This window comes from Peromyscus leucopus, chromosome 18 (genome assembly GCF_004664715.2).
Source record: "Peromyscus leucopus breed LL Stock chromosome 18, UCI_PerLeu_2.1, whole genome shotgun sequence".
NCBI lineage: Eukaryota > Metazoa > Chordata > Mammalia > Rodentia > Cricetidae > Peromyscus > Peromyscus leucopus.
The window spans coordinates 12,398,766-12,541,353 of NC_051078.1; the positions used below are offsets into that span (position 1 = coordinate 12,398,766).

Sequence of the window (142,588 nt, forward strand, 5' to 3'; positions counted from 1 at the left end):
CCCCTATCCATGAGTAAAGTTGTATGGAAGTACAATTACATCCATTCTTTGTAGTTCCTTTTACATTAACGTGTGTGTGTGTGTGTGTGTGTGTGTGTGTGTGTGTGTGTGTTGTGCTGTGAGTGCGGAGGTCAAAGGGTCAATTGTAGGAATCAGTTCTCTCCTTCTTCTACCATTCGGGGCCTGGGTTATCAAGTTTGACCACAAACACTTGTAAGTAAGTAGTGAGTCATCTTGCTGGCCCCCTTTGCATTACTTATGGCTACTTTTGTGTTATTGTTGCAGAAATGAGTAGCTGCTCACTTCAGCAGCTACAACACAGACCCTCTGTGCCAAAGACTTAAGATGTTCACTACCTGGTCCTTGGCAGAAAAAGTGTGCAAACCCCGTTTAGAGGGAAAGTCACAGCTGACAGAAGGAAAGCAGTACTGCATTGTGGGATTCAAAAGAGAAAGAAACACACCATTAGGTTGACACAGCAGGGTGGGGGGAATTATTTCTGAGAGAAAATAGATGGGCCTTGAGAAATGAGATGGGAAGGGCAGGGGCATTCCAAACACTGGAAATCACCTCTACTCAGAGGAAGGGCAGGAAAGTAACCCATCTGAACAAGATGGAAAGTCCATGAGAAGTTTTAAGTGAAAAGGGAAAGTGTGACATAACTTTGTTGTTTGCAGAGGAGAGGGATTGAAGGCTTCTTCAGGAAGGGAGGGACTTACTGAGTCTGCTTTAAGATAATTTATCTGGCAACAATGTGTAAAATGGGTCACAGTAGGCCGCTGGAAGCTACTAGGCTGCTGGAAGCTACTAGGCTGCAAACATCCGTCCATGTCCATGGGAGCCAAGTTGTGTCAACATCAACAAGCGTGGGCTTAGTTGAGACGGACCAGGGGAGCCTGGACGATCTTGTCCAACTGCTGCTAACAGATGCGCCAGCTGATGGATTATTATTCAAGAGAAGGCAGGGAAGGGTGACAGGCTGGAAGATGGTGGCCCAATCAGCCCAGGAAAAGGGGACCAAACTGGTTTGGTGACAATGGTAATGAGCTCAGTTTGCACGCGGGGTTAGTGGAGTTGCCAGCGGAAGACATCCTGGTCTGGCAGGAAAATAGGGCAAGGGGTTCAAATTCAAAAGTGAATCCAGGGCGACAAGATACAGAGCTCTGCCGTTCTCTACACACCAATCCCAGTGTCAACCAAGATGCACTGATGATCAGCCAAGTGAGACGATAGAAGTACTTTAAAATAAGCAATTCTACAAACTGTACTCCAACTCGCTTTCTGAATAAAAAGGGGGGAAAAAAAAGGCCAAATATCAAAGAGTTAAAAACAAAGCAAAAAAAAAAAAAAGTTTATTCAGTACTCTTGCTCAAAATTTCAGGCTTTCAGACTTGTCGAATTTTCATTCAATAATTGATAAGATAGCAAAATCGAATTTGCAATTTATGCATTCATAATTGATGACAATTCCAATCGACTGCTCTGAAATTTGCCTTTGAAACTTCCATTAAAAAAATGTTCTGAGAAAATAACAATTATTGAAATAGGTGCCATGCTTACTTAAGTAATATACACGGTAGAACACCTAGGAAACACCCACCGCTACGTGGGCATGAGAACCTCAGCTCCGTCCCCTGCAGTCACAGAAGAATCCAGAGCGGTGGCCCATGCCTGTAATCCCAGCACTGGGGGGATGGAGCCAGGAGGATCCTGGGAGCTTCTTGGCCAGTCACTGGAGCCTAATTGAGGTTCAGTGAGAGATCCTGTCTCACAAAAATAAAATGGAACGTGATAAAAGTTCAACTGGTGTTGAACTGTGGCTTCTCTGTGCCCACACAGGTGTGCATAAGCACACACACACACACACACACACACACACACACACACACACGTTAATTATAATGTTTCTCCTTTTTGTTGTACTAAAGGGCTGACTTACTACACTCACACACATGCTGGGCAAGCCCTGGACCATTGAGCTATAGCCCTACCTTTTTTTTTTTATTTCCTTTACTTTTTATTTTGAGAGGCTCACAAAGCTCTCTAGGTTGGTTTTAACTTACTCTGTGGCCTCAGCCACCCTAGAAATTGCAATGAACCTCCTCCTGCTCAGTCTGCAGAAAAGTGAAGCTCTCACGGACCTGTGTCCTGAGGCCCAGTTACAACTCATTCATGCCCACTCACTTAACCCAGATTAATTTAGCTGTCACTTCTTAAAAGAGTGAAATTACGCTCTCCACTTCTCTTCCGGAGTTCATAAATTTCCAGAATGATTTGTACAGTGCCCAGCTAAATTGCCTACTATCCTCCGTGTTTTCCTCTCTAAGTCTTTTTTGCCCATCAAAACCTTTTCAGTAGCTGGCCTCGGTGGCTCGTGCCTTTCATCCCAGCGCTCCAGAGGTAGAGGCAGCTGTATCTCCATGAGTTCAAAGCCAACATGGTCTACATAGCAAGTTCAGGCCAGCCAGAACTACAAAATGAGGGGAAAACAAAGAAGAGAAACAAACTCTCCAAAACAAAGCTTCCGATAGGGCTGGTTCTAATATTAAAGGTGGTGGTGTGAAAATATTCTCATGATCTAAGTCTATGTGAATTCTTGTGCTCTTTGGAACAGGACATTTCTGGACAGTGCTTTCCGGAGGAGTCACATTATAGACTTCACACCTATGAGTAATCTATACTGTCCCAGGAGTGCACTGCCATGAACCACGCCTCTTAATTCTCATAAACAGTGTTCATTTAGGTACAGGGTCTAAGCATGCTTGGGAACCATCCATTTGTGAACCGCGTCTGGCAGGGTAATCTGGACGGCTCGCCCAGGTTAAGACACACACGGCAGGCTGAAATACTCATCAAACCCCAAAGCAAGGCCAATAGAAAAATGAGAAGCTGCCCTCGCCAGGGTCTCCCACTGCGCTCTGAGAGTGGGGACCGCTTCTCTCCGTTACTTCTCCAGCTACTTCCCCGCAGCACAAAGGACCACGCGAACACCGACGGTCTGGGGGGCGGGGGGCGTTGGCGACTGAATTCCAGTGTGCACTTGGGAGGGAGGCCCCGCGAAGGAGGCTTTCAGAGGGTTTCTAAGCCCCGAGCTCCCCGTTATCCGCTGGGGCCGAGAGGGGAAGACGCTCCGCTGGGGACCGACTCCCGATTCTGTCGGACAGCCAGCAGGCGGGCGGAGGCGAAGCGGATCGGAGCACCCCGGGGACGCAGACAGTGAACCGGGGATGGGGAAGGACCACGGTTCCAGCTCAGCCCGGCAGGCCAGAGGCCGGGCGAGGCCTCAGGCGAGGGCGAGGCCCCGCCCCCCTCCGGCCAGGCCCCGCCCTCTGCCCCGCCCCCTTCCCGGGCTGCGCCTCCTTGCGCGCCCCGCCCGCGGGCGGAAGCGAGAGCGAGGCTGAACGCCTGACGTCAAGGCGACACCGCCAAACCTCGCCCAGAGTCAGGCGTGGAAAGCAGCCTGAGCGGCGGCGGCGGCGGCAGCGGCAGCGGCAGCGGCGGAGGCGGAGGCGGCGGCGGCGGTGGCGGCGGCAGAGACCGCCGTGGCGCCGGGAGCAAGCGACCCGAAGGGAACGCGGGGCGACGGCGGCGACGGCGGGGACCCGGTGACAGCGCGAGAGGTTGGCGGAGGAGCGGGGCGGGCGGGCGGGCGGGCGCGTGCGTGGCTGGCGAGGCTGGCGGGGGCAGGGGCGGGGGAGGACGGGCGCCGGCTTGGAGGGGAGCGGTGGGGTGCGGCGCGGGGCCGGGCGGGGGAGCCGGGCGGTGTGTGTGTGTGCGTGCGTGTGTGTGTGCGAGCCGGGGGGAGCTCCCACGGCGGCGATGGTGGCCCGGGCGCGCGGCAGGTGGCTGCGGGGGTCCCCGCCACCGCCGCCGCCGCCGCCACCCCACCCCACCGCGTCCCCCTCGGTTCCGCGGGCGCGCCGCCTCGGAGCGGCCCGGGGAGGAAGCTCCAAGCCGCGGCGGGGAGCGGGCGGCGCGCTTTTGCGGAAGGGGTCAAATGTCTGAAATATGGCGGAGGAAGTGAGCGCCCGAGGAACCCCCACCCGCGCTCGCCCGCTCCTCCGTCCGCCCGCGGCCCCGCAGCCCTGCCCCGCCGCGGCCCCGCTCACCCCCGCTGGCCCCGCCGCCGCGGGGTGGGTGGGAAGTTAGAACGGAAACCAGAAAAGTTGTCCTTTGCGGGACACCCCGGGGGTTTGCTCCCAGCTCCCGGGGGCCCGGCGGCGGAGGAGCCTTGAGCGGGGTCGGGGGGGAGAGGGACCACTCCCCCGGCGCCCCGCCGGATCGAGCCTGACGGGGGGGAAAAAGTTTGCCCGGATCGGGACTGGCTGGCTTCGTTTGTTGCGGGAAGTGGCCGGAGGAAGAAGGCAAACGGAGCGAGCCCCACCTAGTCTGGCCGCCGCCAACCGTGCAGAAAGAGGAGAGAGAGAGAGAAAAAAAAAATGTTAAAGGGGCCTTTCCCTTCGTCAGCAAGAGGAAATCTCCTTTTTCTCTTGCAGAGAGAGAAAAAAATCTAGGAAGTTTGTCCTCTTCTCCTTTTTTTCCCCCCCACCCTCTCAATATGTCTGATTCTGAAACTGACTTATCAGCGCCATGAATTTTCTTTGAAACTGCTCCGAGGGAACTGAGCCCTCCGGATTTTCCTTGGGGTGGAGGGGGAAGATGCCTTTAGGGAGAAAGATCTTCCCCTCAGAGTTTGAGCGGATGGGCTTACTTTCCTTTTCGCTTGCCTCCTCTCACCCTCCAGTACTTTAGAAAGACATTTTTGGCCCTCTGACTCCTGACATGACAGGAATAGGAAATCACATTTTTACGGAGTTAAAAGTTGACATTACAGCGAAGGCTGGACTTTTAATATTTTTAAATTAATTGAGCCTCGTTTGAATGTTTGCTTTGCTGACAGTGTGTATTAACATATACCGAGTGCTTCTAACTTGTAAATTCATTTTTTTTTTTTTTGCAGTTTTCTTTTGTATAATTAGAACGTTGTTGAGACTTGCCTACCAGGAATTTATCTTAGCAAGAAGTAACTTAATTGAATGGGGAAATTCTCTTCATTTAAAGCTCATCATTCTTAAAAGCTAACTTGGAATCTATGTATTAAGTCCTAATAGAGTCATGGGACTTTTTAAGGGCCGGAAAGGGACTGTTTAAATCATCTGGTCCCACCCTGTCATTTTATGGAGGAGGAAACTGAGGCCTACAATAGATAAGATAACCAGTTACCTGAGTCTGCTGACTCGTAAGGCAGTGGTCTATCCATAAAAGAACCCACAGGAAGAAATATGACATTGCAGTGGTGAGTGACATCTTGCAAAGATTGCTAGTCCAATTACTCTCTCCTCTCCAAGGTAGAGTGCCTTGGTTAGCTAAATGGTGTGGAATAATCACGTAGGTAGTGTCATCCCCAGGTTTGGGTTTAGAAGAAGTTAATACTCTGGGGAGGAAACAATTTTACTTAAAGACACAGAATCCCTAATGACAGTCTTGTTTGAGCTCATCCATACTTTTAATCTCTATAGTACATTATATTCCCTTGTACTTTCTGGTTGACATTCACAGTAGTTGAATAACCTTATCTGTGGAAGCCACAAAGTGAATTGCTGAAGAACGTGTAGCTATTTGGGTTTTAATAACAGCTGAAGGGCCCAGTGCTAAGTCAGCTTAATTTTTAGTCTACGGTCCGGAGCACAGAAAGGATGGCTGTGTCTTTCCCCTTTTTCTGTCCAACTTATCCCTCTTCCTTTCCGTGGCTTGTATCACTTCCGAACTTCTGTGACTGTCATGTATCTTTATCTAGTCCCCTCCGTTGTAAAGGCCAAGGACGGGATCTGTTTCTTTTGTATGCCTCAGATGACCAGCATGTTGCTGTTTACATAGATTCTCGGTGGAAGTTAAGTGGAATTAAATGAAGACACCATGAGGATAGGAATTCTGTTGTAGTCTTAATCCTAGCATTTTTACCTGGGCCCTAGTGATGTTTGGGGCTTAAATTTAGAGATTAATGGAAAATCCAAAGAGAACAGTGTAACTTTTCAAAAAGAATTACTTTTGTATTTTCTTTGGTCTCACTCTGTACAAATTGATCATCATTTTATCATTGTTCATTTATAATGATTCCACTATTTTCTTTTGACCTATAGAAAGAGAGAGAGTCCTCCCACCAAAGAGCCTGTAAGGGCTGTCAGTTTGTTGGTGTGTGCGTGTGTGTTTTAAAGTGGTGCCGAGCATGGTATTTTTGCAACTATAATCCCAGCAGTTAAGATTTGAGGCAGGAAGATTGCCATAAATTAAAGACTAGCCTGCACTAATGAAACCCTGTGTATAAGTAAATACATAAATAACTTGATCTACTTTTATGAAGATCTTTGGAAGACTTACGCCTATGCAGAAGTTGATTACATGTAACTGGTTGTACATGCTGTTTTAAGTGTAAAGTCTAAGATTGGACTCATGTTCAGCTTTCTTTGCTTTTTGTTAAGGTACTTGATAAATAGTTCTTGAATGAAATTAACCTGTAAAATTAGATCTGAGAGAACTTAGCTGATTTTACCTCTCCCACCCCCAAAGTGTAGTTTATATTTGGCATTTTATTATTGAATGTCAGGGAGATCTTAGTGATTTACATGTGTCGTTCCCAGGAAATAAATTTTAAGGGGTAGATAGATGTCGATCTGTAGTATTTAGATTTGAACTGCTATTATGTTCATTTAGTGTTTATGCTTTAAGTAGTCAAAGACTATTTCTCTAGAGCAATGATGTCATATCGTCACTGTAGAGTCCATAAAAATTCATCTTTCTGACTGGGGATGCGGCTCAGTGGTAAGTGTTCACCTCTCTTTTCCAAGTTGCTGGATCCAATCCCTCACTGAAAAAAAATAATTACACTTCAACTGTCTAGGGCTTTTTAAAGTTGTAACTAAATATACTTTGTGTATTTGGGTTTGGTTTAGTTCTTATGTGAAGGGTATGTATTGTTTTGTTTCTATATTTGTTTTTTGTTTTTTCTCATTTTTGTGGACCCTTTAGTCACATAGATTAGGCCAAAGATTGTACTGTTTTGTCTTTCCAAACTGAACTCTCTTGAACAAGAACAATTTCTTAAGCGATGGCTTGATGCATTGTAACACTAGACAAAATTTTTATTGTGCTGTGTGTGTAAGCAGCATTGTGTGTCTCTTGTACTGAAAACTAATCTTTTCAGTACTTGGAGATGTTTTGCAGGAGTGTTGAAAGGTTCTGATTACCAGTTGAGGACTGAAGTCTTGAAATTGGTTCTTTAGAAATCTCAAGGATACAGTGAAAACAGTAGCTACATAGAATAGAATATGAAGGGCTGGAGATGGCTCAGGGGTTAAGAGTGCTTGCTGCTTTTGCAGAGGACCTGAATTCGATTCCCAAGCACCTGTGGGGGTGGGGGGCTCTAGCCACCTTCCTTCTGGCCTCCTCAGATGCCCACATGCAGGTGCATTCACACACATATACTCAGGTACACATAACTAAGAAAAAGAGACTAGAAGGAACTGAGCCATTTAGAGTAAAAGTTTGACTTGCTTTATAATCTGTTGTCGTTTGTTTGAACCTACTTGACTGGATTCGAAGATCAATCCCTTTAGCAATAGAGTTTCTGTTTTGTAAAAAGTTAATCAGGAATTTTTTGCCACCTGAAAATAGTACAATTTTAAAATTCATGAAGACAAAGAATGTTACTTATTTTCCCCACACTTCATAAACACTGCTGTGCTTGCTCCTAATGTTCAAATTGAGGGTACACAGCAGTTGATTACATTTCCAGAGAGCCCTAAAACTCTAAAAGAAAGAAATGAAACTTTAGGGGTATAAGGTTTTAAAATTACATTTAAATTCTCTAAAAATATTTGCAACAGGAATTACAAAATTTCCATCTTGTTTTTATTATACAGAGGGATAATATTAAAGTTGGTTACATTCAAGATACCTGAATAGTAGAAACACTCATTTCTAGATTAAGAGTATCATTCTCTAACTACAGCCCGAGTTTGAGTTTTTACATATTGAACTGGTTCCTAAGGCTTCTGGTTGTTAAATACTGTTTCATATCTTTATAGTTGTGCTGCTTTATAGCAGTGAAACTATTCTGTCTAAACTAGATCGTGACTTGAGGAGGTAACTTGCTAGGGGAACTGTTCCAAGGGTTGAGGATACAGATTGATAAAGCCTATTGGAGATGTTGGAGGAAGAGGCAGGCGCCTGTTACAAGCAGCGCAGAGTGAAAGCAGTTTGAAGTACAAGATCTAAAATTTATCTCAGCAACTAGATGTTTATAAAATGTCATCTGCCCCCTCCCCTGCCCCCACCTGTGTGTGGTGGTCTGTATCTGTAATCCCAGCATTTGAGGAGTACAGGAAGGGCAATCCTTCTGTCAGCCTTTGCTACACAGCAAGTGTCAGTCCAGCCTGGGCTACGGGAGACTGTGTCTCTGCGCATGTCTTCCTTTACTTAAACCATAACTATTTTGAAAATGAAAAGGCAATTGATTGCCTCACTGGTGGGCTATGTCTTCCTCCTGTGGTTTTCCTCTTTGCCTTGTGTGATCAGAAAAAAAAAAAAGGAAAGCAGTGTTCTGTCTGCTTAGTAGAGTGTCAGGTGGACTTGGGGAGAGGCAGGAAGTGGGAGCTACAGGTGGGCTCCAATTGCCTGTCTTCTGAAGTTTATCCTCACATTAGAGTGTTTTTCATAGCCGTCATCATAGGTGTTTGAATGTGGAGGACTCAAACCTAGGGCTTTCCGTGTGTTAGACAGAGGACGACAGTGCTCCATCCCCAGCCCCTCAGAGGCAGTCTGTAGTAAATCTAAGTTAATGAAACTAGAGGTTTCAGTTAAAAAAAAAAAAAAAAAGAATATTATAAGTACAAACCACTTTCATTCAATTAGTAATTTGAGACAGCAGATAGCCTGTGTACTCCATACAATTCATCACCCTGTGTTTTAAGGTACGGTGGTCATGCGTGCTAATAGTACATTATGTGTTACAGATATAACCGTCTGTGATTTTTAGGTAATGAATTGACTTCTCAGTAATACAACTCTGACATCTGTGGAAACCTTAAATTTTATACTGTACAGATAAAAAGGGATCAGGACAGGATATGTGTGTACTATTATTAGTTTTCACACTCAGAATTTCTCTTATTTGGAGATACTACACAACATTTATATGGCTAAGATTGGCTGAGTTTTCAAATGTTCAGCTCTACGGTTTTAAAATACACTAGAGAGGGTAAGAGCATGAGTGTCTCTAATCTCTGCACTGCTCTGGTGCCTTAGGGAAGCATGGCCTTTCCTCTCTGAGGCTTTCCCTGGGCAAGATGACGAGTAGATGATGCACTTGAGGATTAAGTCAAGTCTCATTTGTAGACATTTTGCAAATCATAGGACATACTCATGTAATACTCGTTCTTTACATAGAGTGCCTATTCTCTAGCATTATCTTAAATAAAAAGGCATGAATAAACGAACAGTGGCTTGTGAATTGTTTTGGAGCTGTTGTTTTGCTTTGGAGAAAAGGTCTTACTGTATTACCCACTCGGGCTCCTCCTCCTTCAGCTTTGAAAGGACTGAGATGCCATGTGCATCCCCAAACTTGAGGAGTTTTACATAGGAATTGTTTTGCTCAGCGATTATCAGAGTGTGATCCTAGGAACCCTGCAGATCTTGTAGATGTGTATGGGGAGTCTGCGAGAACAAAGCTATTTATTATATTACCAATGCAAGGATGTCCCTTGCCCTTTCTAGTGTATATTGACATCTGTTTCCATGGTGCAAGACCAGTGGCAAGTGCACACAGCTTGTGACACCTTGGAAGGAATCGGATTAGAGTCTGGTGTGTTCTTCACTGCCCTGACTCTGTTTAAAGGAAAGAAAAAAGTTCCAACTAAATGTCTTGAGGTTTTAGGAATGAATTGATTCTCTCCCTGTGCACAGGTCTTTTTAATAAGACAATAGGAGAATGCTTGAAACACGTTGGCTTCCCACTAAAGCATAGTGATTGTCTCCAAGAAAATCAAGGCTCAGAGGCTGAGCCATTCGCTTTTGTTTAGATTTTCTTTTGCTTTTGGGGGGTTTTGCCTGCATGTTTGTGTGTGCAATGCCCTCAGAGGTCAGAAGAGGGAGTCGAATCGTCTGTAACTGGAGTCGTATCTGGTTGGTTGTGAGCCGCCACCTGGGTGTTGGGAATTGAACATAGGTCCTCTGTAAGAGCAGCAAGTGCTTTTAACTGCTGAGCCTCCTCTTCTATTCCCTGAACCACTCACATTTTAAAGGAAAAGTTTGGCTTGAAAGAATGCCTGGTAACCTGGGCATTGGTGGCTCATGCCTTTTTTTGTTTGTTTGTTTCGAGACAGGGTTTCTCTGTGTAGCTTTTGCGCCTTTCCTGGAGCTCACTCTGTAGCCCAGGCTGGTCTCGAACTCACAGAAATCCGCCTGTCTCTGCCTCCCAAGTGCAGGCAGGAAAGAGTTAAGCTCCAGGACAGCTAGAGCTGTTAGTTACACCGAGGAAAAAAAAACCACATGTCTCAAAACACAAACACGAAAAGAAAAGAAAGGAATGCTTGATAAATATTCAAACTCAGAGTTGAATATTAAGCTTTTTAAATTTTATTTGTTTTATATGTGTGTCTAAATGTCTGTGCACCATGTGCGTGCAGTGCCCATGGAGGCCAGAAGAGGGCATTGGATCCCCTGGGACTGCAATCACAAATCAGTTGTGAGCCGCTCTCTGGGTGCTGAGAATTGAACCCCAGTTCTCTGGAAGGGCAGCAGTGCTCTTAACTGCTAATTCCAGCCCCCTGACATATTGTTAAAAACAAGGCTGCTTGTTGTCCTCAGGAAAATTGTAACAGTATCTCTGAATGATTGTAAATAGCTCTTAAGCAAACATGAGGATTTTGGAAAGCTTTTCTCAGCACTGGGCCCTTGATACTTGATAGCCTCTGAGTACTGAGGGGAGCATCTTTCTGTGAAAGTGAGGAACATTTTAAGAAGTGTATACTGGAATGAGCTGTTACTTGAAAATTTGTGTGACTATAAGCCAGGATTTTTAAAGTGACCAGCACAAGATACTGTAAGAAGTTTTGAGTGCTGTGGCCTTGTTTCGGAATCCTTACTAATACAAATTGGGTTAGATGGAGTTCTTGGTGGTCTTCTCTAGGCAGCCCGTCACCTTGGCTCACATAAATTTAGGTAGTTACTTGGCATGTCAATATTATCTTTTTTAAAATGCTGTTCCTTTTCCCCGTTTACTTAGGAACGATCGTAGCAATCTTGTTAAACAGTAAAAATTTTCTATTTTTAGAGTAACCTGGGTCTAGCTCTGTGAGTTTCAGACAGTGAAAGCAGGCAGAAAGGTAGCCCAGTAGGTCCGTGGGTGCGCTGTGCACCGGTCACCTCAGAGAGGAAGGAGAGAGGATGTCCCTGCTGCGTAGCCCGCTCACTGCTAACTAGCAAGACAGAAAGAGGCCCTGACCTGTGACCTCCTGCAGTCTATTTCAACTACAAAGGAACACACTTGCCTGTTCTACAATACTGTCATAGAAAGCCAGACCTCAAAACAATTGGTTAATAGGGCCAGCAAGATGGTTCAGCGGTTAAAGGCGCCTGCCACCAAGCCTGCTGCCTGACTGGGAGCCCATGTGGTGGGAGGCGAGAACTGACTCCCGTAAGTTGTCCTCTGACCTTCACACACACACACACAATTTAGGACTTAGTAAAAGGTGCTCAGCTGATAAGATCGGGTATTGTTCTCCGTAGAGGACCTGGGTGTGTTCAGTTCCTTGCAGCTGTCTGTCACTCCAGCTTCAGAGGCCTCTTCCTCAGGCACATGCAGTACTTACCCACCACAGATATTAAAAATGAAAAGCAAATTGGTTTAAAAACCAGCCTTGTTTTTTTCCCACTGAAACCTCTAGTAAAAGGCCAATTTACATGCTCTGAAGAGAATTCAGGTTACTGGACAGCACTCTTTAAAGGACAGAGTTAACACCAGAGGCAGGGTTGAGGTGGTTTAGAGAAGGACTAGACACACAATGCCCACTTGAGGGATTAGGTCCCGGAGGGCTGCTGCCTGCAGGAGCTAATCCCAGTGGGGGAGGAAGGTGAAGAGGAACTTCCGTGCTTCTTGTATTAAGTAATTAACTGCTCAGCTGGTCCAGCGGTTCTGAATTAGGGAACACACTGAGATCATATTTTATGTCCAGGACATCCAAAGTCATCACAGGTTGCCACTAAAAAACTAAGTGCAATTTCTTCCATTTTTAGCTAGCTTTTATACATTTGTGCCCACGCATGCCCGCGGACAACCCCCACCCTCACCCACCAGCCACGAGCTCTATCACTTGAATCATAGACTTTACTGGCCTTTTGCGGGGGTGGGGTGTGGGGGGGGGTGTGTATGTGTGATTTGCTTTGTTTGTTTTTGAGGTTTTGAGGCTTCCCTGTGTAGCAGAGGCTGGCCTTAAACTGAAAATCCTCCTGCTTTTAAAGGTGTGTACCACCATGGCAGGCCTTTTGTAAGCTGACAAGAAAGAATTGATAACATTTCTCTGGGGTGTGAAATTACTGTTTGTTGGTTGTTTTCTTCTGAGATGGGAGTTAGAGCCTTTACTGACCTTGAATTTGTGGCTGTCCTGCCTCAGCCTCCTGAGTGCTGAGGGTACAGGTGTGTGTCACCAGGACCTACATGTGTTGTTTAGAAGAACGTGATGGTTGATAATAGCCATGAAGGGGAGAAGGGCGGGACGTGGAAAGACGGGAGGATGGATGAAGAGGGTGCTGAGGAGGTTCTGGTTGGAATGAACCGGACTGCCAGTCTTCACTGCTGTGGTTCAGCAGAAATGGTAGAGCTGCCTTGTCTCCCTCTAGGAGCCTGTGCAAAGAGTAATGCAGCATTCTCTGCCTCTGAGCTGACAGTGAGTGCCTTTGCTCCCAACAGAACCTGCTGGACATTAAACACCCAGGCATCCACATTAGACATCATCTCGCTGTTCTTTATGTTTTAGCTGATTCCTGGAAGTATAAGATAAATCAGGGAAATTAGATACCTACTGTTTTTGTTTCTTAAGACCAGGTCTCACTGTGAAGCCAGAGCCCAGGCTGATCTCCAGCTTGTCGTCTCCTGCCTCTGAGCTCCCCCCGGCCCCCGAGCCCCACCCCTGGTGCTGGCATTACGGGAGTGCTGTGTGTTTTGGATAGTTGCTAACCTTTGGTTCTGTCTTTTGTTTGTTTGTTTTTATTGTTGGTTTTGGGTTTTGGTTGATTTCCTGTTTTGGTTTGAGATAGGGCCTTATTCTACCACCCAGACTGGTCTAGAGCGCACTGTGTAGCCCAGGCTACCCTTCAACTTGAGGCATTTTTCCTGCCATGCACAGTCCTGGACTTGGTTACTTGTGGTTGATTGACATTGATTTGTCTTAGGTTCAGTTCTCTCTGCCTCTGCCTGTGATCGTTGTTCACTTTTTTTAGGAGCTTATCTTCCTATGAGAAGTTGGACTGAATAGCTGAAGCCTTTTTTTGGGCTCTCAAAGGGTTTATAATCCCCTCCTAATGTTGACCAGATCTAGTCTTTTTAATATTTATTTATACACATGTGCCTGGGTGTATGTGTGTGAACCATGTGTGTGCAGGTGCCACAGGGTGTCAGAAGCGGGCAGAGCCCCTTGAGTGGGTTCTCTGCTAGAGTAATGCATGACTTTTAACTGCTGAGCCATCTCTCCAGCCCTCTACTTTAAAAACTCTTAATTGGAAAAAAAAAATGTTTATAAAGAATTTGATGGTTTGTCTTTATTGAGGACCTGCATAAGCTACTTCTTGCACTTGGTTTTGAAAGTATTGTATCTGATTGTTCAACTGTGTTTTTGTTCCCGAGACAGGATCTCATGTAACCTTGGGTGGTCTGGAGCTCACTATGTAGACCAGGCTGGCCTTGAACTCACAGAGCTCCTTAGCTTTCCCAGAGTTCTAGGATTAAAAGTACACACTACCACGCCAACTTGTTTCTGTTTAGGGTGTGTCTCTTGAGAACTGGTCCATCTGGCTACATGTTATTGAGAGCCAGTTGTTCATGGCTTTTGCATGTTAGAATTGAATTAAACAGTTTTATACAAAGAGTTTTAGCAAAGATAGGAAAATACAAAAATGTAAATAAATACCCAGTTAGTAATACAAGTGTTTTTGGAACCAGAATTGGCAGCTCTTAACTGTTATAGTTAGAGAAAACGGTAAAAATGAAGTGGAATTTATGCACAGGATAATAAGATGGGTAATAATAGAGAGTTCTTGGAACAGGCTCTATACTAGTCGGTGTTTGTGAAATGGATTCTAGGGTCCAACAAGACAACCTGACTCCTGAAAGTTGTGCTCTGACTTCCACACACAGACACAGTAGTACAAAACACAAGGTGGGTAGCTGCTGCCCTGCTTTGGTAGAGGTCTGCGAAGTGGATTGTAGGCCGATATAGCCCTTCACCTGTAGCCCTTGTTGATAGGTGTCTTCCTGTTGAGACTTGGTGGGGTGGTTCTTTCCTAGTGCAGTGAGGAAGGTAAAGTGCTGTCCATATGGAACATGAGCAGTCACACATCAGTGTTGAGGTCCAGTGTGAGCACTTAAAGGAGACCAGGTGAGAAGACCCAGTATTCGTCAGATCGTTTAGAAATAGGAAGTTTCTCTGAAGAAGACATTAGGATATGGAAATGGTACTTTCAAGCAACTTAAAACAGTCTACTGGAACTCAGAGGCTGGTAGAAGTCAGCATTGGGTGTCTTCCTCAGTCCCTGCCCACTGTAATTTTCCAGGAAGAGGCTTCAGTGAAGCTAGAGCTCACCCATTCTATACTGACTGGCTGGAAAGCCACAGGGATGCTCCTGTCTCAGGAAGGACCCGTATGGTGGGTGGAGAGAACCCACTCCCTGAAGTTGTTCTCTGCCCCCCCACGTGCAAATCTTGGTGCCTGTGCTCTTGAGGTACACATATGCACACAAAGTGAGAGGACCCAAATTCAGTTCCCTGCACCCACGCGGTAGTTCACAGCCATTCGTAACTAACTCCAGGGCATCTGACACCCTTTCCTGACACCCTCGGGCACCAGCTGGTGCAGTACATTATGAAGGCAAACACTTGTGACCATAAAGTAAGTAAACCTAAAAGAGACTTTATTTTTCCAATCCCAAGTGGAACCGCCTGGTGTAGTGACAGAAGAAGAGCTGCAGTGGGTACTTTGAAACTCAGCGTGCTTAACAGGAAGTGTCTGCCCACTCTTCCTGTTTCCTCAGTGTGGTCTGCTGATTGTAACGGACTAATAACATCCAGACTTTTCACTTGGTGGATGCACTAATGTTAAAAATATGCTATAACATGTATGCATGTGATTTGGGGGAGAATAATAGTTTATCTCAAATTTAGCGGGAGATGAACGTTTTAAAGATACCTTTTAAAAGAGTCATCTCTTTTTATGTTATGTCTGAGTGTTTGCTGGCCTGTACGTATGTGCACAGTGTAACTGCCTGGTCCCCTCAGGCCAGAAGAAGGTAACCGATCTTCTGGAAAGGTAGTTATAGACTGGTTGTGAGCCACCATGTGGGTGCTGGTAGCTAAACCCGGTCTTCTGCAAGTATGGCAAATGTTCTTCTGCGCTGAGCTGGCTCTCCATCCCCCAAGCTGCATTTTGTTAACCTAGTAGTTATGCCAGTGAGTAAGCAGGTACTGTGTATGGCAATGGAAGGGAGACATTCTTGATGGCTCCCAGGCACATATGACACCCCCTTTATTTTTCTAAGTGTCCTTTACTAGTTATCAAAGGCATCTTTGAGTAAACTGAGAAATACAAAATACCTGTTAAATTACTCAAGCCAATGTGGACAGTAAGTGGCCAGCATAAATTGCTGATTAGATTGAAATATTAAACTAGTAGGAAATCGTGGAAAGTGCTTCTTCTTCCTCTCCTTTTTGTTTCATGGTTAGTTTTCTCTTCTGTGCTTTCAGCAGATTTGCTGGGGTATTTCCATTGGCAATATCTTGGTCCTGAAGTTTCTTGTGTGGCATAAAGTTGTGCAGATTCAAGTCCACAACCTAAAATCAAGATATTCTCTTGGCTTCTTAATACACTGGGGGCAGTCAATTAAGCATGTCATTTGCTCCTAGTTATGTGGTAATGGGAAATGGAATATTTTTGTAGTTGTGTGTTCCTATTCTCATGGAAGATGCTGGTTATATTTCTGAATTCAGCCTTATGCTGAAACAGACTGTAAATGATGTTTTTACAAGTTTATCCTGTACAAGGTAAAAACTAGGTGTTTATATTAAGAAATGTGTATGATATTTTCCATTCTCAAAAATGGGTGTGACTTGTTCAAAAGTCCCTACTCCTACTCTTAACTTATAAACTAGTACTGATAGCCTGATTTCTGATTTCTTATACTTTGCCTCCCAGTATTTCCAAACTGGATTTACTGCTTGCCTAAAATATGTTAGTGCACATCTTTTCACCAATGTCCCAGGGATGTCTTTTCGGTGGATGAATAGTTACTTATAATTCTGCAGTCTCTGCAGATGTCCACCTTTGATGGTAGCATTAAATTACGTACATTGAGGACTATAGTGTACCCCCCCCCAGCAAACGTTATTCCTTTGGAGATTTACCACACCCCCATGACTTATGTAAGCTTGAATATGAGTGGTTATTTAAATTACCGAAGAATCGATGGATGGAGGTCTGCGGAATTAGGACTGTCTCTTTGCAAAGCAAAAAGATAGTTCATATTGTCCATTGGACGGGTTATCATCTTTCTTTGCAGAAGTTTCTACCCTGTTGTCCTTTGCCTGAACCTCAGTAGACATTGCTAAGGAAGAGCTATACTCCTCCCTTGGAGTCCCACGAGTCTGGATTGTTCTCACACTTGTTCTCATTACTACACTTGGTACACATATGTACACAATTTGTCACCATTAAAGTGAGGTACAGAATCTTCCCTCATCTCTTTCGGGGCTAGCCTATAAGGCAGTGATTCTCATCTTGTGGTCTCCAGCCCTTTGGGGATTGCTTCTCAGATGTTTACATTATGCGTCATAACAGTAACAAACAGTGGTTATGAAGTAGCAACAAATAATGTTAGGGTGGGGTCAGCACAGTATTAAGATCTGTATTAAAGGGTCGCGGCATCCGGAAGGTTGAGAGCCACTGCTCTGGGGCCTCTGTAATGGACAGGATAATAATCTAGACTTTGTTGACAAACTGTCCTTATCAGGGCCATTCACTTCTGCCATCTTAGCCTGGTGACAGCCATGGATGATACACTGAATGAGCATGCCTGGGTTCCAGTTAAGTTGTTTTCAGACACAGCCAGTAGATTGGAGACGAAGTTCAGTGGTGTAGTGCTTGCCTGGGATGCACCAGGTCCTGGGTTCGATCTCCAGGTGTCTTTTCTGTTCCAGGCTGTGCATTTAGTTTTTAGTTATACAGCGGTGAATATGACACCTGATACTAGGCCACAGCATATTTAAGTAAGTCTTAACTTTAAGTGCATTTGGACAAATTCAAGACAGTTTATGTACCTCACATACAGCCACAAGAACATTTTAGCCAATATTCATTCATTGGTTTGGTTTGGTTTTGTTTTGGGGACAGGGTCTTACTATGTAGCCCTAACTGCCTGGAACTGAAAAAGATCCTCCTGCCTCTGCCTCCTGAATGCTTAGATTAAAAATAGTGCACCCAGGCGGATCTCTGTGAGTTTGAGGCCAGCCTGGTCTACAGAATGAGATCCAGGACAGGCACCAAAAACTACACAGAGAAATCCTGTCTCACAAACTAAAAAATAAAAATAGTGCACCACCATGGCTAGCCTCCACAGTAGTTCTTAAGTTGAAGTGGGGAAGCTGTGTGAGACCTTAGGAAGATCCCTTAGGTGCCGTGTTCTGTAGCAGTATAACTAACCACAGCCTCGGTGTGCTTTGGCCATCAGACACTGTGGTATCCGGAAAATAGCCTGACTGTATCTGGTATTCTTCTCATTGTATATAATAGGCACGGCACAGCCATTTAAATAATACTGTCGAATAAAGTTAACACCAGTTTTCTTAACTGTCCTTAGGTCAGTTTCTTGCAGTTTCTTTTATGTGGTATATTGTTTGTGGTATATTACTTCTGGCCCTTTTATTTTGATTTTCATCAATATAAAACAGGTTTTTGTTTCAAGCCAGGGCTCATATATTTTAAAAGTAGACCACATATTAATCTTAATATGAATGTGATATGTTGTTCCATTGCCTGCTATTACTAATAGCTGCTACTACTCTTAGAATCTTTTTGATTTTCAGGTGTCTTCCACTTTCTCAGTATGGCATCTGCCCTTCAGACCGCTGTCTAGTATGTTGCTTCCAGAGTCAGAGCCCCTGAGCCTTTTCACAGCAGAGCTTTCTTGTCTTCCTGTGACTACTCTGCTGTGTCTTTCCGCTTCCTGTGCCTGCGCCCTGGGATCAGGGTCAGGCTGTGCTCTCTGGAGAGCTTGAAGTCCGTGCTAGACTTCCTTTGGTACCTTTGTTCTCTTCTTGGCCCTGATCATCTTTTTTCTAATTGACACACTGTAGTTTTTCTTGATGCTACTTTCTCTATAAAGCAGTTCCTGATTTCCACTTGAACTCTTAGCATACTTTGTGTTTCTCATAATATGTGCCCCTCCCTCTTTGGTGGCGCTACAGTCTGAGCCCAAACCCTGACGCCAGGTTATAATCAAGCAGTGAGCCATATCCCTAGGACTGTTTGCTGTGTTTGTCTTCCCCCACAATCTTCTTGAGAACAAGTATGTTGTTTCCCTTTATAATTGACATATGTAATCGGGCATGGTGGCGCACGCCTTTAATCCCAGCACTCGGGAGGCAGAGGCAGGTGGATCTCTGAGTTCATGGCCAGCCTGGTCTACAGAGTGAGTTCCAAGACAGCCAGGGCTGTTGTTACACAGAGAGACCCTGTCTCAAAAAACCAAAAAAAGAAAAAAGAAAGAAAGGGAGGGAGGGAGGGAGGGAGGAATGTAAGATGAAGCAAACACCTGTCAGGATTTCCTTCATTTTGTGCTGTAGCCATCTTCTTCCCGTGTCCTTCCACAGAAATAGACTGCCCAGTAGTAGTCGATTGTAGGGGCACTAGGGCACTCTGGGCTTTACATTTCTTTATATATTTATATATATATATATATATATATATATATATATATATATATACACACACACACACACACACACACACACACACATATATATATATATTTTTTTTTATTTTACAATACCATTCAGTTCTACATATCAGCCATGGGTTCCCCTATTCTCCCCCCTCCCACACCCTCCCCTTCCCCCCAGCCTACCCTCCATTCCCACCTCCTCCAGGACAAGTCCTCCTCCGAGGACTGCAATCAACCTGGTAGACTCAGTCCAGGCAGGTCCAGTCCCTTCCTCCCATGGGCTTTACATTTCTAATGCAGTATTTTAGATTATTAAATGTTTAGATGCGGTGCACTTAATCAATTTACTCTCCCACTTAGTGGGCTATTTACATGTGGTATATAGTGTGCGGCTTTTCTGAAAAGTGTTGCTACTCAGAATTCTTAGTTGGAAGCTGTATAGTCTGCTGGGTGATGCTTTGATAAAGTCTGAAGCAGCCTGAAAGTTCCCCTCCTTTCTTTTCATGGTGGCCTACTCACTGGCCACAGGCATGTAGAGACTGTAAATGGGTGCATAAGAGAATCTGTGCTCACTCATTCCTTTGCCTGGCTTGGCTTTTGTATGTGTTTCTGTTGTATAAATCATAGAATGCCAAAGTTAATCACTCTCCTTAATAGCAGATATAGAACTTTAAAAAAAGTTGACTACTAAAACTTTGCAGGTTGTTGTATCAGCAGATAAGACAGAGTTGGAGCTAGAGAGGTGGTTTAAAGTACTGCTTTGGGGGCGGGGGTTGAGACAGGGTTTCCCTGTGTAGTTTTGGAGCCTGTCCTAGATCTCGCTCTGTAGACCAGGCTGGCCTTGAACTCACAGAGATCCGCCTGGCTCTGCCTCCTGAGTGCTGGGATTAAAGGCGTGTGCCACCACTGCCTGGCTTGCACTTGCAATTCTTGCAGAGGACCCGGGTCTAGTTCCCAGCACCCACGTGAAAGCTCACAACTGTCTGTACCTCTTGTTCCAGGGCACCAGGAACCCATGTGGTTTATGCATACTCATACCAGCAAACATTCATACACTTAATATACAAAAAAAAAGAAGACCAAGTAGGACATAATTGTTCTTCGAAATGTTCTCACACCTGGTGGCCTTGTCAGAAGCAGGCTCGACACTTAAATATACTGATCTAAGTGTCGTGGCTTAGGCCTCTAGTCTGAGAACTCCAGAGTGGTTGAGACAGTGGTGGGAATAGGATTTTAGACTAGGCTAGACATGAGGCCCTGTAAGAAAGGAAGGTCTGGGCAGCGGCGGCGCACACCTTTAATCCCAGCACTGGAGAGGCAGATGCAGGCGGATCTCCGAGTTCTGAGGACAGCCAGGACAACACAGAGAAACCCTGCCTCGAGAAACAAGACAGAGAAGGAGGAGGGAAGGAACAAAAGCAATACGCACAATGCGTGCTTGTTGTCCTAGTACTCCAGAGGCTGAGGCAGGAGGATAGCCTGTTCCAGGCCAGTTTGTCTCACAGAAACATTTACTAGCCTGCTGTGGTCATGGAAACTCAAGTGTACAGCAGAGTTGTGTGTTCATCTTTCCCCTCTCACTGTGTGTGTGTGTGTGTGTGTGTGTGTGGAAAATGAGAAGTGTTTGCAAGACAGTGCAGTGGAGAACACGGGAGGAATGTACCAAGGGAGAAGCAACCAGACTCAGTAATGGGAAAGCAGGAAAAACCAGCGATGATGACCTCCTTATAGACTGTTTCCTTTAGAATTGTATGCTTTTTGTTTCTTGAGATACAGTCTAGTTCATACTGGCTTTACACCCAAGATCCTCCTGTCCCTGGCTCCTAAGTAGTGGAATTGCTGGCATGCCACCACATCTGTCATAGCTAAAGTGGTATCTTTTAAAAATCCATGTGCATTGCCGGTGTTAATAATGTGTGTCAGTGTAGGCATGAGTGTGGCGCACCTTGGCACGCGGAGCTCGGAGAGCAATGTCGGGTGTCAGTTCTACCCTTCCATCTTGTTTGAGACAAGGTCTGTCACCGCCTGTGCCAGACTAGCTGACCTGCAGTCCTTTGTCCTCTCCTCCGCCTCCTCATAAACACACTGAGATACAGATGATAGCTACAGCCCCCGGCCTCGGCCTGGGTGCTGGGAATCAAACTCGGGTGTCACACCTAATTGGCAAGTTCTTGACCCATAAGCCATCTCTCCACAACTGTTTTTAGAGGTCCTTAGGTGTTTCAAGTTTCAAGCACTATAAACGGCCATCTATAGTTAGGATTTTTAAAACTAGCAAATTAATATTTACCTAAACGGCCATCTATAGTTAGGATTTTTAAAACTAGCAAATTAATATTTACCAACTGCTTACTTACTGTCTTGTCCATTCTCTTAACATTTTGTGCAATACAAGTTATTTCACTTGAATCTTAAAACTCTGAAGAGGAGATTCTGTTACTCACATTTTCAGATAAGGAAATGACATACAGAAAGGTCGGATAGCATGGCAAACGTCATGCCCCGTCCTGTCAGGTCTCAACCGTTGCTGCACATTTCCAGTTTTATCAGACGATTAACTAAAGCCTTTCTTGTCATAGTCCAGTATCTATGGCAGATAGTAAATTAATGTCTGTGTTCCGGCTATCAAAATTATCCTCCACAGATAGCATGTTTTGAGTGTGTATGCTTGCCTATAGAATATACGACTGAGTCTAAAAGAGGGGGAAAGGGATTGTTGCTTTTGTTTGGCTGGTTTGGTTTGGTTTGGTTTTTGGTCACTACCTTTTTTTACCTGGTCACTCACTGAGAAATCTGTTAAGAAATTGGTGTTTGTGCTTGTCAGATTGCTGATACTTGTTATGTTCTAGATAATGTATTTTCTTAGGCTCCAGTCCTGAACTAAAAGGTGACTGCTGTGATAACTGGAAGCCATGATCTGCATTCAGATCAGTGAAAGATTTGGCAGGATTGATGGAGTGAGCTTTATTTACTAGAACTGTTAATGCCCATGAAAATGGCAGGGGAAGACTTTTCCCTATTCGAAATATTAAACACGGTCAGAATAGACAGAATGCTATAAACAGCTTCATACTGGCTTGTTATTTTGTTACGTTCTGTGTCCTGCGACAGCCTCACACTGCAGCCCCAGGTAGTCCCAAACTCAAGCAGCCCTGCCTCGGCCTCCCAAGTGCTTAGATCTCACATGGAAGCCACTATGCCTGGCTAAGAGTTTTATTTCTGACGGATATTTGGCTCTGTTTTTCTTGAAAGATAATTTTAAAATCTGCTCAGTTCTGCATTTTTCCCATGCCTAGCAGGTTAGGATTAGGACTGTGTCCTCCTGTTGAATTAGTTAGTCTTTGGAAGTGAGAAGAGAACTTGGTGATTATCTGTAACTGATGAGACGCTACTTTGGGAGTTGGAGGCGGAAAGGAGAAGTCAAGTGCTTCCCTTACAGAACGCGTTCAGTGGGAGAAGCGAGAGAAGCGATGTCACTTGACTTCAGGAACTAGTAGTTAAGGGTTTTACATAGCCCTTATAATTTAAGATCACAGTTTCAGTTGAGGGAGGAGAGTTAAAACGAAACAGCTTGGGGATAAGAAAACTGCTTGTTACCAGCGTTCTAGGGGCAAAGTGTGTCTGCAGCTAGTTGTAGACTCTTTGACATAGTATTCTACTGGAAAAATACCAGGCCTTTAAAGTGCTGCTTTTCAGGGCTGGAGAAATAGCTCAGTGGTTAGGAACACATAGTGTTCTTGCAGAGAACCTAATTTCAGTTCCCAGCAGCCATACCAGGATGCCACAGCTACCTGTAACTCCAGCTTAAGGGGATCTGGCATCCTCTGGTCTCATATGTAGACATACATATGGTTACATAAATAAACAACAGTAAATATTTTTTAATGTTGTTTTTCAGTTTTCAGACTCAGTTCTTCTCCTGACCCACTTGGTGCATTTACTAAGATTTCAAGAGTGAATTTGAGTCCAAGGGTGCACATACCTGCAGAACGTAAAAGCTGGTGGTTTTAACACTGCTCCTGTTCTAGGGTGTTTCATTTCCAAACTAGACCAGTTCCCGGGGGTCAAATGGAAAACCTTTGTATTTAACACCAAGATTTGTGTGACTGTCTTCAGTTGGGCTTCATGGTATCAGTTAATACTAGATGTGAACTAAATGGGAGTGTATCTATTATAAAGGTAAATAATTGGTTGACTTTTCAAAACCTAAGTGCAACCTCTTTGTTGGAGTTGTTTTATGTTGGGTTGGGTAGGGTTTTTTGGTTGGTTGGGTCTTTTGTTTTATGTTGTGGAGACATGCTCACTGTGTGGCCGCCCTGAAACACTGTGTAGTCCAGGCTGCCCAGCTGGGTTTGGTGTTTGGAAACAGGATCTAGCTCTGTAACCCTGACAAGCTTCAGAGTCACTACACTCCTGTCCTGGCCTGTAGCGTAGAAGGGTCAGTGGTGTGCTGCAACAGTGTTTTCGGGTTTCGAGGTGCTGGGGCTTGGACACAGGGTCTTGTGTGTGCTAGGCAAGCACTGTACTGCTGAACTATACTCCCAGCCTTTAGTCTTTCATTCACTAAACAATTGTAGACCACACACTAAACACCAAAATGATCTAGACCCACTTTTCTCCTGGTTAATGTTGGTAAGGACTGTTGGTGAAGGCCTTTATCAGGAATGGAATTCTTGTTTAAAATCTGTCTATCGCCGGGCGTTGGTGGCGCACACCTTTAATCCCAGCACTCGGGAGGCAGAGCCAGGCGGATCTCTGTGAGTTCGAGGCCAGCCTGGGCTACCAAGTGAGCTCCAGGAAAGGCGCAAAGCTACACAGAGAAACCCTGTCTCGAAAAAACCAAAAAAAAAAAAAAAATCTGTCTATCAACCCTGTAAAATTGGTTATAGTCTGTGTTTTACAAATTAAGAGTACCAGCATAGAACTAAGTGACTTCCCTCTGGTAAATTGCATAGATAGCCAGTTCTATGCCCCTGATTTCCATATTTCACCATCTTTTACCATCCCGAGCTACAAAGAAAGAATGATGTTTAATGTATATAAGGAAAAGCTAAATGTGGTCTTCCAAGCAGCCAAGTGACTTCTTCACTGGCCTCTCTCGGTTAAGGAAGTACCAAAAAATATCACTGGGGTTATTTGGTTCCGTCTTAAAATACAGGATTGCTTTGTTAGTGAAATGTGGATCAGCCTTGTTGTTGTTGTTGTGTTAAGATGGCAACAATTTATTTACTTTCCAAGGTAGTTGTAGATTCATTTTTCTGATTCCTTTTGTCTATATTCTATCCTGAACAGAATTCAAGCATTCTTTTTGTGGGCTTTTTTGTTGTTTTGTTTTGTTTTTAATGTGCATTGGTGGTTTTGCCATGGGTATCGGATCCCCTGGAACTGGAGTTACAGACAGGTGTGAGCTGCCATGTGGGTGCTGGGAATTGAACCTGGGTCCTCTGGAAGAGCAGTCAGTGCTCTTAACCCCTGAGCCATCTCTCCAGCCCCCAAGCATTCTTTTTTTTTTTTTTAAAGAGTATGTGTGTACAGGTTCCCATAGAGGCCAGAAACAATCTAATTCTTTGGAACTGGAGCTGTAGGTGGTTGTGAGCTGCCCAGTGTGGGTGCTGGGAACTGGAATGGTTCTCTACAAGAGCAGTATATATTCTTAACCATGTTTCTCCAGCCCCAAATGAAAGTGTTCTTTAAAAACAGTATTCAGGGTTTTTGTTTTGTTTTGTTTGTTTTTTTAACAATATAATCTGGTAATTTTTGATCCCCTAGTCTACTTTTCTCTCTTCCCCAACCCCCATATTTGGTATGTAGACTTTTCCTTTACTTTTTTTCTTGAGTCAAGGTCTCACATAACCATGGCTGGCCTTGAACTAACTACATAGGGTGAGCTTGAACTTGTGGTCCTCCAGCTTTCACAAAACATCAGAGTGTCATGATTACAAGCCTGGACCACTAGACCTCAGCTTAATCCTCATGACATGTGTGTATATTTAAAATCTCTTATATAGCGATATCTTCATTTGGGGTAAAAGTGGAAGAGAAATGCATTTCCCAAGAAAACCTTTGATGTCCATGCCCTATTTTGAAATTAGAAGGGTGTGCACTGAAGCATCTTGGAATTAGTGAGCTACCAAACCACGAGGAAGAAGAAAATGCTGATCTTTATATCTTCCTTTGGTTGAGTACCCGGAAGTGTTAATAGATTTCCTAGTTATGGGTAGTGTATGCATGGACAAAATGTGACATTAAAATCAGGCCTTTAAAAAAATACTAAATGAGGCCGGGCGATGGTGGCGCACGCCTTTAATCCCAGCACTCGGGAGGCAGAGCCAGGCGGATCTCAGTGAGTTCGAGGCCAGCTTGGGCTACCAAGTGAGTTCCAGGAAAGGCGCAAAGCTACACAGAGAAACCCTGTCTCGAAAAATCAAAAAAAAAAAAAAAAAAAAAAAAACCTAAATGAAAAATATACAAAAACATATTGGGGATTGGATTGCTTTCAGATAGGGTCTCATTATATAACTCATATATATAACTGAGGCTCACTTGTATTTGTACGCCTAAGTGTATGTATGTATGTGCTTGAAAGGCCAAAAGAGGGTGTCAGATCCCTTGGAACTGGAATTATAGGTAGTTGTAAGCCACCTGCTAAGGGTTAATTATGTGTGTGTCAGTTTGTGGGTGTGTACATCTGAGTGCTGATACCCACAGATGCCATCCCTTTGGCCCCATGGGTTTACTCTGTGTGTGTGTGTGTGTGTGTGTGTGTGTGTGTGTGTGTGTGTGTGTGAGTCACAGGATGGGTGTCTGGTTAGGGTTTCTACTACTGTGAAGAGACACCATGAGCACAGCAACTCTTGTAAAAGAAAACATTTGATTGGCTGGCTTACAGTTCAGAGGTTCAGTCCTTTATCATCATGGTGGGGCATGGCGGCCTGCAGGCAGACTAGGTGCTGGAGCTGAGAGTCCTACATCTTTGATCACAGGTAACAGGAAGTGAACTGAGACACTGGGCATAGCTTGAGCATAGAAGACCACAAAGCCACATCTCTCAATAGTGCAACTCACTGAGATTATCAGGGCCAATTACATTCAAACTACCACAGTGGGTCTGTGTAACCCTGATTGGCTTGGAACTCTCTGTGTAGACCAGGTTGGCCTCGAACAGAGATGGCCTGCCTCTCTTCTGAGTGCTTGGATAAAAGGTATGCACCACTACACCCAGCCCCTAGGCTTACTTTTAAATAAAAGAAGAATGAACAAATTATTGATAGACACAATAATGTGGATAAACCCAACTTACACCAGAGAGCATTGATGACTAAATGAAATGTGGTGTGGATTCATGCCTATCGTTCAGCTGAGGCAGGATCATGAGTTCAGAGCTAGCCTGGGCCACATAGCAAGGGCATTTTTGTTTACAGTTTTGAATTGTGACCAGTGTATCCCTAAGGAAGATTTCTTTTTTTGTTGTTGTTTGGTTTGGTTTGGGTTTTTTTTGAGACAGGTTTCTCTGTGTAGCTTTGCGCCTTTCCTGGAACTCGCTTCGTAGACCAGGCTGGCCTCCAACTCACAGAGATCGCCTGCCTCTGCCTCCCGAGTGCTGGGATTAAGGGTGTGCGCCACCACCGCCGCCTGGAAGATTTTCTTCATAGGTTTCAGTTTGGGGAATATGTTGGGTTATTTACATCTCTTGGTATCTATCACCTATCTTGGTGCTTTTAATGGCTTTCTTATATCAAGGGGCTAAATGTTTTCCTTGAGTGAGGCATGGTGGCTCACACCTAATCCACCGAGTATTAAGGAAGCTGAGAGTTCAAGGCCATCCTGGGCTGGAATAAGACCTTACTGCTAACAACCAAAAGGGAAAAAGTGTTCCTAACAGATTGTGAGGTTCCTTGACAAAGTGGATGTTAGAAGACAAACCGATTACAAATTGAGAAATGATTGTCATCCTCCGAGTTTTGTGGAATTTGATCATAACCCCCCACGTTCGCCTGAATTGCTCATTGGCTTTACTCATCTTCGCTGTCGGTTGGTCGGTCAGCTTGACCAGCACCAAAGGTTGTGGGGCCTCTGTAGAGGAGCAAGACAATCAGGCCAACATAAAACAGGGAATACTAACCAAACGGTGCAATTCAAAGAGAGAATCAGCCAGCCAGTTGCCTTCTTCTATGAAGGCCTGTGTGGTTACATGTCCTCAGGCAGCTGTCCCGGAGATGAGCCCAAGGAGTCAGATGGAAGCCTCCAACAGTGTTGGTACAGATTGCAAGAAGTTGGAGCTGAGGAGCTTTTTGAGATGATGCCATGAGAAGAGTGCAGGAAGTATCTGAAGCAGGAAACATAAACGTACAGTTATTGGTTACTTAAGCACAGAAACTGACCGTATTAGAAAACTGCTTCCCCTGGGCAGAGCAAACTGCTGATTTTATATTTGAGGGGAATTATGAAACTTAAAAACTGACCAACTTCCAGAGGTTAGGAGTACATTAGTGACTTGAGTGAAACAGTTGTTGATTGATGAGCATGCAGATGTTTGCTGTTAAGTGCCCCCTGGGAGGCTTATTTACAGTTACCCAGGCCCCTGTCTTGGTGATTGACAAGACAGTAAATATTTACCTGTTTATTAGCTCTGTTCCTGTGGCATGAACTAACCAGACAGTACACAAATGAAGCTGTTCTGAGTTCTGAGATTGCAGGGTGCGCTGTCATACCTGGCTGGTGTGTTTCCAGCCCCCAAACATTCTTTTAGAACATTGTCTCCAATGAGAACAGGGATTTTTCTCTAGTTTGTTCATTGAGTATATCCCTATACTACCAACTACTTGTAGGTGGCTTGGGATACTTGCCTCCTCTTGTCTTAAGATGGCTTGAGAATAGAGTAGACATGCCATGTTATCTTGTAGAAAGCCCTTAGTGGAGTTTCTCAAACCCCCCCCCCCTTTTGATACTCTAATTGAAATCACTCACTGTTCTCGGCGCTCCCAGATTCTTGGGTCGCAATCAGTGAGCTGAAGAAAGTGCACACAGGTTGCAGAGCAGCAGAGCAGGTCAGATGTGCTGCCGAGGATGAGCGGACTCTGAGTGACTCCAGCCTTGCTTCGTGGGGTCTTGGAGGAAGAGAAAGAGTTGGCTGGCCAAGGGGAATACCATGGGTGGTTTCTCTGTTTTGTTTGACAAGCTTTGATTATGTGAGTCTTTGCTCACTGCCCTGTCCGTTCCTGTGATGCAACACCCAGTAATGGGTAGGCATGAAATAGTATTATAGGAATTCTCTAAAAGTTCACTAAGCACAGTGTGCTAACTAGTTGTACCAAAACTAGTTCAGACTGGATCTGCCCCCTCATTCCCGTTCCTGGCTATGTACAGGAATATATTTGAATAGAGACTATCCAGGAAGCAGGGCTGCTTCTTGATAGTTGTCAGGGGAGCTTTAGAAACTTAGTCTATTGTTTATGGAGGGGTGTGCAAGCAGGGTCCTGGAATGCTAGGACTTATTAGGGGAGGGGTCTGTGTGCCTAGTCCCTGGGGGGGAGGATCATGAGGGGCATGTGTCACAAGTCGACAAGCTATTCCCTGTGCTCCTGTGCCTCATTAAGAGAGAGCTAAAAGTAACTCTTTGTGTTTTACTCCATCACTATTGTGTGTGTGTGTGTGACGTGCATGTGTGGGCACATGTACCATGCAGGACCCAGGTGAACGAGAGGGCAACTTTGTGGCGGTGGCTCTTACCTCCACTTGAATTTGGAGACTCAAACTCAGGTTGCAGGCATCATAGAAAGTACGTACTGAGCCAGCACACTTGCCCTTCACTTGAATTCTGTAGTAGATTTGTACCGTGCTCCCGTGGCAGGCTAGTCTAGTAATCCTTTCATGTCAGTCTGCTGCTCTGACTGTCTTATAAAGAGCATGTAAATACCAAGGCTTACGGTTTGTTTGTTTGTTTGTTTTTCCTTCTCTTTAATAAGGTACTGAGTGTAACAAGTTTGCATCATGCGCGAATATAAGCTGGTGGTTCTTGGCTCAGGAGGTGTTGGAAAGTCGGCTCTGGTAAGTTATTCTTTCTCAGTGGGAGCTTTTTACTCTAGGATGTTCTTTTTCTGCTGAGGTATTTTTTGTTTTGTTCTCATATTGAGTGTGTAGCCAATGGAAGCCTTGACTTTGAATTCCCAATTCTCCTGCCTCCACCTCCAGGAACTCTGAGGTTATAGCTTTAAAGGCCACGTCCCGTTTTATGTACGATGGGGATAGAACACAGGGCTCCATGCAGGTGGCACAGCTCTCCACCACCTGGACTGCAGCTCAGCTTTTGTGGGTGTTTGTTGTCTCCTAAGATGATTTTTGCCGGGTCGACTGGGCTGGTCCTCAGTATGTGACAGTCCTCACTTACACTGGGGTTATAGGTGTGTGCCACCACAGCTGACTCTTCTAAAATATGCTTGTGGTTATTTGTGTTTATCTAATTAAGTTATCCCATAACTTTACAGGCAGTATAAAATGTTTCTTGTTATTTTAGGCAATTGTTAGTTGTATCTGGATGGGTAGTGTTTAAGGTACATGAGAATGTGGTTAGGCTTTCCAGAGTAACAGCCTGTACATGTGTGTGTTTGCATTTTTAGTACCATACAGGAATTAACTTTTTAAAATTTATAAATAGGCATGTACTATATATTTGCAATTAGTCTTTTTCAGAATCTTTGACTATCTCTTTTTGTATTATTTTAATAAGTAAGGGTTAGTTTTAGCAAGAAAGAAGAAACCGGTTGATACAGTGAAGGTTGGGGAATGGAGAAAGACAGGATCCCCTTAAATAGTTTAGAATTTAGCAGAACACCAGAAGAGCACAGATCAGGATGAAGGTAATAGTGCATGCCTGCAGTCCCCACACTGGAGCCTGAAGTGAGGTCCGAGTGAGAGGCCAGCCTAGGCTACAAAACAAACATAGATTGATTTTCTGTGTACCGCATAAGGGAAACCATCTTACTTGGTCATTTATTACTTGGTCATTAAAATGGCCCTCTAGCACAGAACTTGACCATGCTTAGATCAAACTGAGAAGTGTACATAATATGACATTGCTTTTTTATTTGTATCTGCAGTGATGGGAAGGTATTGGCTGTGTTTATGGATTAAAATTACAATGCCAAAGCCCCCGGTGGTCGCGCATGGCTTTAATCCCAGCACTCGGGAGGCAGAGGCAGGCGGGTCCCTGTGAGGCCATCCTGGTCTATAGAGCGAGATCCAGGACAGCCAGGGTTACACAGAGAAACCCTGTCTCCTAAAAAAACAACAACAACGACAAAAAAAACGATGCCACCATTACATAAGTGCTATTTGAGTAGCTCCTGTACTGTGTACTATAGTGAAGAGTTGTTATATAGTTAACAGTGACAAAATGTGTTTATGCTTAGTACACACACAATCTGATTTGTCCTTATCCCCAAATATTTTTGATCCATAGTTGTTTAAGTCTGAGGTTATAGAACCCTGAGGTAACAAATACAAATAGTTCATAGTGTAAAACTACAGGTTTAGGCTGGGCATAGTGGTACAAGCCTGTAATCTTGTCTTTGGATGGGAGAGGCCAGCGGATCACTGCAGGTTCAAGGCCAGCCTGGTATGCAGATTGAATTCCAGACTGGCCAGAGATCCATAACCTGTCTCAAAATTAAATAAATAAATAAATACAAATAAATAAAATTTACAGATTTAGATTTGGTGTTTTTACTTTAGAAATGTAATTCTATGTTAATTTTTTTCCAGACTGTACAGTTTGTTCAAGGAATTTTTGTTGAGAAATATGATCCTACGATAGAAGATTCTTACAGAAAGGTATGTTACTTTTTAAAAGTCTTGATTTTAATACAAATGTAAATACTTAATTTTTAGTTTGCAGTTATCGGATGTTTTATATAAAGTATGATGAAGAGATGTTTGTTAGTTGGAAAATTCATGTGCTAGATCTTGGCATTACTTGTCTACTGCTCTCAGAGGCTCGTGAGCATTTATACACACGTGTTTTTGGAACTCTTCAGTTAATTCTGACCCCAGAGTCGTAATTTGCCTGTCACTTCGGGTGGCGGTCCCGTATTCCCAGGCCTCGCTCACTGGAAAGACGGGCCTCCAGCTCTCTCCTCTAGAGACAGCCCACAGCGGGTCTCCTGTCCTCTCTATTCTAATCCTCCCCGAGACTGCCGCAGCCGAGGGAATCGCTGTGTGCGACCACGGCCCGTGTTGATAAAACAGTGTACAGGTATCTAGGGCCGGGCGGCGGTGGCGCACACCTTTAATCCCAGCACTCGGGAGGCAGAGCCAGGCGGATCTCTGTGAGTTCAAGGACAGCCTGGTCTACAGAGCGAGATCAACAAACCACCCAAAGAGATATCTAGAGTTGTCTCTACTTTCCTGTAGCGCCTGGCCCTCTGATGGTGAAGTTACTGTGTTTCTGTCTCTTCCATTTGCCTACCTCAAAACTGGAAACGCCTTCCACACCCCAGCCGTGGAAAAGTCCTCTGTTTCCTTCCGGATCTAATTCTAAATAGATTTCATCGCTAGGATCAAAGGAATAATATTAGAAAGATATATGCTTTGTTTCATTATTATGACCCTGCCTCCTTGTCACCAGAAATTGTGTTCCTTTGAAAAGGTGTCTGGGGGAGAAATAAAGGCATGCCCAAAATTAAGTGTGGAGTATGTCACCCTGTGGCTGAATCTTAGTGACCTCTCAGTACATGGCAGTTTGCACCTGGCTAGAATTTGGGGGGCTTTGACGCTTGATGACTGCATTCGGCGCTTTTCAACTGCTGTGATAAACACTGAACAAGGCATCTTGTAGAAGGATGTATTTGGTGGAGTGCATCGGGGCAGCAGGTGGCAGTCATAGCATCAGGCAGAGAGCGAATGGCAATGGCATGTGGCTTTGAAACCGCAGAGCCGGTCCTGGTGCTGTCCTACCGCTCCGGACCTCCCAGGGAGCGGCACCAAGTGGGGGCCATATGCTGGTGCCGCCGCCATAACCTGTGGGCGCCCTCGTTCAGCCGCCACAGTGGCCGGGCTGCTGTGAGCTGTCGCTCGGGGTCACCCTGCAAAGGTGCCGTAACTTGGATCGATCGAGCAGATAGTCTTGACTGTTCCGGGTATTTTAATGTAGTTTGCAGCCGTCAAAAGTAAAGAAATGTCTTCCTTTTTTTTCCTCAGCAAGTTGAAGTAGATGCACAGCAGTGTATGCTTGAGATTTTGGATACTGCAGGAACGGTATGTAAATTAAAATGATAAGGCTATGCAGTGTGGATCAGTTTGAATGTTGCACTTTCTAAATGCTCTGGGTCAGGTATTGAAGAAATTTTTAAAACGCCAGAGTGGAAAATGTCATGGTCTGTGGCTGTACTAGTCCCTTTAAAAGACTATGGTACATATTTCAGATAATGTTGACGATGCTTGGTGACACGTTTATTCTTTGATGGCTGTGTGAAATGTTGTGATTGGTAGTTGTCCTTCTTGAAGGTACTTTAAGTAACTGTATCAACTCTTGCTGTAATGAAATGCCTCAGGCTAGCTAACTTGATGAGTGGAGACTTGTTTTGGTTTGTTCTGGAGATACAAGGTCTAGAAGCTGAATCTGGTGGTGGCTTGTTCCTGACAGAGCAATGCTCATCAAGTGGCAGACACGGGAACATGCATGTCTGTGTCTCCCCACGCCTGTAAGAAGTCCTAATGCTTCCCAGTGCCTCACCTCTTACGCTCGTAGAATCAAGTTTCTGCCCACTGGATACCTCGGAATGAGGCTTAAATTCGGGCACATGAAGCCTTTGGGACTACATAGTCTATATCCAGATCATAACAGCCAATTAGGTTTGTAGGTATCCAAAAGTAAGGGAAAGAGTCTGGCTATGTGGTTGACGTCAGCAGTGTTTAAAAAACCAAAATATGCAAGACATTGTTCTTCCCCACAGATGCCCACATCCTAGTGAAGAAGTGTGGGAAAATGATAAGATATAGATGCAGATGTCCCCACAGAATGATGACTTTATGATCTGCTGCACCTCTGGAATAAGACTAGTGCTCAACACTTTATGTTGTGATAGTTTGTGATGCTGGGTGGTGGTTGCTCACACCAGCACTCAGGAGGCAGAGGCAGGCAGATCTGTGAGTTCGAGGACAGCCAAGGCTACAGAGAGAAACCCTGTCTTGAAAAACCATTTGGAAAAAAAAAAAAAAAGTTGCTTTATAGAGCAGCTTTAGAGACACAATGTCTTTGTTCCAGTTGAACATGTGTTGTCTATAAATCTGTGGTGTCACTTTTAGAGAACTGTCTTATAATGCAATTTTCAGAGAGTATCTTGCTATAAATCGATAATTTTAAGAAATGTTATCTAATACTACCATATTCTTCATTAAGCTGTTAAGTTAGGTTTTAGAATTCTGTGACTTGGTATCAAAACACATCCTTGCCTTTCAATCTTTCTACTATAGGAACAATTTACAGCAATGAGAGATTTGTACATGAAGAACGGACAGGGCTTTGCGCTGGTTTACTCCATCACAGCACAGTCGACGTTTAACGATTTACAAGATCTGAGAGAGCAGATCCTCCGGGTTAAAGACACGGACGATGTAAGCAGGCTTGACTTCTGTGGTAGATGCCCTCTTTCACACGGCTGTAACTGAGAATTTGTGGGGGGTCTGTTTTTCTACCAATTGGATTAAAGTTTTTATAAAAAAAATTTTAAATTTCTTTTAAAAGCCTAGATTCTTCTTTGAATTTTTTTCCCTCCGAAGTGTACTTTAGAAACTGGTTTTTAAATGGTCGTTAGTGGTTTGGCAAAATAAGCGTTGCTTTCCCTATACTGCTCTTTAAAATCCCAAACACTAGATCTGTCCAAACCTACGATGCCATTAATAAATGCGTTGACTTTGCTGAGTTGATTAATTTCTTCATCGCACACGGAGGAAAGTGAGCGGCTCCGCTGAGACCGTGAGAAGCTGAAGTCTCTGCTCTGGGGGCCTCCTTAATTTCTCCTTTTTGTGTTGTGCAATTCATTAAATGTGTGTCGGAAACCAAAAAACCGTGAAGTAGATTCACACCCTTAAACATTTTCCAGTGTTGAAATATGCTGGCGTTTCATGGTAACACCCTTTGTACTTCCTTCTTAAAGGGTGGTTCTGATCACTGTGATTGAGTCCATTGTGGTGTAGTTCTTCCCTCCTTTGTAAGCAGTATATAGGTGGTGGTGGTTGTTTGTTTCTGTTGTTCTCACCCTCACAACTGTCTTTGTAGGTTCCCATGATTCTGGTCGGGAATAAATGTGACTTGGAAGATGAAAGAGTTGTAGGGAAGGAACAGGGCCAGAACCTAGCGAGACAGTGGAACAACTGTGCATTCTTAGAGTCCTCTGCCAAGTCAAAAATCAACGTTAATGAGGTATGTGCACGTGTGTGTAGGAAACTTTTTATCTTGAGTATAACACTTGAGAGCATTTGAGAGAGCTTACTATTACAGAGAAACCTGGGTTCGATTCCCAGCACCTACATGGCAACTCATAACATCTGGAACTCTTGTTCCTAGGAATCCAATGCTCTCTTCTGACCTCTGTGGGCCTCTGCATAAACTCATGAGGAGACACACGCATAAAATCTAAAGAATGTTCAATTAATGGGAAAGTCCTGCAATAGAACTCCAAGTTAATAGGTGCTCTTACAGGCAAAACAGTCTTGTTGAGTATATGCATGTAAAGAAGTAACAATAGTTCAATGTCTTTGTAATGCTTATACAATGAAACTACTGTTAAAGGGAAAGTTGGGCAGAAGGCCAGTGTGGGAAAACATTAATTTCATTGAGGATTTGAGGGAAAAGTATTTGTCATTCTGAAACTCAGAACGACGGGCGTGGTTCTTGAAGGGGGAAGAGCCGTGTAGAGCAGAGGCGTACAGAAAGATCTGAGACAGTAAAGGGGCTTTTTTTCTTTTTCTTTTCTTTTTTGGTAGGATAGGAGAGATCTACCTGAATTGGATAGAATTCTGCAGCTCCTTCAACTAAGTACTTACTTTAAGGAAAACATTTTTAAATTTCTCAGGGAAAAAAAACTTGGTATTTGTAAGAACACTGACTTTACCCATTCTGCAAATGAATATTGGCTGTCTAGGGTTTTCCTTATAGCTGTAGGAATTGCAAGGAGCTTTTTGTTCTTGCTTCACTTTTTCATTTTTGGGTTTTGAGCTTGTTTTTTCTCTTAAAAATAAATAAATAATAATAATGTCTTTGCAGATCTTTTATGACCTAGTGCGGCAAATTAACAGGAAAACTCCAGTGCCTGGGAAAGCCCGCAAAAAGTCATCGTGTCAGCTGCTTTAATGTCCTGGGTGCATTGTAGCTCTGAGCCAGGTATGTGACGTCCATCTTACTTAACTTCCTTCCAGGGACTGCCAGCAAAGCCAGCAAATGATGTCAGCCCTTAAAAATCGATGCCGTGACGTAGTGTGATAATACTGGGAACTCGATTATTAATGAGGTACTTCTGTCATCAGAAGTAAGGTAATTGAGTTATAGTAGAAGAGAGACAGTTTTAAAACCTGCATGGTATGGCAACCTAGGCTGGCGATGCCTCTACTCACCCACGAGCGGGGAGGACACTTGAAAACCAGCCTTTGAGGCAAGACATGACAGATGAGGAGACTGGGCACAAAAAAGACTCTCTGTCTGTACTTAACTCCAGGATTAATGAGCACTGCCCAGCCCTACAGTTAGTGGCACCAGCAGAGCCAGAATGTCAGTAGATTGCCCAGCTTCTGAGTCCGTGGTTTCTGCCATGCTGTTATGGGTTCTGTAGAGGCCCATTATCGGGGCCCCAAACTGGTGTGTTAACTAAGAGTTTAGTTTAGGGGACATATGTGAGAATCGGAAGCGTTAAGGTGAGAGGTACAAGGAAGAGCAAGCGGAAGTCCTCAGCAGAGAGGACGACTCCCACAACCTCGGAGTCTAACCAAAGGAAGGCTAAGGAAGGGTACCTTCCATTGTAGACTACAGAGGCACTGCGTGAGATGAGCGTTTGTAAAGTTAGGACTGTGTGCCACTGGTGAGTGTCTCCTGTTTAGTTAGCATTCTGTCACTGCCTTGAGAACTTGTTTCCTTTTGAGACAAGGTTTCTCTTTCCCTACTACATAGCTCTGCTCTTCTGGAACTGGCTGTGCAGAAGGGGCAGGCCTCACACTCCCACAGATCTGCATGCCTGGGATGAAAGGCTTGTGCCACCACACCTGGCTCCATCTTGAGAGAGAGACAGAGAGAGAGACAGAGAGAGAGAGAGAGTGTCTGTGTCTGTGTCTGTGTCTGTGTCTGTGTCTTATTTGCTGAGTAACTCCAGCACTCAGGATGCTGAGGCAGGGAAGGTCTCCAAGTTCAAGGGCGACCTGTGCTACATATCGAGTGCTTATCTCAAGTGAATAAAAGAAAAGGTATTTCAGCATAGGCATGCGTCTGGAAAGTCACTCAAAGTAAGCAGGTTTTGGCCTGACAAATCAGATTTTGTTCCTCCAGATTACTCCAATTTTTTTGTTTGTTTGTTTTTTGAGGCAGGGTTTCTCTGTGTAGCTTTGCGCCTTTCCTGGAACTCACAGATCCACCTGCCTCTGCCCCCCAAGTGCTGGGATTAAAGGCGTGCGCCACCGCCTGGCTACTTCAATATTTTTTAATTTTAATTTTCCTTCAAAAAACATGATTACATGTAATTTTAGTATAGAACAAGCTTTTTATTTTTATTTACATCTACAAGTTGATTGAATCTGTATAAATGTGGATTTAGGAACTATAACTTATCAACTATAAAGTAGTATAGAACTGTCATGAAATAAATTCAGTTTGTTGAGTTCACTGAACCAGCTTTTTGGCCTCTGCTGGAAATGGGAAGTCAAGGTCTTCATTTTCTAATAGGTGCAGAAACCCTGGTTAGACGTACATTTTGTATCTCACATGTAATTCTAGGATCATAAACAATTTTTTAAGATTTCTTTTTCTGTTTTTTGTGCATAAGTACATAAGTATTTTGCGTGCGTGCATGTGTGAGTACCATATGTATGTCTGGCGACCAAGGAAACCAGAAGTGGGTGTTGGGTCCCCTGGAATTGGAGTTACAGGCAGTTGTAAGCAGCCATGTGGGTGCTGGGGAATGGAACCATGGTCCCTTGGGAGAGCAGCCAGTGTTCTTTACCATTAAGCCGTCTCTCTAGCCTCCACTTTCTTTTTAGTCTTTGGAAAGTAATATGCAGAAATTTACACAGGGCTTTTTTCCTTCTTTGGGCCTAGAATTTTCATTTGTCTGGCTTCCAGGAGGCAGCGGTATAGACTGCCACCTTTTTTGGAATAAAGATATAGAAACGCCTTAGCTGTCGTTAATGTAATGACCAGAACAAGAGCCTTTGTCTCGCTGGCTCCTTAAGCTCCTTGCTGTCTGGTAATGTATTTATTCTCCCCTTCCACAGGTCTGAAGAACTGTTGCCCAATTCAACAGTGCCAGCATTCCAACTTTGTCAAACCTACCAACATCTTACATGGACTTTCCTGTGGTGGTACCTACCCTTAAGAGGCGGATGAAAGCTACTTTATCAGTTTGCACATTCTAATCACTTTCCAGTATCCCGAGAGATTTTTACTTCTATAATAGTTGTAGAGTACGCAGCTGGTCCAACCAGAGGCTACATCATCCAGTATTACTGCTAAGAGACATTCTTCATCCACCAATGTTGTACATGTATGAAAACGGTGTACTGTATACTTTAACACACCCAGACTTTGTATTGGAGAGTACAATAATGTAAATCCTAAAAGCACCACTATTTTAGCATAATAAAAGAAAGTCCAAAGAGCTCCTATATAGACTACTCCAGATAACTTCGCTTCTTTGATACTTGTAGCTTACTGTAATTTTTTTTTAAATTCAAGGTCATTATCATTGTATTATACAAAATAAGCGCTTTGATTAACACAGCTATATAGTTTTTTTAATTTTTCAAAAACCTGTGGAGACAGTGATCTTGTCTTTAAAATATGATAGTCCTTTCAGTATAATGTCTTAGATTAAAGACGTTGCCTTTAATATCTGTTGGGAAGGAAATGTCCAGGCTTTTCAAATCTCCTTATTATATGTTTCCTTTTTTGTTTACATAGGGAACAATGTTTATAGTTGTGTGTACAGTGTGGGTCTACAACAAGAAGTGTATATTTTCAAACAATTTTTTAATGATTTAACAGTTTTTGTAAATCATTTCCAGGCTTCTGCAGCTGTAGATTCTCACTGTGACTCCCTTGCTTGCTCATGCATATGTGTGTCTGCAATACCAAATATACAGGTGTAGTATCTTTGCCTGTTAGTGATTGTTTCACATGGGTAACGTTTTGGTTGAGCTGTTAACTGGTGGACGAGTACTGTGGATGTGAATGTGGGAAGTAATTTTAATCATGTGTAATTGGTCACAAGGCCGAATTGCAGTAACTATTGCGGTTTTATTTAACAATGCCTTGTTGCTTTGTATGCATTAACGTTTGGGTGTAAAGATTGTGTGTCCATCCAACAGGGAGCCACAGTATTGAAATTGACCAACCTGATGTTACAACGACTTTGAGGTGGCCAAATGTAAACTAAAAGCCTTAATTAAAGTGGTGCAATTTTGTATAACTTAGCATCCGTAGTTCAATAAATTTGGATTGCCGTGCAAGGGCTTGCAGTATAATTACTTGCCACTTGAATGTGTTTTGTGTAATGTTTTAACAGTGCTAGTAAATAAATATGGGTTTACCTTTTTAAATGTGATAGGTGTTATTTTACAGTGTGGTTTCATAATTTATAACATACAGGTAAACCAGACTCTTAATTAATCCCAAGAATGATGAATGAAAGATGTCAGGATTTGGTTTGTTTCTTGTTTCTTCTCTAGAATTGTTTGAGTATCCACATAAAACTGCCCTTTGAACTTTTCCTTGAGAAAGAATGTTGTAAATCAAGCAGTATTCCTTAGGAACAAATGCCTTTGGCTGGTGTTCAGTAGCTCTTTGGGGTGGGAAAGAGGAGGAAGGACTCAGATACTTTGGGGACTGCACTATGGACTTTTTTATGCAGAATGCAAATCTTTGGGGAACTAGTACACAGAAGTTTGCACCAATTATGCTTACAATATTAATAAGGTTATAAAATTTTTATGTGGACTCATGCTACTTTTCTTTTAGATAATAATGTTTGTCTTATATGTGCATTGAATTTGTGAAATTTGTAAAGAAGCTCTTACACTTTTTCATAGTATTTCCCAGCTGCTGGAGCAATTACGTAGTGAGACCTTCTAATTTGCAGGTGTGTGCCAATCCTCACCACATGCTGTTTGAAATGGGACATTAAAGGCTTTCGTTGAGACAGTCCTACTTGTTACGTATTAAATCACAGAGTTCCATGCCCTGGAAGGCCTAAAGAAAATGTTCTTGTAGACACTCTGGTTCTTTTATCCCTGAGAGACATGTTTTGGTAAAGCTTGTTTTCTTTATAATCATTTGGGGACGCCTCCAGAAGGTAGGACACTAAAATCATTTCAGTTGACTGTGTTCTGTTGATCTGTTGAGCAGTAAGTACTCATCCAGCAGATAAAACCCAAGTGTCAAGAACTATTGAAGGGTTTGCTGGGATTACAGATAGAGCAACAACTGAGATCAACTCAAGTGCTGCCCTATTAGAGTCCCTGTCTGTAAGATTTCTTAACCCTGCTACTGTGGACGTTTCGTACTAGGTAATGTATTGTGAGGGTTGCCCTCCGTATCGTAGAATTTAAACTAGCATCCCTGGGGGTGCCCACTAGATGTGATGAGACCTCTCATTCCCAGTTTATAGTGAATAAACTGATGTGCTTCAGTCGTGCTGGCCTAGAATTCCTAGTTTACAGCTGATCCGATGGAGAAAACACCTTAGTGGCAGATAAGTATTAGGAGTACAACATGATCACTTTAATATAGTAAATAAGAATATGGAATCAAGAACCAGAACTAAGTGCTGGGCGATGGTGGCGCACACCTTTAATCCCAGCACTCAGGAGGCAGAGGCAGGTGGATCTCTGTGAATTGAAGCCAGCCTGGTCTACAGAGTGAGTTCCAGACCAGCCAGGGCTACACAGAGAAACCCCATCTTGAAAAACAAAAACAAACAAGAAGCAGAAGTAGGTTTTCTGGGTTCTTAACCCTACCACTCCCTCCCATGTGACCATGGTTAGGTACCCTTTCTCTTGTAACCCAAGGCTTCACATTCCACCATCTGACTGCACCCCCAGCCTTCCCTCTGCTAAATGAGGGTGCTGACAGCATTCCTGGGGATTAATGGTCGTGCAGTCCTGTAGGTCAGCTTTGTCCAGCTGCTGAACTCTAGTAGGCTGTGGTTATATAAAGACCATTTCTCTTGTACGAAAGTAGAAGCTGCATCCAAGGTATGGAAATAACGTGTAGGTGGACTTCCCTGGAGGTTCAGAGGAATAATAGGAAGATAGGAAAAGGACAGGGGACAGAGTCCCCTACTCGTGTTCCCGAGAATAGTTGAGGAAGCTTGATTCTAGGAAGAAAACCATTTTCTCATGTGTTTTTGTAAAAATGTTAAAAACTTGTGGGTCTTGCTTTTTTGCCTGTGTGTGTGCGGTATGTGGTGCATGTTCGCATGTGTGTGGATGCACTTGGTGTGTCCCGGTATGTGGAGGCCAGAGATCTATGTTGGGTGTCTTCCAAAATCACTCCCCACCTTCTGTATCGTGCCAAGATCTCTCAGTTGAAACCGAAGCTCACAGGTCCTGTTAGTCTAGCCAGCTGCCTTGTCTGGGTCCTGCCTCTGCCTCCCTCCCCTGCACGGAGATCACAGTCGGCTGCCACAGCTGCGTGATGAGCGCCGTACCTCCTCCTGAGCTGGCTCTCTTCGGACCCTAAGCAGCTGTTTGGTTTTTACACTAGTTCAGGGTTGTTGTTTTTTCCGATTAAATAGATAAACATAGACTGTTTACCATAAATTGACATTAAAAATTCCATTGTGAAATTTTTGCTTTCTTCCTTTAATCATCTTATCTTAGATTCGACAGACAGGTGTTCTTTTTAGCTCCTTACTGTGTGTCTCCATTGAGTGTAGACCCCAAGGCCAGGGGTGTGGCTCCGTGGGCTTGACTAGCATGCACAGAGACTGGCGAGTGGAAATGTGATTGATATTCCAGCTACCTTAACAGTAACCGTTTATAGGTTTCTCTCTCAAACTGTCAGTGCGCTTTCACTTTGTGGTTTATAGGACAAGTGTATTTTAAACTGTAGTTATGTTACTGTCCACCTGCGATAGACCTGGGTTGTTAGCCTTGTCTTCCTCACTGTTGTTGGTAAGTGAGGTAACTGTTCATCTGCAGCCGTTGGCTCTGCAGCATCTTCGGCATTTGAGGTCTCTGGAAACTACACACTGCTCTTTGGAGATTTCTGTGTGAGTAACGTGTCTCCTGCAGTTAAAAGGTTACAGCAGTTTTTAAATAGGCAGAGAACAAAAAGCCTTTCATGGTCTTGTCATCTGCCGATTACCCATTCGGATTTCTATTTATAGTGTGGTAGTGTGTGTGTCCCCTGTGAGTACAAATTTCAGAAGAAGAAACTATTACTGTCAAACGTGTAATGTGCTCTAGGTTTGGGGAAGTAATGCTAAGGTAGATCTGGTGTCTGCTGACAAGTTTAGTAAGTTACTCATCAGTGGGAAGGACCAGTGAAATCCACTACGGCTCATAGTCACGTGAGCACGCTACAGAGAACGCAGTTGCCCCAGGGACGAGCAACAAACAGCTGTGTGGAGGGAGGATCCCCGGGAAAGAGTGATGGTCGACTTAGACTTCACCCTGAAGTGACTTGGGAATATTGCTCTGATAGAGGGGAAACCCAGAAAACCAAGAGTGACTGGAGAATTAGTTAACTGATTGGGTCTCAACCTTCCTAAGGCTGCGACCCTTTAATACAGTTCCTCATGGTGTGGTGACCCCAGCCATAAAATTATTTTCATTGCTACTTCATCACTGTAATTTTGCTACTGTTGTGAATCATAATTTTTTTGGAGATAGAGGCTCACCATCCACAGATTGAGAGCCACTGGAATGGCCTGGGTATCAAGACTCAGGGAAAGAAACGGGATGTCTGAGGATGGTATGGAGCTAAGGGATTGATCACCAATGAAGATAAAGTAAGCTGGCAAGGAGCTGTAGTTATGCCTACATTTAAAAAAAAAAATGGAAGGGTAGTTTTATGTCGAGTGTGTCTTCTTTAGATAGCCACATTTGAACAGTTGCCCCGACTCATAAGTGTAGGTGAAGTTTCTTTTCCTAAGAACAAGCGTGGAAACCTGGTAGAAGCAGGCTTGGGGTGGAAGGGTTGGATTACAAGGGTAGATTGATGGCAGAGGAGGTGGCGATCACGAATGTCATCTCTCACCACACACATCACCATTCCTGCGCTCGTATACTTTCTGGTGGGGAATTGACTGTTAATCTAAGGAAATGATAGGACGGTTTTGGAAATGCCGTCCCATTTGATACCGGGCCTGTGTGAATCTCTACCAGCCAAGTGCCCAGGGCTAGTGTTAGCAGACATCCAAGTTGAGCTGTGTCACAGCTACCAATACAAGCCACCGCCACAGATGGGACATTTCAAGATTCTTCCACATCCCTTCCCCATCATGTACCACTTTTTCCTCTTACTCTTTTTAAATGATACTTGGGCACGTCATCAGAAATGTTTCAGAGAGAGAGTATTAATTGCGTTTTTTTATGATGAACTATACCTCTATTTGTCTGATTCTCTGGGAAAGATATATTTGTGTCCTGAACAGGAGGGATGTTCTAACAGCTGTGGTGACTGAAGCCAGGGGCGTGTTCTCTCATGTTCCCAAATCAGAATGTCAGTAGGCCTGCACACGCACCGAGGATACTAGAAGAGAGCCCATTCTGGGGCATCTAAAGGTATTCGTGATGGCATTCAGAGTCCAGCAGGATAACCCAAGATAATCGGCCAAACCTTCCATTGCATCTGTGGGTACCATCAAAGGTTTGAGATGTGGGGTGCCAGCATATCCTTAGGGGGGCATTGTCAGCAGACCTCCCTAAAGGTCAGAAGCCCCTCAGGCAGTCCTGGGTTTAAACTGCTCTGCAGGTATTCTGAGCAATCCTAGGATTAGGTGAGGCATCCATGAGTCACTACCCCATCAGGCATTTGCTCCGTGGTAGAAAAGAACTTTAGAGCCTGAATGGTGGTGTTTATTTGCAAGATTTTAATTCTACCCTGTCCTGCTGCTTGGGCGGGGGCGGGGTATTTTAAGAAATGAGGTAAACTGGGTATGGTGTCATGTGCCTAAAATCTTAGTGCTCAAGAGGAAGAAACAGAAGGGCACCAGCCTTGAGAACATCAAAACCTGTCACAGAGGAGAAAGGGGGTTACAGGTGGGGCTCCGTGCTAAAGCTTTTGCCCAAGACTATAGCAATGATCCTCTGTAAACACTCCAGAAAGGAGGGAGTGAAGGAATTAGGTGATCTCAGCTTTGGACTCTTCCCTCAACTTACAGCCCACTTTGATTCTTAGGAGTATTCTTTTAAAAAAAAAAAAAAATCATCTGTGTCTTTCATGTCATGCACCTCTATCCCATTCAGTTCTCTGTCCCTTCATATCCACTCTCTGCCCTTGCAACCTCCCCCAAAAATGAAATAAAATTTAAGGGAAAAAAGAGGGGGAAAAAAGGAAAGATCAGTGTCATCACGGAAACCGTAGCGTGACACAGTGAGTCACTAGGTAAACCCTTTCATCCATATATCTTTACGTGCAAGTGTTCATTGCAAAGAATCACTGGTCTGGTTCGAGACCTCTGATTTCTGCTTACATTGTTGATGCTGGGCCCTCACTGGGACTCCTCTTGGATATCCTGTTGTTCCCTGGGTCGAGATCCTGCAGCTTACAGGTTTGCAGGACCCATCCCTTCATGTGCTCCAGCAGATCACAGATGGGGTGGATGGATGTTGGAGTGGGCCAACTCATAAACCTGTTTCTGGGCCTGGGTAGTTGGAGGGTTGGTCAGCCTGCCAGCTCCCTTGTCCTCACCACCAGCATTCTCCTGCCTCAGGCCTTGATGGGAGTAGGAGGCAGCTCTCCCATGCTCGTCTCCCACCTCTGGCAAGAGGATTGACTCTCATGCTGCCCAGGCGAGGTGCAGGTCCTGCTCTCCCTTGCAGCTGGTGGTGGGCAGGGGCAGCTCTCCCACCTGCCTCAAGCATTGATGGGCAGGGGAGGAGGTATCCTTTTTTTTTTTTTTTTTTTTTTGGTTTTTTGAGACAGGGTTTCTCTGTGTAGCTTTGCACCTTTCCTGGATCTCGCTCTGTAGACCAGGCTGGCCTTGAACTCACAGAGATCCGCCTGGCTCTGCCTCCCGAGTGCTGGGATTAAAGGCGTGCGCCACCACCGCCCGGCAAGGTATCCTTTTCTTAATGTTCTCTCTCTATTCCATGCCTGACTTAAAAGGCATACTGCCCACACACACACAGGTATTTACTTCTTTGCTGAGTATTTAGACTCCAGGAAAACATGGCGTGGACCTAATGAAATCTGAACTAGAGTCAGATGTGTTGGGGTGCACCTTTAATCCCAGCACTGCAGAAGCAGGCCGAGCTCTTGGGAGTTGGAGGCAAGTCTGGACTACCGAGTGAGACCATGTCTTTAAAGAAGAAATCAACCAGAGACTTTAATGCTGTTAGCCGCTAACATTTCACTCATCATATTACACCAATATTTAGAGGACATCCTGGAAGGAGGAAGTGGCATCCACCCACCATGCATTTCCCCATTGCTCTGAACCAGCACAGGATCTTCTTCTGGCCAGGGCAACTAGATAGGATGTGGCTGATGACAGGTGCAGATGGATGGGCTTGGTTGCCCTGGACGCTTGTTTAAGAGAAAATAAAGCACTGGTCTCAGGATGTCATTCAGATGGCGGATACCATACGCCAAGCGTGTCAGCCCTGGGAAGTTGACACGTTTTCAGTGCCACCAGTGCCACCGTCCCGACCTCCGTTAGGATTGTCGGTTGGACACTGTCCATCTTCCCAAGGCTATTACAGGGTTTGTTGTTTTTTATCTCAGTTACTCCTAAAACTCGTTGGGGAACAGTGGAGTCAGTCACTGATGGCATGACTGCTTTATTGTACTCTGGAAAGGAAAGGTTAATACATTTTAGGAACGAAGGATTTTCTTGATGGGCCTCTGCGTCAGCTGGGATTCTTTAGAGGGGCAGAACTGACAGAGAGGGTTTATTAGACTGCTTACTCAGTAGAGCCAGGGTCGTAAGTAGCTCCACCAGTGACTAGCTTTCTGCTGGAGAAGCTTCCAGAACCCAGTGGCTGCTCAGATCCTGAGGCTGGGTGCCGCGGCTGCAGGCCTGGAGATTCCTGGGAAATCACTGGTCCTCAGTCCAGGCATGGGGAAGGCTGAAGAAGCCAGGTTCTGTGATGTCAAAAAGGGTGGTAGCGGGGTCTGCATCAGTGGAACAAACCAGTGAAAAGGGGAAGCCGACAGACACACCACCAATGCCTTTTCCTGAGACTTCCTGTTCAGGCCAGGGTGCCACCCTTGTAGCTCACACTGTAAAGGTCAAGTTGTAAAGATAACATGTTATGAAACCGTGAAGAGCATAAGTCAACTCATACTTAGTAGAGAGACGAAAACATTAGTTTCTCCATATTAATGTAATACATTTCAACTCTGATCTTGAAATAAGTGAAAGGGCAAAAAAAAACATCAGCAGAGAAGACAAGAGTTCAGAAGTGGATTTGGTTACTATATGACACTGGCATCAAACACAAAAACCCACCGAGAAGTTCAAGACCGACAAGATGGTTCAGCAAGCAAAGGCTGCGTGACCTGAGTTTGATGCCTTGGACTCCTGTGGGAGAGAAAGAACAAAATTGTCCTCTGGTCACCACACGTGGCTGTGGCAAGTGTGCACCATATATGAAATGTGTGCACACAAAATGAAAACCTCTGTGTCGTGAAAAAAAATGACTTCCAAATTAATTTAAGCAGTAAACACCTTGGATGTCTATGAGATTGAGAGTAAAGACTAGAGATCAAGGGAATCTTGGCTGATTCTTTTTTTTTTTTTTTTTTTTTTTGGAGCTGAGGATTGAACCCAGGGCCTTGTGCTTGCTAGGCAAGCGCTCTACCACTGAGCTAAATCCCCAACCCAAGCTGATTCTTAAAATAAAATAGTTAAATATATACTTAGATAAAATATATAAATCTTAAGTAAAAGGTACTGCAAAGCCAGATCTAGAGAAATAAACTACAAGATAAAAAGATAAGTAACTGTAAAGTATTAAGAGTTCTTAGGTTCTTATTAAGGGTTGACAAATTCAAAAGAAATACATAAAAGCTAGAACCAGACAGTTGAAGGCAACAGATGTAGATCACTTGTGGGGCATACAACCTACAATCCTCAGCACTGGGGAGGCTAAGACAGCCTGGGCTTCCAAGTGAGTTTCAGACCAACCTGGGCTACAGACCGACCCTCTCTAAAAACACAAAACGAGTTAGAAAGAGATGGCTCAGTAACCAAGAGTGCTTGCTCCTATGGAGGACCCAGGTTCGATCCCTGCACTTCCGTGGCAGCTCCCAACTGTGACTCCAGATGGAGGGGACCCAACACCCTCTTCTGGCCTCTGTTGGGCACTAGGCACACACATGGTGCACATATGCACACATAGGCAAAACACTCATACACATAAGTAGATCGAAAAAATAGAAACAAAACAAATTCACTTGGCCCCTAAACAGGTGTTTTAGCTAGTAGTCACAGAAATGCAAATTAACATGGATACTCGGGAGCTTAAAGTATGTCAGAAGACTGCAAGGCAGGAAGGACACTGCTTCCTGAAGTCCCCAAGGTTAGAGCACAAGAAAGAAGTTACGCTCCTGGTTGGGAGTGTGAGAGAAATTTAAGTAAGCCAGAAATCGGAAGCCATCTGCAAATATTTAAAATTGAAGACTCATTTGGCCAGATGGTCTTAACGTCTGTACCAAGAGAGAAAAAGTCATATACCAAGATGATTAGGTGTAGCTTGCCATCGTGTAGAAGGAAAGGCCTTGTGTGCCTACCAATGGGAAGAATAATTGAACACATCATGATTGATTGGTACATACTGCCTGCCAGCCCAGCACTCCAGAGGAGGAGGTGGGCTGATTGTAAGTTCAAGACCAGCCTGGAGAGTTCAGATAGACAGATAGGCAGATACAGACAGACACACACACGGGGGTGGGGGGTGGCAGTTATGTTTAAAGGTTGATTCACAGTGGGGCATGGTGGCACATGCCTGTGACCCCAGCATTCTGGAGGCAGAAGAGAATTACTGCTAAGATGGAAGCAGTCTGGACCACAAAGTGAGTTTCTGGCAAGACCTTGTCATTAAAGAAATGATTGATTCAGAGGAGAGATCATGAAGTATTGGGAGTTTAAAAGTAAACTTTCTCCAGAGGGAGGGGAAGTGGGGGAGGAAGGAGAGTGTAGCTAGAGTTTTCCTGCCTTGCCCACAGTCAGGACAAATCTCTGTCACCCGCCAGTCCCACAGCCGCTCAGACCCAACCAAGTAAACACAGAGACTTATTTTGCTTACAAACTGTATGGCTGTGGCAGGCTTCTTGCTAACTGTTCTTATATCTTAAATTAATCCATTTCTATAAATCTATACCTTGCCACATGGCTCGTGGCTTACCGCCATCTTCACATGCTGCTTGTCATGGCGGCGGCTGGCAGTGACTCCTTCCGCCTTCCTGTTCTTTCTTTTCTCCTCTCTGTTGGTCCTGCCTATACTTCCTGCCTAGCCACCGGCCAATCAGTGTTTTATTTATTGACCAATCAGAGCAATTTGACATACAGAACATCCCACAGCAGGAGAGGGTGTGTGTGAGAGACCTGACCCCTGGAAAAGGTGCAGAGGGAGACAGAAATAAAGGAAATCCAGATAGGACAAAGGTGTTGTGTGTGTGTGGGGGGGGATAAAACCAAAACTCATGAAAAAGTGTTTTCTGAAATGTAGATATTTTTATTTATTTTAAAATGAGTTTTTTGGTTTTTTTTTTTTTAATTTTTATTTTATTATTATTATTATTTTTTTTTTTTTTGGTTTTTTCGAGACAGGGTTTCTCTGTGTAGCTTTGCGCCTTTCCTGGGACTCACTTGGTAGCCCAGGATGGCCTCGAACTCACAGAGATCCACCTGGCTCTGCCTCCCGAGTGCTGGGATTAAAGGCATGCGCCACCACCGCCCGGCTAAAGTGAGTTTTTATCATTATTTTTTTTAAAGATTTATTTATCTATTATGTAGACAGTATTTTGCCTGCATTATGTCTGCACACCAGAAGAGGGCGCCAGATCTCATTACAGATGGCTGTGAGCCACCATGTAGGTGCTGGGAATTGAACTCGGGACCTCTGGAAGAACAGCCAGTGCTCTTAACCTCTGAGCCATCTCTCCAGCCCTTTAATTTTATTTTTATTTATTTATTTTATGTGCACTGGTGTTTTGCCATGGGTGTCGGGTCCCCTGAAACTGGCATTACTGGCGGTTGTGAGCTGCCATGTGGATGCTGGGAATTGAACTCAGGACCTCTGGAAGAGCAGTCAGTGCTCTTAACCTCTGAGCCATCTCTCCAGCCCAAATGTAGATATTTTAAAAGCTGTGTTGTCATGTTTTCCTTTTGAGATGAACTCCATAGATATCTAAATGTCATTATTATCTGTAAATATAGATGTGGGTATGTGGACAGTGACATGCTTCTAGAAGCTGCAGAAGCAGTAATATGGATAACTAGAATATATTCTTAATGTTATGTTATCCTTAAGTAAAAATAATTTTAAATTTTACAAAGAATGAAGTCAGCATTGTAACTTCATAATTTTTTTTAATCTTTCAAAAAGCCAAAAGAATTTAGCTTTCTGATATTACCTGAAATTCAGCCTTTTTATACAGCTAAAGAACTCAGGTTGGCTGGGTGGTGGTGGAGCACACCTTTAATTCCAGCACTCAGAAGGCAGAGCCAGGTGGATCTCTGTGGGTTTGAGGCCAGCCTGGTCTACAAAGCGAGTTCCAGGACAGGCACCAAAACTACACACGGAGAAACCCTGTCCCGAAAAACCAAAAAAAAAAAGAGGAAAAAAAAGAACTTGCGTTGATCTTGTGAAGGACGGAGAAGCAAAGATAGTCCCTTAGGGGTATGAGCTTTTCCTAAAGATTAAACTCAGTCATTTCAATTGCAAATAGGGAGCCAGGATGCGTGTTGAGGCGCACATTTTTCTTCCTGTCCTCTTGCAGAGAGCGGCTCAAGCTTCCACCCGAGTCTGCAAGGACAATGTTCACAGGGGTCTTCCTTAGCATCCTTCGAATGGCCAAGACTCAGGTCCCATCTTTTTGTGCTTTGAAATACACTTCTATTTTTAGAAGCCACATAGTTAGATGTCAGTAAATTTGCAACTCAAAATATGCTCACAAGGGATTTTTCAAGTCAATTTCTGCTCCTGATTTAGAAAGTAAATTGACTTTTCTCTGTCTGTGGCGCTGAGGATTGGAGCCAGGGCATGACACTGTGCTAAGCCACTGACACTGTGACCTCAGCCATTAAGAGTGTGTCCTTACAAATTCTCTAGAAGGCATAATCTAAATCCTGAGCCCCTAAGAATACACTTGCATGAGTTCTCTAGAAGGTATTTTACTATTGACAAAGACAACCTTATGTGTGTAGTAACATCTACTTTTCAAAGTATTTGTTACATTGTTTCTCAAAATGTTACTATCCAGAGGCCTGGAACCATAGATAGCATAGCTCTGCGTGCAGTGTACCTCTGGAAGCTCTTGCAGAAGACCCAGGTTCAATTCCCAGCACCCATGAACCACCTGCAACTCCAGCTCCAGGAGATCTGACGCTCTCTTCTGGCCTCCACAGGAACCCGGACACACATGTGTATGCACACCACACATAGAATCTTCTTTGAACTTCTCATCATATCACTTATTCGGGCAATAATGTGTGTTGGCTCTCTCCTTGCACCTCGATCCCCATCTATCTCACCCAGCCTGTGCCTCTGAGACCTGCTTGGTGCACGCTTTTAATCCCAACACTCAGGAGGCAGAGGCCAGCCTGGTCTACAGAGCAAGATCCAGGAAAGGCGCAAAGCTACACAGAGAAACCCTGTCTCGAAAAACAAAAAAACAAAAACAAAAAAAAAAAAAATTCCACTGAGTTGAGTCTCCTGAGATGAACAACCTTTCTCACAAGTGGTGGTGGTTTACGATGCCTTCACCAAGTAGCTCAGGCTGACCTTGAACTTGTAACCATCCCTCCTCAGCTCCTGAGGGCTGAAATGACAAGCCTGAGCCACCACTCTGGCTTCACCTGATGTTTTTGTCATGGTCGTTTTTGTTTTAGGGTTTTGTTGTTGTTGTTGTTGTTGTTTGTTTCCTCTCCTGTGTTTGTTTGAAACCGGGTCTCATTGTACCCCTGTCTGTCCTGGAACTTGCTCAGTAGTCTAGGCTGTCCTTAAATTCACAGAGATCCTCCTGCCTCTGCTGCCTCTTGAACACTGGCGTTAAAGGCGTCCGTCACCATGCCCATCCTCACCTGTGTTCTTAAGAGCACAAGGGAGCATCTGCTAGATTCTGCTACAAGTGCCAGAGGAGCGATACCCTTGGACCAGTCCACTCCCCATCAAACCAGGCAGAATGTCACCAGGTGGTGACACTGGAGAGCAGAGAAGAAGAAGAAGAAGAAGAAGGAGGAGGAGGAGGAGGAGGAGGAGGAGGAGGAGGAGAAGGAGAAGAAGAAGAAGAAGAAGAAGAAGAAGAAGAAGAAGAAGAAGAAGAAGAAGAAGAAGAAGAAGAAGAAGGAGAAGAAGAAGAAGGAGAAGAAGAAGAAGAAGAAAAAAACCTGGATGTGACTTCTTTTATTTCCTGATCAAATTTGTATAAAGATGGCGCCAGCCACCTTCACAGAATACAATCCAGACAGAATAAAAGCCGTCCTAAAATTCTAATAAGTCAACCAAAAAAATGTGGCCATGCATTGGGTTTGCAGGATGCCTGTGTCTGCAGAGAAGTACGCTAAGAGAAGAACACGGGTGCTGAGCTTGCAGTCGTGGTTTTGTGGTTTAGCTAGAGAGTGTCCCGTGTAAACCGGAGATAACGATCCGAGTGTCTCAGGTGCTCCTAAGATCATCTCCGCTATTGATGGCGGCTGCAGTGTCTGTAAAGAGGGGTCACTGCCGATGATTTACTCGTCTGGCAAGGCTTCACACTTCCTTGAAAATGTCACCCCAAACACACCGTGCTTAAGGCACCAGAGGCACAAGCACAGTGCGAAGGTGCATTGAAACAGCAGCACAGCCAGATCTTATGGAGGCATTTTCTCAACTGAGGTTCCCTCCTTTCAGAGAACTCCAGCTTGTGTCAAGTTGACACAAGCTAACCAGGACAAAAGGGTTTGTTTCATCTTACAGTTTACAGTCTATGATCCAGGGGAGCCGGGGAAGAGTCTGGAGACAGGAGCTGAGGCAGAGACCGTGGAGGAACACTGCTCACAGTCAGCTACTGTCTCTTTTAGGTGAACGTCACTTTTTATTTGTTAATTATGTGTGTGGGTGAGTGCAGTGCCTGTGGAGGACAGGAGAGAGTGTTGGATCCCCTGGAACTGAAGTGACAAGTGATGAGGAGGACGAGGCAGGTGGATTGCCATGAGTTCAGGGCCAGCTTGGGTGACATTGGGACTTACTAGCTGTCCTGGCATACAGTGATACCATATCCAAAAAACACAAAAGAAAGGAACATCAAATGGTACTCGATTAATATGCATACCTTTAATGTTTTTACTTATCAGTAATTACGGCCTGGCTTGGGGGCCATATACTTATAATCCCAACTGTCAGCTATAGTCTGTCAACTTTCCCTCTTCCATATGAAATTCAAATAAAACACCTGAGTTCCAGGACACACACAATTTACATTCCGTGTATAAATATTTTCCCCTCTCCTGATCATAAACTTCTTGGAATCTAACTATTTTTCCTATATCTTTTGCTACCCAGTCTGTCAAGACCAAAGTTGTAGGTATCTACCAGATCCCAATGTAGCCCTGAGCCTTTCTCAGGGTGAGCTTTTAAGCACACATTAAAAAAAAAAAAAAAAAAAAAAAAAAAAAAAAAAAAAAAACATATCCTGAGTAGATGTACTTCAGTTAACAAGAACAGTTAGCCAGAAGTGTAACTACAGAAGCCAAAAAGCAAGGTTGGTACACTTAGACACTTCCCCAGGACTATGGATTTTGATGAATTAAGTCTTTGTTTCCATTTTGCCTGGTGTTGCTGTCTATGTGCTGAGTTTTATGGCCTGAGTGGCACTTTCATCATGGAGTCAGATGTGCTAAGTTCTGGAGGCCTACTAAGGTCTGGGGACCTGTCTCAGTTAGGGTTTCTATTGCTACGAAGAGACATCATGACCATGGCAACTCTTATAAAGGAAAAACATTTAATTGGGGCTCACTTACACTTTCAGAGGTTCAGTCCATTATCATCAGGGCGGAACATGGCAGCATGCAGTCAGACACGGTGCTGGAGAAGGAGCTGAGAGTGAAGGAACTGCATCTTGGTCCGCAGCCACAGGAAGTGAAGTCAAACGCTGGGCGTGACTTGAGCATATATGAGACCTCAAAGCCTGCCTCCACAGTGACACACTTCCTCCAACAAGGCCACACCTACTCAATCAAGGCCACGCCTCCTAATAGTGCCATTTGGAAGCCATTTTCTTTCAAACCACTGCAGGGTCTGTTATAGTATAAGTTTTCTTTTCTTTTCTTTTTTCTTTTCTCTTCTTTTTTCTTTTCCTTCCTTTTCTTTTTTCTTTTCTTTTCTTCTTTCTTTTCTTTTCTTTTCTTTTTCCGGAGCTGAGGACCGAACCTAGGGCCTTGCGCTTGCTAGGCAAGCACTCTACCACTGAGCTAAATCCCCAACCCCTATAGTATAAGTTTTACAGGTTCCTCTGAAAAACATTCACAGCTGAGCTCTACTTTGCTTCAGGTTACTGATCGATAGCTAACTATTTGGTGTATGGGGAAGCTGGTTGTTTTGGATTTTGTTTGTTCCTTGTTTCTTAAGTCGGCCACACACAGCCATGCCCGACTCTTTTTGCATGACTGCAGGAGATTAAAGAGTGAACACGGGGAGGGGGCGGGGGGGGGAGGGTGCATGGAGAGATGGCTCAGCGCTTAAGAGCACTGGCTGCTCTTCCAGAAGAGCCGGGTTCAATTCCCAGCACCCGCATGGCAACTAACAACTGTCTATAACTCCAAGATCTGACACCCTCACATAGACATGCATGCAGGCAAAAACATCAATGCACATAATAAAAATAAATGAATTATTTAAAAAAAAAAAAAGAGTGAACATGCTGCTTCCGCCCCCCCCCCCAGGCTCTGTGGCCCAGATCCGAGCACAGTGCCTGGCTCTTGGCAGGCAGCTAAAGATTTATGAATGGATAAGCAAAGGATTCTTTTGGAGAAGATCCATTGATTTTCTTTATACGGAGGACAAAAAGAGAGCTTGCAAACATGTATAGTTATACATGTAACATGTTAACTATACTGAACTCTTCAGACAGAAAAAAAAATTCTGCTAATGTCACAGCATCTCAGAAAATACCTCTAACACCTCCAGCACTGTGTATCAAGTCTGATGTTGCCCAATAGGCTGGTAATCATTCTAGAGTTGGGTCGGCGAGATGGCTCAGCAAATACAGGTACTTGCTGTAAAACCTAATGACCTGAGTTGGATGCCCAAGGCCCACATGGTGGAAGGTGAGAACTAACCTCTATAAATTATCCTCTGACTCTTTACACACAGACCATGGCATGCACTTATATACAAATAAACAAATACGTAAATAAATAAATCTTATTTTTTTTTAAAGCTGAAATGATGAATCACGGGAAGATTGTGTTTGTACAGGCCACTATGTCACAGATACTACAGTGCCTCGTGCTGTTCCAAGTCCTTACATACAGATCATCCAGTCCTCCTAATAATCCTATGATCTGGTGATTTCAACCAAAAAGAAAAAACTGAGGCGTGCACGGGTGGCCCTAACAACGCAGCTGAAACTGATAGAGCATCGGATAGGTGACCCTAGGCAGCGCAGCTCTGAAGTCTGAGCTTCCGGGCATTTGTCTCTGATGGTATTTTTTATGTTTTGATCTCACAGCCATCCTAAGAAAATACATTCTCAGACTGAGGGTGTAACTCCGTGTTAGAGCCCTTGCCTAGCATATCCAAGGCTGTGTGGCTTAGATCCCCAGCACCAACCATGTATATCAGGAAGCCTGGTGTCCAAGACTGTGCTCGTAACCTCCAGCAAGCAAGCTTCCCGCCACGAGATAGCTCCGTGGGTAGAGTCCTGGTCAAGCAAGCCCGAAGATCTGAGTTTGATCCCCAGAACTGATTCCACAAAGTTGTCCTCTTTCTGCTCATCCTGTCTATCCTCAGAAGGAGTGAACAAAAATGTCTCAAATGGCCATTGAATGTTTGGGGAACCGAGACTGAATATGGCCAGAATTTAAAATTGGAGGCGGAGATAAGTACAAGGTGGTATCAGGCAAATAAACCCGAATCAAGCAGCCTGGAGTTAACCTTGCCATGTGGAGGAACCTGGAGGGAGATTGATGCTCAGAGCAGTGTGGCTAGAGCACTCTCTTGGGAGGAGAAAGCAAGAAGTTCAGCTTGGGCACTGTGATGAGTTGGGACTAATGGGGAAGCAACAGCAGTGGAACGCATATCAGAGATTTGGTAACAAAACAGAGAAAACCAGCCGGGCGGCGGCGGCGGCGGCGGCGGCGGCGGCGGCGGCGGCGGCGGCGGCGGCGCGGCGGCGGCGGCGGCGGCGGCGGCGGCGGCGGCGGCGGCGGCGGCGGCGGCGCACGCCTTTAATCCCAGCACTCGGGAGGCAGAGCCAGGCGGATCTCTGTGAGTTCGAGGCCAGCCTGGGCTACAGAGTGAGTTCCAGGAAAAGGCGCAAAGCTACACAGAGAAACCCTGTCTTCAAAAACAAAAACAACAACGAGAGAGAGAGAGAGAGAGAGAGAGAGAGAGAGAGAGAGAGAGAGAGAGAGAGAGAGAGAGAGAGAGAGAGAGAACCATTCTGCTGACACCCGGGTAGAGTACTAGGCAGAGCCTCCAGCCTCATGGGACTTCCGGTTCTATTGAGGTTACATTCCAGACTTACAGGAGGTGACCTTCTGTCAAAATGGAAACTTTGGGAGAGTTAAGTTTGGCATTATGTTGTCTGGTGCTGATGTGCAATATGTCCAAAGGGGCAGCTGTGTGTGTTAGTCTGAAAAGCAAAATCAAGGCATTATCTGGAGACTCGAGGCAGTTAGGGCTTAAGATACCGGAGAGTTGAGGGCTAGGCTTGGTTCTGGTCTGGAAAGGAGTATTTAAAGGAAGGGCAGACTTCCTCAGCCCGCAGAGGAAACAAACCAAGAGAAGCCTGGGCAGCAGGAAAGGCCATTAAGCAATCATGGCGGCTCATCGCAGGAGAGGAAGTAGGCAGATTGGCCAACGGCGGTGTCGGGAGCTCCACGGGGAGAAAGGGAGAGAAACCTGCTGAGCCCACTGGTGACCTCGCCTCGGACAGTTTCCACTCACGGTGTAGGGTGAAACCAGAGTGCATTGAGGGGTGAAGAAACGGTAATGGAAACCAAAGGAATGTTACCCTCGAAGTATTCAGCCCAGTTACCAGAGCCGTAGCTGAACGAGTTCTGATATGAAAAGATGTTCGTGCTAATCGAATCAACAACTTATGAAACAGTGTATAATGTAATCTCTACTGTTTGTTTTCACTACGTAAACAAGCCAATACAAAATGTGCTGGCATAAACAATAATTAATTCTGTCAGTTAACTGCATTCAAGTGGCGGACTTTTATTTTGTTTGTTTTTGAGACAGGGACTCACCTATGTAGCACAAGCTTGCCTAGAAGTTACAGTCTTCCTGCCTCTCCCTCCTGAGTGATGGGATTGCAGGGTGTCCTACCATGCCTGACTTTGGGTGATCTCCATCAGGATATCTCCTGGAATTATAGTCACAGAGAGCTGAAGGGGTCATAGGAATCTCACATTAGTTCTTCGGCTTCTGTGTATTTCCCTATTTTCTATGAGAGACAAAACATGTATTCATACTAAGAAAACCATTTGGTGGCTGGAGGGATGTCTCAGTGGTTAAGAACTCAGTACTGTCCTTCCAAAGGACCCAAGCTGGACTTCCAGCACCCACAGCAGGTACCTCACAACTACCTATACTCCAGTTGTAGATCCGAGGGCCCCTGGCCTCCACACATGTGGTAAACATAAAGTCACACAGGCAACAGCCAGCAGTGGCACACACCTTTACTCTCAGCGCTCAGGAGGCAGAGGCAGGCAGATCGCTGTGAATTTGAGACCAGTCTGATCTACATAGTAAGTTCCAAGAAAGCCAGAGCTACATAGAGACCCTGTCTCAAAAAAAAAAAAAAAAAAAAAAGCAAAACACAATGTGGTGATATTTTATCTGTGTAATAAAGCTTATCTGAGGATCAGAGGAAAAAGCCAGCCATTATAGTAAACATAGAAGTCAGGCAATGGTAGCACAGGCCTTTAATCCTATCACGCGGGAGGAAGGGATCCGTCTGGATCTCTGTGAGTTCAAGGCCACACTGGGGAACAGAGCTAGGCATGGTGACACACGCCTTTAATCCTAACACCAGTTAACCATAAAGGTCTGGAGGTCTGTACAGACAGACAGGAAGTGAGAGAGCTGGGAGGAAGAGGAAGTGATATAGCTGGGCGGAGAAAGGAAGTGAGATGGCAGAAAGGCATATAGGCATGGGTAGACAGGAAGTAGCTCTCTTTGGAGACTGAGGGCTGGTGAGGTGAGGTTTGCATGTCTTGTCCTATTCCTCTGGTCTCTCAGGTTTTAACCCCAATATCTGGCTCTGGGTTTTTTACTAATAAGACCTTTTAAGACAAAACCATGCATACCATAAACTCATACAGTCATACAGCACACAAAGACATAAATAAAAGTAAATCATTTTTAAAAAGAAAATCACTAGTAGCAATTACCAAATCAGGCAGGAAAAAAAAAGTTTAGCTAGGAAAAGATGGGAGAGGGAAAGAAAGGAATGTTGGATTCAGCCCTAGTTCCCAGACTACTGTTAGGGTCCCATAACCACCATGATAATTAACCACCTAAGCCTGGGACTCTACGAGATCTGGGAGATCCAAGAGGACAGAGCTGCAAAATGGAGGGCAAGGTGTTCGGAAGAAGAGAGGATAACAACACTGATGACTTGCTCATTGGTAGAAATGCTTCTGCTAAAGGCCCTGGGCACGGAAAACACAGGTCTCCCCAGTGCTGGTCTCGTTAGGAACCATCACTGGACAGGGGGACCAGCTTCCCAGGCCTACGGGAAGTACATCAAAGGCTGCACAGAGGCACTCAAGACAAGCTAGAAATATAGAAGCCAGAAAAAATAGTGTGTGTGTGTGTGTGTGTGTGTGTGTGTGTGTGTGTGAGAGAGAGAGAGAGAGAGAGAGAGAGAGAGAGAGAGAGAGAGAGAGAGAGAGAGAGAACACGACTCTAGATAGCACAGCTCTGGCTGGCCTGTGACTTGCGAAATAGACCAACAGACTGGTCTCAAACTTCAAGTACTTGGGATTATAGGCATGTGCCACCAAACCCAGCTCTAACTGTGCCATTCTGTCAATATTGATGTGATGTAGGCGTATTGTGACTGGGTGAGCATTTTGTTTTAGAAATGTCAGAGAGCAAAACCTCAACATGAATATTAAAGACCTAATTGACTCTTATCAGAGACTCATGCATTGGGCAGCAACCCACACACAAAATGGAGGGAAGCTCAAAACCCTGCAGAGGGGCTGGCTTTATAAACCGAAAAGGGCTGAATAGGGCAGAAATAGAAAAATAAATTGAGGGGCTGGAGAGAGGGCTCAGCGGCTAAGAGCACTGATTGCTCTTCCAGAGGACCCGGGTTCAATTCCCAGCACCCACATGGCGGCTCACAACTGTCTGTAACTCCAAGATTTGACATCCTTAAACAGACATACATGCAGGCAAAATACCAATGCACATAGAAATATTAAAAAATAAATAAAATATAAAGAAAAAAAGGGAGTCAGGCGTGGGGGCACACACCTTTAATCCCAGCACTCAGGAGGCAGAGGCAGGCGGATCTCTGAGTTCGAGGCCAGCCTGGGCTACAGAGTGAGAGCCAGGAGAGGCACCAAAGCTACACAGAGAAACCCTGTCTTGGCAAACAAACAAACAAACAAACAAAAAACAAACAAACAAAACCCCAAAATTTAATTAAATAATTACTGGAAAAGTGGATTGGCTATTTCAGAGTTACTTTTGTTGCAGAGGTAAAATGGAGTGGACTACCTTATCCCGTTTACTCAGGTAGCCTGGGTAACTGCTGACTACCACTGTAAATCTCCTGGCCTGCTTTGTTTTGTTTTGAGGGTTTTCATTTTTATTTATGTGTGTTTGCGTCTCTGTATGTATCCATGAGTGTCTTCAAGACTAGAAGAGGGTGTGAGATCCCCTGAAGTTACAGGCAGTTATGAGCTGCCCCAATATGGGTGGTAGGAACTGAACTCAGGTCCTCTGGAAGAGTGGCAAGTGCTCTTAACCACTGAGCCATCTCTGCAGCCTCTGGCCTGTTGGTTTGTTTGGTTGGTTGGTTGGATTTTTGTTGTTGTTGTTGTTTGTTTTTCAAGGCAGGCTTTCTCACTGAGCGGTGGTGGCACACGCCTTTAATTCCAGTACTTGGGAGGCAGAGGCAGGCGGATCTCTGTGAGTTTGAGGTCAGCCTGGCTACAAAGCAAGTTCCAGGACAGCCATGGCTACACAGAGAAACCCTGTCTCGAAACCCCCTCCCACAAAAAAAAAAAAAAAAAAAAAAAAAAAAAAAGACAGTTGTAGTTGGTTTTCTCCTTCAGAACTTAGATCATTAGGCCTGCGAGGCAAGCTTGCTTACCGGCTACCCTTCTAACACTAATTTTGTAATCTGGTCACTTAATAAAGAATGATTGCTTTCAAATTGGAAAAAAAAAAAATAACGAACTGAGTTCTTCAGGCCCTGAATGCTACTTTTTACCCAGATAGCATTTTGAATTAGAAGGGAATACTATATCACTACTTTCTTTCTTTTCTTCTTTCTTTCTTTCTTTTTTTTTTTTTTTTTTTTTTTTTGAGGCAAGGTCTCAAGTAACACATGTCTGCCTGCCTCTCATGTGGTTTGAACTGAGGATGATCTTGCCCCCTGCCTCCACTTTCCTCCGTTCCCCCCCCACACACACACATGACTGCTCCATTAGGGGTAAGGTTTTTATTGTGAGTAAGAGAGGGAAGGATCCAGAGGTGTCTGGGTGTCTGGATGAGTCCAGAGCAGAGAGAGAGAGAGAGAGAAACAGACTAGACAGGGCCAGGCCTAGGGAAGCCAGAGATGGAAATAAGAGTCTCATGATGGGAGAACAGAGAATAGGAATTAGTGCAGGGTGGGGATCATGAGGAGGACAAAGAGCTAGGGAGCGAGACTCCTTTTGAGGACAGAAAATCTCAAGTTCCTGAGGGATGCTGCCTTTTATCTAGCTGCCAGAAATCCTATGGTTCAACCTGAGCTCATTTCTAGACTTAACAGAGGGCCTGAGACCTCTGAGATGCTGGAAAAGGTAAGGTCTCCATGTCTAAAACTTTAAAAAATTATTTATTTATTTATTTATTTATTTATTTATTTATTTATTTATTTATTTATTAAGTCAAGGTCTTATTCTTAGTTCAGCCTGGCTTCAAACTCATGGTGATCCTCCTGCCTCAGCCTCCCAAATGCTGGTGTGTTACAGGCGTGAGAGTCCATGGGGCATTTATGCATTGCTTTTCGATTTTTAAAAAGATGGCTGTTTCTGTAAAGGAACCATAAACAACAATGACAGGGAACAACTTCAAAACCCGCCCACTGAGGCTACACCCCAAGCCCCCCGAGACAGGCACGCTCCTGTGGAGTGTCGCAGGCCGGACTCCACGCAGGAAGGCCGAGGTGGGCTCCTTCCATCAGAATCCCAGAGTCCAGTTCATCGACCTTAGTTCCCTAAGCTGGACGCTCCGCCCAGACCACGCCCACGAACGTCGCCCCGGGCAACGCGCCAGGCCCCGCCCCTCACCCCGCCCCTTTCCCGCCGGCCCGGCCCCGCCCAGCCACGCAGTCCCGGACTGGCACACTTCCGGGCCTGCGCTCTCTGGGCCTGCGGCTGTGGGCGGAAAATCACGCATGCGCCAAGTGGGAACCCTGTTTCTCCCTGCTCAGTCCTTGTCGCAGGGGGGGGGGGCTGGCTCCTCGAGGGCCCGCTTCCGGGGCGAAGGGTGTGCTTCCGGAGAGCGGGAAGGCTGAAACGCGGTGGCCACCGGGTTGCAGTCGGATTTGCAAGGTTCTCAGGTGGAGGAGGCGGCGGCCATGGACAGGTCAGCCCTGGCGGGGGACGCCTGGACCAAGGCTCGGTCTGGGCGGGACGGCGTCGGTGACGCTGCACCTCCGCGGGGAGCGGAGCGGGAGCGGGAGCCGAGCGGCCCCATTCAATCCTTCCGTCTCCCTGCCGGGGGTTTGGCCGCTCGGGGAGGAAAGGCGATTTGGTGGAGGTGGAGCCGGGAGGCAGGGGCTGCAGATCCCCGCGTTCCACGCCCGGGCTCCGGGCTCCGGGCTCCGTTCCCCGTTCCGCTCCCTCCCCGCCGTTCTTCTCTCCGAAGTGGGCGGGGTAGGTGGCGCTGGGCCGGCGTTGGAAATGCTGCTCACTGAGCGGCAGCAGTCCGAGGTCGCACACCGCCGCCGGCAGTCGTCAGTAGCAGCCCTTGACATCTCAGTGCAGACTGAAAGCGGTTTTCATTGTGGCCATTCATTCATACCAGCGGTACGCAAGTGGGCTGTCACTGGGATCAGCCTAGACGAGCCAGCGCCAGGTAGCTGGTTTTCTCACGTGATCAGGTGGTTATGTTCGCCCTGCGACGAAGAGGGGGTTATTCACGTCCCTTGGCATAGGCGGAATTGATTGTGTAATGAAGACAGCCAAGTGGTGTAACACACTGTGTTATATACTGTGCGGCGTGAAATTAGACGGAGGAGGTGTAAGATCCGCCCGTCACAGGAGTGTCAGGGAAACCTGTCACAGGTAACATGCTAGCTGGTCTTTTGAGTAATGATAGCACATTATTATTAATACGGAATACATTGTGCTAGGTTTATTTTGGTGTGTTCCTTAAAATTTAAATAGTGCATTGAGTCTTAGACCTAACCTATGAGGATCTGTACTGCCATCCTTTTGTCGGGGAACAGGGAGCCTGGAAGAGATTAAGGAACCAAGTTATGGGGCTGGGTGTACAGCTCAGTGGTAGAGTGCTTGCCTAGCAAGCCTGAGGTTCTGAAGAACAGGAGAGAGAGAACCAGATTACCAACGTGGAACTCTATATCTCCATAAAGCTGTTTGATGAATAACTTATGTAGATGTACACCAGGTGACAAGGGGCACATGCAGACCTCTGTAAAAGAAACATACTCAGAGGTTTAAAGTTATGAAAAGTGTTCACGCTTGGAGTGGCTGAAGGCTCACAGCAGTCTGTCTGTGGGTGAACATCATAGGCTGACCTAAATTGGGATGTGTTGTAAATAATATGCTGAAAAGTATGAATTGATTCTTTAGGCTATGGGGAGTTATCTGAAGATTTCAAGTGGAAGAAAAGCATGCTAGTTTGCTGTTTTAAAATATTAATCCGTACGGTTTAGTTTGTAAACCTTCAGGTGACAGTGTTGGAGGTCTGGAGCACTGTGACTTCAATAATACCAAGACAGAAGACATACTTAGTGTACACTGGGGGAACATCACTTGAAGGGTTGTTTCTCTAATTTACTAGAATCCCTTCTTCCCACCAAACAGCGTACGTAGTCCTCACAAATTTGAGTTTTTTGGCTATATAACGATGTTTTGGTCAACAAACAGACATTACATACAACCCTGGTCCCATATGATTATATTGCCTATTGACATGACAACTGGCTTAGTTTGTATGAATGTATTGTATGATGTTTGCATGAGAAGCAAAACACCTGAAGAATTTCTCAGAGCCTGTTTCATCTTTCATTTGGTTTATTTTTGAAGCAGGGTCTCACTCTGTATCCTGGTTGGCCTGGAACTTACCACGTAGTTCAGTTTGGATTGCAGGTGCAAAGTCTGGTTCAGCACCTATAACCTATAACGGAGCGAACTCATCACTGTGTTTTAGAGGCTGCAGAAGTCTTTGCAGAGGATTCTGCAGCTAAGCAGCTCCTTGACCCACTGCAGGAAAGATTACCTTCAGGAGGCAGTCGCTCTAGTACAGATTTCAGGTTCGGAAGTAACTGTGTAGGAAACAAAACATTATGGCACTAGGAAGTGAGAGGCAATTCACAGCCGAGCATCGAGTGGGATTGAGAGGAGCGAGCAAGACTTAGCTTGGCTGTTGGAGTGACCTGCCCCTTGACTGACTCAGGATCCTTTGCTTTAACTATAATGATAAAGTTTTTTTGTTTTTGTTTTTGTAAATGCTAAGAGCTAAATTATTTATATACTGTTTGTTTTAGGAGTAGCTTTGGGGAGATGTCATCCCCTGTGATCCGGGAGGCAGAAGTGACACGGACCGCAAGGAAGCAAAGTGCTCAGAAACGAGTTTTAAGTATCCTTTGTCTTTGAAGAATTGTACACATTGCAGAATGCTTTGAATCAGTGGTGCAGGATTTCCTTTGAGGCACTGAACATTAACTGTGGTAAAATTGGTTCATTACCCCCACAGGTGTTTTACTTGGTGGGCACGCCCTCTCAATGAACTTCAGTGAGGTTAAGATGTCTGTGTCTCTGAAAGCATGTTCTGGTTCCCTACTAGTATGTCATGGTAGCTAACTAGTAGTCAGTATATATTATTTAATTCTGATCTGAGAAATTAAGGACAGAGGGAATAAACAACTATGTACCCAGAAAAGGTGGTGGCGATAAAATGCTTTGTTCTTGAAGAAAATGTATTCATGCATCTTGTGTATGTAATAATCTGTGGTTAACATTAGTGATTTTTTTTTTCTCTACATGGAAAACTTTCCTTAATTCTTCCTAAGTTCAGGCCAACCAAGATGAAAATTTTGGTAATACTACACCAAGAAGCCAAATTATTCCTCGAACTCCAAGCTCGTTTCGACATCCTTGTAAGATTTTTGTTTCTGCTTTGAAAGTATTTAATAGAGTAGTAGTCATCATACCAGCTAACATTTATATAATAAATAAAATAATAATAATATATGTGGCTACAGTATTAGGAAGTAAGCATACATGATAATGATTACAATTATCTGAACTCTTAGGAACAAGGACTGTACTTTATATCAGTACATAGTAATGGTGACATACTGTTACCTGCTTTTCCAGACAAGAAGGCGGACTTGGAGGAGCCGGTGTGAAGGGGTTAGTGCTGTTATTTACACAGTGGAAACAGAACTCAAACAACTGTTTGCTCTAAAGTGCAGGCCGACTAACTATACTGCACACCTCAGTGTGCTCTCTGAAACGAGACAGTGAAGGATCTGCTGACTGGTGCCGCCTTGGCTTTCAAATTTTGTCTGTGCAGTTACATTTATATTGAAAGTATATTTTACAGTTAAAATTTTTTAGTCAGTATGATAAGCTCAATTTCAGAAAAAAAATTAATTCTTCATAACAAAAATTAAAGTGTTTGACTGTGTCTGGGGGATTGTGTGTATATGTGCATACAGGAGTACATATGTGTGCACATGTCGAGTCTACAGTTGGACCTTGGGTATTTTTCCTCAGGAGCCGTCCAGCCCTTTGAGGCTGGTTCCCCATAGGGACCTAGAGCTTTCTGATTAGTCTGGAATGCCTGAGTAGAGTTCGGTGTCCCGTCTCCTCCCCCGACTCTGGGGAGTCACACAGCGTGCGCCCCTGTGCCAGAGTCTCTTACGTAACACTAGGGACCAAACTCAGGTCCTCGTGCTTGCCCACGAGCACTTTACCGACTGGGGCAGCTCCCCCGCCCCCCTGCACCCTGGAAATATATTTCGTTGCTGGCCTACATGCTTTGTATTGATGGTTCCTGACCTTTCATTGTAGTTACCCCACCAAGCCGAAGCCTACTCAGACACCCAGATATTTCCTGCATTCTTGGAACAGAAGGGAGGTCTCCCCGGCACACACAGTCTTCTGGATTCTTGGGAAATCTATCCATGGTATGTATAAATAAATGCACTTTAATACTTGGCTTAAAAGCCTTTTAATGAAAGTCAAAGTTAGAGTCATCATGAAAGTAATTTGGGGTTGTGTGGAGTGATAGGATTGGTTAGACATTTGAACAACATCAAATGTTGGAGCATGTCACGGCACGGAAAATGATAGCAGTGACATTGAGACAGGTAAATTCCCAAGTCTGACTGTCTGCGGACCAAATGAAATGCATTCTAAAACTGTCGATGGCTGTTAAAGCCAGTCCTCTTTTGTTGGTTGGTTGGTTGGTTTCGGTTCTGGTTTTGTTTTTTGTTTTTTTTTTTTGAGATAGGGTCTCACTGTGTAGACCAGGTTGGCCTCAAACTCACAGATCCACCTGCCTCTTCCTCCTGAGTGTCTGCACCACCACACCCGGCTGTTTTACAAAGAAGGCTGAGGGATGGCTGGGGTGTAAACTGCTTGCCTCACAAGCATAAGACCTGAGTTCAGATCTCCAGCAGTAATGTAAAAGCTGGGTAAAGCAACCCTGTAACCCTAGACCTGGGAGCTTGGGGTACGGGGGCACGGGCAGAGACAGGCGGAACCTGGAATTCACTGGCCAGCCAGTCTAGCCGAAGCAGTGGGCTCCAGATCCAGTGAGAGACCCTGTCTTGAAAATGAGGCTCAGGCTCGGGCAGTGGTGGCTCTCGCCCTTGATGCCCGCACGCAGGAGGCCGAGGACTGCAGAGTGAGTTCCGGGACGGCAGGGCCACACAGAGAAGCCTGTCTCAAAGAACAAAACAAATAAACAAGAGCGTGACTGTTAAAAGATGAGAGACATGGTAAGGAAGAAGAAGACTGTCTACCTGTGGGATCTGACGGTAGGCGGGATCCGAATTGAATTAAAGGACCCATCTGTGTCTGCCTCTGAATTGATTCCTGGCTTTTGTAAGGAAAACCCTCTTTCCCCATATGGTGACTAGAGCCGTCTGTGTTGTAAGAGTACAGGACGCTGAGTCCGGCTTTTCTACTCAAGGTGGAAGAGAACATTGCAGGAAAGGATGAGAGAGTCTCTAGGAGTACCATAGTCACTGTGGTACAGTACTGAAAACAGCAGCAGAAATGTTGTGTACGCTGTAATGCGCAGTGGCTTCACCTGGTTATTAAATATACCAATGAGGAAAAGAATGCATTGTGTCGAAGAAGCAAACAAAAACTACTCTCAAGGCATATTTAATTCCAAAATCAAAATGGTTCTGGCTTGGACATTGTGGTTTATTAAACAGGCCTGGAGATTTTTATGTACATATAAAGATATCTGGACTAGCTCTTTCCTGAAGGGTAGTTCTACCTTTTAACTTTGCTTTGTTAGAGGTTAAACACACCTCCTTTTGGGGTGGGGGTGGGAGTCAGCCTGGGTCTCAGTGGTGGTCTATGCCTGGTATCCCAGCATGCGGGAGGTACAGGCAGGGGGATCAGAAGTTCAAGGTCATTCTCAGCAACCTAGTGCATTGGAGGTGGGCTTGGGCTACATACATGAGACCTGTTGTAAAACAAAAAAATGTTTAAGCTAAAAGAATCATCCTCAGGTACTGGATTTGGGGAGATAGATGGCTCAGTGGTTAAGAGCATTGACTGCTTTCCCAGAAGACCCAAGTTTGATTCCCAGCACCCGCATCTTGGCTCACAGCCACCTCCAACTCCAGCCTAGAGGATCCAGTGTTCTCTTCTGGCCTCTGAGCACCGTGCACAAAAGTGGCGTGTAGACCCACATACAGGCAAACACATAAAATGAAAACAAAGCTCGTGGCTTCCTTAACAAGATCACAGTCTTTCAAATGAAAAACATGTGAGATGGAAAAGCACTGTATCATTATTAATTTGCTTTTTAATGACGATGGCGCCATTGCTCTCCTTTCTCCTTTAAGGTAACTAATCTGGACGACAGTACCTGGGCAGCTGCATTCTCATCGCAGCGTTTAGGGCTCTACACAAACCTGGAGCCCCACAATGTGACCGAGGACATAAACCTAAGTGCTGTTATGTTACGTGAAGACGACCCTGGAGAGGCTGGTAATTGGCTTGGGGATTTAAGTGGATTATTACTTCGTTGAGATCAAAGAAACCTGTTCCTGAACATCATCATAATGTGGCTTTTTTGCTGATCATAGTAGTACAGGCCTGTATTCTAGCACTTGGGAGGCAAAGGCAGGTGGATCTCTGCGGGTTTGAGACTAGCCTAGTCTACATAGCAATTTCCAGCCAGCCTAGGCTAGATAGCAGAACTCTTTCTCAATAACAGAGTGTGCGTGTGCGTGTGTGTATCAGACTGCTAGTAAACATGGAGAAATGTAAACACACTCAGGCCCTTGGGCACAGTAGCACACTCCTGTGATCTCGGCACTTCAGGGAAGAGGCAGGTGGAGTCTCATCTGTGTGTGAGGCCAGCTGGACTACGGAGACCCTGCCTCGGGGAAATACTGCATCGCTCACTTTCATGATGTACTTAAAGTGCTTAACTCACAGATACGAAGTAGAGTGATGGTTACCAGGGGGTGAGGGAGAGATGGGATGGAGGGCTACTGATTGGTTACAGAGGTAAATTTTACAAAAGGAAGAGTTCTGTGGATGGGTTTCCTTCCGTACAGGCAACACCACAGCGTGAATGTGCCTAAAGCCACTGAACAACACTGTTAAAAATTTGTAAAGTTTTGTTGTTTGTTTTTGAGACAGATCTCTGTGTAGCCTTGGCTGTCCCAGAACTCACTAGATCAGGCCGGCCTTGAACTCAGAGATCTGTCTGCCTCTGTCTCCTGAGTCCTGGGATTAAAGGCATGTGCCACCACCGCCTGGCTAAAAATTTGTAAACTTAAAAAAAAAATTTTTTTTCTGTGTATGAATGTTTTGCCTGTGTGTGTGTGTGTGTGTGTGTGTGTACCACGTGAGTGCTGGTGTTCTTGAAGTTCAGAAGAGGACAGTAGGTCCCCTGGAGCTGCAGGTACAGATGATTGTGAGCCTCCATGGGATGTGGGTGCTGGGAACCAAGCCTGGGTCCCCTGCAAGAACAGCAAATGCTGTGGACCACCGAGCCATCTCTCTCCAGCCCCGAGTCACTAGTTCTTAAAACGACGGTTGTGTTGGCGGGAGGGAAAGACTTGTAGCTGCTCTGTGGGTTTTAGACCAGTGGGATTTCTGGAACTGTCGCTCACTCTTGCTTCCTCGTGTCTCCTGTGTTGCAGCCTCCATGAGTATGTTCTCTGACTTCCTGCAGTCCTTCTTGAAGCACTCTTCCACCACAGTGTTTGAACTTGTAGAAGAGTACGAAAATATCTGTGCTAGTCAGGTAATCGATTCCATCCATGGCTGGGAAAGTTCAGTGCTTAGATGTTAGTCTGCTAATCCCCGTTCTGTGCTTACTGGGTTGCATGGTGGATGGGCAGGGGAACTGGTCAGAGGGTCTCTGCTTTTTACATACTCCGGGTCCGTAGACTCTTATTTGGAGAAAAAGAGGAATCTGCTCTTGAAAAAGGAAAGTCTAGCCGGGCGGTGGTGGTGCACGCCTTTAATCCCAGCACTGGGACGTTGAGGCCCGCCTGGTCTACAACGTGAGTTCCAGGACAGCCAGGGCTGTTACACAGAGAAACCCTCTCTCAAAAAGCCAAAAAGAAAGAAAGCAAAAAGAAAGTCCAAGGCTGGAGAGACAGCTCAGTGAGAAAGAGGCTGACAGTAATCACGGAGCCTGAGTTCAGATCCCCGGCACCCAGTGGCACATAGCTGTGGAGAGCACCATGTGTGAGTGCACGCATGTGTGCACGCACGAGCACAGCCGCATATACACAGCTGAGAACACCCACATACACATGTGCACACAGCAAAAAATAAAGTCTACAATGTACAAAGAACTCTTGACATTAATACTGGTCAAAAGATGGAGACAGGCCGCCAAGCAGAGAGGGTCCACAGACACCAAATAAGTGTGCGTAGAGAACGTGTCACATCGTGAGATAGCAAGGGGAAGGCCGGACAGCTGCAGGCCTGTTAAAATGGTGACACTCCGGAAGACAGGCCTGGAGAGAGGGCTCAGGGGTTAGGAGCACTGGCTGCTCTTAGAGGACTGAGGTTCGTTTCCCAGCACCCACGTGGTGGCTCCCAACTGCCTGTGATGTAGTTCCAGAGGATCCAGTAGCCTCAGGTGCCTTTAGCACTACGTGCAGGTGGTGCTCATAGACTCACACAGGCACACATGCGCACACGTAAGTCAGTCTTTGGAAAGTCCAGAATACACCACCCACGGGTAGCAGCATGTGAAGCAGCAGGAAGTCTCCATCTTTGATGGGAGTGCACAGTGGCTCAGCCATGAGGGAAAACGGTCGGGCGGGTTCTTGTAAGGTTAACCATGGTCTTACAACATAAGCTGGCACTGGTGTGGTCTTTGGTATTTACTCAAGTGAACTTAAAGTATGCCTACACAGAAACCAACACAGGCTGGAGGCAGCTCTGTTCATACAAACAGATGCAACCAGGATGGCCTTTAGTTGTGACTGAATCAAACATCCAGAAATGGAGACTAAGAGCTCTCAAGTCCTGAAGAGACACTGAAACCTTAAGTACACGCTGTTAAAGGAAGAAGCCAGTCTGGAAAGCTGCTGACGTGTGATCCGAACTGTATGGCACTCTGGAGAGGCACAGTGAGATAGTGGCGGGGTTGTGGGCTGCCACGAGTTTAGTGAGGCAGGAAGGAGAGATGGCCAGATGAGGGTTTTCAGGGCAGTGACGCTGTTCTCTGTGGTGCTCGTGAATGCCTCTCAGGAGACGTTTCTCAAAGCCCGTGGAATGTCACCACCATGTGTGAATCCCAATGCAAACTATAAACTTTGGGCTGCGGGGTTCACCGATGGTAGTAGATGCACCCCTTATTGCCAGGTACTGATAACGTGGTAGTCCACGCATACGTGGGAGCAGTGTTGGGTTCTTTAACTTTCGTTCAGTTTGGCTGTGACCCTCAAACTGCTCTTTATAAAACAAAAGAACTCCAGAAGAGCAGAGTGTTGACTTGGGAAACAGCCCAGCCAATAGAGTGGTTGGCACACAAGTGTGAGGACCTGGGTTCAGTACGTGGCCGGGTGAGTAGTATTAAGAGGATGTCAGGGTAGAGACGGGGATTGCTTATTGGCTGGCAATAAGCCAGGCAGTGAGCTCCAGGTTCAGGAAGACACGTTCTCAAAAATTACACTGGCAAACTGGGTCTCGTGACACATTCCTTTAATTCCAGCCCTTGGCAGGTAAAGGCAAGCTGATCTCTGAGTTTAAGACCAGTCAGGGTTACATACTGAGACCCTGCCTCAGTAAATAAGTGGAGAATGTTAGAGACTGTCTAAATCGACTTCGGACCTCCACATGCATACACACACACCATTTTATACACCCACGCAAACATGTAAATACACAACACACACACACACATATCGCACTCCAAAAATCAGAATAATAATAGCCAATATATCTTTTAACATTGAATACTTTTAAACCTTCTTTTATTGTGTGAAAGCGGGGTTTGTGTGGAGGTCAGAGACAACTTGTGGGAGTCAATTCTTCCACTGTGGCTTGGCGTCAAGCAGCATTTCCCAGTAGACTATCTTATCAGCCCTCAGCTGCGGGTAAGGGTTCAGTGAATGAGTAATGTCCAGGTGATGCTTCTCCTAAACCCTGGTTCTCAGACCGCACATCTCCTGCAGGGTGGTAGGCCGGTGTGATTGTGTTCTGGTGAGGATGGTCTGTTTCTCAGTCGTCTCCTCACCCATGTTGCTCATCACTTCTAAACAGATTGATTGCCTTTGCTTCCAGGCCTAATCTCCCCGTTCCACTATTTGGTGTGTGTTTCAGGGGGAATATTTATATAAATTTTATTAGATTCTCTTGTGCCTCAGTCCTAAAAAGGGTTCAGGTCACCAAATTAGAAAAAGGAGGGGGTTTGTTAAAGTTTTGTTTAGAAATAACATGTTTTGGTCCCAATCATTAAGAATTTTTTTTTCTTGGTTTGTTACATGTCAAAATTTTTTTAGACATAGTTTTAAGATAGTCATTGTTACTGGTTTATATGATTTTATAAGGTATAAATTTAACTTATCCTCTGGGTGTATATATGGAGAGAAAAAAATATATCTGTGGTTACTGTTGTGGGATCTGAAATTTAAAGAATATTAAGCTCTACCTGGGCGTGGTTGCATACACTTTAATCCCAGCACTCAGGAGGCAGAGGCAGGTGGATCTCTGTGGGTTCAAAGCCAGCCTGGTCTACAAAAAGTGAGTTCTAGGACAGCCAGGGCTGTTACACAGAGAAACCTTGTCTTGAAAAACCAAAAATTCTAGAAAGAATGCTAAGCTCCTATGTATATTCACATAAACATACTTTTCTTAAATTATCATCATTTCTGATGAGAATGCTACATTGCATTCTATTCAAAAACATAATAGGTAGGCAGGGAAAGTATGTACTTGTACTGCACAAGGTTCCTATTAACACTCTATACTTGAACACAAAGATACTAGTAACTCGGAATTGTAGGAAAACAGCCTCTTTATGTCTGTGTTTTTAATTTTAGGTGAATATACTGAGTAAAATAGTGAGCCGAGCAACCCCTGGACTGCAGAAGTTTTCAAAGACAGCCAGCATGCTCTGGCTTCTTCAGCAAGAGATGGTCACGTGGAGGCTGCTTGCGTCTTTGTATAGGTAAAGTTGTCTAGAACTCATAAGTGAGATAAACGTAAGGTAACAAGCCAATTAGGCAAATTAACTTAAATTTTAGTGAGAGATAGGTTTAGAGTAGGTTTTGCTAATCTTGAGATTTATCATTTCTAATATTTCAGGTGTCAAGAGTCATGAGAAGAGGGGCCTATCAGGTCATAACTACAAAAAAAACATTGGTCTTTAGCTGGACAAAGTAATGTCCATGCATAGTCCCAGGAGGCTAAGGCAGAAGGATTGAGAGTTTGAGGCAAGCCCGGGCTGCAGAAAGTGGGAAAGAGAGACTTGGTGGTTTGGTTTTTATTATGAAATACTGAAAGAAAATCATGATTAATTTTGCCATATGTCCTGAGCAGATGCCATTAAAGGCTACAGTAGTAAATACAGCTTTCTTTATTCAGGTGTCAAAATTAGATTAATCACATACTTAGTACTAAATCTTACATTAAATGTGATGATTTAGTTAGTTGGCAGCTTATTTGTTTCTGCCTAGTAGAATGTGGAACAGCTTTAAAGGTGGTTTTACGCATTTGTTTAAAATAAAGCCTTTTCATTTTATATTATTGTCCCCAGAGACAGAATACAGTCTTCATTAGAAGAGGAAAATATGTTTGCAGTTGCTGTAAGTTTTCTATTAATTTTTTTCCATTATGGGTACTTACAATTGGGAGACTGACTGTGTTTTCAACCCTCCGTTTGCATTTCCCCATTTGAAAAAATCTACAAGTACTTAAAAGACTATCAGAGTAATCAGATATTTATATTTGTGGGTGAAGGTCAAAGTTCTTTTTTTTTTTTTTTTGGTTTTTTTTTTTTTTTTTTTTTTTTTGGTTTTTTTTTCGAGACAGGGTTTCTCTGTGTAGCTTTGCGCCTTTCCTGGAACTCACTTAGCCCAGGCTGGCCTCGAACTCACAGAGATCCGCCTGGCTCTGCCTCCCGAGTGCTGGGATTAAAGGCGTGCGCCACCACCGCCCGGCCAAAGTTCTTTTTTATTTCTAATTATCTAACTTAATAACTTGGTTTGCATCCTATCAAGTATTTTCTATGCATCTCTATACACACACATCATCAAACTACTCATGTCTGATTTGGTTTGGCTTTTTGGTCTCCTTTTTTGGGACTGGGTGTGGTTTGATAGTCCAGGTGGCCTCAGAGTCCCCGCCCATCCTTCTGTCTCCACCTCACGAGTGTTGAAATCACAGGTGTGCCCCGGCACGCCACCTAGCCTTGTAGTGTTTCGTTTCAGGGACTTCTTTACTGTGAGTCTTTTGAGACAGTCTCCTTGAAGTATAAACTGGCAGAGACCTGTCTGGGGGACCTTGAACTGCAGCACTGCTGGAATTATTAGGGCACACCGCGGCACCAACCAGACCCAGGGCCTTATGTATGCTAGGCAAGCATTCTGCCAGCCAGCTGCATCCCAGCCCATCCTTTTTTATTTTGCTTTTTAAAAACTTATTAATAATAAATTTGTATGTCAATTATAATAATTTTATATGAGGCTGTCTTTTTTTCTGTCCCCCAACCTCTTATTTGTATGTGAAGATATAAATCATCATAACTGTTTTAGATTATTTTACTTCTCTATTTTAGAGGAAAATATCTTATTTTAATATGTAAGTTCTTGGTCACTGGTAAGAAGGAAGTTTTTTGTTAATAGTTGGAATGGGGACTGGATATAGTCAGTGGTTTTGTTTTGTTTGTTTGTTTCTTTTTGTTATTTTTTTAGCTTCTGTAACAACTTTAATTTATTGTCATAATGGATTGTAATGATAATTTTCCTAATGTTGCATTATTTCAGATAAGGTAAACTAAGGTAGTGTTCCTAAATATACTGTTAAGTTTTATTAGGCATGTTATTTTTCTGTGGTCTGTTTCTGTAACACCCTCATTTGATCTTGATGTCTAGTATTGTGCTGGTTCTGCAGAATAAGTTCAGAAAAGTGTGTGTGTGTCTGTGTGTGTGTGTCTGTGTGTTTTCTACTGAAGAGTATACAAATTGACTTGTTCCTGGAGGATGAGCAGAGATGTCTGGAGAAGCACCGCCTTCTAGGGATCAGATCTGCTGCTGCTGCTGCTGCTGCTGCTGTTCCTGTGCTACCCCAGAGCTGCATCCCCAGCCTCTGTTTTTATTTTTACTTTTGAGATAATGTCTAGTTAGTGTAACCCAAGCTGCAAAATTTGAAGATGATTTTATCTTTTTATGTGGTTTTGCCTGCATGCGTATCTGTGCACTACGTGTGCCTGGGGGTTCCCAGGAACTGGAGTTATGGACAGTTATGAGCTACCATGTGGGTGCTGGAAACCAAACTCATGTCTTCTAGAAGAGCAGCCAGTGCTCTTAACTGCTCAGCCATCTCTCCAGACCCAATATTCTAAATTCTAAAGCAAGTATTCTGCTCATCAGGCATGGTATTACTAGTTTAACCAAGTAGTCTATTACATTGGTGTCATCGTTTTCTTTCAATTAAAAAATCATTTTGAGATTTATTCTTATTTTATGTATTTGCCTGCATGTATGTCTGTGTACCACATGTGTGTCTGGTGCCTGCTGAGGTCAGAAGAGGGTGTTGGATCCCCTGGAACTGAAGTTAGGTAGTGAGCCCCTTGTGGATGCTGGGATTGAACCCCAGTCCTCTGCAAGAGCAGCAGGTTCTCTTAAGTGCTGAGGCATCTTTCCAGCCTCCAATTCTGTTTTTAATCAGGTATGACTGTGTAGCCTAGGTTTCATACTCTGATCCTCCTGCCTCAGCCTCTGGAATAGAGGGACTGCAGGTGTGTGCCCCTGACCTGGCTGTAAAGTCAGTTTCAGTAGCCTTGGGAAGCACTTAGGTTTCATTACCTATTAATTTGTGCTGTCTTAAAGGAAAATACTGTAGAGTTCTGGAATACTCATTTTCTAGTATGGTGCCATGACTACAACCAGCTCTTTATATAATTGGGGGGGGGGGGCAGTTTTGTTTGAGAACAGGTCTTTCTTGGGAGCCTGGAACCCAGGCCTTGACTTCTTGGCAAGCCTCCTGCTTCCGCCTCCTGGCTGCTGAGATCATAGGCATCCAGCAGAATGACCAGCAACCTTCTTCTTCTTTCCATGTGTGTGTGTGTGTGCCTTTTTCTGAAACACCATCTGTGGAGATGGGAGACGTTATTCTCGTGCAGTTCCAGGGTGGACTCACGTTTGCGAGTGTCAGGCCAGCACCCTGTGACACAGCTGTGTCCCAGCTCAGAGGCAGAATTTAAAAATATAACAAATTAAATTGTCAGGTAAAAAGTAGACAGTGTATAGTTTAAATTTTATTTATAAATAACATTTAAGGAGCCAGGAGGTGGTGGTGCACGCCTTTAGTCCCAGCACCCAGGAGGCAGAGGCAGGTGGATTTCTGAGTTCGAGGCCAGCCTGGTCTACATAATGAGTTCTAGGACAGCCAGGGCTACACAGAGAAACCCTGTCTCAAAAACCAAAAATAAAAATAAAAAAATAATAATTTTTAAGAATACATATAAAGTCAGGCGTTGATACATGCCTTTAATACAGCTCTCGGGAGACAGAGGCGGTCAGGTCTCAGTGAGTGCCAGGCCAGCCTGGTCTACAGAGTGAGTTCCAGGCCAGCCTGATCTACACAGAGACCCTGTCTAAATAACGAAAGGAAAGCCCCGTAAAGTGGAGGGCAAATACAGGTGTTAAATGCACTGAGTTGTGACTTGCCTTTGGTTTGAAGTCTGTGCCCTCCTCCATCCTCCCTCCCCTTAACTGTTCTCTGTCGTCACAGGCTATTAACGCCAGCGAGAAGACGGTTGTGGAAGCGTTATTTCAGAGGGACTCACTGGTCCGCCAGAGTCAGGTGTGGCTGGAATTTTTTAATTCTTTCTGTAAAAAACATGGAGAAAAGGGAAATGACATACAAACTACTGCACTTTTGTTTTTTTAACTTACCTCTTTTAATTTTCTTCTTGATTTTTTTTTTTTTTTGGTAATTAAAAGAAATTTGGGATGTTCTTCAACTTTTAAATAATAACATTTGTGTTTCCAGGGAGAGACTATTAAAAATAGCATTATTCCTATAGGAAATACTATTGTTGGATGTTTGTTTATCTTAAAAAGTAAAAATAGTGGTTGGAAAAAGTTGTTATTTGATATCAGGAACTTCAGATTAAGGGTGGAAGTACTATTAAAAATAAAACAGATTTTAGAGTTAAAGTGATCTTTAATTTTTTTCTTTCTTTCCTAGTTGGTGGTAGATTGGCTAGAAAGTATTGCCAAAGATGAAATTGGAGATTTTTCTGATAATATTGAGTTTTATGCAAAATCAGTATATTGGTGAGTAACTAAGCTTTTTTTTTTTTTTTTGGTTTTTCGAGGCATCTGTTAAATGTTGCTTTTTTAAATTTTGTTTTGTTTTGTATTTAGAGACAGGGTTTTTTTTTGTATAGCCCTGGCTGTCCGGGCACTCACTCTAGACCAGGCTGTCCTCAAACTCACTGAGATCCGCCTGCCTGTGCCTCCTGGGTGCTGGGATTAAAGGTGTGCGCCACCACCGCCCAGCCAAGCTTTTGTTTTTAAAATAAAAATACCACCAGGTGTGGAGGCATATGCCTTTAATACCTTGGGAGGCAGAGGCGATGGATTGCTGCATTCGAGGCCAGCCTGGTCTACAGACAGGCCAGCCTGGTCTACATAGTGAGTTCTAGGCCAGCCTAGAAGGAGGGGAAGGGAAGGAAGGGGAGAGAAGGAGAGAAAAGAAAGAGAGAGAGAGCCCGTGAGGGTTCACATGCTTTGGGAAGAAATGAAACTGAAATATATTCTATTTTTTTAGTGTCAGGACAGCCAGAGCTACACAGAGAAACCCTCTGTGTAAATAAAAAAGACTTTTAGATCTTGGTTTGAGACTATAGTACCAACAGCTCAGGAGGTGGAGGCAGGAGGACTTGGGTTAAAGGTCAGATCGTGGGCTGGAGAGATGGCTCAGAGGTTAAGAGCACTGGCTATTCTTCCAGAGGTCTTGAGTTCAATTCCCAGCAACCACATGGTGGCTCACAGCCATCTGTAATGAGATCTGGTGCCCTCTTCTGGCCTGCAGTCATACATGCTGTATACATAATAAATAAATAAATCTTTAAAAAAAAAAAAAAAAAGGTCAGATTGGGCTACAAGTGAAATCCTCAAAATCAGGAAGAAGAAATAGTTGAGTTGAGTAGTTCGTTTTTCTGAAAGAGAACTTGAGGGGAGGGCAGATTTCCCTGATAAAGACTTTTATAACTTTTTTCATGAGCTGTTCTCCATTTCTTAAAGCTTTAGTGATACAGAACCCTAAACAGACCCATACATTTATGTGATCATTTGTGTTAACTGGAGCTGGATTGTGTTAACAAACTGCAGAAAACATGTGTTCAGAAAGATTCACCTACTTGCATTATGCCACCCTTAAATTTAGCATAATTATAGTTCTGAATTTAAAAGCAATCCAGAATGCTTTGGTGTTAATAAATGTTTCAAGAAAAAATTGACTTCATCAAAATTGAAAACCTCTCATTTAAAGACACAATGGATGTGATAGTGTATACCTTTAATTCCAGCATTTGGAAGGCAGCAGCAGAGGCGGGCAGATTTCTCTTAAGTTCAAGGCCAGCTTGGTCTACACAGTAAGCTCCAGGCCAGTCAAGGCTACATAGTAAGACCTTGTCTCAATAGAGGGAGGGGGGCAGGGAGGGAGACTGAGACTATTAAGGAAATAAGTGGGGGGTCTGGAGCAGTGACCCACGATTGCTCTTTCAGAATACCTGAGTTCAGTTCTCAGTACGCATGTTGGATGATGTCTTAGGGTTTCTGTTACTGCAAAGAGACACCATGACCACAGAAACTCTTACAAGGGAAAACATTTAATTGAGGTGGCAGCTTACAGTTTTAGAGGTTTAGTCCATTAGCAGCTTGGCAGGGAGCATGGCAGATGTGGTGCTGGAGAAGTAGCTGAGAATTCTACCCCTTGATCTGAAGGCAACAGGAAGTGGTCAAAGACACTGAGTGTGGCTTGAGCATATATGAGACCTCAGAGCCCAACTCCACAGTGGCACCCTTCCTCCAACAAGGCCACACCCCCAATAGTGCCACTCCCTTTGGGGGCCACTTTCTTTCAAACCATCACAGATGACTCACAGCCGCCTGTAACTCCAGTCAAGGGGCTCTGACATATATATATATATATGTATATATATATATATATATATATATATATATATGTATATACATATATATATATATAGAGAGAGAGAGAGAGAGAGAGAGAGATAGATATAGATATATGTGTATGTATGTATGTATATGTATAAAAGAAGTAAAGACTGCTGATAGGCATGGTGGCACATACCTTTAGTCTCAGCAACCAGGAGGCAGTCAAGTAAGTCCCAGTTTAGGCCAGCTGGTCTGCATAATGAGTTCCAGGTCACCCAGGACTATATAAAAGCAGGCTTGTGATTGGCCACCAAGGCATGAAAACAAGTTCACCATCCTCATTCATCAAACTGCCTTCTGTGTTATGGACTTGGTGCGTTTTTCTACATTTGTTGTCTTTTTTTCCTTGTTTTGAACACAACAAGTGTACTTGTGGGGGGCGGGGGAGTGGGGTGTTGTTACCTACAAAAAGAAAAAAAAGTATTATGATAGCCCTATATAAAACTGCTATTTCTTTTTTCAGGGAAAATACCCTCCACACCTTAAAACAGCGGCAGCTACTGTCTTATATAGGGAGTGTCCGGCCTCTCGTCACTGAACTGGTAAGTTCCTAGTTAGGGTGACCACGTCTGCCACGGGACACTGTGACCAAAGAGAGTGGGTTTATTTGACTTACATTTCAAATCATCAAAGGAGGTCCGGGCAGGAACTCAAACAGCGCAGGAACCTGGAGGCAGGAGCTGATGCAGAGGCCATGGAGGGGTGCTACTTTCTGACTTGCTCCCCATGGCTTACTCAGCCTGCTTTCTTATAGAACCCAGGACCACCAGCCCAGGGATGGCCGCACCCACATTGGCGCCCCCCAACCCCGGACAATCACTAATTAAGAAAATGTCCTACATCTGGATCTTAGGGAGGCAGTTTCTCAATTGAGGATCCCTCCTTTCAGATAACTCTAGTTTGTGTGTCAAGTTGAGATAAAACTAACCAGGACAGTCAGCGTTCTTGGAAATGAAGTTGTCTTTGAAGATAAGTGATAATCATTTCTTAAGTGACATTAAAATCACTTTGTTTGAAATTCATTGTGATTGTGCGTGCTATTTGCTGCTAAAGTGAAGACTGTATTAATGCTAAATGTTCAAACACACAAATGTGTTAAGTCGGAATGATCCTTTTAGAAGTTTGTGGAATTTTTGTGTTTGTTTTTATTTATGCATATATGTATTCTGTGGGGATGTATGCAATTGTGAGTACAGGTACCTGCAGAGACCAGGCAGGACATTTGGTCACCTAGAGTTACAGGCAGCCCCATTTTTGGTTTTTTGTTTTTGTTTTTGTTTTTTTCTTTTGAGATAGGATCTTTGTGTGGCTCAGGCTGGCCTTGAACTTGAGACAACCCCCGCCCCCCTTTTCTAGTGTTCTGGAATATTTTTGTTTATTAGTAACTAGTGTGTAGTTGGGTTTGCTGTTTTGTTTTCTTGAAGAGGTGGATATTGTATGCGTTTGGTTGTGTTTGTTTTACACCACTTAGGACTGAGCCCATGTGCATGCTGGGTAACTTCTCTACCACTGAGCTATGCCTCCAGCTCCTTTTGTGCTTTACAAGGAGTACTTAGTAATCACAAGGAGTACTTAGTAAGCACAAGTGAGTACTTAGTAATCATAAGGAATACTTAGTAATCACAAGGAGTACTTAGGAAGCACAAGGAATACTTAGTAAGTACAGGAGTACTTAGGAAGCACAAGGAGTACTTAGTAAGCACAAGTGAGTACTTAGTAATCATAAGGAATACTTAGTAATCACGAGGAGTACTTAGTAAGCACAAGGAGTCCTTAGTAAGCACCGGAGTACTTAGGAAGCACAAGGAGTACTTAGTGAGCTCTCTTTGCCCTGTGTTCTTAGAAAGTTCATGCTTTCTAGTCAGACTGGAGCCCTTCCGTTCTTCCTTTGTGTTTGTCCATCCTCTAGGTCTCTTCCAAGTACAGCGACGGAATACGCTTAGTGTACTGTTAGTTGGCTAGGCTGGGCTGGGCAAGTGGTATTCTGCACTCACTAGGCATGCGCCATGTTGGCCAACAAAATCTATTCCGGCATGAGGTGGGGGCAGCAGACAAATGGGCCTATTAGGAACCCTTGTGACACTTCATTCTCTTTATTAATGAGATTTTAAAGGAGCTTGTTTCTGTGTATAGATACCGTATAGATTCATCACGCCATGATGATTTTTAAAACGTGTAGGTGTATATAGGGCCAGGGTTTTGTAGCTTATACGCTCAGCGTTAGAGCCCTGAGTTTGATCCCTAGCACCATATGTATGACTGACTAAGGTTTAAACAAACGAATCAACAAAAGTTTTAAATGTATGTAGGTTCCAAATATCTGCACTTAATGGTGGTTTTTTTCCTAGGACCCTGATGCTCCTATTAGACAGAAAATGCCGCTTGATGATCTGGATAGAGAAGATGAAGTTAGATTACTTAAGTACCTTTTCACTCTAATCCGCGCTGGGATGACAGAAGAGGTAAGTGATGGGATTCCCGGCTTGCTCAGGTCCACGTGCGGTAGACCCAGAGTTGGAAGAGTCTTCGTGGCCAAGCCGTGATCCCATCCAGTGTGCTGCCTCTGCCCCGTGGCCATTTCCAGATAAAGCACAGAGAGCAGTTCCCCCTGGTTCCCGAACTCTCAGCGAATCCTTCCACAGGCCCAGCTTTGCCTTGCTCCACTGCACTGCAGACTCTAGCCGCAGCCTCACACACTTAAGGTCCTCGGGCTCCCCCATTGCTCTTGGTTAGGTTGACTTGAAGGAAACATCGATGACTAAATGAGTGATCGCTCTTCTCATTATAGAGACATTTAATTTTTTCCTTTTTTTTTTTTTCTTGGTTTTTTGAGACAGGATTTCTCTATGTATCCCTGACTGTCCTGGAACTCACTCTGTAGACCAGGCTGGCCTCCAACTCAGAGATCACCCTGCCTCTGCCTCCGAGTGCTTGAATTAAAGATATGTGCCACCACTACCCGACTTATACCTTTAAAAAAAAAAAAAGATTTATTTATTTATTTATTTATTTTTATTTATCTGTTTGTTTATTATGTACGCAGTATCCTGCCTGTGTGTATACCTGCAGGCCTGAAGAGGGCACCAGGTCTCATTACAGATGGTTGTGAGCCACCATGCGGTTGCTGGGAACTGAACTCAGGACCTCTGGAAGAGCAACCAGTGCTCTTAACCTCTGAGCTATCTCTCCAGCCCCTGACTTACAGACTTTTTATAATAATTTTGTATTCCATAAGTCAAAGGTCATCAAATCCATTTATTTTTAGTAAAATTCCATGTTAGTGAGTGAGTGCCATACTACTCTAGTAGCAAGCCTAAAATGAAGAAAGAAAGGAATTATTAAAAAAAATAAAATAAAGAGCCGGGCGGTGGTGGCGCACGCCTTTAATCCCAGCACTCGGGATGCATAGCCAGGCGGATCTCTGTGAGTTCAAGGCCAGCCTGGGCTACCAAGTGAGCTCCAGGAAAGGCGCAAAGCTGCACAGAGAAACCCTGTCTCGAAAAAAAAAAGGGGGGGGGGAGGCTTGGGATATATATACGTGTGTGTGTGTGTGTGTGTGTGTGTGTGTGTGTGTGTGTGTGTGTGTGTATAGCTCAGTTGATATAGTGTTTGCCTCACCTACGTAAAGTCCTGGGTTTGATCCCCAGCCCCGCCAACACAGAAGAGGGACAGCCCAGACAGCTGCTGGTTCGTGGGTAAGGTGGAATGCCGTGAGCACTGTCTTCACCCTTGTCTGTGACATCGTATCACCCCCGGTGTGCTTTGCTAACAGCGCAGCGCTCGTCAGTTCTGCGCCAGTGACGTCACCGTCCTTCTTGTTTCCTAAGGCGCAGAGGCTTTGCAAACGCTGTGGGCAAGCATGGCGGGCCGCGACACTGGAAGGCTGGAAACTCTATCACGACCCGAACGTAAATGGAGGTGCGTTAGGGTCATTCTGAGTGGGGCATGGGGGGCTTTGTTTGTAGAAGGGATTGAAATGTCTCGTCTTAAGTTATGAATTTTCCTTTACTATTTTGTAGGAACAGAGCTCGAGCCTGTGGAAGGGAATCCATATAGAAGGATTTGGAAGATTAGCTGCTGGAGAATGGCTGAAGATGTAAGATAAGGAGCCTCACTGAGACTTACTTTCACCCGGTTTAATTCAGTGAAGGTGTACTGAGGAGCTGTGAAACGTTCAGTGTAACATGACTAAAGTCCCGTATTCGCAGAAGTTTTAGTCGTGTTAGGAATAGGCCTGGGGATGGAGCGAATTGTTCTCACACTTTGTAGTAAGAATTAACATTTTTAGCCGGGCGGTGGTGGCGCACGTCTTTAATCCCAGCACTTGGGAGGCAGAGGCAGGCGGATCTCTGTGAGTTCGAGGCCAGCCTGGGCTACCAAGTGAGTTCCAGGAAAGGCGCAAAGCTACACAGAGAAACCCTGTCTCGAAAAACCAAAAAAAAAAAAAAAAGAATTAACATTTTTAACATTGCTGTGAGGCATTAGAATAAAGGACAAACCACATGAACTCAGAGAAGACTAGTGGGCGGAGCTCAATGCTGGCTCTCAGAAGACAGCCCCGTTTAACTCCTTAAAACTTAATAGGAATGAGTGGAAGGTAAATACATGGGTTGGGAAGTTAACGGGATGGAGGTCTATGAGGCTGGATAGAAAGCTTCTAAGGGAAGTATCAGTTCTGATATAACATGATGTTATATATATATATAAAACAGTCACGACAGAATGAATGCAGGATCGCGCAGGAAATCTCGGAGTTCATGGGAGAATGGGGTTACAAGGAAATACTTGAAAATGTCATCAATGGTGCAGAAAAAGTGAATAAAAATGCGACCCTGGAGAGATGGCTCAGCAGAGAAAGGCATTGTAGCACAGGGTGGACGGCCTTGTGTGGTACCTGGAACCCACCTAAAGTAGGAGAGGGGATTGACTACAGAGCTGTCCCCTGACCTCCACGTGTGCACTGTGGTGTGTGTCACACACACACACACACACACACACACACACACACACACACACACACTAATAATGATGATGAAAACTAAAGTTATTTTAGAAGCAATAAAAGTGGTGACAGTTTCACGTCTGTCGAAGAGTGAATAAATGTAGTAATACAGTAAACAGGGCACTTGGTTTGGGGAAAGACCTGGAATTTGCTTGTTTAGTCAGGTGTCAGAAAGCTGAGAGCAAGTGATAGAGAAGCGTGGCGTGGCCGTGCAGACCAGACCAGACGACTGAAGTCACAGGCACGATGAGGAGCCTGTCAGGCTTTCACCCTGCTAAGGGCTGCCTGTGATGGCACTGATCGGAGTGGAAAGGGGTCTCCCAACGTCCTGTTTGATGACGGGAAGTCTTGAGATGCCATTGACAGAGCCATCAAAATACAGTGGAATAAAGTGGTGGCTGTAACTGCTTGGGCATCGCTGTAAACCGATGGCACCTGGCCGTGGGGTGTCCCCAGGCCGGCAGCAGGCACGTTGCTGCTGGGACACTGTAGGAGCAGACACCTGCCTAGGTTCTGTGTACATGACCATTTTATTATCAATAATCAAAATGCACACCGGACTTGGCCTTGCTTTCATTTGAGATTTAAATGTTTGATTTTTTTTTTTCCTGGAGATTTTGGAGTTGTTTTATCAAACTCAAAAATCCTTCCTTCCTGCTTGTTCCTCTTGATCTTGAAGCTTAGGAACTAAGTGACCAGGTTCGGTCTAGAGAATTATGATGAAAACTAACCCACTAGGAAAAGTAATCATCTCAATTCCCTCTATTCGTTGTCTTTCAGGAACTTTTTAATAAATACGAAAGGGCGATCTACGCTGCACTGAGTGGGAATCTGAAGCAGGTACGCAGCGCGGCGGTGTTTACCTTCACTGTGGAAGAAGCCGGCACCTAACCCCCCTGCAGCTCTGGGAAGCAGACTTGGGCTGCTTTCTGAAAGCACCGTGCAGAGCTCGGCAGAAGAGACAGCCTGCTTGTGACGCTTCTTGCGTACACATAGTTGTCGCCTGTTTGTTTCTGTGTGGGGGTTTTGAGTGTTGGCTTGTTTTGTCGTTTTGCTTGATGTGTATGTAGCTTATTCTAGCCTCACATTGGCTTTTTTGCTGTTTAGTTTTGTTTGGGTTTTTGAGACCAGGGTCTTGTTTTGTAGACCAGGCTAGCCTTGAACTCATGATCCTGTTGCCTCAGCCTCCTCCCTGCTAGGATAGGCATGCCCCTGGCTCTTCCATGATGATGAAATAAATGAAGCCAGACTTTAATTCCTAAAGAATTGCAGCACCCATTTACTGGTGACTTCTATACCCAGAGATCCATCTAGAAATGTACTGCTGAGGCACAGTGCCTGCTTGGACCTAAGCCATGTGTGTGTGTGTGTGTGTGTGTGTGTGTGTGTGTGTGTGTGTGTGTGTGTGTTCCTCATGACCCCACTGCCCCTCACATCTCAACAGCTGTTCTGAGGGATGCTGTCATAGTTTGAAATGCAAAGTCAATGTGACCATGAATTTGTCTTAGTCATACAAACTTAAAAATTCTAGTTTGGGGGCTGGAGAGATGGCTCAGCAGTTAAGAGCACTGGCTGCTCTTCCTCTTCCAGAGATCCTGAGTTCAATTCCCAGCAACCACATGGTGGCTCACAACCATCTGTAATGAGATCTGGTGCCCTCTTCTGGAGTGCAGGCAGAACACTAAATACATAATAAATCTTTTTTTAAAAAAATCTAGTTTGGGAGAAAGAGGGTTATTTGGTGTTTGGCCCACCCCCACCCCCGGAGCTGATGATCAAACCCAGGGCCTTTGCGCTTGCTAGGCAAGCGCTATACCACTGAGCTAAATCCCCAACCCCCCCCCCTTTTTTTGTGTGTGTGTGTGTATATTTTTAACTCCATTGTTTTCTGTCTTTGGAAGATGGTTTTAAAGTCTTTATCAGTGGATATAATTGGTTTCCTTTTCTCTTCTGTTTAATGTGTTTGTGTTTTGGAATGGATGAAAAGCTTCTTCCTGTCTGTGACACCTGGGAAGACACAGTGTGGGCCTACTTCCGGGTGATGGTGGACAGCCTGGTAGAACAGGAGATTCGGACGTCGGTAATGACATTGGATGAACCGGAAGAGCTCCCTAGAGAGTACATGGAAGCGAAGTGAGTGTGGCAGCTTTGGGGTCAGGGCGCTCCACCGGCTCAGAAGCCCTGTTGTACATCACTTCATGTCACCATTTCTGTCCTTCTGTTTTTTTCTCTTTTGAAGTTGGACCTTAGAAAAGGTTTTTGAAGAACTTCAAGCCACTGATAAAAAGGTAAGTGTTACTGTAATCCTGTTACATGAAGCATATGAAATTAATGCATGCAGTTGTACACTGTAGCTGAAAGGGGAGAATGTGGAAGTTTCATTTCTCATCCTTTCTTCACTATTACCAAAATAAGAGACCTTTGTTGCTAGAGTTTTCCGCCTTGCCCACAGTCAGGACAAATCTTTGTCACCCGCCAGTCCCACAGCCGCTCAGACCCAACCAAGTAAACACAGACACTTATATTGCTTTCAAACTGTATGGCCGTGGCAGGCTTCTTGCTAACTGTTCCTTTACCTTAAATTAACCATTTCTTTTTATCTATGCCTCGCCACATGGCTGGTGGCTTATCGGCGTCTTCACATGCTGCTGGTCATGGCGGCGGCTGCAGCGTCTCTGGTCATTGCGGCGGCTGCAGCGTCTCCTTCTGCCTTTCTGTCCTTTTATTTCTCCTCTCTGTTAGTCCCGCCTATCCTTCCTGCCTAGCCACAGCCGATCAGGTTTTATTTATTAACCAATCAGAACAACTTGACATACAGACCATCCCCCAGCACAGCCAAGTGCAGACCATCTCAAACACCTGCACTCAGGCCCATGGTCCTAATCATCCTCTATACGGACCTGCTGGGTAACGCCACAAAGAACCCAAGAAGGGCTCCCACAGGACACACAGATCATCCCACAGCAGACCTTAAAATAGTACTTATTGGATAAAGCCTGGTGGTCTCTGTTGTGATTCTAGCACTCACAAGGCCAAGACAGGACATTGCCGTGAGTCTGAGAATGGCTGGGCTACATAGTGAGACCCTGTCTCAAAACAAAAAGAAAAGCACTTCCTTAGTTTTTTTTCCTCTGGTAACTAAAGTAATGCGTGTGTACTTGGAATAATAAAACAGTCCTAACACACACCAGTGAGACCCGTAAACTCTTCAGCCCCTTGGCCTGATTCCTCAGACAGTAAACCACACCACCACTCCTGTCCTGTGTCTTTCTCCGTGGCTTCCCAGTAGTGTAAGTGGTGTGGGCACTCAGTGCGGTGTTGGGGGTTCCAGATCACATTGCTCCACAACTTGATTTTCCCACTTAATGATAATCTCTTCAAGTTAATTGCTATATTTTAGCCAACTTTCTAGTTTTTTTATTTAGTTTTTGTTTGGTTTTGTTTTAAGAGAGATAAGGTCTTACTGAATAGCTCTAACTGCCTGGCACTTACAATTAAGCCCAGACTGGCCTCAGACTCCTAGTAATCCTCCTGCTTCAGACTCCCAGATGCTGGAATTTCAGGTGTGGGCCATCACACTTGGATTTAATGTTCTCTTCATTTAGAATGTGTCTTGTCTTTTGGTTAACATTGAAGGTGGTGGGTTTTATCATAGTGTCTTCATATACATGCTGTTATACTTTGTTCTCGGTCATTCCCCTCCACGGGTCTTTTAGACAGATATAGAATGTTCTGGAGAACTGGTGGGGAGGTCTTGCGTTTTGTTCTGTTTCCTCCAGAAGATACTCAGGTTGACTCTGGGCTGTAGAGAACCTCTGTGTCTGTGAAGGTGCGTGAGCTTCTGCCGTTGCTGTCTCTTTAAGGCCAGGGTGGCTGGATTAGAGAACACAGTATCCTCTTCATATGGACAGCTGCTATGTCCCGGGTTTTTAAACTACTCACAAATATCATAGGGTGCATTTCCAAGCTACACAGTTAAAACTGAAGTTAAAAGAAGGAAAAACATGCAAATAGGAAGGTATCAGATTGTAGTAATGGATACTACCACAGTGGTTATTGAAGTATGCGTTCGTTCCAGTCCTGAACTGAACGTCACACTTGGTATTTTTGCCAGCCATTCAATGTAGGGAGCAGGGCCGAGTATGCGTCCCACTGTCTATTTGTAAATTTCTCTTTAGGTTTTTTTTTTAATTTTCTCTTTTATGTTTATGGGTGTTTTCCCTGTGTGTGTCTCATGTACACACAGTGCCTGTGGAGGCCAGAAGAGGGCGTCAGACCCTTAGAGCTCATGTTACAGTCATTAGCTGACATCTTGGTGATGGGAATCAAACCCAGGTTCTCTGAAAGAGCACCCATTGCTCTTAACTGCTGAACCGTCTCTGTGGCACCTATTTGTTTATATCCTATAACTATTTTCTGTTGGTTTTTATTTTTCTTTATTATCGGTGGATTTTATTTGTACAGTAAGGAAATTAATGCTTTTTCTGCCCAAGGTTTATGACCAATATATAAATATTCTGGAAAGTCTATGAGTAGGTAAAACCAAGTCAGGAATAGAAGTAAGTGTCTCAAGGGTAGAGGATGTTAGATGTGACAAGATGTGAGCCTGGCTACTTCAGACTGAAGGAGTTCCAGAATCGGTAGACTAGTGTGTCAGAGTAGCTAGACAATAGAGAATTGCATAGTGTTCTGTGCTAGTTATAACTAACTACTTAGGAGAGGATATAGCCCTCTGCTCCCAAAGAATCTCATTTAAGTGAATGACTAAAACAAAAGGCTAGGAATAAAATTAACCAAGGGTTTCAGGACTTTCATAAAGAAAGCAATAAAATTTTCTTGGAAGACATAAAGACATGAGTAAAATAGATAAAACATAATTCTGAATGAGAAGACATGACAGTATCAGTCATTCTAAAATTAACAAAGGACCCTCATAATTTGGGGAGATTGTTTTTGGGGAAAATAAAATTGTAAGTAGAACCATAAATAAGAATGACCAAAACGTTCTGAAAAGGCAGCAGGAACAAGGAGCACTTCCTCCCTCGGTGAGCACACAGCAGTGCGGTGTAGAGTTGGCGTGGGGTAAGCCGATCAGTGACCCACAGGTCTAATTAGAGCAAGCGTGCACGTGCGTGCGTCTGAAAGGCGTCAGGTGTGACCTTTCATTTCACGGGAAACGGTGATTATGTAAGATAATGGTCCTGGCAGAATTGGCCTTCCATCTGGAAGGAACCAGCCTTGACTAATGCCATGTAATTGAGCTAAGTGCCAGATAGAGCAAATGTTTTGAATGTACAAAAGAATAAACAGTAAAAGTCAATTGACTGATGAGAAAACATTAAAATATATTTGGAAGAAAAAAAAAAAGACCTGCTTTTTTCCAAAAGCACAGCCGGCTACCAAGTTCACTCATCTGTGTCTATCCATCACTGTGTTTTGTGACATGTGTAGAAGAAAGCAGCTTCGAAATGATCTTGACGAGTGCTGCCTGTGTGGAAAGAGTATCTTGTAGTTTAGTTTGCCTGAGACCCATGGGTCCTTTCCTTCTCATTTGCTGTGGTATGTAAGGTAGACAGGAATCAAATGTTAAGAAGAGTACGTTTGGGGCCCACAAGTGGGCCAGCGGGTAAAGACTCCAGGCTGGGCCTGACCACTGAATTTCCACGAGGACCCAAGTGGTGGATGGACACGGTGGACTCCCACAAGTTGTCCTCTGACCTCTAGTGGCACTGTGGCACACATGCCCATAGACATATGCTTGTACTCACACAGGATAAATAAATGGGTGTTTTACAAAGATAATGAATAGAGTAAGATTCCCCATATTAGATTGTCTTACGGAAGATATTGTTCAGTCATGAATGCATTCTAAAGGCAGCATCCTGCCCATGTTTTTGGTCTTCCTAAAGCCCTTCATTTTTAGCTTCGTCTATGTCCCATCAAAATTTGACATTTTCAGTGTAGCAATGAATACATCCTGCAAAATGAACACAGAAGACTTATGGCAATGTAAAAACTTTTTCAGAGAGTTCTGGAAGAGAATCAAGAACATTATCATATAGTTCAGAAATTCCTTATCCTGGGAGACATCGATGGTAAGATGCAGTTTTATTTTGCTTTGCCTGAGCTCTTCATTTATGGGTAGTTGTCTTTGTAGTAACTGTTCTTGATGGAGTACACATGACTCACCACATCTGTTAGACTTTTACTGACATCCACCTCAAGTGCAACCATGTTTGCTTGTTACTGTAAGGCCAAGTCTGAGCTGAACCCGGGTCTCTCAGGTGGAGAGTGTCCCACGGTGGGTGTTGGCAGTGAGTCACTCAGACACTGGAGGTGTCCTGGGGTGCCCTCGGGATACTTCTTTCTCTCTGATTGTGTTCTCACTGTTGAACCTTTGATGGCTTGTAGGTTTGATGGATGAATTTAGCAAATGGCTTTCCAAGAGCAGAAGCAATCTACCTGGACACCTCCTCCGCTTTATGACTCACCTTATTTTGTTTTTCCGAACCCTGGGACTACAGACCAAAGTAAGTAACCGTGGACTGTGTTTCCAGCTCTCCATGTTTGCGGTTAGCCGCCTGTCATCGGGACCATCTCCTGTGGTCACCTATTGGTAACTCATTGTGAGTGACTTGTTAGGTTCTGTCTGTGGCCACAGAATGCTGGTGCTTGCCCAGTTTTGAAGGATTTGGTCCTCGTTGGTGCCCAGCTAAGCTAATGGAACCAGGATAAATTCTGTGAAAATGAAAATCTTCTTGTTCCTTTCTGTTTTTCATTTTTCTAAATGTTTGATAACATTTTGGTGAAGTGTATACAACAGCATAGTGACAGAACAGTTGAAAAGCTTGGGCTTTGGAGTCTTGAATTCAGATCCTTACTCGGTAACTTCTAGCTGTGTGATTCTATGTGTCTAAGAACTCCTTCCTCTCTCTGTAAAGTGTGGACAGAATCTACCCTAGGTCTATAAGAACTCCTTCCTCTCTCTGTAAAGTGTGGACAGAATCTACCCTAGGTCTATAAGAACTCCTTCCTTCCTCTGTAAAGTATGGACAGTATCTACCCACAAAGACTTATGGTGAAAGGGAAGTGACCTGTCTCAGCAGGTAAAGCAGTTACCACCAAGTCTCATGACTTGTTCAGTTCCTGGAACCCATATAATGGAACAAGAGAATTGACCCCCCACAAGTTGTACACACTCATACAGGATAAATACATGTTTAAAACAGAAGGGTTTTTTGTTGTTGTTGTAAAGTAAAAAAGAGTTATGTTAAGGTGAAATGAGGCAATACATGATCTTTGGTAAGCATTTAGCTAGGGTAGGTACCACTTAGTGTAAATATTAAATTTCTTAAACCATTTAAAAGTAGAATTTTTATTAGAAATTATATTATTATACCTATAAATAGTTATGTTAATAACTGGATTATGTTTTTTCCTATGAAGGAAGAAGTTTCCATTGAAGTTTTAAAGACATACATACAAGTAAGCCTTTAGAATCTATAATTTGATTTTTTTTCTATTTTAATGAAAACAAAAATCAAAATGGTACTGTTTTATAAGATTTATTTTTATTTGTGTATATAAGTGTTTTGCCTGCATGTTTGTGTGTGGAGTGTGTGTGTGTGTCTGTGAGTGTGTGTGTGTGTGTGTGTCTGTGAGTGTGTGTGTGTGTGTGTGTGTGTGTGTGTGTGTGTGTGTGTGTGGTGCTAGAGGTCAGAAGGGGTTGTTGGGAGTAATGGATGGTTGTGAACTACTGTGTAGGTGCTAGGAACCAAACCTGGGTCCTCTACAAGAGCAACAAGTGCTCTTAACTACAGAGTCATCTCACCAGCGCCCAAATGATACTATTTTAATACCATATAGTCTGGAAGCCACCAGTCTCCATAGAGATCTTTGAATTACTCTACATACATTCCTAGAATTTACAAGTATTGTGATCTGAAACACATATCTATGGGTCTTTCCTAAATACATTTGAAATTTTGAAGCCAACTAGATTTTCAGAGTACTGATGACTTGTCTGGTCTGCTTTGATTTTTGTGTCTCTCAGCTTTTAATAAGTGAGAAGCACACCAACCTCATCGCGTTTTATACCTCTCATTTGCCTCAAGACCTTGCCGTGGCCCAGTATGCGTTGTTTCTGGAAGGTGTTACAGAATTTGAGCAACGGCACCAGTGCCTGGAGCTGGCTAAGGAAGCAGGTAAAAAGTAGTTAAGAGTTTCATCTATTGCCGGGCAGTGGTGACGCACACCTTCAACCCCAGCACTCGGGAGGCAGAGGCAGGTGGATCTTAGTGAGATTGAGGCCAGCCTGGGCTACAGAGTGAGTTCCAGGACAGCCAGAGCTACACAGAGAAACCCTGTTTAGAATAAATAGACAGACAGGCAGACAAATAAATAAAATGAATTTCATCTATTGTGGGCAGTGGTAGTGCACACCCTTAATTCCAGCACTCAGGGAGGCAGAGGCAGGTGGATTTCTGTGAGTTCCAGGATAGCCAAGGCTAATAGAGAAACCCTGTTTTGAAAAACCACAAAAAAAAAAAAAAAAAAAGAAAAGAAAAAAGAATTCCATCTATTACTTCATTTTGGATGTATATTGTATAAAACAATGAGTTTTGTTATGATGTTTTCAAATGAATATTTATAGGTATTTGAACATATTTATCCCCTATATCTATTCACATAAAAATTGTATTTATATATATATGAAAGAAAGGGAGGGAGTGTGCACCTGTCAGGACATGAACCTGCCACAGCGGGTATGAGGTCAGAGAACAACTTAGATATTGGTCCCCACCTTCCACCCTGTTTTGAGGCAGGTTCTATTGTTTTCCTGATGCATAAGCAAGCTCCCTGATTGGCCTTCTGCTGCATAAGCCAGCTCCGATTGGCCTTCAGGCAGATTCTCATTGTGGCATTTGTCTTAGTATTAAGTCTTATTTCTTTTGAGGGAGAGAGGGAGAAAAACAGGAGTAAAAGTCACAGTGAAATTCTTTTGGAGAATGAAAATAATTTTAACTTGTGTAAAAATTTTCTGTTTTTGCTTTTGTTTTTTAGAGAAGAAATTCTCACTATATAGCCCATGTTGGCCTGGAACTTGCCCAGGCTAGCCTCAGATTCAGTAGTCCCCCTGACTCATCCACCAAGTGCTGGGATTACAAGCACAAGTCACCACAGCCAGCCTAAAATATTTTTAAATTATGATATTTCCTATAATGTATGTATTGTATTTAAAATAAATTCTTAGCAGTGCATGCATGTTCAGGCTCCATGGTGCTCATGTGGAGATCAGAACACAGTGCTCTCCTACCATGTGGGTCCTGGGAATTGAACTCAGGTCGTCAGACTTGGTGGCCAGCACCTTTACTTGCTGAGCTCTCACCGGTCCTGTGTATTACATCTTTACGAAGTTGTTTTAGGGCCTGGGGACGTAACTGAGTGGCAGAATACTTTTCCAACGTCTGTAAAGCCGTTGGTTCAATCCTCAGTGCCAAAAATATGAAAAAGAATTGTTCCAAATTTACCAAATTGTTGTAATTGTTTAGAGAATATTCACATTAATAATTACTCTTTCGTTTTTGTCATTTTCAAAAATTCCTTAGATTTGGATGTTGCAACAATAACAAAAACTGTAGTTGAGAATATTCGAAAGAAAGATAATGGTGAATTTAGTCACCATGACCTGGCTCCATCTCTAGATACTGGCACTACTGAGGTAATTTGGGTGAGGGGGGGGATGAGAATTTCATATAACTTATAATCTATCTTCTTGTTCCTTGGTGAACTTCTTCCTTAAAATACACTGGCTTCTGACTGTCTTTTAAAAACTGTATGTCGATAAAGGCTGTTAAAAATGTTTTTAATACATTTCTTTTCTTTTAAAAAAATATATATATTTTTATTGTATGTGCATGGGTGTTTTGCATGCCTGTATGTCTGTGCTCATGTACATGGCTGGTGTCCAAGGAGGCCAGAAGAGGGTGCTGAATCCTTTGGAACTGTAGTTACAGACAGTTGTGAGCCACCATGTGGATTCTGGGAATCAACCACTGAGCCATCTTTCCAGGCCCCAAGGACTTTTAAATGACAAAAATTGGCAGCAATTTTAAGGTTTTATTGAAATAATGGATTATGTTCAAGAAAGGTTATAGACGGAATTTTTCTGTCCTGGCAGTCGCTCCCAAATAACCACTCAGAGAATTACTATTAATTACAAATGCTTGGCCAATAGCTCAGGCTTGTTACTAACTAGCTCTAACAGCTTAAATTAACTCATTTCTGTTAATCCATGTGCTGCCCCGAGGCTTGTGGCTTTTACCTCTCCTGCATGTCCTACTTCCTCTCCATCTGACTGGCCACTTCTCTGACTCCACCCTACTTCTTCCCAGTGTCCTTAGTCTGGCTCTCCCACCTAACCTTATTATTCTGTCAAACTATTGGCCAGTCAGCTTCTTTATTAAACCAGTCACCATGACATATATTCATACAGTGTAAAAGAATCGTCTACAAAGGGTTCTCTTATAGAGCAGACCTGAGTGCTGGCTTTTTGCTCCTCGGGTTCTGCTGGATGATTCAAAAGCTGCTGACTTCTGTCTTTAGGAAGAAAGATGAAATCTCAGAAGGGCATCAGCATGGGGCTGGGAGTGTGGCTCAGTGATGGAGTGTTCGCCTACTGTTTGTGACCCCTAGAGTTACTTGCTGCATCCCGCATCTGATGAGTTAGGTTGGCGAGACATACAATGAATAATTCCACATTCATAGGCTAGTGAGATTTCTCCAGTAATTTAGTAGAGAGCTGCTAAGTAGAACAAACTGAAGGAGGTTGGCCTCTTTCATAATTTTATGTCGTGTGTCAAAAACGTGTTCCATTTACTCATTTGTAAAATGTCTTTGAAATCAAATGGGTTTTCTCTGCTTCCGATGACTAGGAGGACCGGATAAAGGTGGATGTGATTGACTGGCTGGTGTTCGACCCGGCACAGAGGGCAGAGGCCGTGAAGCAAGGCAACGCCATCATGAGGAAGTTCTTAGGTGGGTCCTGCTCTGACACTGTTTACAGATCCGTGAGTTCTTAGGTGGGTCCCGCTCTGACACTGTTTCACCAGATCCGTGAGTTCTTAGGTGGGTCCCGCTTTGACACTGTTTCCAGATCCGTGAGTTTGTAACTGTTGTTTTTGTAGCACATTCCATTTATTTCATAAATAAATGGGAAAGTGGGGCACTTGTTGAGGACTTTGAGCTTACGTCAGTACCAGGAGCAGGGTGCTCTTGGGCAATCAGTTGCCTCCACCTGTGTGCCCTCAGTGATCCAGTGACCCATTGAGAAACCATCTGAGGTGACTCTATAGCACTCAGTCATATAGTCTTCCATTCATCCAATGACTGTTTCCTGGGACTGCAGAGATGGCTCACAGTTCAATTCCCAGCACCTCTGTGGCAGCTCACAACCATCCATAATTCCAGGTCCAGGGGGTCTTCTGACCCCTCTGAGTACTAGGTCCATACATGGTACGCATACATACATGTAGGGAGAGCACTTATACATGTGGTAGAAAATAAATAAGCAAGTAAACACTGAGTAGCCTGATAATGACAGGCCCGTGCTGATTGTCTCTAGCATACTCAGTACTCAGTCCATGATACTAAAGTTACAGCTTTGACCTTTGGTGACAGGTGCTTGTTCTTGCTGTATCTGTTTAGTTTTTGATTTTGTTTTTGAGCTGGGGAGTATATATGTGCCATGGTACATGTGTGGAGGTCAAAGGACATCTTGCTCTTCCTACAGCTTCTCTCCTTCCACCATGTTGGTCCCAGTGATGAACTCAGGTCTTTGGGCTTCGCAATAAGCACCTTTACCTACTGAGACATCTCCTCAGCTAGGTCCTCGCTCTTAGAAAGCACAAGTTACCTTGGTCTCTCGTCAGTAGTTCATTTTTTTTTTTTTTGTTTTTAAGATTTGTTTTATTTTAGGTGTATGGGTATTTTGCCTGCATGCATATATATGCACTACATGCGTGTCTGTTGCCATGGATCCTCTGAAACTGCAGTTACAGACAATTGTGAGCTGCCGTTGGTGCTGGGTATTGAACCTGGATCCTCTAGAGGAGCAGCCAGTGCTCCCAACCACTGAACCACTTCCACAGTCTCGAGTCAGTAGTTCTTTAGCAAAAACTTTGAAGTATATCTCCAGGCAGAAGCAGTTGACCAAGGGACCACTGCATGAGCATGGGAAGAGCTGAGAGTTCCCACGAAGAGGAGCGTAGTATTGGACCCCGGTATCAGGCCATGTGCTAGCACAAACAACTGAGCAAGCAATCCCGTATAGAACTCTTCACAGAGGTTTCCTCGTGTCTTTCAGTCTCAGAGTAAATTTACTTCATGAATAGATAAGGAAGCCCTTATTTAGTAACTTCCATAAACTACATCTTACAAACAAAACTGTTTTATAAACCCTGATACCAAATTTTGTGACAACCTAGAAACAGGAACTAAAAAAAGACAAACATAATGCTTCAGAAATCCAGCAGTTACATAGTTGACATTTCAAAAGTAGTTCACCGTTCCCTAGGGAGGGCTTCCAGAACTAGACTGGCGTAGAGAAATTGAGCTGAGTGAAAGCAAGTGGAGTATGCATGCATGCATGCATTTTTCTGTGCCCCTGACTGGATGTGATGCATTCGTTTCTCTGCTCCCCTGACTGTGCATGTGATGCATGCATTCATTTCTCTGTGCCCCTGACTGTGGATGTGATGCATCCACTCATTTCTCTGTGCTCCTGACTGTATGTGATGCATGCATTCATTTCTCTGCTCCCCTGACTGTGGATGTGATGCATGCATTTGTTTCTCTGCACCCCTGACTGTGGATGTGATGCATGTATTCATTTCTCTGTGCCCTTGACTGTGGATGTGATACGCCCCTGACTGGACATGATGCATGCATTCGCTCCTCTGGGCCCCTGACTGTAGATGTGATATGACCAGCTGTTCTGGGTTTTGCAGCCTTGACTTTTCTGCTGTCGTGTGGATTGTAACTTGGAATTGTGAGCTAAAGTAGACTTTTCTCCCTGTGTTGCCTTCTGTTGGACTGTTTTATCACTGCAACAGAAAAGAAATTAGGCCTTTCCAACATGGTTTGCATCTGAAAATCACGGGCTCTTGCTTACACTCATCTTAAAAATGGTTCCTACAGCCAAGAAAGCCTTGCTCACACAGATCACTCCTTTTCTGTTTCTCTGAAAGGCTGCAGCTCTCTGTGCTTCTCCCACGTACATTAACAGGTAGACTTGAACTCTAAGTTGCACAGATCAGAGATATTTGACCAGATCCGTAAGCAGAATAAAACTTGGTTCTGATGCTGTTCTTAAAAGATGTTCTAAGCTGGGCTGCGGTGGTGCACGCCTTTAATCCCAGCACTCGGGAGGCAGAGCCAGGTGGATCTCTGTGAGTTCAAGGCCAGCCTGGGCTACCAAGTGAGTCCCAGGAAAAGGCGCAAAGCTACACAGAGAAACCCTGTCTCAAAAAACAAAAAACAAACAAACAAAAAAGATGTTCTAGATCGGAACTCTGGCTTTGCCGTATCACTAGCTAAGCCTTGAGAGGACCGATTTCCCCAGTGCTGGGAGGGCTTATATAGCAGGGTGTGTGTCTGGGAGAAGACGCAGCCCACAGTTTTTAGTCAGCTGCCTGCCATGGCCAGCACCTCAGACAGAATGCATTACCTACTCACTTTTGTTTTTGATGTTCCCACCAAAAGGGAACTATCGGGCTGTTCTATCGGGCTTTGTATTGTGAAACCAAACCCATTCAATAGTAAATTTTCACTGTAGTGATCAGCTTTCTATAAGATGTCATAGCCCCAGACTTGGAAAATGTGATTTCTTTAAGACATAGATGTATGTGAAAGTAACTTTGTGTTACCTTACACTGGGAAAGAGCTAGCCCACTAGAGAGATTCTCCAAGACCTCTGGAGAAGTGTGGGAACTGAAATATAAAACTTGTAATCAGTGACTTGATACTGTAAAACACCAGTACACAGACCAGGTATAGTGACCCTCGCCTTCGATGCCAGCGCCCAGGGGGCAGAAACAGGCAGATCTCTTAAGTTCAAGGCCAGCCTGATCAGCAGTACATAGAAGTCCATATGTTTTGATTTTTTTTTTTTTCCCCACAGCATCAAAGAAACATGAAGCTGCAAAAGAAGTGTTTGTGAAAATCCCTCAGGATTCCATCGCAGAAATCTATAACCAGTGGGAGGAGCAAGGCATGGAGAGCCCGCTTCCTGCTGAGGATGACAACGCCATCCGGGAGCATCTGTGCATCAGAGCCTATCTGGTGAGACCCAGAGCTGCAGCCTCGTGGTGTTGCCGGGCCACTCTTGGAACTTGAACTGTGTATGATTTTTAATTATGTGTAGGTGTAGACGTCTGCAGGTGGGTATGTGCATGTGAATACAGGTGCCTGTGGAGGCCAGAGGCATCTGAATCCCTGGAGCTGGAGTCACAGACAGTGGTGAGCTGCCTGATGTGGGTGCTGGGAACAGTCCTCTGGAAGAGCAGCAAATGCTCTTAACCACTGACCCATCTCTCTGAACTTTTTCCAAAAGTGGTGATTGTTTCACCTCAGGTCCCCTGTGACGGCAGTGCTGACTTACTCCGGGGTTGATGTCATGACCTGTCATCGGCATGCATCTGTCCATTGCTGACTAGGCAGGAATAGACAGAGTGTGATGCCTGCAACTTTCCGGTCGTTTGTGTGTGTGTGTGTGTGTGTGTGTGTGTGTGTGTGTGTGTGTGTGTGTGTGTGCGCGCCTTGTGCTGCTGCTCTTGGCAGTGACTTAAAAGGGGCAAAGTGTTCCATGTGTATTAGAGTAAATTAACAGCTTCCTCGTCAAGGTTTATTCAGTGAACAAGTGATTGCTGTGGACACGGAGTAGAGCTAAGTTTTGAGGATAGAATTCTGTCTTTGCCTGAAAAAGCCAGTTGGCTGATCAAGAAGATAAGGACGCACGCCTCCCTCCCAGGGTGACCGTGACAGGGTTACACCTGAGCGAGGGCTGGGCTAAGAGGAGCTGCCAGAACAACACAAGACGCCTGGTCGGTGTCACTTCATCGAACGTTCGCTCACTCATGAGTTTGACTAAGAAGTATGTCTAAGAACTAGAACGTTTAAATGCCTTTTGAGCAATAAAAGTGAAACTGAGGCAGGAGGATTGTCATGCAGCTGAGGCCATTCTGAGCTGTCTAGTGAGTTCCAGACTAACCTGGTCTAGAGAATAAGACCCTGTCTCACAAAGATCAAGATGTAAAAATGTGTATTTTGTTTATTTCACTCGGCATTTTAGGAAGCCCATGAAACATTCAATGAGTGGTTTAAGCACATGAATTCGGCTCCACAGAAACCTACGTTGATACCTCAGCCAACTTTTACAGAGAAAGTGGCTTTTGAACACAAAGAAAAGAAATATGAGGTAAGTTAAGGAAAGTGAGGCTGAGATGAGCCTCTAATCCTAAAAATACGGTATTTAGAGGGGCCTTTATCATGTATGTTCTGACTCGAATGGGATTTTCCTGTTACACATTCTGCTTTGAGTCATGTTTACTTTTCCATAGGTGATTAATCTTGAGAATTGCTGCTAGGCATGATGGCTCACACTTTATTCCTAGGACTTGGGAGCCAGTGTCAGGCAGATCTCTGTGAGTCCAAGGCCAGCCTGTTTTATATACTGAATTCCAGGCCAGCCAGAGCTACACATAGTGAAATTCTGTCTCAGAAAAACAAAATAAGGAAGGAAGGAAGGAAGGAAGAAAGGAATGCTTTAGACAGTAGTATTCATTTACTAAATTAATATTTTAGTATTTCATCTATCTGCTATTTGTTAATAGTTTTTCTTTATATACATGTCTGAATTATCAACTCTTAAGGCTGTTCTTGTTGCTGGATGGTGGTGGTGCACACCTTTAATCCCAGCATTTGGGAGGCAGAGACAGATGGATCTCTGTGAGTTCGAGGCCAGCCTGGTCTACAGAGCGAGTTCCAAGACAGCCAGGGCTGTTAAACAGAGAAACCCTGTCTCAAGAAAACCAAAAAATGAATGAATGAATGAATGAATGAATGAATGAATGAATGAGAGGAATGTTGCTCAGTCCATTATAGCTGCTCTGTTTGTTCTGCAGATGGATTATAATATCTGGAAAGGACATTTAGATGCCCTAACTGCTGATGTGAAGGAGAAAATGTACAACGTCTTGTTGTTTGTAGATGGAGGATGGATGGTAGATGTCAGAGAGGTAAGTCATGTGTTTTGTTTAGAGCTTTAAAAATAGTCAATATTAACAACGGTGAGGGGGCTCAGCCAGCAAAGGCACTTGCCACCAGGCCTGGTGACGTGAGTTCCGTCCCCGGGGTTCAAATGGTGGAGAGAAACGACTTCTGCCGTCCTGCATATATATCCTCGTCTATTTATGGTTTTCTATTGTTTTAATTGTGTAAGAAATGATCCATCTCCTCTCCTTTCTTACCCTCCTCCCAGCTGAGCCTCCTTGCTTGTTATTCATTACTGTCAGGTTGGCATGTTCTCTTAGACCTCAGGACATCTGCAGATACATGCACGCCCACCTTTTTTCTTTTGAGGGGCACTGTGAATATTTCCCCTTCTGACGTTTGCTCTAATGGTATTTCCTCACATTCCTCTTGTGTGACCAAACGCCCAGTAAGAAACAGCTTAGGAGAGGATGGTTGTTTGGGTTTGCAGTTTTGAGGGGTGCAGCCTTTGGCAGCAGGAGAGAGAGGCAGCAGCTGGTTTGTCTGCAGTTAGGAAGGAGGAAGTGTGGTCAGGCTATAAAACCTCAAGCTCTCACCCACCCTATTACCCACCTCCCTGAAGCTTCCAGAACATCCCTAAACAGCTCCACCCTCCGGGGACCCAGTGCTCAAACACATGGAACTTATGGGAGACATTTCACACTCAAACCTCAGCCAGGCCTGATCCTGAGACGTGACAGAATGGTAACTCAGCTTTGCATCTGCAGACAGATCCCTAAAGAGAGCCAGGAGTCCTGCGTCTTGGATAGTTAGTGTGTCGTTTTGGACATTTCTCAGTTTCTGCAGGGCATGTGCACTGGTGTCTTCCTCTGCCCCCCTCACAGCACTTTTACGCTTCTTTAATAACTTAGTTGCTACATTTTCCTACCTCTCTAGCTTCTTTTCTGACAAGGACGGGGCTAGATTCTGGCCTCTGACTGGTGCCGCCACTGATAACAGGATTTTTAGGGTCCGCTTCTGACTTTTTGTTTGTTTGTTCGTGGTATGAAGGATTGAACCTAGGCTCACACATGGTAGGCATGAACGGTATCACTGAATCCTCAGCCTCAGAGCGTAGTTCTTCATCCTAAAGTTCATAATAAAACTCCACAGCATAATTTTCAATGTTCAGTGGGTTCCTTAGGCCAAACCTTTCTCTTCAATTCAGGCTTGTGTGGAAGTAACATCCAAATGTTGGAAAATACCAAACTTGAAGAGTATATTGATATAGAATTTTGATTAATTGTTAACTCAGATTAGATAGTTAAAGCCATAAAGTAGTCTGGAATCTGTTGAGAGATGGAAAGCGACGACTGACCAAGTATTTTACAAGTACTGAGGTGGTTCAGCAGTTCAGGGCACTGCCCTTGCCGAAGACCAAGCCTGGCCCTCAGCGCTCCTGTCAGGAGGCTCAACCCCCCAACCCAGCGCCAGGGCATCTGACTCCCTTTTGTGTCCTCCTCAGGCAACCACACACATGTCACACACACACACACACACACACACACACACACCTCTTTACAAATATAAGTGAAGGTGCTGTTCAGTGGTTAAGAGCACTGGCTGCTCTTCCAGAGAACCAGGGTTTGATTCCCAGTGCCCACATGGCAGCTCACAACTGTCTGTAACTCTAGCTCCAGGGAATCTGACAACCTCACCCAGACATACATGCAGGCAAAAACACAGTGCACATAAAATAAAAATAAATTATTAAAATCCATTTAAAAATATATAAATGAATAAAAATTACCCAGTCTTCACTTCCTCAGAACTAATCCAGAAGAGTTTGCTGTCACCTTCAGATAATCGAGTATTAAATATCCTGAGTTTAGTGTACTTAGATATTTAAGAATAGGAAATTGGTAGGACGCCTGCTGGCCCGTGTTACTTAACAATGAATTAGAAATTGCACCCTTCTCTTACACAGGTCGATTCCATGTCCTGTGCACATGACCTGTAGACTGGAGCACAGCTCAGGTTTCAGCTGCACTGCCTGCGTGGCCAGCTCTCCTTATGTACCAGCACATCCCTACACGCTAGCTGCTTAGAGGCAGTAAGTAAGAGTCTAGGAGCCAGAGGCCCTGTGCAGGGGGAAAGACTGTTGAACCGCACAGGGGAAGGCCCGGGAAACAGTGGTCCAGTCAGTCTTGGCATCCCCAAGCTGAACAAGGTCTCAGGGTGCTGAGATCATATTTTAAGTCTGTCTGGAGATAGTCACACCTTATCTTGAGAAAGTAGAAGTGCTTCCATTTTAAAGCTAAGAAGTGTATGAAGTGTACATTTTAATACTTGGTTTTATGGATCTGTACCTCGCAGCAGTGTTAAAGGACCGACAGGTGTGGTTCTGTGGAGACCCAGCCCGGTTGGCTGTTAGTGGTGGCCACATCCTTTGTGCTGCATCATTACTGCAGCGTCTGCCCTTGAGAAGCGTTTCCTAGCGTAGTGTAGTAGCCTTACACAAGCAGGGAACCCCCGACACACACTGGGTCTCCGTGCAGCCCAGTCAGGGCTTGCTGTCAAGGTCTTCTTGCCTCCCTCTGCCTCCGGGGGCCGCCATTTCAGCCGTCACCCTGCACCTGCCCTAAATTTGTTGATTGGATTTTGGGCCACTGCTGTTCTGTTACCGTTCGCATCCTACGTTCTGTGGATCCCCTTGCTCTACTCGTGTGCTGCTGAGGGTTAAACTCCGGGCAAGTGCTCCATCCCCGAGTTAACGCCAGTGCTTCCTTTAAAGAAAGAAGGCTTCCAATTAAATTATCTGCATGTGTGTTTCTGTCTCTATTGTCCCATAGTGTCCAGTTGAGTGCAATTGTCCCTGCAAGCCGGTGGAGGGAGGGCTTGGCTCTCCCGGAGCTGGAGTGCTGTGAGCGCCCATCATGGGTCCTCTCCTACAGCACTGTGTGTCTTCTCTTCCTTTGAGACATCTTGTTTTAGTGTGTTTGGGTACCTTTTAAAAATTATTTTAGCCAGGCGGTGGTGGCACACGCCTTTAATCCCAGCACTCGGGAGGCAGAGCCAGGCGGATCTCTGTGAGTTCCAGGCCAGCCTGGGCTACAAAGCGAGTTCCAGGAAAGGTGCAAAGCTACACAGAGAAACCCTGTCTCGAAAAAGAAAAGAAAAAGAAAAATTATTTTAATGAGTTTAGTTTTCCCATTTGTGATAAGAAAATGTAGCGGGAATAGAAAGGCTGTTTTTTCTGTATTTTACTGTCCAGATAATTCTTTAAAAAGATTCCATTCCTATTTGGAGACACTTTTTTGCTATAGCAAGGTGTCTTCTGGTGTTCTCTCTCTCTCTCCTCTCTCTCTCTCTCTCTTTCTCTCATCTCTCTGTCTCCTTTGTTTTGAGACAAGTTTCTCTGTAGCTCTGGCTGTCCTGGAACTCACAGAGATTTGCCTGCCTGTGTCTCCAAGTGCTGGGATTAAAGGCGTGCGCCACCACCCATCCACCTACCCCCTTTTTTTTTTAACTGTACCAAGAAATATTCATTCTCCTAGAAGCTTACCAGCCTTTACTCTGCCCTGCTCCCCGTTTTGACCCTTCTTGCTGGCCTGACTGTGTGCGGTCAGGTTGGTATGTCCTCTCAGGTCTTAGATACATCTGCAATTACATCTACATGTGTTGAGGGAAATAAACGATGATTATTTTCTGTCTGTCTTTTACTCTTATGTTGTTCAGTCTGATTCTTTTTTGTGAGTTGTTTCTAGATGCATTAGAAACACACTCAGCGGCATCTTATTTCCATACCATCTCCTCTAGTATGTTTTCAAAATTCATCATGTCTTTGGCCATAAAGTCCTATTTCCAAAAAAGCCAAATCAAATCTGATAGACTAGATAATACTATGATGGAAGCCAGCTTGGCGAGGGCTCGTATGACAGCTCGGCCCTGTGTTGATCCCCAGAAGCTCGCCTTATAATCCTGACGCTGAGGAGGGAAAGACGGGAGGAGTCTGGCTCTCACCAGTTAGGCAGTCTGGCCTAGTGGTGAGCTCCATACCAAGGAGAGCCCCGTCTCAAAGGAGAGGGTGTTCCTGGGGTGATGCCCAAGGTTATTCTCTGGCCTCAGTACTTGGGCACACACTCATGCTTGCACCCATACACATGTGTACTCACACACATACAAACACATACACACACTTTTTTTTTTTTTTTCAAATAGGAATGATAAGCTTTAGAAAGAGAAATTGAGTGTTTTCCTGTCCTGGTTTTGACTCAGTAGTCAACCATCAACATGCCTGGAGTATTGATTCTAGGACCTGGTAGATAAAAGATTGCTCCCTTTCATTATATAAAGTGGCATGCATGATAATTTCATGTAACCCTCACACAACCTCCTGATCTGTAAATATTCTTCAGATCACCTGTGCTCATTCAGTATAAATGCTGTATAAACAGTTGTGATACTGTGCTGCTTAGCAAATGAAAACAAGAACAGAAAGTGTACATGTTGGTCGAGATGCCATTTTCCCCCGAAGTATTTTCCATTTATTGTTGTTAAATCTATAGGTTCCTAACGTGACTTAGTTTTTGGTTTTGGAGGTGGTGGTGTTTTATATTTTGACACAGGGTCTCTGTGGCAGCCTAGCACACTGTATAGATCAGGCTTGCCCTGAACTTGCACTTCCCCTCCTGCCCTGGCGTCCTAAGTGCTGGGGTTTGGGGTGGCAGGTGTGAGCCACTGTCCCTTGCTGTTGTTGACTTTTCCGTTTGTAAGGGTATGTCGCTTAAAGTCGTTGACGTGCTGACCCGATGTCTGTCCGTAGGATGCTGAGGAAGACCCTGAAAGAGCCCATCAGATGGTCTTGCTAAGAAAGCTCTGTCTGCCCATGCTGTGCTTCCTGCTTCACACCATACTGCACAGCACCGGCCAGTATCAGGAGTGCCTGCAGCTGGCCGACATGGTGTCCTCCGAGCGCCACAAACTGTACCTGGTGAGTTCCAGGCCATTGGCAGTTTGAAGTTTTACCAATTTGACATGCTTGCATGATGCTATTTGTGAATACTTGTTTAAATTTTTTTTAGTTCTTACATTTTAATTTTTATTTTTTAATGTCAGGTATTTTCTAAGGAAGAACTAAGGAAACTTCTGCAGAAGTTAAGGGAATCCTCTCTGATGCTTCTAGACCAGGGGCTTGACCCGCTCGGATATGAAGTTCAGTCATAACTCATCCACTCTCTGATGCCCATGGCATGGGGGTTGCTTGGTTGTGATCAGATATACATATTTGTAATTATTGGGTTTTTTCCTTTGGCATTCTGGGGGAAAATGTAAAATTTAGGCATTTGAATTTTGTATTATATCAGTATTTCTTTAAGTATTTTTTATTGAAATTATTCAAAATAAATGTTTTGTTCTATAAATACTCGTTTTCTCTTATGTAATAGAATAAATATTATTTATTTCTGTAATCATAAATCCCTGACATATTAAAATGTAAAGAAAATGAAGAATAAAGAATAGATTAATTTTCAAGCCAGGTAAGTAATTTCTCATCATAAAATTTAGTGTTTTTCTGAATAGTAAAGTTAAGATGAATCTAGCAAGAATATTTTTAAATGGAGCTGGAGAGATGGCTCAGCAGTTAAGAGCACTGGCTGCTCTTCCAGAGGACCAGGATTTATTTCCCAGCATACATATGGTGACCCACAACCGTCTGTAATTCCAGTTCCAGAAGATCTAATGCCCTCTTTTGGCCTTTGTAGGCACCAGGCATACACAAGATGAACAGAGATACATTCAAGCAAAACATCCACATAAAAATAAAAATTAGCCTGGATCCACATGGGCAGAAAACACAATCAGCGGTAGCTCCATCTTCAGATGATCTGACCCCTCTGGCAAGAGCACCTGCACTTAGGTTGCCTAACTCGGCCCGGAGGGAGCCCTTGGCCTCTGCGGGGTGCAGGGTGATTGACATCTGTGGCAGGTCACCCGACTCCCCCAATGATGTCTCTCGAGCTTGGAGACCCGGCGGCGCAGACTCCCTGCCAAGGTTACACTCACATACATACACATGATTAGAAATAAATCTTCTCTTATTCAAGAAAGGGGTTATGTAGTAGTATTGTTGAACCAATACTAGTTTTCTTAGGTGTGATCATTGGAGTTGTGGCAATGTAGGGGAGTGCCTCCCCTCATCCTTAGGAGATGCACACTGAAATATTTAGGGTTCAAAGTCATAAGATCTGCACTTTATATTGAGATAGTTAAGCTTTAAAATTAAAGTCTACACAGTTAAAGCAGGGGCTGGAGAGATGGCTCAGCAGTTAAGAGCATTGGCTGTTCTTCCAGAGGACCTGAGTTCAATTCCCAGCAATCACATGGTGGCTCACAGTTAAAGCAACATAGTAAAATAGGAACAGTCTAAAGGGAAGAGGAGTGTTCATCATCCTAATCTTTCAACATCCCTTTACATTTTTTGTCAAGATAAAAGGTTTACACGGTGTTCAAAAACTGTAGCAGAACTGAGTATGCATGTGGGTAATAATGGAACTTTGATTCTGACTTTATCCCAAACCAAAGGGATCAGAATGCATGATGTGAAATTCACAAAGAATCAATAAAAGTTGAGAAAAAACAGTGAATATAAATTTTTATTTCCATTAATAATACACACAAAACTTGAATGTCCTCTCCAACCCCAAAACTTTGAGGTCGTACTTCACATTTGCTACTATAATAAGCAAATAATATCTTGGTCATACAGGAAAATGTACTTGCTCCTTAGATTTACAAAGAATTTGTGGGTGAAAGATGTAGTATCTGTGGTTTAAAATCTTTCGAGGCAAATACACCAAAATATTTTCAAATCTACATTCTGAGTATATAAATGACGGCTATACTGTCTCAATCCACTCTTCCCTATGTTTAGACTTCTAAAGATATTAAAAGTACGCAGAGTAATGCTTTCCCCTCTGCAGAGGATTAAAACTGTTCAGCACCCGTGGAGTGTAACCTTGGCGGGGAGTCTGCGGCTCCGGGTCTCCAAGCTCGAGAGACATCATCAGGGGAAGTCGGGCGACCTGCCACAGATGTCAATCACCCTGCACCCCGGAGAGGCCAAGGGCTCCCTCCGGGCCGAGTTAGGCAACCGAGCGGGCAGCGTTCGGCACCCAGCGCGCCTGCGCGGCGGAAGTGCGAGCAGGATCACGTGGGCGCACGGGGAGGGGCGGGGCCGGGAGGAGCCACGGCCGCGTCCCCGCTCCGAGGGCGGTGGCCCGGGAACCTGGCTGGCGCATGCCTGTCTCCGGCCGGACCGTGAGGCGGGCTTGCGGCTGCAGCACGCGGCGGTGGAGGGCCCGGGCAGCCGGAGAGCGGCCGGGCGCCCCGCGGGGACGCTGGACAGCCCGGGTTTGGCCCAGGGTGCTGCTGCCCCGCCGCCGCCGCCGCCGGCGGGCATCATGGCATCGCTGGCCGACCGGGTCCGGGGCAACGGGCGCATCGCCGCGGGGCTCCTGTTCAACTTGCTGGTGTCCATCTGCATCGTGTTCCTCAACAAATGGATCTACGTACACCACGGCTTCCCCAATATGAGCCTGACCCTGGTGCACTTCGTGGTCACCTGGCTGGGCTTATACATCTGCCAGAAACTGGACATCTTTGCCCCCAAAAGTCTGCCGCTCTCCAAGCTCCTCCTCCTGGCCCTCAGCTTCTGTGGCTTTGTGGTCTTCACCAACCTCTCTCTACAGAACAACACCATAGGCACCTATCAGCTGGCCAAGGCTATGACCACGCCGGTGATCATAGCCATCCAGACTTTCTGGTACCAAAAGAGCTTCTCCGTCAGAATACAGCTCACGCTGGTGAGTAGCTAGCTGCAGCTGCTGCTGCGTGCGCGAGCGCGTCCCGGGCCACCTACCTGGTTGTCTTGCTCCCCGGGAAAATTAAATGCACCTTTGCTTATAGCCTGGCACCCCGAGGCCTTGTCCCGATCATCCTGACTCCCCACACGAGTCTATAATTTAGTGACCGTCTGGCTTATTTTGAAGAGGGTTGGAAAAAGCCATTTGGCACTCCGCTGGCTCTTAGTAAAAGGGTGTGTTCCTGTGGGTTTTAGAACTACCATGTGATGGAAATCTTTAAATGCTGTGATTGATGAGCGGGGAAAGCTGCCTTAGATGGTACCGTTCCAAGTGTCAGGATATCTGTGAAAGCTTAACCTGGAAAGGGGGGAAAAAGTCCTCCTACCCCCGGGGAATCAAACCACATATGATAACCATGAAATGGTTTAGCATAAAATATCTCAGGATATGCCTTCAGTGGCATACTGCTGGGGTGTCTGCATCTTTAAATAAAGAGTCATTAAAATAGCGTTAGCACTTAGTGGTTCTTAGTATTTCAGGTCCTAATGCTTTCCTTACACGTGTATGTATGTGCATGTGTTAAGTACTGGTTTGGAGGTCCATTTACTTACCTGGAAATGCGTATCGTATTTCCTTTAAAAGCACAATGCATGGACTCATTATTTCCCCCCAGATGTAAGTTGTATGTGGATGTCTGCAGAGTCACAACATTTTACATAGGATTGGCAGTTTTCCCAAATGAAGAAAACATCCAGTTCAGTGCTCCCTGGTGATGCCTTTGATTAATTTTGTACGGCACTGTTCTTGAATTTAATCTCAACAGCATTTGCCTCTTTCTCTTCACAGATCCCTATAACTGTAGGTGTCATCCTAAATTCTTATTACGATGTGAAGTTTCATTCCCTTGGATTGGTGTTCGCTGCTCTTGGTGTGTTAGTTACATCCCTTTATCAAGTGGTTGGTAATTTTTTTTTTCTTTATGTGCCTTTTTAGCAGATTTCGTAAATTTTGAAGCTGTATCCCAAGGTTTAGAAAATACAGTATAGAGACAATAAACTGTTGGGAAGAAAGCATAATTGATAAATTGTCTAACTTCTGGTGAAGAGGAGACAGAGAAACTTGGGTGTGTGATGTTCACCAAATGCCCATTTGTAAGTGCCCAATACCCATGCTTAAGCAAGCATCAGAGTTTGGGACAAATTTGTTTTTTGGGTTTTTTTTTTTCCTGGGAAGTCTTTAGAAAATGAGCAATAAGGCTTTGCTTCATAAGTTTGTTGATTATTTGTCATTTGCTCTGTAAGTTTAAAGCTGTTCTTAAGCACGCATATACTTCCAAACATTTGAACATGAAAAAAATCAGATGTAAATATTTTAAACTCAAAAGAAGTGTTGGCATTAGGAATCTGATTGGCTTTTAATAATTTGTTTATGTTGATAGAGTGGTTTCTAGGTTTTTAATTTCTTGTACAAACACAGTCCCTTGCCTGTAGCCAGGATTCATTTTTTCATGGATTTTTTTTTTCATGGATTCCATTCATTACCATAAATTCCCAACAAGCTGGTTTTTGTATCCTGTATAGTGGGGAGAAATAACAAGGGGTAGGAAACAGTGAAACAGTAGTCTCTCTATACTGAAAACCTTGGTCTGGACATTCTGGGTGTGCCTGCATGAGGAATCAAAGCCAAAATGTAACCAATGTTACCTCTGTCACAGTTGTCCATGGGTGATAAAGGAAGGCATTCTGGTTAGGAATGTTTGTTCAGTACTACACCCTAGCACCTAGGTTGTCTTGCTCCCGGGGGGAAAATAACTCTTTGATGGTAGTGATTGCCCCAGAAACATTGTTACAGAAAATACTATCCTTGGGGGCGGGCACTGAGGATTGGACCCACGGCCACTTTGCATTCTAAGCAAGCACTGTACACTGAGCTAAAGCACTCTGTACACTTAGCTAAACCTCACCCAGCCAGCTAACAACTTCACCCACTGCTACTACTGTTTCTAAGACGTCTAGGGTGGTGGTTGTCCTGGGGGTCGAACTCAAGACCTTACACACTAGGCAAGCACTGCACCACTCAGTTACACCCCCAGCTCTCTTTACTTTTTATTTTTACACTCATTTTGTTTGTATGCACGAGTACACATATGTGCATGCACAGGCCAGTCACTGTGGGCATATAGAGGTCAGAGGGCAACTTTTAGAGGCCAGAGTGTTCTCTCCTACCACGTGGGTCCTTAGGATTGAACTTTGGACGTCAGGCTTGGCAGTGGGGATCTTTACCCACTGAGCCATCCCATCCTCTTTGTACTTCTTGTTGTAGTCAATTTTGTTTTTGTTTTTGTTTTGAGACAGGACTGTGTTGCTCTGGCTGACCTGGAACTTACAGAGCTCTGCCTGCCTTCCAAGTGCTGGGATTCAAGGCATGTGCCACCGTGCCTGGCCTCTCCTTCTACTTTTTGAGAAAGAATTACAGGCATGTGTTTCCACACCTGGTCTACTTGTTAAATATTAGAGTTTCTTTTACTCCTTATACATATTTTCAGTTCACAACACTCACCGTTTTTTTGGTGGCCATTTTTGTCCTCGAAAGTTTCAGGCTTGCTGTAGATCAGAATCAAAAGGTTCTGTGTCCCTGAGATTTGCAAAGAGGTTGATCAAGGAATGACTGAAGAACAGTGGGCAAAGGTTCTGGCCCAATAAACAGCAAAAGTACTGTGCCAGAATAGGTAGACGCCCCCCCACACACATACACACCCAGATTCCTTTTAAACAAAATCATATCTGCCTCTTTTTTTAAAAATTACACTCATGCTATTAATTACATTTGTGGTATTCATTGATTACATTCACAGTATTCATTCATTAACTATATTTATGATATTCATTAATTACATTAATTGCATTGATTTATTACATTCATGATATTATGTCCTGATACTACTGTCCATTTGTGGGGCTTATCCATCGCACAAAACAGAAACTCTGTACTTAGGAAATCATTGCTCTATATTCCTTTCTTCTCCATCTTGAGATAATGTCTAATCTTTCTGTCTCTATGAATTTGTATATTCTATATATTTCATATAGCTGCCTCTTGTATCCTATTTGGCTTCTAAGTTATTTGTTCTGTTGCTGCTGGGAACATTAAGAGACGTTGGAAGAAGCGTCTTCAGCTCTTAGCTGGGGAAATGGTGGGCTTGTTTGTATGACAGACAATTCCTGTATGTTCACCCTGAGGACAGGATGAGGAAAGGTCACCTACCCTTCCAGACACATATGAGACTCGGCATCCCATAGCCAGCTCAGGAGAGTCCCTCCACGCCACAAAAAGTCCCGGGCAGCAGCACTGAGGCAGAAGTAGCAGCTGTGCACTCGGAATGGCCAGGCTAGACCAGAGGGAAACTTGTTAAGTTGGAGGCACAGACGTTTGCTCGCCGCTGAAGTATTGAGGTGCGTGCTTTGATACGTGTCAAAGCACGGAGCATGTGGGGAGAGCTTGCTGTGTTTAGTGAGGCTAGACCGTAGGTCTGTTGTGGGAGGGTGATGCTGAGTGGCTAGTACCGGATGGCAAAGTCTTGCTGTCGCTCGGGAAATGTCTTTATTCTGCAGACGCCGGCGAAGAATTGGGAAGAGGCTTTGCCCAACCTTATATTTAAGAAAAATGACTCTAGTGACAATGGAGGGCACAGGAGAAAGGAAGGAAAGTGTGGAGACCCTGGGCGAGGGCAGGGGTGTGGGCACAGGACAGTGAGGCTCTTTGGAAGGAAGAAATTAGTAGACCCCGACTGACTGGAAGTCAGCACAAGAGAATGTCACTTATAGACAGGAGGAGCTTGGTCTCAAACATGGCCCTGCAGAGCCAGGTGGTGGTGATGCATGCCTTTAATCCCAGCACTCAAGGCAAGCGTATCTCCATGAGTTCAAGGCCAGCCTGGTCTACAGAGCAAGTTCAGACCAGGACAGCCAAGGTTACACAGAAACCCTGTCTCAAACAAACAAACAAAAAACAAAAACAAAAATAAACACCAGTAACAAAAATCATGGCCCTGCAGACTAAGTGAAAATGACCGGGAAGCTGTGGCGGCTGAGAAGTTACAGATACTCAGGGTATGGGAATGGGGTTGGAGGTCACTGATAGGGTGCTTACCCAGCGTGCACGGGGCCCCATGTTCTGCCCCCAGGACCTGGAAGCATTTTTTTTAGAGATGCGCAAGGAAAGAGGTCAGAGCTGTAGGTGACTGCAGATAGGAAAGATGTCGGCCGGGTGGTCCTTTGGATGTGGCCTGGGAGGTGATGGGCCCATTTAAGGAGGATACAGGAGGGATGGAGGCCAGAGGCTTGGTTGAGACAGCCATCCCAGGTATGGCAGACGGGGAAGCTACCACAGACAGGAAGGTGAGCCCGCACGGTCTGCAGCCTTCCTGTTTTTGCCAACTGTGGTCAGTGCTCCTATAGGCGGGCTGGGGAAGAATCAGTTCTTTGTCCTTTATATTCTCAGAAGACGGCTCGTGAAAGCTGGCGGGCGTGTGGTTCCAATGCCCTGCGTCTCCATCTGGGTCTTGCTAAATTCCTATAGAGTTGCTTTGTGTAACCGAATAGCTAGGCTTAGGAAACCGGTCCGCAGAGGTTGTTCAAAAGCCAGGCTGTGTCTGCCAGACCTGCCTCACACTGCCGGCTTCCCTTCAGAGCCTCTCTGTAGTCATGTTTGTGAAGTATTTTGAGGACATGGGATGTGAGGTTTTGAGGTTTTTACTGAATGGAACTGAAGGGCTCTGTTTACTCCGTGGCGCCCAGGTGGCATGTGGCAAGTCCAGCCCACAGAAAAGTTCTCTGGAGAGGAAAACGTCTTTCTGCCACTGATTGGGTCTTTATTTATTTATTTATTTATTTTTGGTTTTGGTTATAGGTTTTTCTAAGATCTTTTATTTATTTATTTATTTTATGGATGAGTGCTCTAGTTGCCTGTATGCATTTAGGCCAGAAGGGGGCATCAGATCCCCCTAGAGATGGTTGTGAGCCACCATGTGGGTGCTGGGAATTGAACTCAGGACCTCTGGAAGAGCAGCCCGTGCTCTTAACCGCTGAGCCATCTCTCCAGCCCTGCTGATTGGGTTTTAAAGTACGATGGCTCTGAAGTCCACGTACCTTTAAGGCCACAGATGGGAGTCCACCTAGAATGAGAGAGGTTCTAGTTCACTGACCCGTGGTAATCCAGTCCAGCCACGATGGTTTTTCTCCGTCTTTCCTTCTGTTTTCATGAGGAAAGCAGACCTGACACTGCCTTTGTATCCCCACTTCTCACCTGATTTGCTCTTCCCGCCATGTTTTTTTTTTTTTTCTGTGCCCTGATGCACGGGGGCTCCTGGGTGCGTTTGCTCCCGCTGTTGAGTAGAACCCCGAGAGTAGAGGGGTGCTGCTTTCCTGTCGAAGGCATCGTCAGGAAGTCAGGAGATCGGCACACGCCGTGCTCATAGAGCTCCTTTATCTGAGGCGCTCACGGTCATCCCTGTCCCCCCACTCTTTAAAACCTTGTGGGATAATGAGGCGCGTCCTCTTCCCCTGGCCGGACCCTGCGCGGCTTTGACGGATCGATGCTCTCCTGGGTACCTGACGTGTTTTCTCTCCCCGTTTCCAGTGGGTGGGAGCCAAGCAGCACGAACTGCAAGTGAATTCCATGCAGCTGCTGTACTACCAGGCTCCCATGTCCTCCGCCATGCTGCTGGTGGCCGTGCCCTTCTTTGAGCCCGTGTTCGGAGAGGGAGGAATATTTGGCCCCTGGTCAGTTTCTGCTCTGGTAAGTCCTGGTTGTTGGGGTGCCTAAGAAATGGCAGTAGCCACTCCTCTCCTAAGGCAGTGTTTAGATTTTGGAGTACAGCCTCGGTTCTGTTCTCACATCTCACCCCATGGTTGCTCTCTAAGGCAGGCCAGGTTAAGGCTTATTTTCACATGGAGAAACTGAGGCACAGGAAAAGGAAGGGACTCACCTGGACTGGGACAGCCGGACAGTGAAACCAGGTTGCGGTTCACATTTCCCAATGCCCAGTTACCATCTAGAGTCCATGCCAAACTAGAGTCCACACATAATTTGGGCGCTGTGTTTTAATTTTATATTTTTACAATGTAATTGTAAAAAAAAACAATGGCTTTGTTTCATATAAATACAACATTCTCATTGGATAGATTTTTGAATATACATAAAAATATGAAGACACTGGAGCCCCCCCAGAAGCCTAAGATATCGCATTACTATTTTTTGTTTCTGATCTCCTGCCTTGAGATTCATGTAGAACCTATTGTCTGGCTGCCCACCAACGATGTAGATCTCAAGAACCATTACGTGGGCTGTAAGCTTTCTGTCTGATGCTCCCTCTTAGGTAACGGAGAGATAGCCTAGCAGAGTGGGTGAGGAGCACAAAGCAGGTCTAAATATTAGCACTAGTCTTTACCAGCTGTGGTAGGGAGTTTTTCTTGTGTGTTTGTTTTGAGACATGCTCTTACTGTGAAGCTCTGACTGACCTGGAACTCTGTAAGCCACTGGCCTCAAACTTGCAGTGATCCTGCATCTACGTTATTTAATGTGTATAGCTGGGATTAGCAGCATGTGACATCTTGTTTAAATGGGTGACGTTTGCATTTTTGCATATTCTTAATGAGACATTATTTGTGCCTGGTTATAATGTTTCTCTTGGTTTATTTGTAGCTTATGGTACTGCTGTCTGGAATAATTGCTTTCATGGTGAACTTATCGATTTATTGGATCATTGGGAACACATCGCCGGTCACGTATCCTTTCCATGTACTTTCAAGTGTGGGTAGCCTTTGTTTCCCGTTTGTTACCGTTTGTTAGGTAGGCTGGGTTATTTTAACCTGTTTCTATTGTTATAGTTCGTTAGTATGGGTGTTTTTCTTCATGTATGTCTGTGCACACAGGCATGCCTGATGCCTTTGGAGGCCAGAGAAGCCATCGATTCCCTGGAGCTGAGGTTGCAGATGGCTGTAAACTGCCACATGGGTGCTGAGAATCCAACCCCGGTCCTCTGGAAGAGCAGCTAGTGAGCTTAACTGCTGAGACATTGCTCTAGCCCCTTAATTTTTTAAAAACGTCTTTCCACACTAGTGCCTATGGAATTTATTAACTGGGGAAATGAGCTTGCTTTCTGTAAAGGAACACTTTTGAGTTTCCTTATGTAGTAGTGACCTTTTCTCTTATAAAAACTGACTTAGCACCATGACTTGCCAAGAGTGGGCCTAAGTGATGTTTACTGAAGGAATAATGGAGCGGAGGCTGGGGTTTGAGTCCGTTTTCAGGTATCTGCGGTGATAAAGTAGAGGTGTGGGCCGCTTATGTGACGAAAGGTAATTTCATACCCTGGGCATCTGATTTGGAGTGGGTCTGTATTTATTTGGAAATGGGTGTTCTTGTTTCCAAATAAATAAATGTTCTTAATATTCCAGATTTTTAGAAAATGAAGTTGTATGTTGAAGGATAAACTCCACGGCCAGTTCTCACCACGCTGCCTGCCTGCCGTTCTATCTATCTTTGCATTTCACTTTGCCCTACTTTTAAGCAAATGTGAAGAATGAATTTCCCCATCTGAAAGAAGTAGTTTAGTAATGTTTTATTTCAAGAGTATACTGACTTAAAGCTGGGTGTAATGATGCTTCGTGCCTGTAATCTCAGGACTTGGAAGGCTGAGGCAGAGGATTGCCGTGTGTTTGAAGCCAGCCTGGGCTATAAATAACTGAGATCTCACTTATTAAAAACTGGAGAGAAAAAAAGTATGCTGATTTATATAAGTGAGTAAATACTGAGATGTCAAAAGTACAAAGCCTATTTTCCAAATATCAGTAAGTAACAACGACTCTAATTTCTTTCACAACCCCAGTACTTAATATGTGTTGTGTGCCTGGTGCTGTTGTGTGAACAGATCATTTAATTCTCGTCAGAGCTCTGTGAAGGAAAAGTCTGTCATTTTACAGCCAAGGAAGGAGCCACAGAGATACAATAACTTGACTCACGGAAGATCACACAGTGAAGGAGAAGGGATTATGGCTCCGTGGTGCAGCACTGACCAATATGAGCAGAGCCCTGAGTTCAACCCCGTTACAGAATAAGAAACTAAAGGGCGTGGCTGAGAAGTGCGCCGCCCAGGTTTGAACCCACAAGCTGTGTATGCCTCATGCCATCAAATCTAGGCCTCCAAGAATGCGCCTTGGTTTGAAGCATTCATTCAGTTGGCTCTATGGTGAAGAGCACTTACTTAGCGCTCTTCCAGAGGACCCAAGTTCTGTTCCCAGCACCCACAGCTCACAGCTGTCTGTAACTCCAGTTCGAGGGGATTCAGTGCCCTCTTTTGGCTCCAGAGGCACCAGGCACTCAGATAGTACAGAGACTTACATGCAGCAAACTAGTCATTCACATTAAACAAACAAGCAAAAGCACTCACTCAACAATACCTATTGAATAGGCACTGCAGACCGTTACTTGATTTAATGGATCTTTATACTGGACATATACTATATGTGTAGATACTATATACTATGCATCAGCACTCATGGTACGGTAGTGAACCAAAGCAATGAAAAGTCTCCTGCTTTATAGACTTAATTCTATCGAGGAGGCCAGACCACAGACATGAAGAAGAATTCAATATGAATCTCTAGTAATGGGTAGTGTGAAGAGCCACAGGGAAACTATAATAAAGCAGGAAGGCGGGCATGTAATGTCTGGGGAAAGGATTGGAGTCAGTAGGCTAGTCGGGTGGCCTCAGGAAGGTGACTCTGAAAGACATGAGGGTGGGAAGAGCATTTAGAAGGTGGCGGCAGCAGGTGAGGGGCCTGAGGAGGGTCTGAGCAGGGTGAACACAGGAAGCAGGGGCGTGCCCTGAGAAGCTGGGGGAGCAGGGCCAAGTGGAGCTCTCACCTGCATGAGGTGAGAAGCCACAGGGGCGGGGAGCAGAGGTGTGACGAGGTCTCGCAGCCTCATGGAAGTACTGTAGATGCCTGTGGTACCCAGCGGGGCTTCTCACCTCGTGCTGCCCACCCTGAGGCCAGACTGCTTTGTCGGGTGGGGGGGGCGGCCTATGCCGCCCTTGCAAGATGGATAGCAGCATGGCATGTCTCTGCACTAGATGCCAGGAACACCCCCAGCCCCACCCCGACCATGTCTGCGGCCATTGCTCACGTGGTTGAAGAAAATTGGAAAGGTGAGAAGGGGGGAGACTATCAGTTTCTAATGCCACCTAAGTTCCTAATCCGTAAACACTAGCTCGTGGGGCTACAGAGGCAGTCCAGCGGTTCAGAGCACTTGCTCTTTATCCAGAGGATCTGAGCTTAGTTCTCGACACTCACAATAGGCAGCTCACAATTGCTTGTAAGTCCAGCTCTAGGGGATCCGATGTCCTCTTCTGGCCGACACACACACAGACACACTGCATGTACTTACACACACACACACACACACACACACACAAAAATGAGAAGTCCTGGGCTTCTGGACACATTTCCGAGCAGCACCGACAGGTGTCCTGAACAGTTGAATGTGGAGAATGTGACAAGGGCGGGTCCCGTATATTTGGCAGTGGCTGTCTAGGGAGGAGGTCTGAGGTGCAGGTAGAGTTCCCGTTGCAGGGTTCGGGGACCAGGCGTCAGCTACAGGTAGTCCTGAGTCAGTGTAAAGATGTGATGTGAGTGGTGACTCTGGTTACCCAGTCAGAGGAAAGACGCGCAAAGACTGAATCCTGGGCACTGCACCTTCGGAGTTCCCGGAGGGGAGAAGGGGACTAGGCAGGGGAGCCCCGAGGGGAGGAGAGTGATGATGGGTCCACCGGAGGAGGAGGGGTAGGGAGCACTGAGTCAGGTTGGAGAAAGATTGGCAGTTCCATGGCAAGGCCCCTGACAGTTTGACCAGAGCACTCTGGGCTGAGGCCAAGGCAGGCTGGAGCGGAAGGGAAAACTGGAGCTTAAGCTCTTTGTTTTCAGTTCCTGAAAAGAACCACCATAGAGCGTCGTTAAATGTGCCTTCCCTCTTCATAAATGACTGACAGGCCATGAGCTGCCTAGCAGGGCTGGAATAGTTGAAGCTGATGAGTTAGTAGCAGTACATTTGAAGATAGCGCATAATGGAGATAAGGTGTCTCTCACTGTGGTATTGTGATAGCCATCCTGGCCACATCCTCTGCATCTCCGATACCAACTCCACTGAATAAAAGAAAAAAAAAAGCCGGTACTCTGGTGGCTGCCCACATTCCCCTGAGGGCCGCTGCTAAGCGGGTCCCTTTTTGATTTTTGATTGGTGCTTTTTTTTTGTTTCACGGAACAGTCTCATGTAGCCCAGGCTGGTCTCAGATTTACGATGTAGCTGAGGATGACCCTGACCTCAATCCTCCTGCTTCAGCCTCCTGAGAGCTGGGATTACAAGGCTGCATCACCATGCCCAGCTGCACTGTTTTTGAAACCGAGTCGAGAGCCTGAGCGTAGAGGTCAGACAGAGCTAGGCCTCTGCCCAGATCCACCACTTCCTGTGAGCTGAGTGTACTGTGGGCGCTCCTGCGGTCCCACCGAGGTCACTTACGAACTGAGGGACGTAGGGTTGGGTTTAGTCAGCTCATTGTCCCCATCGCCGCAAAGAGGCTGGGGTGAGGGAAACGGCAGAAAAATTAGGGACAGTAGCATCCACAGCGCTGGGCAGTCCTCTCAAGCACGGGCAGTTATTACACTCTTGGTAACTTACAGTCCACGTGATGGTGCTTACTGTAGACTGGAAGCTTCGCGGGTGTTAATTATTTAATCCACATCAACCGTGTAAGGTAAACACAAGATCATCTTACCATTTAATAGGCAGGGAAACTGAGGCATAGAGTGGCAGCTGCTTCTGTGGTGTTGATAAGAAGAACACATAGGTTTTTAGCATCCGAAGAGCAATACAATATTAGTTCAGATAGAGAAAATAATAATTATGTGTAAAATGTCAGGAGAATCATTTCTGAGGGGTGTATGTATATGTGGTTTGATTTGATTTTATTTTTTTAATAGGAACGATGACTTGGGAAAAAACTTTAGCCCAGTTATGAACTGCTGGCAGTATATTAGATTACAGCCTGAACTTTGGAGTTAAATAAGTCCACCTTTGTTTAGACTCCCAACACTTGAACTGTGTGTCACTCGGTTATTACAGGCGGTCTGCTGAGGTGACTCAGCAGGTGTACCTTCCCCCACGCCTGATGACCTGGGTGCACGGGGCCCACAGAGTGGGTCCATAATTGTCCTCTGACCTCCATACATGTGCCTTAGCAAGTATGCATGTGCACACACACACACACACACACACACACACACACACACACACACACACACAAATATACTATTTCTTTTTAAAGTCACGAGAATCTCTGGGCCTCCACAGTTGTAAATGGAGAGGTGAGAAGTAGTGCAGGTAGGTGAGATGTCTACGGTAGAGCTCCTCACAGGGTGCCTGGTGCTGTTCTTGCTCCCTCCCTGGCTCCTCTCCCTGGCCCTCCTAACCTTAGGCATCCTGGCAGTTTTCGTTGCCTCAGCTCCCTGTCACGGGGCACAGCTCAGCTCACTGCCAGCGACCGTTTATTAGGAATGCCATCCCGTGGCATAACCACAAACTGCTGCGCCAGTGTCTCCTCTGTGCCCTGCCCTGCACGTCCTGCCTCCTGCGGTACCTCTTCGGAGAGGTCATCGGGATTATACTTGAGGCAGTCTCTTGTCACTTGGGAGTGTGTGTCTATGTAGTTTATATCCAACCTGGAAGAATAAATTGTGCTGGGGCTACTGAGACAGATCAGCAGTTGAGAGTTCACCTTGCTCTTGCAGAGGACCTGAGTTTGGTTAACACTCTCATCAGGTGGCCAAAACTGCCTCCAACTCCAACTCCAGGGAATCCAACATCCTCTTCTGGACTCACGGGCATCACACTCACATGTACAGACAGACAGACACACACACACACACAATTTTAATGCCATGTCACCACTTTCAAATCTGTCTGTAAATTGCTAAAACCATGCCAAAGATAGTGTGATTGTCACCAAAGCATGTCACCAAAGTGTCTGTTCTGTAAATGCCCGGCAGCTGTTGAGTCCATGTTGCATGTTCTTTGCAGCCCCTGGTAGCCCGTGCCATGTGTACACTGTTAACGTGTTGACTGTGTGACCCGCACATCTGGCTCTTTGCTCCTTTGTCTCCTTACCCGAACACCTCAGCTACAACATGTTCGGACACTTCAAGTTCTGCATCACCCTGTGCGGAGGCTACGTTTTATTCAAGGATCCGCTGTCGTTCAACCAGGGCCTCGGCATCTTATGCACGCTGTGTGGCATCCTTGCCTATACCCACTTTAAACTCAGCGAACAGGAAGGAAGTAAGAGCAAGCTGGTCCAGCGGCCCTGAGCCTCGGCGGAGAAAAGAGCGCTGCACCAAAAAGCTGGGAAATGTATAAGTCCCTGGAGAGGCCACCGTGCAGAGTCCACTCAGTGACTTACGGGAAGTATTTTCTTCACAAATATGACTGTTTTTAGTACCTTTCATCGACTTAATTTTCTAAAACCAAAATGGTTGGAGCTTCTCTTCAAAGACTTTAGGAAGCTAGAGCGGTCACTCAGTGGTAGAGTGCCTGCCTAGCATGCGTAAGGTCCCCGGGCTCAAACTCCAGCCCCTTCAAAGAAACGATACATACTACATCTGAGATGGTTTCATTCTACCAACCAAAATATAGGAAGGTCCGGGCCCATAGGAAGGACAAAGGGCTGCCACTCAGTGCTGCAGGCGTGCCCCGGCTTGGTGGCCACGCTGTCCCCAGGAAGGGCACACAGGACTCCTGCCCACTCATCCCTGGTTCCCCCTGTGAGGTTTATTATGTGTTAGTCAGTGTATGCAGTGCAGGAGACTGACCCCAGAGTCTAGCACTTGCCAGACACCACCACTGAGCGACACCCACAGACCTGGAGTCTGGGTTTAAATACAAAGAGTGGTTTATGTTAGCTTCTTTATCATTTGGGCAGAGTGATAGTTGTTCCGAGACAGGATCTCACAATGTAAGCCCTGGCCGGTCTGGAATTCTCTACGTAGACCAAACTGGCTTTGAACTCAGAGATCTGCTTGCCCCGCCACCACACCTGGCCTTCGGAGTCTTTTATTATTTCATTGTAGAATTGTAGAATTGAAATATTTATAGGAAGCAAACTGCCATAGACGCGATCATAAAACAAACCACAGCTCTGAACGTAGAAACTTGATAAAAGCAGCTCCTCGCTGTCAGACAGGACAGGGCTGGTGCGCCTCCGATCCCTGGTGTCTGCAAAACTGGGGCAGGACTGCGTGAGGCAGGGCCAGCTCAAGGACAGACTCTGCCCGTGCTCCGGTGAGTGTCTGCGGTTCTAAGTAACTGGTGTCGTAGGAATGGCGGTCTCGTTGGTCCTCTCGTGGTGGCTCTGAGCTTTCAGTGGGCTCTAGCTACTGTATATGGAGTTAAAAAAAAAAACAAAAACCAAACCCCACGATGAATGACTCAAAGAGAAGCCTGTAGGGCCAGCGGGTATAGTCCAGTAGTGGGGTACCTGCCTGGTACGCTGAGGCACTGGTTACAGTCTCCCAGCAACAACAAAAGCAGACTCTACCTGGAACGGGCAGGTCTCTCTTTACCCCGGCAACTGCCTTCCCAGCTTGCTCGACCATTTCACGTCACCGATTTCTAATGGCCTCCCTCGCAGCTCGCCCTGCCTGCCTTCCACGTGAGGGAGCGTCTTACGGCATTGGGAACTGGGTTGAATCATGCCTCTGTTCCCATGAAGAAAGCTAGAGCAAAGGCTCCCCAAATCCTTAGGATGAGCCTCGGTGAAAAGTGAGGAAGGAGTGAAAGAGAAATGAAAACTGGCTGATATTTAGCTGGGTGTGTGAGGTTTCAGAGGAATAGAGAAGTATCTCTACTTGAGATGAGTACCTGGTCTCCAGCAAATGGGGTGCCGGGTCTCTGACTGCAACAGTGTGTGTCTGCCTTCGAGTATCTTGACATTTCACCATTAAAAGCAGCCACTGACCTCACAAGAGTAGGAACTTTTTCTAAACATACACTTTCCTGTGAGAAGACAGCTTAAGACAAAGAGCCATGTGTGTACCTACATTGTGGCGGCAAATTTTATCTTAGATTTTTTTTTTTTCCACAGAGAAAGGTAACTTTTAATATCTCGGGGTTTTTGTTGTTGTTCTGTTTTGTTTTGTTTTTCGAGACAGGGTTTCTCTGTGTAGTTTTTGGTGCCTGTCCTGGATCTCGCTCTGTAGACCACGCTGGCCTCGAACTCACAGAGGTCCACCTGGCTCTGCCTCCCAAGTGCGGGGATCAAAGGCGTGCGCCACCTCCACCCGGCTGTTTTAGGGGTTTTTTGCTTATTTGTTTTTTGTTTTTTCAAGACAGGGTTTGTTTCTCTATGTAGCCCTGGCTGTACTGGAATTCTCTGTAGACCAGACTGGCCTCAAACTCAGAGATCCGCCTCCCTCTGCCTCCCGGGTGCTGGGATTAAAGATGTGCGCCGCCACTGCCTGGCGTTTTTTAAGTTTTTTAACCAAATAAAAAAGCCTGGGTCCTATCCCGAGCACTGCCAAAACAAAACCAGAACTTTCAAGTGATCAGGAAACAGGCTGAGGGTTCCTTGGCCATGTAGACCATGTGAACTTCCAGGACAGCCTGAATTAAGTACTGAGATCCTATTGACAGGAAATAAAAAGGAAAGGAACTATGCCTGTCTTAGGATTCTTTTTTCCTGCCCCATTTAAAAAAATGCCAAGCCTCATGAAACATGTATTTGGAGAATTTCATTGTGTCGGTCTGTTGTCTCATCAGTGTATGTGCGCCCATGTTTTTACTGTTCTCAGTTCACAGAGCTCTTGAGCTGAGAATTGCAGAACATGCCATCCTGACTCTACGGATCTTTGGTATTACGTTTAGGAGGCATTTTTCTATGTACGTGTAAGTTAGTATGTCACCGTTTCCGAAAAGCTGAAGACAAATGTTCCAGGCCAGAGGTCATCTGGTTTCTGTGTGTTAAGAACAACTGAGTTGATTTGTGCTGTGTCAATAAAACCTGGGGACCAAGGGTAATTGGATAGGAAGGTGTGTGGGGTTGTAACCGATGGCTGGTGTCTGTAGGCATGAGTAACAGAGTTGGAGAAAGATGAGTAAAGGTATGTTTCCATAAACGAATAAACTGAGTTCTGTTAGAATGACAGGCTGCTCGGCATTTCTTCACCCTGAAGATGATCGTCAAATTGAAAATTCCTGAGGAGAACGCACCCCATGCCCTGGCAAGCACGGCACAGACCAGACACAGGGCTGTCTTTTCTGTGCCTGTGGAACTGGGTTTAGTCTGTCTCCTCTGTCGAATGACTAAACTTCAAGTCTTGCTGAAAATAACAAGGCCCCCTTCTGTCTCGTAGAGCTCACGAAGAAGCTAGGCTTCTCTGGGTGTGGATGGGCTGGGCTGTTCTGCGTGCAGACCCACAGTTCTATTGCAACAAAATTCCAAGTCCCTTTTCAACCAGTGTGTGTCTGGGGGGAGGGAGGAGGGGGCGCTAGGAAGACAGTGCAGTGGATAAAATACTTGCTGCCCAAACACGAGGACTCAAGTTTGAGTCCCTAGCACCCACATTAAGAAAAAAAAAAAAAAAAAAAAAGCCAGGCAGTGGTGGTGCTCCACACCTTTAATCCCAGTTTGAGGCCAGCCTGGTCTACAGAGCGAGTTCTAGGACAGCCAGGGCCACACACTTGAGACACTGTTTTAAGAAAAAAAATAGGCTTGGGGGACTGGAGAGATGGTTCTCACTGGCTGCTCTTCCTGAGAACCTGGTCTGATTGATTCCTGGCATCCACATAACGGTTCATAACCATCTATAACTCCAGTTCCAGGAGATCAATGCCCTTTCCCGGCTCTGCGGGCACCAGGTATGCAAGTGATACACAGACACACACCTAATTTTTTTTTTTTGTTTCTCTGTAGCTGTCCTAGAACTCACTACATAGACCAGGCTGGCCTTGAACTCAGAGATCTACCTGCCTCTGCCTCTTTAAAAGCATGTGCCACCCTGCCTCTCCATGCACACACACACACACACACACACACACACACACACACACACACACACACACACGTGCGTGCATTCACTGCACATAAGTAACACTGGAGGAAAACAGAAAGCATTATGATACTGTGAAAGAGGCAGGTGTGGTCATGCATCCCTTGATCCCAGCATTCAGGAGATAGAAGTGGACTTTTGAGTTGGAAGCCAGCCTGATCTATATGGAGAATTCTAGATCTAGTCAGGGCTATCTACTGTGGCTGCTGTAGCAGCATGCTCGCCCGCTGCCAGGCTGTAGGCTGCAGGCTGCCTGTTCCGAGTTGGAAAGGAAAGCCCTATTTGCTGAGGGTGCAGTTAGTTATTTGGGCATACTCCTGAGCGCGTGCGTGCATGTTTTATACTATCTCAATAACAGATAATACACACTGAGAAATCCTTCTCTGAAATGCAGCCTTTCTTTGCTTTATTTTTTGTGTGTTTTGTATTTTGAAGCAAAGTCTGTGTAGCCCTGCCTGTCCTGGAACTCACTCTGTAGCCCAGACTGGTCACGAACTCACAGAGATCTGTCTGCCTCTGCCTTCCAAGTGCTGGGATTAAAAGCGTGAGCCACCACTGCCCAGCTCTTTGTTCTATTTTTTTTTTTTTAATACTCCCCCAAAGACTTGCTGTTTTAAAAGCACCAATGTTTGAAAGTTTATTTCTGAGCAACATTAGTCACTCAAAGCACGGTAAGTTTGCTTGTTTTGAGACGGGGTGCCACGTACCCAGGCTGGCCTTGATGTGTCACTGAGGATGCTGCAGTCTCTCGCCTTCACCTCCAGAGTGTTGGGATTACAGGGGTGTGTAGTGTGGGAGCCTGTTCTCAGGTTCCTCATGGCTTTATTCAGCAGGTCCGCATAGAGGATGATTAGGACCACGGGCCTGAGTGCAGGTGTCTGAGATGGTCTGCACTTGGCTGTGCTGGGGGAGGAGGTCTTTTGCTCCACCCCTTGGCGTCTCTATAAATACCCTGGGGCAGAGACAGTCAGGGCCCGTTGGAAAAGGTTCCAGGCCCTCTCGAAGCTGTCATTTATTTTCTGTGTATCTCCACAATCTAAATCCTTCTAATATTTCCTGCTGCTCGCACTCAAGAAAACTCTGGGGAGCTATGGGGTTGGTGGGAAAATGCCCCACAGTGTAGTACAATCCTAATTGGTCTTAATAAAAACTCAGAGTCAGATAACAGGGTGAAAGCGGAAAGATCAGAGAAGCAGAGCAGCCTCTAGAAAGACTTCTTACCTCTAGGAATCCCCAGACTGAAAGAGAGTTGAGGTCCTCTCTCCTCCCATTTTATATTCCTCTCTATCGCCTCCTGTCTCCACCTTTCTAGTACTGGGATCAAAGGTGTGTGCCACCACTGCCTGGCCTCTATGGTTGACTAGTGGCTGGGTCTGCACTCTGATCTCCAGGCAAGATTTATTTGTTAAAGCACAAAATATCACCACGCCCGGCTAAATGTTGAACTTTTAAGGTTTCCTCTTTCAAACGGAATCATCTGTACCATGCATGTGTCTTCATTTTCCTCTTCCTGGGTCTGACTCTGCCCTCAGCCAGTTTCCTGTTTCTGCACTTCCTCTTTCCTGGGTTAGAAATCAGCCTGCAGTCCGTGAGGGAGGCATGTGGAGGACCAGCCCCCACACTGACTTACCCCAGGAACTCTTGAATGAGGGATAAGAGACGTAAGTTAGAAATAGGAGAAAACAGGATAGACTCAGGTGGGTCTGGATCCTTATCCAAACGGGTCCAGAGCTTTATTCCAAGGGGCTATTTATAACAATGCCAAGGGGTGGAGCAAAAGACCTCGCTAGTTACAGTCACCTGGTACCCAGGCCCGTGGTCCAATCAACCTCTTTCTGCAGTCCTGCTGGGCACAGCCACTAGGAAACCTAGTGGGTTCCAACAGTGTGCGTAGGTCTTACCAGGTCAGTCTTGGGGGCACAGAATCGGGTCTAAGTGGGAGCAAACTCCCACCAAGTGCAATGTGGCCTGCTTTGTCCTTCACCATCCTCTTTGTGTTCCCCAACACTGCGCATGCTCAGTTACGCAGTATCCCTTGTCCCGTCCTCCTTGTGCCTATTAACTCCGCTCCATCATCCCCCACCCCCACCCCAGCTCCCCAGTTCTGCTTCAAGATGAATTGGTAGGAAGAAGGCGCTCTCATCCGTGAGGAAAAGTTCACACTCAAGTGTGAAGTATGAGGCTCTCCAGCAGAGGGTTGTGACCCCTTTGAAGTCACATGACCCTTTCACAGGGTGGGGAGGAGTGGAGGGGGGTCTCCTGAGACCATCCTGCATATCAGATAAATACAGTTATGATTCACAGCAGTAGCAAAAATCACAGTTATGAAGTAGCGATGAAAATCGTTGTTTGGTTGGGGGTCAGCACAGCATGAGGAGCTGTATTAAAGGGTCACAGTGTGAGGAAGGGTGAGAACCCCTGCTCTAAAGGAAACCTGCAGTAGTAGATAGAGCTCCAGACGCCTCTAACACCACAGGAGAGAGCTGCATGAGGAGACGGTGGGTTCCAGCTTGCCCCAGACAAAGCCATCTGGAGTCAACCATTGACTGTCCCCAAGTCATCCTGGTCCGCCTCTCCCAATCCATGTGCATAGTTTCCTAGCATACTATGCACAGACAGACAGACAGCCGTCAGAGTGGGATGCTGGTCTTCTGAGCAGACCCTAGTACAGTCCGCACCAGGGATGTGCCTGTGGATTTTGATGTAGCCTCCAGATGAGCTGGGCATACCCTGGCTCAGATAAGAATCGCTTTTGTCCTGACTGATACAGAAGCCCTTTCTTCCAACCCATCTGTATATACCCACCTGCCCCTTACATCCCATGATGCCTTGTACCGGTTCTCACATACAAGGCCCATTTTCTTTCGAATTCACACACCACACATCTGGAGGCATGGGGAAGAAACTATAAGGGATGGGGGTGGGGAGGTCCTGCGGGTCCTGCTTTATTGTGGGGTGACCCAATAGACAGCTCTTCAGCCACATACAAAGCCATTCTTTGAACTCATGAGGAACATCATGAGGCGGACATCCAGGGCTTGGACTCAGCGCTCCTCTCAGGGATGGCGAGCCTGAGACTGTCTCATCCCCAGTAGTTCATTAATGTTCCGGAATGCCGAGACCCCAGCAGCTTGGGTCCTGCAGCTCTGAGTAGGAGTGAGCACGGGTGTTAGTTATTTAGCTGTGTTGTGTTCTTACCCTGCAAGGAAACGTCACGAAACACGACAGAATCCGCTTATAGAGTTTATTAGAAAATACAGGGATAGAGAGTGTGCAGGCCTGTGGGAGAGACACGTGCGTGAAGAGAGGGACTGGGAAACATGGCGCTCGACTTTTAGAACCGGCTGGGGGCGTGGCCAGGTCACGTCACTACTCTACGCGTGTGCGTAGATCACATGGTCACGTTGCACGCTTACGTGACCATGTAACGTCACGGACCCTGATCACGCGAGACCCCTTGGCCCGGAACTTGCTAGGCAGAGATATCCGGGCCCACCGGGTATCCTAGCTACGAGAGATGCTTTGATCCGGAAATGGCTAGGCGGAAGTGTCCACCTGGTAAATAAACCATTCCCGACTCTTTTATTTTTAAAAAAAAAGAAAAATTGTGGTTGACTGGGTACGGGGGCGATGTTTCTCTCAAAGACTGCTTCCAGCTGAATAGTGGGCGTTGGTTGGCTCTTGGGGGGGTGAGGGGTATCTTGTGAAGTCCGGGAATGATGGTGGAGGTCCTGGAATGACGTTCTGCGGCTGTCCATCCATGCTGTAGCTGGAGTCCTCCCTGGAGTCCTCCCGTTTAACAGGATACTATTGACATAGAGAGAGCTTAGAGAGAAAGAATCATTATTATTTTATTTTGGAGTTGGCATTTGTCTGAGGTAGATTTGGCCTGCCCAGATAGAGGCATGTGACATTTACCTGAGGTAGATCTGGTCTTAGTACTCTGCTTAATTTCTATCTGAGACAAGCCTCATTAGAGGTAGTTCATGTAAGGCACCTGTTTCCCTTATTAGGTTAGCACTTGGGAAACACAGGTGATCAGTTGCTGAGTATTGAACAATGATAAATTATTGTATTACATTATTCCTTACCGCCTGGATATTTTTGATGGTCCTTTTGCCTCCGGCTCTGTGTGGCCCTGGTTGGAAAAGGAAGGGGTGGTACCTTATTCCTCTGGAATTGGCGGCAAAGCAGGGGATCCTGATGTCCTCTGGAGCTTGAGAGTGAGAGGCCCTGTTTGTTTCACTGTATATGAAGAGAGATTTTTCTGGGATGGAGGTGAGATAAAAGGTTTTAGGTGAGACAGGTGGACCCAGTGAGGAAAGCCCTCAAGTTTAGCAGCTGTAGGGGTTACAAGAATTACTTTGAAGGGTCCCTGCCACTTAGGGGAAAGGGGTGAAAGACGCTGACCTGGAGGGGAAAGAAGAACCTGATCTCCAGTGTGTATTGGAGATGGGCAAGGATTGTCACATGGCTGAGGCAGTGAACAGTCCGCATAGCTCCATAGAATAGACCTTAGGTGACATAAAAGAGGGGTTAACAGACTATCTGGAACAGCTGGAGGCTTGGAAAAAAGACCTGGTGTTAGAACTGGCCTTCCATACATTAGTTCAAACGGAGAGATTGAAAGAGGCTTTTTAGGAAGAGCCCTGAGCCTGAGGAGAGCTAGAGGCAATAATCTTACCCAGTCGAGATGAAGTTCCTGTGACATCTTGGTAAGAATAGTTTTTAAAGACCGGTTGGTACGCTCCACCTTTCCTGAGGACTGGGGGCGGTATGGAATATGGAAATTCCATGAGATATTAAAGGCCTTAGCTACTGTCTGAGAAATCTGGGAAGTGAACTCTGGACCATTATCAGACTGGAGAGAAGCAGGGACTCCAAACCCAGGAATAATCTCTCGGAGAAGGAAGTCTGCAACTGTCTGGGCCTGCTTATTAGACACAGGAAATCCCTCCACCCAGTTTGAAAATGAGTCCACCATCATGAGGAGATATTTAGCTTTCCTGACGGTGGGCATATGGGTAAAATCAAGCTGCCAGTCAGCCCCTGGAAGGGAACCTCTAGCCTGGTGGGTGGGAAAAGGCTGACTCCTGTACTTGGTATTGGGATCTGTTTTCTGGCAGATCTCACACGAGGCAGTAATCGTTCTTAAAAACTGTAGATCCTCAGAGGTGGGCTGCAGGTGAGCTTTTACGAATTGAGACAGAGCAAGATTATTAGGATGAAAGAGTTGGTGTAGATAGGAAAGAATTTGTCTGGTGTCCGGAGTTTCCTGTTATGGTGTAGGCTGTACTGTATGAATTCCCTGTGGTTGGTGAGGTGAGACTTGACCCTGGAGGGTCGCTGTTCTGGCTGCCTGGTCAGCCCGGTTGTTTCCCCTAGAGATGATGGAGCTGTCAGTCTGATGAGACCGGCAGTGGACAATTCCTATAGCCCTGGGGAGGTGGGAAGCCTCCAGCATGGCCATTATTTGACCTGAGTTAGATATGGATCCTCCTTTTGCTGTGAGAAGGCCACGCTCCCTCCAAATAGCAGCATGGGACAGGAGGATATGAAAAGCATATTTTGAATCGGTATAAACGTTTAGAGATTGTCCCTTTGCCAATTGGAAGGCACGGGTGAGAGCTATCAGCTCAGCCTGTTGGTTAGTGGTGTGTGTGGGCAATGCCTGTGCTTCTACCACCTGAGTGTCTGACAGTATGGCATAGCCCGCCTTACGGGTCCCTTCATATAGGAAGGAGCTGCCATCTGTGTACCAGGTATAAGTAGCCTGAGGCAATGTGCCCTCCTGTATGTGTGAAGGGTGAGGTAACAGCTCTTCTAAGGTTTCAGTGCAGGAATGAGAAGGAGAATAGTCAGCGTTAGGTTGAGGAAGGAGGCTTGAAATGTTAAGAGGTGGACAAGTCCGGAAAGTAAGTGTGGCATCCTCTAGTAATGCCACCTGGAGAGAAAGAACTCGGGAAGGAGGTAAAGTTTGTAAGCCTTTATAAGTTAAAAGATGGGACAGGTTATGGTGAGAGAAGACAGTAATGGATGACCCAAAACTTAGCTTCTTTGATTCCCGAATAAGGAGCTCTGCAGCTGCTAAGGCACGGATACAAGGTGCCCAGCCCTGACTGGTAAGGTCTAGCTTCTTTGACAGATAAGCTACAGGTGCAAAGGAGGGTCCCAGCTGATGCCCTAGAGCTCCCAGGGCAAATCCTCCTTTCTCTGCTACATAAAGGGAGAACGGACGAGTTAAGTCTGGGAGATGGAGCGCTGGAGCCTGAAGAAGAGCCTGCTGAAGCCTTTGGAAAGGTTTAGTGACAGGATGAAGAAGGGGCTCCTGTGGCGAGCCCTGAGCTGCCTCATATAAGGGGCGGCAAGGAGAGAGAAAGACGGAACCCAGGACCGTAGAAAGCCCGCTATTCCTAAGAAAGACAGGATTTCGTGTTTAGTGGAAGGGACTGTAAGGGACTGGATTAGACGTTTCCTGTCTACAGTAATAGCCTTGTGAGTTGGAGTAATGGATAGACCTAGATAGGTGACCTGGGGAGCTGACAGCTGAACTTTAGAAGGAGATACCCTGTAACCCCGGCTGCATAAGAAATTTAGGAGAGCAGAAGTGTTAGTCTGGCTAACCTGTAAAGATGGGCTACAGAGTAAAATATCATCTACATACTGTATTAGCTTAGAATCAGGGAGAGACAGAGAAAGCAGGTCAGAGGCCAGAGCCTGACCAAATAGGTGTGGACTGTCCCTGAATCCCTGTGGCAGAACAGTCCAGGTCAGCTGTGTGGACCGGTGAGTGTCCGGGTCGGTCCAGGTGAAAGCAAAGATATTTTGAGATTGAGGACTGAGAGGAATAGAAAAGAAGGCATCTTTGAGATCCAGAACTGAGAAGTGAGAGGTTCCTGAGGGGATAGTGGATAGGAGAGTGTAAGGGTTAGGCACTACAGGATGGAGGGGGACCACTGCAGAGTTAATGAGCCGGAGGTCTTGAACCAGGCGGTAGGTTCCGTTAGACTTTTTAACTGCAAGTATGGGGGTGTTAAAAGGTGAAGAGGTTAGGCGGAGCAGCTTTTTCCTGAGGAGGTCAGAAATGATGGGCTTAAGTCCTCTCAGGCTCTGGAGTGAGAGAGGGTACTGAGCTCGGGTGATATACCTGGCAGGATCTTGTAGCTGGATAATAACAGGCTGATGGTGTCTAGCAATAGAAGGGTTCTGGGTATCCCAGACTTTTGGGTCTACCTGAGAAGCTGGTAAGGGAAAAGAATTGTTAGAGTCAGAAGAGTTAGTGGCTAGGAGGAGGAGGAGGGGAGCCGCTGGCGCGTCTGGGATGAGGCACATGTGTGGGGCGAAAGAAATGGACGCCCCTACCTTAGCTAGGAGATCCCTCCCCATTAAAGGTACAGGGCAGCTTGGCACCACTAAGAATGTGTGTGTGAGAGGGATGCCTCTGAAAATACAATTAAGTGGCCGTGTCTGCTGAGGTAGATAAGGCTGTCCCCCAACCCCAACAATAGGGAGACAAGCAGGAGAGGTGGGCCCCCAAAACTCTCTCAGGACAGAGTAGGTAGCTCCGGTGTCCAAAAGGAACGAGATGGGGCGCCCATTCACTTTAATCACTACCCTTGGTTCCCTGTGTGAGATGGGAGTGGCCGGGGCGGAAACCGGGCAGCGTCAGTCCTCGCTGTAAGCCACGCCTACAAAGTCAGCCGGAGGGTCGTTGTCACATTTGTCCTCATCTGGCTTCCCTGTGTCGCTTGGGACATCAGGACAGTCAGCTGACCAGTGACCCCTTTTTTTGGACAAGGCTTTGCTGGTGCCTTTCGTGTGCCGGTGGTGCACGCCCGTGCCCAGTGGCCTTCTCTCCCGCACTTGTAACAGGAACCAGACGGCTTTCGGGGAGCCGGTCGGACAGTGCTTGCCAGCATCTGGCAGCTCCTTCTATGGGCTTTTTCATCTCTACCATGGTACACCTTAAAAGCTATCGCCAGCATGTCTGCCTGCGGAGTCAGTGGGCCATTCTCCAAACGTTTAAGTTTGTCTCTAATGTCGGGGAAGCTCTGAGAGACAAAGTGGGTCATTAGCAGCTGCCTGCCCTCAGGGCTCTCCAGGTCTAAGCTGGTGAACTGAAGTAGAGCCTTGGTGAGCCGCTCTAAGAACTTAGATGGATTCTCATCCTTATCCTGAATCACCATTTTTAGTTTTTCATAGTTTACTGGTTTTAGGGCAGCCTTACGGAGGCCTGTCAGGAGACAGGTAATAAACCTATCTCTGGCTAGACAGCCACTCTGGGTGTTGTAGTCCCAGTGTGGCTCCCGGTCAGGAACCGCCTCGGCTCCTGGGGGGTGTGAAAGGTTAGTTTGATGAATTTCGTCTGCGTGAATCCTAGCCTGCTCCCATACCCGCCTGCGCTCCTCTGGGAGTAAATTATTAGAAAGTATCATGAATATATCATGAAAGGTGAGACTATAAGATTGAGTTATATATTGAAATTGTTTAATGAAGGAAGCAGAATTAGACGTATAAGAACCCAGTTTACCTTCTATCTGAGAGAGTTCTGCTAGAGAGAATGGAACATGAACTTTAACCAGTCCATCCACACCCGCCACCTCTCGCAAAGGGAGAACAGTGGAAGAAGGTTCTGGATGGCTGGAATCAGCCGATTTAGCAGCTCGAGAGCGGGTGGTAGGGGGAGTGAAGTTTGGAGCCAGGGCAGGGCTTTTGGAAGCAGCCGCTGCCGAGGAAGAAACAGCTTTAGAAGAGGAAGAGTCTGGAGCAGAAGGAACGGTTGTTCTAGGAGCTGGAGCCGGAGGTCGGATAGGCGGAGGTTCATTAGCAGGGTCTAAAGTTAGAGAGTCCGGAGTTAGAGAATCCTCCGGTTTAGGCATAGCTAACATCATATGAGCAGGAGAAAAAGAATCTAGAAGAGACGGTTTAGCACTGAGAAAGAAAAATGCTATCACATAGGGTAACTCTTTCCATTTGCCTGAACGCTGACAGTAATTGGATAGCTCCCACAAAACATCGGGATCCAAGGAGCCGTTAGGCGGCCAGTTTTTGTTATTGTCTAAAGTATATTTTGGCCACTTTTTTATACATAAACGAGTTAGCTTCGAAATCTTTATGTGAGGCATTAAACTGAGAGGTTTTAAAGCTTCAACAAGACAGCCCAACGGAGAGGAAGGACTAACAGGGTTGGAAGCCTTGTTTCCCATGTCTGCAGCAGAGGCAGAAAAATAATAAAAAATAAAAAAATAAAAAGAAACGTAATCCGGAGCCAAGACCTCAGGCGTCCCCAGGATCAAGGGCGGATTTCAGGCACGATCTGCGTCACCGCTCGTCAGCGGGAGACAGTGGCCTCCTCCTCGGTGAGGAAGTGGGATTTCTGAGAATCCGGACAGCGTTTGTCTCCCCGTTGGAAGAATGGACCTGTCGACCTCACGTGACTCACAGGGGCGCACCCCGACGGTGACCCCCAACGCGAAAAATATCTCAGGCTGCAGACGTGGGAGACGGCTAGAAAAGTTAGGCCTGCGATAGGGGCCGACCGTAGCCAATGAAGACCGTGGTCGGGGTTCCCCCGGTCTCAAGAACACGTGTGAGGCGCCGGACAATCAACAGTCGGTCTCACAGGTTCAGGAAACAGTTTACGCTGGCCGAAAAAGGGGGAACTCACCAATCCGAGTGGTGTTGGATGCAATTTGGATGCGATTCAGGCGAATGGAGAGCGGTCTGTCGCGTACGGAGCAGATTCCCCGGTTCGCGGGCTGCCGGCGGAAAGCGCCCGGGAGCGCCCGCTCGGGCACGGCACCAAAATGTTAGTTATTTAGCTGCGTTGTGTTCTTACCCCTGCAAGGAAACGTCACAAAACACGACAGAATCCGCTTATAGAGTTTATTAGAAAATACAGGGATAGAGAGTGTGCAGGCCTGTGGGAGAGACACGTGCGTGAAGAGAGGGACTGGGAAACATGGCGCTCGACTTTTAAAACCGGCTGGGGGCGTGGCCAGGTCACGTCACTACTCTACGCGTGTGCGTAGATCACATGGTCACGTTGCGCGCTTACGTGACCATGTAACGTCATGGACCCTGATCACGCGAGACCCCTTGGCCCGGAACTTGCTAGGCGGAGATATCCGGGCCCACTGGGTATCCTAGCTACGAGAGACGCTTTGACCCGGAAATGGCTAGGCGGAAGTGTCCGCCTGGTAAATAAACCCTTCAACGGGAATGTAGAAAGCACAGACACTTGTACAGTAAAGCTGGCCCGGGTTAGAGTTTTCTAAACCGTTGCAACCCAGAACCTCAGGGTGTTTGTTAAATACAGCACGGGTGTGTGTGTGTGTGTGTGTGTGTGTGTGTGTGTGTGTGTGTGTTCTTCTAGGTTGTAAACATCCGGGAGGAGGAAGCCATAGTCATAGGCCTTACACACACACTGCTCAGTCACTCGTAGACACTCCTGTGGACTCCTGAGAAAGCTCTACTTTTCCTTGAGCCTGGGCCACATGGGAAAGGGTTTGGGCCTGGGCCTGGGAGTCCTTGGATTGGCCATGCGCAAGTGGCCATGTCCACAGTGCAGTTCACAGAGGCCCTCACTCACTCAGGACTCCACTCACTCAGAGTTCATTCATGTAGGACCGCACTCACCCCGGGTTCACTCACCCAGGACCTCACTCACTCAGGACTTCACTCACTCAGGGCTGCACTCACTCAGGACTTCATTCATTCAGGGCTTTACTCACTCAGAGTTCACTCACTCAGGATTTCACTCACTCAGGGCTGCACTCATTCTGGGCTTCGCACACTCAGGACTTCGTACACTCAGGACTTTGCACACTCAGGACTTCGCACACTCAGGGCTGCACTCACTCAGGGCTGCACTCACTCCGGGTTTCCTCTGCTCCCTACACTGAAAGGCCGAGGAATCCATGAGCCACACACAGCTCCACTCCTCCCCTGACACTGCACTATGGCTCCGGAGAACTCTGACAGGATCTGCCACCATGAGGTTTCTCCAGGTCATCACACTTACTTCGTCCCCTCCCAACACTGCCCCCCCCTGGTGGAGATGCGCACAGCCGTCTGAGTGTCCAAACCTTACAGTGATTTTCCTACCCACAGAGTTAGTGCGTCAAACCAAGTCCCAGTTCCTGATTTTATAGTTTACAAAAGTTTTTTTTTTTTTTTTCTTTTTTGTAGGGTGATGGGAAGGGGGGCTGCCAGGGCTCAGTCACTAAGCCATATCCTTAGTTCCTCCATTTTTATTTATTGTTTTGAAGCAGGATCTGGCTCAGGTCCCAGGCTAGCCTCTGACTTAGAATCCTTCTGATTAGTTTCCTGAGTTGTTGGGACTCCAGGCATACGCCACCACATGTGAATCAAAGTAGTGTTTATGGTATACAACTATAACAAGAGGTGAGGCAGTGGTCCTTCTCACACACTCAAGGAGGACTGGCCCACCCACGTGGAGAGACAGCCAACGTTCTGAGCACATGGGGAGTGGCTTGGGGAGCCCCGTGGTTGACTCAGCCTGGCCTTACGTGCTAGGTTTAAAGTGGGTCTTCATGTTAGGGGATTTGAATTTCCAGGCTTGTTTTCTTAGCTACCTTGGAGTGTAGTGAAAGAACACAGACTCAGAACAGAAAGATTGGGTCACTACATATATAACTCATTCATCCAGAGGACTCCAGGAGACCCCGTGAACTCCCTGTGTTCACTACATATATAACTCACTCATCCAGAGGACTCCAGGAGACCCCGTGAACTCCCTATGTCTACTACATGTATAACTCACTCATCCAGAGGATTCCAGGAGATCCTGTGAACTCCCTATGGTCACTACATATATAACTCACTCACCAGAGGACTCCAGGAGATCTTGTGAACTCTTTATGGTCACTCCATACATAACTCACTCATCCAGAGGACTCCAGGAGATCTTGTGAACTCTTTATGGTCACTCCATACATAACTCACTCATCCAGAGGATTCCAGGAGATCCTGTGAACTCCCTGTGTTCACTACATACATAACTCACTCATCCAGAGGACTCCAGGAGACCCCGTGAACTCCCTGTGTTCACTACATATATAACTCACTCATCCAGAGGACTCCAGGAGACCCCGTGAACTCCCTATGTCTGAAATGACCAATCGTCACTCAGCCCCACATTGTGTTCCCATTTGCTCATGCGTGGCATCCTGAGGTCATTATTGATGCTTCTTCCTCTTGCCTTTCTAGTCTGGCAGGGTACTTGGCTGACTCTTCCAAACATCCAGAACCCACCTACGGCAGCACCCCCACCAAGGATCTCCCCACATTCTCCCTTGCTCCCCACAGCCTGTCCTCAAACCACCAATTCTCCACAGCCAGCGCGAGCCTGTCAGGTGACCCCTTGAAGCCCTGCCACAGCACCCCCTTCTGACTCAGCTACATTCCCTCGGGGACCGGTGACATCTGTGTCCTTTCTCACGTAGTCTCCTTTGTCCCAGCCGTGGTGGCCGGCAGACCCATCTGAGGACCCATTTGCTCTGTCTCTGCCCTGGAAGCTCTTCCCCGGGTTGCCCTTTGGCTAATGCTCACTTCCTTATAGTCCTTAGGGAATGTCACCCCTCCGGGCCACCACCCAAACTGCTGGTCTCACCGGGACACACGTTAGGCAAACTATGTCACAGAGCCACAGCTCCCGGCTCCCCCATCTTCGCGGCTGCAGCCAGCTCCGCCCCACTCACAGTACTCTAGTCTTAGTCCGTCATTTTCCCCCCCACAGAATCCATAACTTTATCACGTGCTTTTTAAATGTATTCACATTGTTCCTTGTCCCACCCTCCCTCACCCCCACAGTAGAATGTCAGCTTCTCAGGGGTTTATTTCTTGATGTATCCCAAACCAGGCATTTCAATAGTGAATGAATGAATGAATGAATGAATGAATGAATGAACAAGCGAATGAATGAACTTCCCTCTAATACTACTTATTAGTTCTCTTGAAGAACTCTCCAGCCTTTGTTGTTATTACCTCAGTGGAGAGGATGCAGAGGGGAAGAAGGAAAAGTAAAAGAATTTTCATCAGGGGCTGGAGAGATGGCTCAGAGGTTAAGAGCACTTGACTGCTCTTCCAGAGGTCCTGAGTTCAATTCCCAGCAACCACATGGTGGTTCACAACCGTCTGTAATGAGATCTGGTGCCCTCTTCTGGCCTGCAGTCATACATGCTGTATGCATAATAAATAAATAAATCTTTAAAAAAAAAAAAATTTTCATCAGAATTCACGGCTGAAGGGCTGGAGAGGTGTCTCCTTGGTTTAGAGAGTGCTGCTTTTCCAGAGGACCCAAGTGTGGGTCCCAGCACCCATGGCTGGTTGCTCTGGGAGATCCAACATATAGGACATAAGCGCACACGCGCGCGTGCACACGCACACACACACACACACACACACACACACACACACACGCTCCAGCTCTCTTGTTCTTCTTAGTTCCCTGATCTTTGTTCCTTTGGGACAGGCCAGGAGAACATGGATAACAAACAAAAGACCAGAATTCATCTGCCAGAACCTTCCCGGACTTTACTCAGGCAAAGCAGGAGAAATGTAAGAGTGGCTGACTTGACCTCATTCTTACTGTGTGTGTGTGTGTGTGTGTGTGTGTGTGTTCCTGAAAGTGTGTGCACATGTGTGTGCTGATCACATATATGTCAGTGCTCATATATGTGGGGGCTAGAGATTAGTGGCTGTCCTCCTCCATTGGCTTTCCACGTTTTGAGGTAGGGTCCGTCACTGGTATCTGGGACATGTTCTGGGGAGGCTGGCTGGTCAGTAAGGTCCAGGGCTATTCCCACTGCCCACTTCCTGGATTGTAGATGCAACCACCAGCTTTTTATATGAGTGTTTGGGATTGAGACTCAGTCTCTCATGCTTGCATGACGGGCACTTTACCCATCGTTCCTCATTCTCTACCACTTGGTTTTTATTGTTTTTTTTTTGTTTGTTTGTTTGTTTGGTTGGTTGGTTGGGTGGTTGATTTGTTTTGTTTTTTGAGACAGGGTCTCACTGTGTCACCTTGGCTAGCCTGGAACTCACTATGTAGACCAGGCTGTCCTGGAACTTGCTATGTAGCCTAGGCTGTCCTGGAACTCTATGTAGACCAGGCTGTCCTGGAACTCACTCTGTAGACCAGGCTGGCCCTGACTTCACGGAGATCCACCTGCCTCTGCCTACTGATTGCTGGGATAAAGGCGTGCGCCATCATACCTGGCCATTCTCTACTTAAGTACACACTTGTGCGGCACATTCTTTTTCCACCTGAGCAAGAGTTGGATGCATGCTAGCAGCACCAACATCTCCCTCACTTACTCAACAGACACCTGGAGAGAAAGGAAATTCAGCAGAAAGGGAACAGAGTAAGCGCCTAATGATATTCAAACATACATATGAACCATATGGTGTTCATAGTAATTTAAAAACAAAGGCTTCAATGGGCAAAGTTTAACTTTTTCATTAGACACTTCCTAAAGTGAGAGAAGAAAGAAGGAAATCTAAGATCGTGCTTGCTACCAATATCAGACAAAGTAGAATTTAAGGTGTAACTCAGTGGTAGACGCTTGTCTAGCACACTGGTCGTTTGAAAGAAAATGTCTCCCTCTATAGGGAGTGGCAGTATTAGCAGGCATGGCTTTGTTGGAGTAGGTGTGACCTTGTTGGAGGAAATGTGTCACTAGTGGTGAGCTTTGAGGTCTTATAAGCTCAAGTCCGGCCAGTGGGACACAGACTCCTTCTGCTGCCTGTGGATCGAGATGTAGGACTCTCAGCTCCTTGTCCAGCACCACATCTGCCTGCACACCGCTGTGTCCCGCCATGAGGATAATGGACTTAAACCTCTGAAACTGTAAGCCTGCCCCAATTAAATGTCTCCTTTATAAGAGTTGCTGTGGTCATGGTGTCCCTTCACAGCAATAGAAACCCTAAATAAAATACACACAAAGCTCTGGGTCCATCCCCATCCCCATCATCCTCATCTCCGCCTCTCTTTTATATGCACTAACAGGGAAATTGGTTTGGGGGGTTTTGTTTTGTTTTAATCTGCTGAGGGCCGGAAAGATGTCTCAGCAGGGAGAGACACTAGCCTCACCATCCAAGTTCAGTCTCTGGAGTCCACAGAGTGGAAGGAGAGCCCCGGTCCCCACAAATTGTCCTCTGATCTCCATATGTATGCTGCGGCATGCACGCACACACACACACACACACACACACACACACACACACACACAACAAAATAGGTAAATGTAAAAAAATGTAACCTGTTGAGTGAGTTCCTCCCAACAGGCTTTAAAGATCATGAACTAGCCGGGCGGTGGCAGCGCACGCCTTTAATCCCAGCACTCGGGAGGCAGAGCCAGGCGGATCTCTGTGAGTTTGAGGCCATCCTGGGCTACCAAGTGAGATCCAGGAAAGGCGCAGAGCTACACAGAGAAACCCTGTCTCAAAAAACAAAACAAAACAAACAAAAAAAAGATCATGAACTGTAGTTTCTGTGGCCAGACTTTGAGTTTCGTATTCAAACTATGGCAATAGCGTACCTCATCACTACTCACCCAATGTTGTTGTTGTTGTTTGCTTTTAGATGGTTTTCTTTTCTTTTTTTAAGGTTTACCTATTTTTATGTGCATTGGTGTTTTGTCTGCATATACATCTGGGAAGGTACCAGATCTCCTGGAAATGGAGTTACAGACAGTTATGAGCTGCCATGTGGGTGATGGAAATTGAACCCGGGTCCCCTGGAAGAACAGCCAGTGCTCTTAACCACTGAGCCAACTCTCCAGCCCTTGTTTTTTTTTTTTTTTCCAATACCAGTTTTACTTACTATTTACTATGTAGTCAAAATTTTGTTTAGTCGTTTTTGTTTTGTTGTTTATTTGTTTGTTTTGTTTATCTGGAGACAGGATTTCTCTGTGTAGCCCTGACTGTCCTGAAACTCTTTGTAGACAAGGCTCACCTTGAACTCAGAGACCTGCCTGCCTCTGTCTCCCGAATGCTAGAACTAAAGGCATGCGCCACCACCACCCAGCAATTTTGTTTAGTCTTGACCCTTGAGTGCCTGGATTCTTAACATTGTATAAGGTCAAATGGGAAGCACACAGACACTTGTCTGCCCCACATTGAGATATGTATGTTGTTCTTCTCAAAAGCTCTCATGGATGAAATGTAAGCTGGAGTCTGTTGCTCTCCCCACCTTCCAAGATCATTTTTATCTTAAAGATAAGACTACAGAACAAAAGACATGGTTTTGCCGGGCGGTGGTGGCGCACGCCTTTAATCCCAGCACTCGGGAGGCAGAGCCAGGCGGATCTCTGTGAGTTCAAGGCCAGCCTGGGCTACCAAGTGAGTTCCAGGAGAGGCGCAAAGCTACACAGAGAAACCCTGTCTCGAAAAAACCAAAAAAAAAAAAAAAAAAAAAAAAAAAAAAAAGACATGGTTTTAAGAATTATCAGCTCACTGGGCGTGGAGCACACCTTTAGTCCCAGCACTCAGGAGGCAGAGGCAGGTGAATCTCTGAGTTTGAGGTCAGCCTGATCCAGGAGAGCCAGGGCTATACAGAGAAACCCTGGGGGGGGGAGGGGAGAGAATTATGAGCTTAAAGATGATGAGGACAAGGTCTAATACATAATGCTGTGGTTTTGCTCTCTAGGGAAGGACAATTCTGGTCTTGAGTAAAGTGAAAAACTAAAGGAAGAGTCGAGGTCAGGAACATGTTTTGCAATGTTTGAAGCTAGGAGCTAGAAGAAGGACAGGTCCAAAGGAGACATGGTAGAGAAATGTCTCTGCTAAGCAGTGCTATTTTTTTTAGCTGAGCAGAGTGGTGATGGACCAGGAGCCAAACACACAATCCTGTTACAGCACCAATGTATTGAGAGCCGCTGGTAGTGCAAGTCCATGAGAGTATACAGCAGTGACAACTAGAGTTCAGAAGGTCAACCTATCAGAACTAAGGGTTCCGTTAGAGGAAACCATCATGTAAGGCATTACTGCTTTTTGAATGAACTGGCTGTCTCTTGTTGTAAACTTCTTGTGCAATAGCAGCTATGAGTCTCCCCATTTACCATGCCTTTCCATGTTATGTGTACATGTCATCTCACGATTGCATCTCAATCTTGGGCACAACTTTCCCTATACAATTGGACAACTGCCCCAGCTGTGTTTACCTTTTATTAACATAAGTCTGGCCAGGGCCATTCTCCGGACAAAAGTATTTCAGCAAAGATACCTTTTTCCGAGGACAAAGCTGCACATAGATAAACATTAGCTCATCTCACTCACAGACAGAGAAAAGAACCACTAACAACTAAATCCCCAATCCCTTACCTTCACCCCGGGTTATTTACACAAGACCCTAATTTAAGAGATTTACTGCTCCCATTCCTGGGATGAAGTTTTAGCCATTTGCTAGATACTGATTTAAGGCAGTTACTTCCCACTGACCCAAGGAGATTGCCTACAAGGCCAGACAGGTGATAGGTGCCAAGCTTCTTTCTTGTGCAAATTAAGTTCTTATTCCTCCTCAGCCAGGTGCTATTCCTAGATTTTCTCCTCAGCAATTACTCTGAGTGAAAGTGCTTTTACTAACCAAATACTACATGCTCTGACATAGGTTGCTTAGCCACCTAACATATGTCCCCCTCCCTATCAGAAAGCAGCTGCAGCTGGGACGAGCAGGAAAAGCAGCACCAAAGACAGTTTACTTTCTTGTGACTTAATTGACATATAACATTTTATCTAGCCATTTCTAGATTATTGTTTGAGCACATAGATTCCCTAATTGATCTTAGCCTTTAGTTGACCCTACCAGAGAACTCCCCTTTAGTCACTCCCCTTTTGAGTTGTAATTGGAAGCTGACAATTAATTACTTTATGTGTGGATCCTTATCACCTCTCTCTGTGACCCTGAAAACTTCAAGCCTCTCATTGCTTTACCGAAGAATTACTGTGTGGGTATATTATATATACTGATTCTCTGAGAGCACTGGGAGGATGGATGGAGAAGAACAAAGATGAGGACGGAGATGGAAAGAACTAGGTAGAATGCTGAGAGGACAGCAGAAGGGACTGAGAGCAGGAGGGACTGAGAGGAGCTAAGTATGAGAACAGAAAAGAAATTGTGCAGATAGAATCGCCATAGAAGAATAAAGTGAGTGGACTAAAGAACTCAGTGTGCTTAGATTCATTGACTATCCCTCAGATTAGAATCCTCAGCTGGTAGGTAGACTCTTCCACGGACCCTGGGAGCAAGCAATATAGGCTGGACCTAATATTGTTTGTGTTACCAATGGTTTTATTCAGCAAAGTAGTTACACTAGTAGCAGCCCTTATTGTTGGTCATGGGCAGGGTGGCACACATCTTTAGTCCCAGCACTCAGGAGGCAGAGACAGACAGATCTCTGTGAGCTAGAGGCTAGCCTGGTCTACATAGCGAGCTCAAAGCCAGCCAAGGTTATATAAGTAAGGCCCTGTCTCAAAACTATAAAGCAAACAATGCCCCCCCAAATTCCCACGTGAGTAGTGTCACCGTGGATGTCCCTAATTACAGATACTTTGTCACATTTACAGGAGTGATGAATTTTCATCTCTATGTCACACACATTGTAATAGCCATCTCCAAAGTGATATAATGATATGTATATATAACCATATATAATTTATATTATATTACAGTCACAAATGTAGCTCATTTATATTACATTACAGTCACAAATCTTACAGTTGTTTTTTTTTTTTAACATACTCTTAAAACTTCAGCCTGAACGTGTCCTTCCTGAAGACTTCTGCTGTGCCCACAGTTTAGACAAGGCTTCCTGTCTCCTCCCTCCGTCTTCTGCCTGTGTTCACTTTATGTCGGCCAAGTCCTGGCCCCAATGAGCCAACGCTCTGTCTAGGAAGCAGACGTTGGAGAAAACAAGCTACCTTTTGACAGGCTAAAGCCTTCATTACAGGCTAGCGGACTACATTCCTGTAGCCTTAGGTACAAGGGAGGAAGTTCTCCAAGTTAGGAAAACAGGAAGGCTTTCAAAGTAACATACAGAACTTCAACGAATATTTAATAAAACCACAAGGCTAAAAATTACATGTCTTTTTAAAAAATTAGGGCAAATTATTATTTGTTTATTTATTTATTTATTTATTGTGTGTGTGTGTGTGTGCACACTCAAAGCACACATGTGGAGGGCAGAGGAAAACTTGCACGCGTCAGTTCTCTCTTCCACCATGCAGGTTCTGGGGGGTTAAACTTTGGGTCACCAGGCTTGGCAGCAAGCAAGTACCTCTATCTGCTGAGCCATTGTGCTGGCCCTGGATGAGGACCAATTTCAATGAAAAGATTAACTAGGCAAAATAAATGATACCTGGACTAGCCAGATGTCTGGGTATCCTAAATTAGAAGTTGGAGGCAAGAGAAGTCACTCCAAATGTCCCTTTTGGTGCCTCTCTCTATGGTCCACAGCAACCCTTAATTATGTCCTTACTTATATATAGAGAGAGTGTCACTGTAGACTCATGTACCTAGACCAGGCTAGCTTCAAGCCTTGATTGTAGTGGTTTAAATGAGGAATGTCCCTCCCTCACAGGTTCATGTCCCCAGTTGATGGTGCCCTTTGGGAAAGTTCTGGAACCTTTAGGAGGAGCAGCCTTGCTGGAGGAAGTACATACATCTCTGGGGATGGGCTTTGAGGACTTATAGCCTCACCCCACTTCCTCCTGGCTGATCCCTCGGCTTCCTGTGTGCATCTGAGGTGTG

At 45.3% G+C, this 142,588-nt stretch overlaps 3 protein-coding genes and 1 non-coding gene across 6 annotated transcripts; 3 read left to right on the plus strand and 1 right to left on the minus strand.

Moving 5' to 3' along the window:
- The first annotated feature begins 3,499 nt into the window (after positions 1 to 3,499).
- Positions 3,500 to 38,999, plus strand: Rap1b (RAP1B, member of RAS oncogene family). Its single transcript, XM_028869630.2, has 8 exons — positions 3,500 to 3,620; positions 29,166 to 29,247; positions 30,961 to 31,029; positions 32,395 to 32,451; positions 33,670 to 33,810; positions 34,475 to 34,618; positions 35,462 to 35,578; positions 37,672 to 38,999. Exons 2-7 carry the CDS (start codon positions 29,191 to 29,193, stop codon positions 35,546 to 35,548), a joined length of 555 nt encoding a protein of 184 aa, XP_028725463.1. The 5' UTR covers positions 3,500 to 3,620; positions 29,166 to 29,190; the 3' UTR covers positions 35,549 to 35,578; positions 37,672 to 38,999.
- Positions 39,000 to 46,371: 7,372 nt separating this feature from the next.
- On the minus strand, positions 46,372 to 46,444 carry Trnaa-agc. Its single transcript has one exon. It is a non-coding gene; the product is annotated as a tRNA-Ala (tRNA).
- A 14,194-nt stretch (positions 46,445 to 60,638) lies between these two features.
- Nup107 (nucleoporin 107) lies at positions 60,639 to 104,214 on the plus strand. Of its 2 annotated transcripts, XM_028869631.2 has the most exons (28): positions 60,639 to 60,807; positions 62,954 to 63,045; positions 63,479 to 63,565; positions 64,485 to 64,600; positions 66,503 to 66,647; positions 67,814 to 67,917; positions 71,177 to 71,304; positions 71,893 to 71,941; positions 75,090 to 75,161; positions 75,549 to 75,637; positions 78,009 to 78,087; positions 79,894 to 80,007; positions 81,373 to 81,463; positions 81,565 to 81,641; positions 83,328 to 83,387; positions 84,535 to 84,680; positions 84,787 to 84,835; positions 88,573 to 88,642; positions 88,959 to 89,077; positions 89,994 to 90,032; positions 90,601 to 90,751; positions 92,156 to 92,268; positions 93,482 to 93,584; positions 96,727 to 96,887; positions 97,897 to 98,022; positions 98,729 to 98,842; positions 103,621 to 103,788; positions 103,914 to 104,214. In XM_028869631.2, the coding sequence occupies exons 1-28, from the start codon at positions 60,800 to 60,802 to the stop codon at positions 104,019 to 104,021; spliced, it is 2,778 nt and encodes a 925-aa protein (XP_028725464.1). In that variant the 5' UTR covers positions 60,639 to 60,799; the 3' UTR covers positions 104,022 to 104,214. The 2 variants fall into 2 exon arrangements, with proteins under 2 accessions (XP_028725464.1, XP_028725465.1); XM_028869632.1 differs by lacking the exons at positions 60,639 to 60,807; positions 62,954 to 63,045 and adding an exon at positions 63,729 to 63,745 and having other exon boundaries at positions 63,494 to 63,576.
- Positions 104,215 to 106,031: 1,817 nt separating this feature from the next.
- Slc35e3 (solute carrier family 35 member E3) lies at positions 106,032 to 120,546 on the plus strand. 2 transcript variants are annotated; one of them, XM_028869634.2, is made up of 5 exons: positions 106,032 to 106,660; positions 107,507 to 107,617; positions 112,298 to 112,456; positions 113,363 to 113,470; positions 118,793 to 118,886. In XM_028869634.2, exons 1-5 carry the CDS (start codon positions 106,259 to 106,261, stop codon positions 118,832 to 118,834), a joined length of 822 nt encoding a protein of 273 aa, XP_028725467.1. In that variant the 5' UTR covers positions 106,032 to 106,258; the 3' UTR covers positions 118,835 to 118,886. The 2 variants fall into 2 exon arrangements, with proteins under 2 accessions (XP_028725467.1, XP_028725466.1); XM_028869633.2 differs by lacking the exon at positions 118,793 to 118,886 and adding an exon at positions 118,893 to 120,546 and having other exon boundaries at positions 106,037 to 106,660; positions 113,363 to 113,445.
- Positions 120,547 to 142,588: the final 22,042 nt, after the last annotated feature.

Coding starts and splice junctions, on each gene's coding strand:
- Rap1b (XM_028869630.2), top strand. CDS start 29,191: ATGCGCGAATATAAGCTGGTGGTTCTTGGCTCAGGAGGTGTTGGAAAG. Junction 32,452..33,669: donor TTTTGGATACTGCAGGAACG/GTATGTAAATTA, acceptor TTTCTACTATAG/GAACAATTTACAGCAATGAG. Junction 33,811..34,474: donor GGGTTAAAGACACGGACGAT/GTAAGCAGGCTT, acceptor CTGTCTTTGTAG/GTTCCCATGATTCTGGTCGG.
- Nup107 (XM_028869631.2), top strand. Junction 71,305..71,892: donor CTGCTTGCGTCTTTGTATAG/GTAAAGTTGTCT, acceptor TATTGTCCCCAG/AGACAGAATACAGTCTTCAT. Junction 81,642..83,327: donor GCTGGAGAATGGCTGAAGAT/GTAAGATAAGGA, acceptor GTTGTCTTTCAG/GAACTTTTTAATAAATACGA.
- Slc35e3 (XM_028869633.2), top strand. CDS start 106,259: ATGGCATCGCTGGCCGACCGGGTCCGGGGCAACGGGCGCATCGCCGCG. Junction 106,661..107,506: donor TCAGAATACAGCTCACGCTG/GTGAGTAGCTAG, acceptor TTCTCTTCACAG/ATCCCTATAACTGTAGGTGT. Junction 113,446..118,892: donor GGGAACACATCGCCGGTCAC/GTATCCTTTCCA, acceptor CGAACACCTCAG/CTACAACATGTTCGGACACT.